At 37.0% G+C, this 116240-nt stretch overlaps 2 protein-coding genes across 9 annotated transcripts; one reads left to right on the top strand and one right to left on the bottom strand.

Moving 5' to 3' along the window:
* Positions 1 to 4134: 4134 nt before the first annotated feature.
* Positions 4135 to 96390, bottom strand: LOC121078773 (transformation/transcription domain associated protein). Of its 7 annotated transcripts, none has more exons than XM_040575299.1 (72): positions 96329 to 96390; positions 95446 to 95521; positions 94950 to 95100; positions 94546 to 94595; positions 90685 to 90795; positions 90068 to 90172; positions 89256 to 89339; positions 88458 to 88514; positions 87951 to 88076; positions 87542 to 87619; positions 87231 to 87319; positions 86209 to 86305; positions 85706 to 85844; positions 84401 to 84479; positions 82725 to 82959; positions 80829 to 81156; positions 80621 to 80718; positions 79783 to 79977; positions 79037 to 79228; positions 77165 to 77330; positions 75605 to 75861; positions 74520 to 74720; positions 73740 to 73918; positions 72430 to 72629; positions 71446 to 71663; positions 71108 to 71305; positions 70323 to 70583; positions 69215 to 69376; positions 67865 to 67961; positions 67304 to 67425; positions 65888 to 66058; positions 64608 to 64676; positions 60662 to 60781; positions 60189 to 60308; positions 59672 to 59836; positions 59165 to 59346; positions 58677 to 58875; positions 58142 to 58270; positions 57345 to 57611; positions 56561 to 56767; positions 55269 to 55427; positions 55051 to 55185; positions 54744 to 54854; positions 53349 to 53495; positions 51865 to 52078; positions 51059 to 51184; positions 49567 to 49713; positions 48362 to 48564; positions 47546 to 47667; positions 46423 to 46636; positions 45340 to 45519; positions 44834 to 44980; positions 44049 to 44168; positions 43463 to 43750; positions 42477 to 42614; positions 41981 to 42093; positions 41352 to 41487; positions 35157 to 35348; positions 29989 to 30217; positions 29513 to 29778; positions 28695 to 28795; positions 25674 to 25875; positions 24639 to 24803; positions 21963 to 22053; positions 20692 to 20891; positions 19674 to 19935; positions 13570 to 13795; positions 12748 to 12965; positions 9989 to 10173; positions 7659 to 7862; positions 6377 to 6571; positions 4135 to 4657 (listed from the first exon to the last, which is right to left on the bottom strand). In XM_040575299.1, the coding sequence occupies exons 3-72, from the start codon at positions 95047 to 95049 to the stop codon at positions 4373 to 4375; spliced, it is 11574 nt and encodes a 3857-aa protein (XP_040431233.1). In that variant the 5' UTR covers positions 95050 to 95100; positions 95446 to 95521; positions 96329 to 96390; the 3' UTR covers positions 4135 to 4372. The 7 variants fall into 7 exon arrangements, 6 of the variants coding, with proteins under 6 accessions (XP_040431233.1, XP_040431234.1, XP_040431236.1 ...); XM_040575300.1 differs by lacking the exon at positions 96329 to 96390 and adding an exon at positions 95979 to 96086 and having other exon boundaries at positions 73767 to 73918; XM_040575302.1 differs by lacking the exon at positions 96329 to 96390 and adding an exon at positions 95979 to 96086 and having other exon boundaries at positions 30022 to 30217; positions 73767 to 73918.
* Positions 96391 to 96498: 108 nt separating this feature from the next.
* TMEM130 (transmembrane protein 130) lies at positions 96499 to 107335 on the top strand. 2 transcript variants are annotated; one of them, XR_005824735.1, is made up of 8 exons: positions 96499 to 96684; positions 98916 to 99206; positions 100984 to 101152; positions 101820 to 101989; positions 102608 to 102692; positions 104693 to 104895; positions 105916 to 106072; positions 106767 to 106923. XR_005824735.1 is itself a non-coding variant. In XM_040575303.1 (8 exons), exons 1-8 carry the CDS (start codon positions 96612 to 96614, stop codon positions 106941 to 106943), a joined length of 1281 nt encoding a protein of 426 aa, XP_040431237.1. In that variant the 5' UTR covers positions 96554 to 96611; the 3' UTR covers positions 106944 to 107335. The 2 variants fall into 2 exon arrangements, 1 of the variants encoding a protein (XP_040431237.1); XM_040575303.1 differs by having other exon boundaries at positions 96554 to 96684; positions 105960 to 106072; positions 106767 to 107335.
* Positions 107336 to 116240: the final 8905 nt, after the last annotated feature.

The raw sequence follows: 116240 nt of genomic DNA, 5'->3' as shown, positions 1-116240 counted from the left end.
ACTCTAACAGGTGGAGAGAAAGGCAAAAAAATACAGCAGCAGTTTAAATAATAGCATGCACACATTATCAAAGGCAATTTTAAATTTGATCTCTTAATTCTCAAGTGTTTGATTTTGTAGAGTAATAATGCTGAGAGAGGGAGATTGAGAGTCGGATGGAAGAAAACCTTAAAGGGGAATTCTTAAGTGAATTGGCAATTAATGGATTTCACTTTTAAGTATCTGCTCAGAAACATGCATGTTGAGCATATATCTGAACTAATGAGACAGAGGGAACCTCTATCTACAATCATAAAAAATTAAATGGAGCTAATGGGCATTTTCTTCAAGATAATCAGGAACTTCATATACTTCACTATGTCAAATCAGTTACCTGCTAATGGACAGTTGCTGATCATACAAGATACATCAGAAGGTTTTCTCCAGACTATGAATAATGTTCACGTATAACTAAAAGCTTTCATGATTTTATTCCTTGGAGCCAGTGGTGAAACTCTGGGTTAAGACTGTGTAAGCCTCCTCACAAAGTAAGGTAAATTCATAGCATATATTCATGAAAGAAAAGATCCAAGATATTAATGTTTGCACATTAACACCACCAGGGACCTCATTAAAATAATTCTCTTCCCCGTTAGCTCTATTTTATCACACCCCACGTTTTCTTTTTTGAGTACATTTGAATGAACAAGAGAGATGTCACTCAAATCTACAACGTTTGTCCCCTTTAACTTGCATTTTCACTCTTCCATTGTAAGCTCTACCATGAATAGAAAAGTAGCTGAATTATCCGATGATGTCCTTTCAGGCAATGTTGTCTTCTCACAGAGTTGGACATATCTACGACACGCAAATGATTTAGAAAAAATACTGCAACTCCTCTGTTTCAGCATGTGCCATATTTCACAGCTACAAATGTTACAGTCTTCAATAAAAGGAAGCCAACAATTCCCTTCAAGTCATAAAAGCACTAAGCTTAGTTGTGAATGACTGCATATAGAGTGTGTTGTGACACACGCAGGAAGTGTTATGTTTTATAAGAAAGTTCAGAATCTTCTTGCCAACATGAGTTTGATATGAAAGCAAGTCTTTGCCAAAAAGAACACATTTGTTTTCCAAATTCTTATACAGTCCTTATTACTCATGTATTTGAGCTTCCACTTGTAAATAGTGACATTCAGCATGACTCAATCTATCATTCTCTCTTCAATACGTAAGAACACAAACCAAGGGTGGGAATAAGGAAGCCACAGCTTTATTCATCATACAAGCAAACAAAACCATAATCCAGAACATAAAGTATCTGGTGAGAAGTAATTAACTCTCCCCCCCAACCAAATCCCACAGCTGGGGCCACAGTAAATCCTCTGATTCACATAAGAGCTGTGTTAAGAACAAAGGCTCAGTCCTTTTGATCTAAATGCGTTCATCTCAACTGCACAACCTGACTTACCTGTCACTACACGGCTGTGGCTCACCAACCAGTTTGGCTACCCCTTTTTTTTTTTTTTTTTTTCTCCTTTTTAAACATTTTCTACCAGACCATATCGGCTGCCAATACTTCTAGACGCAGTGGTCCTAGTAGGAAAGGCAGTAGTGATTCAGCTGGAAAAAGCTCCGGTCCACCTCATCTAGGAAAGAACAGAAAAAGAAACTCGCATGGGAAATCCTCTAAGTGAAATAATTTTACAGCAATGTATAATACATTACTGCAGCTGCAATTTAGGCAAGTGAAAAAGTAATTCCAATTAGCTTTTTAATTCAAAACTTCCAGGATTAGATTATTACAACTTCTACACCGAATAAGCTAAATTTATTGCTGTTCCTTAAAATTGTGTTGTACTGTATTTTATAAAGAATATGGAATGTTCATTTATTTTCCAGGCTTTTTTTCCCCTCTAAAAAAAATCTGTAATTTTTCCATAAATTATTACACATTTGTCATTTCTGAGAGCTAAGGGTAAAGATGTTCTTTTCATTTACAAATTAATATCTTAATTTCCATTTTCAAAATTGCATTTTTTTTTTCCTGCTATATTATATCCCAAAGACAAAAAAAAATTTATATTGGAGTACCTTTACTTCTAATACTGTATGTACTTGTTATTAACAAAAAGAATAGGTGCAAATGCATAAATTAAACCAGGAAAACTAGACATGATCCTATATGTTTGACATATTTTAACATTTATGCATAAGTAATATGCAGCAAAGCATTCTGTACTAACCGCCAAGGTCTTCACACCCAGAACAGCAAACTAGATCATCCCAACTGAAAGGCAACAATGCTGATATCAGAGCTCTGATATGACAAAGCAAAGTCTTCCAGCCAAACATACAGTAATAACTTACTTAGAACCTAGCATTCAGATGGGTTTAAAGTCATCAACCTAACTAAAGAATTTTAGGTCTGTATTACAATCATGGCTGCCAACTCTACGTGTGTGTGTGCATGTATTTACACATACGTACATATATAGCACCTTCTGTCCATCAACTTCACTTCTGTGCCAGGTTCAAAGCTGCTTATAGTGTTGCCTGAAATTTTGCATAAGATGAATGGCAGAGTAGTGTACCCCCTGCACAATGCTGACACTCAAGTCTGCATCAGTTGACTGGTTCTGCTAACAGCTGCAAAGGTATAAGGAACAGGTTCTTCTGCAACGCCGTAAGAGAGCTATGGTAAGCATGTGTTGCCCTCCCAGTAGTAGTGGCTTACTCTGCAGTCATTCCTACTGCAAGTCTTGGTCTTCAGTAGCCAGTGAGTTAGACGATGTCCATCTGCAAGCTCCCATACCCAGGAGAAGTCATCAGATTGGCTTTTAGAAATTCCCCTTGCCTCAGAGACAGTACATGACTGAACGGTGGTGGATTAGCTTCAATTATGCCTCTCATGTTGTTCAGAAATCTCTAAAGAACCTTTTGACAGCTTATTAAAAAATTAAAAATAAAAATGAAAAGAGACCCATCCCTTGCTATGGCTCAAAACCATGTTTCCGTGGGAATAGCAGAAATCCCCTAATAGAGTTCATCTCCGTCTGTAATCTTGACCTCTAACACTTACTTAAAAGCAGTATTTTTTGTAAACACGAAATAGACCGTTTAAAGGCAGCCTTTTATAAAAACAAAGCATTAACACATTAATTGACTGGCTAGCAAGAAAGACTACACTGACAAAATTCTTGCTATGTACATATTCCCTATTTGCAGTTCTTCTAAAAACAATTTATCAGCATACAAAAGTACATCGTACATGTTTCATTAATACAGTCACGACCCTTTAACATTCAGGTTGTTTTAGTTGATAAAAGATAATACCTGCTTTTGCGTGTTTTCTATTTATGCCATAGCATATTAAAAATACTCTAAATAAGCTGAATGCCAGAGAGTTTTACAAAATATTTATTTTGAAAAAATCACTCTGTACAAATTTAACATTCTCAACACTGAAGTTTTATAAAAATGCTAACACAGAAAGACTCACATGAAACATTAAACTGATCTTTTCTTAAATTACAAAGGAACAGATTGATTCTAAAGAAGCTATTGTAATTCTAAACATTAAAAAAAAGAGATAGCTTTGTAAGATTTTAATTTTTTTAAATCTATTACAGTCAAATACATGTATCAGTGGATGACTTCTCCCATCCTTATTATAAACCCCCCCCCCCCAACACTGTCCACAACTAAACCAAATACCCTAAATGGCTTACACTTTCACTGTACATAACTTGTGCTGAAAGAAAAGCGAGCACAATTTGATCATCTTTTTCTCAGTGCCTAACAAAAAGTTACCTCTATACATTTGGTACAAAATTCTCTTTACAAACCAACTTTACTCATGTAAATTTCTAAAGCAAACTTAAAGGAAGAAGATTTATTTGTGCCTTCAATTTAGTATAATGAAGGGACAGTGATGAAGTAAAATTTCATAGAGTAAAATTCAATAATTGGGAATACTGTCTTTTCTTTTTTTTTTTTTTTTTTTAGTAGTTATTATTGCATAAAAACTTTATATACTGCAGATTAGGAAAGGCAAACCCTAAATCTAGCAATGCTAGTTTTATAGTCCCCATCATAAAATAAGATTTTTTTCTGTACATTTTTAAGTTTCCTCTCTTCATTTTTAGCTATTTGTGAGAGCTGTTGTTGCATATTAAATAACCTTTTTTAAACAGGAGGAAACGTATCCTCATGAAATTAAAAACAGTAAAACTGTCATATTCCTGTAAACACCATTAAAATGAAGACTGACAAAATGCAGTGTGACAGGTAAGCCATGGTCTGAAAAGATTTTTTTTTTCACATTTTCTTAACACAATATATGGCTCACACCACGAACAGCAGCAAAGAAAAAGCTTATGAAAATGTCAAGTTACAGCCAGGGGTGCCAGGCAGGATCCATACGACAGAGATTATCCAAGCTATTTGCAGCTGCTACCAGAGTGTTGACTTTGCTTTCTCCTCCTTCAAACTGAGCAAGATTATGAAGTCGAGTCATGATAGCAGTAACAGCTTTTTGAACTAGTGAAACGAGCTGCTGGCTGTCCATATTTTCAGGTTGCCCAGCTGCTGAGAGCGGAGAGGAAGTATCCTCTTGTGTTTTTTTGTGCCATGCAATTATTTCATCCCGTAGCACGGTTTTTAGGATACCATCGACCTATATGAAGGAGAAAAGTCAGACTATTATATTTAATCCAGAGAACCATTAGGGCTTACAGACTTCAAACTAAATTCTAGTCAATAACATTTTGACACTTTTGGTTCCATTTTCCACTCTCAGCCTTTTCAAGATGACTGTGGCTTCCAACTCTTTTTTTTTCAACTATTTTTTCTGAAGGTTTTTCTTTTCATAAAAGACCTTAATTATGAAAACACAATACAGTGTTGCCCACAGAAATAAATTTAAAAAAAGAAAAATCTCAAACATCATATATTCAGATCTTCATACACAAATACAGTCAGTTATGTTCCATTTTTAAATGACCCTGCTAAATGTGACTTCCCCCATACACACATGTGCAGAAATCTTGTGCAAAGATACAGCGTCTTTTGCAAAGCTGTTTGCCCCCTCTGGCCTCCAACTGGTCAATGATCATACCCTCAGCAAACACTGCTTTCTGACAAAAAGGGAAAAAATACTGACTGCAATATTCATATATATGTGTTTTGCCTTTTTTTTTTCCTCCTAACACACACACCTATACACCAACTCTGTCCTTGGTTGAAAAAACAAAATGCCTGCAAGAAATCATTCCCTGTTTTTTTCCTATCGCCAATTTACTGTTTAATCTGTCAACTTGAGCTTCTAAAGCAAACTTTGAGGTATCCAGTCTGAGTTAACTTTTCTGTCTGCAAATAACAAATAGGTATTTTGTAGCACGTCTAGATATTAGGCCAATAATACACAAACACATATTCAATAGATTTTATAGGCATCTGTAAAAACGGTAAATACAGAAAATGTTAAAGGTACTCCTCTTAAGTCCAGAGGTCAGAAAAACTAACACAATAATCACCAGGTACCTGAAATAAGCTGGGCACCCATCACTGCAAGAATAAATGCACACCTGTGCTCTGATCTTGTAAATTCAACATGGTAAGTCTAATTGGGCATACATCATTCAGCTGTACAAATTACAGACTAAGTCTGCAAACTCATTTACATGTATAGACATAGCTTTTTAAGGTGAAGTGATGAATTATTAAAAAAAATCTAAGCTTTCTGTATTATACATTAAAAAAAATCACTTCAGGATATTTTCCATCTTTTAAAAAGTAACTAGATCATACGATAGCTACAGTACGTTCTGTGCAATGTCTTTCTGGTGCAAATTGCTGCCTAAGTGCAAGATGCTTCATTTTTGGAAAGCATTAGAATTTAAAAGGAAGTTAGACAGCTTCTTTAGAAAACTATACCCTGCTAAGAGCTAGAATCCATCAAAGCAACAATATATCTTTAGCATTCTGCTCTGCCAACAAAGGGCCAAGACACATTTCTATTCACAGAAGTGTATTATGAAGATTCTAAATGATGTTGCATTTGTCATTTAACTATTTACCACTGCCAGAATTTGTAGAGATTTATGAGGCTACAGCATTGAAACAATCATCCTGTATTAACATGCTTTGACAAAAAGGAAAATAAAAGTACAATTACACCTATCTTCCTCCTATTCTTTCCAAAAAGGCAAATTGCAATGACTTCAGCTGACCTTTGCGTTGTCCTTGGATTAAGATTTAAAAATATAAATATGGACTGTTCAATTTCTATCTTAAGAAAGAAAATGGTGTTTAGTTTATCAGTTGATAAATGATAAATGTAAATTAAACAACTTTTAAATGTAAATGTAACCAACTTTTGAAAACATATACAAACCTTAAAGTTTGGCTGTGCAAAGCAGCGAGCTACTGCAATCATAGATGCAGTCAGTGGACCAGACACCCCAATGGTGGTAAGAAATTCAGAAATGTTTGGTGTAAGCCGGAATGGAACTGGACGGTTGGCATCCAAGTCTCCAGTAGCATCATTAATGTCAAAGCGAAAGTAAGCTACATTTAACTTGCCAGTATCCTGGATTTAAAAACAAAATGTACAACAGTAATAAAGAAGCAAATTGTCATTAATGAAACCAAAAGAAAATACATTTTTATATACTGTTAATACTCAGAATACAACCAGTTACAACTGATTATTTAAGAATCAATGTGTGATTTAGTATTTTCATTTAGCTTTTTCTATTTAAAAAAAATAAATATTGAAGCTACATAAAGAAAAAATGCTGTATTTGAAACCTAGCTTAATGCAACAGCTTTTCACTTTCGAACAGTGCTTGAGCAAGAAAAGTTAAAGGCATACACAAAGTATTTATTCTAAAAATGAGCGTCCAAAAAGCCTGAATAAATATAGACTATTGCATCAAACTTAAGAAATAGATTCTTCTGTGGCAATGTTCTTTAAGGAGTTGTGCAAAGAGACAGATCTTCATTCTCGGAGTGTCTCAACTCTGGGTAAGCATTTTCCATGCATTACTCACTCTGGGTAGGAATTTGAACACCATGGCTGCACAGTGGGGATTAAAGAATCTTAATTGCTATACACAGTATAACCCTCCATGCATTTAAGTGGCATTAAGACTTTAAAATATACCACCTTTGCTCTATAGTAAGGTGGCAAGCCTCATTTAAATGTTGGTTTAGAACAGAAAAATCACTATTAATAGGAGTTGTACTTTGACGTGATATCAATGTAAAAAAGAAAACATTATTTGAAAAAGGGTATTCCCCTTTTAGAAAATGAAGCTCTAGATTTTTATTGTTTATTTTTTAATCTGTTTGGCACAGATATATCCAAAGCAGTATATCTGAAGAAAGACTCAAGAGAGACTTACTGGTCATTTACATTAACAGTTCCAATATCTACTAACAATTTTACAGACTCTGTTCTAAGTTATAACCAGAGGGGGTAGAGTTGGCAAAGTGGTCTGCAATTTAAATTACTACCTACATGATGTGGAATCACATAATCAAATGAAAAACCTACTGAAATACACTGTTAATTATATATGTCAAATTACCGTTTTGACTCATTTCAAACGTAGAGTCCAAATTTCCATTTGATCAAAGAAGACAGCATGCATCAAGGACAAAACAGAGCATACCTGGGCAATCTGCAGCATTTCAGGGTTGAGTCTATTTAAATGAAAGATGAATTCTGCAAAGCCAATTAGGGCTAACTGAATAGTGAACATCTTTCGAAAGGTCCAGTAATCTGTAGCATTGGGGAATGTATGTAAAGCCCACTCCTTAAGCATACTGCGTGGCACCATGTTACTCTGTACTTCTTTAAGTATATCTCTGAGAACCTAAATATGAAAAATATTAGTTGAAAGAGATTATTTTAATATACTTCTTAGCAACAATTATGCCAAAAGCAACTAAATTCTCTCAACCACAGTATTCCACTCTAGGAAAACATTCTGAACTTGGAGACTTCTAATCCAAGACCATCTCCCAACTTCCTTGTTAAAATTCACATATTATGTTCATCCTCTGCACGGCTACAAACTAATCTTCATCTTAAAAGACTGATTTTTTTTATAAACTGAAAGAGCAACAGAACTGCCAGTAGTCTTGTGAAAAAATCTGAGACTGGAAAGTTACGTACTGATTGAAGTATCTCCTATTCAAATCTTTCAAGAAAGTCAGAAGGGAACTAAAGATACATTCAACCCACAATGCTGCACTTCCTTAGGGCAAGCTATTGGAACATAATCCACTTTTTAAAATTTTTTTTTTTTTAGTTTCAGTTCAAACTGGATATGCATCTGTCAGCAATAAAACAAAATACTCTATTTCAAGTCTTAATACATATGTGTTTATTGTAATACTTATTTCCAACTTCAGTCATCAATATGCTGAACACTGTACTGAAGGTTATGAGCAGCCTAAATCACATTTTTCACTTTAAAGCATTTAATATCCCCTCACTGAAAGATCCCATTTCCTTATCGAAGGATGTAAATATTACTCAACTCCCAACTGAAAAAGGTTGTTCTGGATCCTACTTTATTTCTATGAATTTCCAAGGGTTTTGGATAAAGTCCTTATGTAAGATAAAGTCAAAATGATTGCTGCTCAGACTAACATATTACTGAGGAAAACACAGACCAACAGCAGTGATACAGATTCTTTCCATAGCTGGTCTGCAACCACAACAAAAAAAGATTAAAACATTACTAATAGCCTCAGTTTACTAATCATTATCAGGTGAAGGTAGTCTGTAGGCAGCACAAGGAGGCAGCTGTCTTAAGTTATGCACACAAATAAGACAACAATTTGATAGCTTTTTTTGGAAGGTGTTCATCAAACAAAAAAGCATAATGACAAGATTTGAAATTACACATGGGACCTACAAAGACTACAATCTAAAACCTGTGTGGTTTATTTGTACATAGAGTTGTTTACAGAAAAAAGTAAAGAATTTTGATTATATGAAATAGGGACACACACTGAGTAAAATAATTAGTTTCATGTATTATTACAGCAGAATTATCTCAAAAATACAAAAAGATAAAAGTTGAGATTTGTTTTTGTAAGTGAATACTTTGCCATAATTTTTCCCTTGATGTAAACATATACAATTTACCCAAAAATTTCATTATTGTAGCACAGTCTATCCGAATTAATTAGAAAAAGAAATAGGATATGTTCTATTGCACCAGAAAGAACGATAGTCAAACTGACTTCAATTAAATGGCCATTAAAGAGTTTCATAACCTGAAGGAAAAAGCCTCAAAATAGAAACAGATGTTACGTAACACTTCATTTTATTTTGTAACAAAGCCTGAAAAGATGCTCTAAATAATGTCTGTGATATACTGCGTATCTTCTAATAGTTGTATTTAATATGGGATTGAAATTTTATAAAATATTTGCATTAATCTTAAGATAAACATAAAATAAGCTTATTTATCAGAATTTGATGTTTGATGGAGATTACAGAGAGTTGGAAATTTTTATTTTCCAAGTACTGCCATTTATTAGGGTGAGTTTAGTCAACTCTTTGGCTTGGATGAAATGAATCCAGGATAAACATTACAAGAACAAGGGGAAACCTGCATCACATACCATACTGTAACTGCTTATGTTAAATAGCAATGCTGTTTTCCATGTTATCAATTATTCTCAAAGCACTACATAAAAGGGTCTAAAAGCAATCAATCCCTCATCTGTTTTCATCTGCAGTTATCCAAAACAACCTGAAGTAGAACAAATACAGCTTGTTTTTTGAAGCTTTCAAAGATGATCTAAAATACTAATGAGCTATAAGAGCTCCCCAAAACACATGAAGTAAAACGAAAACAAACAGACTCAAACCACCAGCTCTGCGTAATATATTTGTCTCATATCTAATGGGGCGGAGTTGGATGCCATGTAACAGAGCTCTCAAGAAAAGATCTTGAGTGCAACTCATTAAATACTCCCATACCTGATGGCTAGCTTGAGTCCCCCGTGCTTGGACCGTTGCCAGCCTGTCGTAGTACCGAGAAATGGGGTTGTCGTGCTCAATGCCCTTCTTGGCACAGCGCTGCTTATAGATCTCCACAAGGGACAGAGATGAGGGATTGTCTTCAACCAAACGCATCTGTGGAGAAACCGCTACAACCCGGGGGACTAGGAGTGGTTTGAGAAGGGTGAGGAAGGATGGGGGCGGAAACAGAGAGAGCAACACAAAACAAAACAGTTAATTCACAACCCAAGTACTCAGAAGAGAGTTAGCGTGCGACTATCAGCCCTTAAAGCACTGCTGCAATAATCAACTGAAGTGTGTCAAGAGAAAAATTTTTATTACTACATTCATAACTAATTCACAAGCTCAGTTAAAAAGAAAGCGAGTTTTTTTTTTTTTTTAAACTAAATTGAAACATCTTGACTACATTAGGAGAGAAAAAAATGAGCACTCATTCTTCCTACTTCTCTCTAGCTGCACAGAAGAGGGCAATACTTTACTCAAATGCAAACGGGGGTTGTGATTGCATGCACTAGCATCATTGCAATAAATATTAGTCTGAAGAGCAAAACTATTATCCTTAGTACAGTGTTCAAAAAAATTCATAAAAACTGGAGGAAAAATCTAAATACTGCTAAGGTATAGATGCATAAGTGACAATGCTTGAAAATAACTGAGGGAAAACAAAGAAAAACGTTCAATAACAAGAAAATTTAAGCCACTGAGCTTTTACTTCAGGAGCAGTAAGCCTGCAAAAACCCTATTTGCACGTTCATGGTGCTTCACGGACATATCATTCTCATGAGTCTTATGTGCATGGAAGATGTGCACCTAGGCCCAGAAAGACAAAGCTTCTTCCATTGACACTACAGTTGTACTGTTTGACAGTGACCTCTGGATACCAACAAACCTGTTCTCTCATCATTTCCCTCAGAAGTTGTAATAATTAACCTCAGGAATAGAGGAGAAAGTTGTTTAAATACTTTTAAGTTCTTCGATCTTAAAGAAAAAAATGCATTCCAGAGAAAGAAGGGGTGTTAATGAGCTATTTCTTCTGCTCTGCTTCCATTAACCTCTGGCAGCAGAGAAATGAATGTTCTTCAGGTTCTTTTAAGTAGTATCAAACCACAAAGTACAGAACTATTTCCAAAGAGAACATTGTTTAAAAACAGCTCTTTGAAGAAAAACATGTTACTTCCATAATCATGTTATATAGATGATATATTTCGGTGTCAGTGGCCTTTTCTAAAATCATATCTTTCAAGACTGTATCTACTATATTTCTCTTAATCTGGCCTTGGAAGGATGTAAAAGCATCTTCACCCATACAGAGATGCTTTATTTCCCTTTTGATATAATAAATCCTTTGGCCTGTATATTTTAGTCTTTTTAAAGTTGGATCGCAATTATGCATCTCTAGCTCTGTCAGAGCAACTTGCATCATCTGGCCACCTAAGTTCCTGACAGCAAGTTCATGTCAACTGATACAATGAGCACAAAATGAAAGACTGGTAAAACTACAGCTTTTAAATATTAGATCTGGGCTTTTTTATTTAAAAAAAAAAAAAAAAAAAGTCGATGGCAAAGTAGCAGCATGTCTTAGTATCTTCGATTCAAGTTTCCACTATCCATATTTTCTGCTCACCAGCTAAGGATTATTAGAACTGAGTAATGCAATGTACAGAACTTGTTTATATGAAGTTAATAAGTGATTCAATGACCTTCTGAAATGAAAGCTGTTTATATATTTATATGAAGTTATTACACAGCTATAAGCTGGAACTTGCCAACAGCTTTAATATCTGGAAAACATGAAAGTTTAACTGTTTTAAGGCATTCACATTAGTATTTGAATCACAAGTAGATCAAGTATGTTGCTAAGGGAAGACTCTGCTTTTCATTCCATGAATGAATTATTTATAATCAACACATGAAAAAGCCAAGATGTACAAGGAAAAAGAAAGAATTAAGATTGCGTGTTCAGCATTGATTCACCATTTCTGCTTTGAAATAGTTAAATACGTGACCTTTTATTACACGAGTATTTTGGCAATTTATACACATTGATCATATTGGAACGTCCCTCAACTCTCCTTATTAAGGCCTATTTAATATTAGGTTTATTGATTCTGTTATGTTCAAGCATTGCCAGGTGGTGCTCTTGGCAAAGTGCACCCTCCAAACTGAGTAGCCTTGTACAGAATCACAGAAGTACACTCAACAGAAGGCCTGCGTCCAGAAGGCCTGCGTCCAGTATCTAGAATATGAATTGATTTTATTTGGCAACAACCAACCAGCCAATATATTTCAGTTTATTTCCTTAAAATAAACATCACCATGTATAGACGAAGTTAATTCAAACATTATAAAAACATGTTCTCAATGGGAGAACTCAGAAACTATGTATCAAATTCAAAGCACTAAAAAAAAAATAAAAAAATCTTTCTTCTGTATTACGTGGAAGAAGTAAAAGAAATTCAGTATTCATGTATCACAAAGTGGGGAGAAAAATGTTTGTTCTGTCCAGTCCAAACCATCTGTAAATGCTTGCTCTGAAGTACACATACCCATTTCCTCCACAGTGAGCATATGCCTCTGCCTTATATGCCTGTGAATTTACCTTTTAAATATCCAAAACCTTCAGTATCAGTGACTAGTAGCTGTCAAAAACCTTTAGCAATTAAAGTATTTGAGTACAACATATATTTAAAAAAGACAAAAATCTATCTTTTCAGTACCTGTAAAAAACAGATGTCTTTTTGTGGTTTCCTTCCTTTTCTCTAAGCAAGGGTTTAAAAGGCGAAGGAGCTGTAATACCCGCTCTTCTCTACGAGATTCTGTCAGGCAAGCATCATTCATTACCAGATATGGGTAAATTTTTCCATTGTGGCCTCGGATATAGAGTCTTCTGGCTGCAGTATTGTGTTTCTGAACTATCTCCACTCTGGGCATAAACCTATCCAAGAAGAAAGGGAGATTAAAGCCCCCAAACTTATCTCCTTTAATATCAAATAATGATGTTTAAAAAAAAAAAAAACACAACCCAATAACAACAGCAGAAAAAAACAAAAACCCCACCACAACACAAAGAAATAAGACAGCGCAACTGTATTACAATGTACAATTTTGTTATCCAGTTAACCCAAGGTTTCTATTTGGTTGTAAAAAAAAAAAAAATATATATATATATATATTTTTTTTTCCTCTAAGACAATAGTTCTTGAGCAAAATTAATCATTAGATCAGACCTTGATCACTATTTTGAAGAGCAGTTCCTCTGTGGACTACAACAGAAGAAATACTCGCAACTTGTATCAACATAAACCCAAATGTAATCGTCATGTACGGTACAGCAGCATAGTGAAGTAATGCAAAATTACCAAAGGAGGATAAAGAAAAAATTCATGTTGTTATACCCAAAAGCGTGACTCCATATATGTAATTTAAATACATGAAATACACATAATATCTACTTTCGCAGGACAGATAGATGGAGAACATTTACGTTTTCTTCTCCCCTGCAGAATTACAACTACCCCTTCTCCCCAGTTTTAGTTTACCTTGCTATCTTGATGTAGTAATGCGTTGGCTTTGGCATAAGGAATTCTCCAGGTATCTCTACCTCTGCTGTTTGAGCTGAAAAATTACTCAGAAAACGGCACTTCTCCTCTATGAGGAAGAACTTTGGAAGCTGTTTAGTTTTTGCCTCCAGAATTTTAATCCACTTCTTCAGTTTCGAAATAAGATTATGAAGTTTCATTGACCCTGGCACACTGAAGTCAAAGTCTAAAAGAAAAAATATACATATATCCTTAGCACTTTAAATTCCATATAGTGTATTTAACTATCAACTGCGTGACGTTCACACTTTAAAGGAGATTCTTTCAGCCACATGGAAAATACTTTGTTTGAGGAGTCCCACATACAGCTCACACGCCTATTACAAAGAAAACAGGTTTTAAATCACTGCGCTGGTCTTAAACATTATACGAAAACTGAAAGCTAACTAATAAAATCAGCAGCTAGTACATGAAAAGGAAGACATACTACTGAGCAAGTCTGTCACAGAGACATGGCTATCTATGAAACCCAAACACAAATTATAGGTACAGGATCACCCAACAGCAATAACACTACAACTAAGTGCTGGAGGAGAGCACATCATACAATTCAACGGTGCAAACCAAACACGCTGAACATTGCTGTGCTACCTTTGAAAAAAAAGGCTCTGATGAATATTTCATTACTATACAAAAACTTTTTTCTATAGAGAAGTGCTAAAATTATATACAGCTTAAACCAATCAGAATCTACCACCTCCTCTATGTGCACAACTTTAAATTATTCTCTATTAAGTAAGGAAGAGTTTATTCCTTCTAATGTGCTGTTCTGTTACTTAAGCAGAATATTAGAGAACACACAACCCAAGATGCTTTATCATGTACCCACAATACTGATACGCTAAAAGCTTTCAGTAGAAGTCTTAAGTCCATCAGCCCAAAACAGAGCAAAAACCAGCACAAAAACCTTTCCACTTCTATAAGACAAAAAGTCTACAATGAAAGATGCACCTCCTTAGTGATTCTAACTGGTCTGGGCAGTGCATCCCCTGCAATACTGCTGTAAAACAAACTTATTATAATCCCAAGCCTACCCTCTAGTGAGCAGTGCAAGTATATCATTCCATGGAAGTGACGAAATTGAATCACTTACCTCCTGACTCCCTGAAGTGCAGAAAAGAATCTCCAAATTGCAACTAGTTTTTGTGCTAATGTCAGTCAAAGTAGTAAAAAATATGCATCAACATTATACACCTATTTTATTTTATTTAAAGAAATAAGAATTAAAAAGGCATTCAGTTCACCATGGGAGTAGCTCTGTTTCTGAAGTGCTCATTTTAGGATTTTTTTTATTTATTTTGTTACCCAGTAGCAGATGGAGGGAAAAAAAGTTCAGTCTTTTTGCTCCCAGAGATAGTACATCTTAGAGAAAAATAATTATCCTCTTCAGCTGGAATAAAGGTAAATGCGACACCAGACATCATTTGTGTACAAAATTCCTCTGCTTTGCAAACATCTTAACCGAGGTAAACATTTTGTTTCAAACAAATCCACTTTCTCAGTACCTATTAATGAAGAATACCTTCTCAAGCTAACACACGCTGGTTTAAAATACCTTACTACTTGTTTCATCTTTTCATACAGAGAATAGGAAGTTCACCTCCACATCCGTAATGGAGATGTTCACAGAAGGCTGTGATACTTTACATACTGCACTTCAACTGAAGAAGCTTGCTCTCTGTCCTCAAGGATGCTAAAGATTTTACAGTGTGATACACGTGTTTCAAACAAACGTGTTCATTCAAAGTCTTGAATGCCTCAAAAATTGCCACCTGAATCCATCCAACCAAGCACAACTAGCAAGTTCTTGCCATTTTCCATGAGAGGACAAACAGGGGACACAATCTTCCTGCCTGTGAGACAGACCTAAAAGAAACCCAACAGTTCTTAACACAAAATAAAGCTACATCTTTTTTTGTAGAAGCTTATTGCTATTTAAATGAATGTTGTACCATCATTGTTCATGAAGCAACAAAAAAGGAATACACTTTAGTTTGTAAAATCAGCGTAACAAACCCTTCTGTACCCCCAGAACTCTTGACCTACAAAACACAGCATCCCAAGAACCATTTTAAAAAATAAAAAATACAAAAATAAATAATAAAAAGATTAAGTGTTATTTTAATTCTCTACCTATTTATTTTAAAAGCCCTTTTGCTACACTGGCATGAAATAGTTCTTATCAGTTAAAAGCAACTAGTAATTAATGCTTTTAGAACCAGTAATAGCTCATTTGCAAGATTTGAAAGATTATTCTGCTATAGACATCATCTGATTCTGCTCAAGTTCAAAACGCAAGAATCTTCAACTGAAGAGGCAGGACACCCATCATGTAAAATGCCACTTAGAACTGAAATGTAAGTTTAATTTCAGAGAGGAGTTCAAATCTCTTGTACTGAAGCAGATCCAACCATTCTCCAAGAGAAGAGCTGTCTTGCTCTTGAAGCTATTATTCAGATATGAAATTGCTTTGTGTTTTCCAAAAGGTTCTTTTTAAGCTCGTAAGAACTTTTGGAGAGCACTAAAATATGTGAAAAATCTCCATGACAGTTAAGAAATAGGAAGTAGGACTTCTGATTTATCAATCAGCACCATCTAACCAAGACTACATAGACATGACCAAATCAAATATAACGCTAACTCCAATCTCTTGACCTGAATTTTCTGTTGCCTACAAATGAAAACAGAAGTAAAGAAACAGCTACCTGAGTGATGCTAGGCTTTCTCTTGAGAAGGGGACAAAGGAGAGGGGACAACAAAAAAAACTTTAAAAAGATGAAAAATAATAAACAGTGCCATTACCCCTTCCCTCTCCCCACACTTCAGAGAGAAAACAAGACTTCAAGAAGCTTCCTTCTGATTATAGAACTTCCATTCATGGCAGAGAATTCATTATGCTGGGTGCCAGAACTGTCAAGAAAGTTATCTTGCCCTTTAAGGGTGTATTTTGGAATTCTCTCTTTGTGTTCAGCTTGAGTGGAGAGAAAAGTGCAGAAAGAAGCAGAGATCCAAACTCAAAACTATCATCTGCCCTCAAAAGAACAACTGAGGCAGTTTCTCCCCTCCTTTCGCTGCTGAGTGTACTCTCAAAGGGTGCATTTTTCAGTATCTGTCTGTTCTTTGATGTCAAAGGTTTAGCTGAAAAGGATGGAAGGAACAAAGAACAGATGCTCAAAGGACTAAGTATTTCAAGTTCCAGGAAAAAAAAAAAATCCAAAGTAAAATTTGGCTTTACAATATATAATGTTTGGATGGAAAAAGATGACCTATGAGAACTCCAGTGGTCCAGCTGGATGCAGACAAAATCTTCCAAGTCTAGGAAATGGTGAGAGAGTCCCTAATGACTCCCAACAGGAGTCAAGACGCAACCCGGATAGTAGTCGAAGAGGTTATGCAACCACACATAGTTGAAAGTGTCTATAAAACATAACTGTTAGCTATATTTTCAGAGCTGTTATTTTGAAATAACCAAAGAAAGCAATTTACTCCTAGACAGCTTCTCAGCTTGGATACTTCTAAAATAGAGGGCAACCACCATAATGATTTGTCCATCATCTAAACACAACTGGTGTTACGAGTCAGAAACACAAACATGGAAGAGTCCTAGTGTGAAAAACAGACACGGCAGGCATGATTTCCTAATGGTTTCTCAATGTTAGAACAGCCTTTAGTTCAGTAGTGTAATTAGTCCTGTTCATTTAGTTATGCACTTTTCACTGTTATTGCAAAACTAATCAAAAACTTATTTTCATTTTCCTCATAATGAATTAATTATAAAAATGCATAAGTATATTGATCAGTTTAGTTTCATCTGTTTCATCTCCCACACTTCACTTGTGATTTAAACAAATTAATTTAATAGATTAAAATAAAATCAAACCCAGCATTAAGCAAAATAGATTTCTACAGGATTAAAATATTTATGTTTAATTATACTTGAAAAATAAAACGTGAAATCTTCAAAAAAAATACTGTAAGAAATTACTTATTATTTTACTGAAGCTTTCTAAGAAACACTTTGTATTTGATGATGTTACATGATTTTTATGTTCAGGCCTACGTTCTTCATTGCTTTATAGTTTGTTCAATACAATTCTTCAAAAAAAAGCTGTGTTTTGGTAGCACACCTGGAAATTTTAAATGCTATTTATATATGATAAAGACGAGCAAAACCAACATATAACCACATATAAAAAACTGAAAATCCTACACATTAAATTTTATTTTTTTTAACTCAAAATGTAACTGAATTACAATTGAACATTTTTAAGGGTTTCTCTAGAAGTATTCTGAAATATTACTTCAGATTTCGCAGACTTGAGCCTACTGGCATATCCAGTTTTTGTTTTGAACTTCTGAAACCCCAGATCTCCCTAACACTCATATCTTGAGGGAAATAAATTACGAGAAACTAGAACAGACCAAAAATAACTCCAAGCTGAACAAAAACTGAGAATACCAACAACATGTATAGCAATGAAAATGTGACTAGACTATTATTGCAATGTAGAGACATAGAAGCCATTATTAACAATGAAAAACAAGTACAAACTTGCATTTAATGTATTTTGTTTCCCTGTAAGCTTCAGTCAACGACACACAAAATGTTCCTACTTCCAGTTCCCTTCCCAGTAGCCTTCATCCATTAAAAATTTAATCATATGGCTCAGGACTTTCATTATCTGCTGTCATGCAACTGTTGTGCCTCAAAAAGGACATCATGTAATGCATCATGCGAACAAGATATGTAGGTCATATCTAAAACTGAGTTACTTTCACAAGATTCCCATCAGTTCACTTACTTTCACAACATTATCAGTGAAATGCTTGAAAAAATACTGCAAGTCTACTTGTCAAACTCTGTAAATGCTCAGTAGCTACATGGACCTCAAATAATTTTTTGTTTAGGCAGCTTTATGTAACATAGAATTCTAAAAAGAATAACTCGTCAGTGCAAGACTCACATTTGCAGAGGAAATGATTTAATGCAGAAAGGGCGTGATTTTTAAATAACTATAAAAGCTAAGATCATGGAGTTTTAACTCATGCCAAAATCATCTAAGTCAGATTTAGAATAATACAAATAAAAGTGGATTCAGAAAAATACGAAAACAGGTCTTTATAGAAACTCTATCCTTTCAGTTATGAATAACTAATGACTTTGAATTCTGTTCAGAAAAAGATAAAATATTCATTTTTATCTAATTCTACCATTATCTTTAAGGATAAACTAATGTATTTTAGACAGGAATTTATGCAAAACCCCAAACCCTGGTAATCCACAACACTGATGCCAATCACTGTCAAGTTCTGTCATATATAGCTGCATGGCCTTAACACTTTTCAATAAATATACCAAAACCACGCTCTACTGTGCACATGCTTTTCTTAGAATTTTAAATCAAGATCAAACATGTAACACCACTGACAAACAGAAACCAAATGAAGCAAAAAAGCTAATTCTCCGAAATGCCTTTTTTATTAGAGCTAATTAAATTTATTGATTCAATTTACCTACCAATTATGTGAATTTTTGTATTTTTTTCCATAATCTAGTTATTCAAAACACTGTTTTGAGTAAGTCAGCTGTTTGGAAAGACTTCACACAATATTGTGAATTTGGAGTTCTGGAGTGAAATATCATTAAATTCTGGCATTCACCATAAAATAGACATCACTGTCCTCATCTAAAGCAGGTAGTTCTACTCAGATAACTTCTAATTGTAATATTTTTGCAATCTAATTAATCTTTAAATACATACTTCACCACAGTTCTAGGTAATAAAAATGTAACAATAACCTCATTCCCAATGTTGTGGTCTGGCTTAATTTGTATCATCTTTATTGCTCCACAGATTGACAAACTATCCCACGTTATGTTGAATGACAGAAAGGTGCTGTTTTCTATATTCTATCTCAGGAAAATACTGTAATAATAATAATATTTAAAAAAAAAAAAAGCAGAATGCTTTCACAGCTGAACTTTGTGAGGGAGATTTCCCTGGAGATTAAAAAAATAAAAAAATAAAAATAAAAACCATTACCTGTTGTAAATTGTCCTTTTAGCTTCTGGAACACAGGATCTTGAGCTGTTGCCTGTGCTCTCCTAGCAAGTGACTCTGAGGCTGCACTGGAAAACATGGTGGACACGTTCGACACATTCTCAAGACCTACTCCAAAAGTGCTGACTAACTTCTTGACAAAGTTTAGTGTATGAGGAGTGATTTTGGCATCTGAAACAGCTCCACTTTTCTCAAAGGCAACAGAATAGCACTTTGCCAAGCCCTGCTGCAGTTGTCTAAGGACCTAAGGATTAAAAAAATAAATAAAGACAAAGTCAGGAAGATCAGGCCTTCTGATTTGACACCAAGTATGTATTCCCTTACTGTGTTTTATATAATGAAGCTATTCTCTGAGAAGCATTTATTTAAAACTGTATTCTCAAATTGTATCAGAGGGTCAATCTGAATGACAGCACTGATTCTTACTAGCACTGCAAATGAGCAAACCGATCAGTCAAAACACTGCACCACAAAGCATTCCTTGCTCTTTCAAAAGCAGAAAAGTTTTGATTCGTATTTTGTGATATATTAGAAAATAATGTGGTATGAGGAAACACTATTAAGTCTCTGCTAGGTAGACAGAACAGAACAGCCTACAGCACTTTGAGAGGCAATTAACAGAAGTGGAGTAGCACGTCCACCTGCTCTCTAATTCAAACTTAGACAATAATCACCACCTGTCACAGACCACCGGATCAAGAAGAAAACTGGTATCTGTGAAACTTAGAATAAGAATATAAATTTTCAGTTAGTACAAGCAACAGCTTAAATTCTAAAGTTAGAAGCATTCATCAAATTGATAATTTGGGGAAATTTTTGTATTGCTTCCAGATACAACTAGTTCCTTAAAACTCCTATCAGAACAGTCAGGAATACATCAGTTTACTAATCAAAGAAAATAGCTATGTTTTACTGTTCAGAAATCATTCTAGAGAAATATTTTGCAGCTAAGTTTTCCTTAGATGATACATACATATGAAGCTATATAAAAGCCAAATACCTCTTCATGCCAATTCTCTCTGAACCAGACCATCTGATCTACAATGCCTTCCAGAGAAGACAACAGTGTTGGGTGTAATTCTCGCTGCATATGCATAATTCGACTGCATCGCCACATTGGTGCAGTGGCTCTGATTGGCCCGGGATCTGAGGCAGAGTGGGACTGATTTCCAACTGAACTTGGCTGTTGTTGGCCAGAATCTGTAAAGCGGAAAAGAAAAATCAAAACAGAAATTTAAAACTTGATATGCTTTATTCATGCCTGCATTAAATAAATTGTTTCAAGAATTTACTTCAGATTTACTTTAAGTATTAATCATGTATTACCTACTGAATATCAGAAAATGTGGTTTTTAGAAAGAAAACACTACTCCAAGTGCTGTTCACTGGTACAGGCTTCTCAAAGTTACAGCAATGTAAATACTCTTCAAAATTGCACAGCCCTAGGTTTTACTCTACCAACACAAGCTCTTGAAGTAACTGACATCATTTCAGATAGAATCAAATTATTTAAATAATGTTCATTTTGGCCCCCTTCCTTTTTTTCGGTGCAATCTCTCATACAACTGCAGGAATAAACATAGCTGATGCCAACACCACAGATATTGCTGTAGAGTGCTATCTTCTAGTAAAACTGATCTCTTGGGTTACAACTCCATTGCACAGTGATTAAGCACTGAGTTTTGGTTTATCAGATGATGACCCACTACTTTGAACAACATCAGCTTTCAGCAAACAGAAACCTCACTTAACCCACCAACAGAACAGCAGTTTGTGGCAGAACCGAGAGGAAAATATTTTATCAGCTATCACTAGATGTGTATGTGGTAATATCAAGATTTTGGAACAGAAACCGCTGTTGCTTGATACAAACACAGTGAAGTATTATAGTATGCGAGTGCCCCCTCCTCCTCCAACGAAGCACCCAAAGAGTTCTTTGGTATTTGAAATCCAAGAATTTTCTACTTGTTTAGCTGTTTTTAATGATAAAAATCCATTACAGAATGTGTGACTACGAATAGTTAATCAACATAATAATCTAGATAAAACTCTTCTTGGTGAGTATGTCATTCCAGACAGCTCAAGTCATCTATAGACTTCACTTTACAGAAATGAACATAAACAAAGTAGTTTACCAAGAATTTTTCCCTTGGCCTTTTGAAGTTGCTATGTTTCCTATAGAACCTGTGAAGACCCAGCAAATTTAGATGAAACTCAAAATAATGACTAAGTTACAAAGAAACCAAACAATTTTATGAGTATCAAGCTCACCACTTTTGTAGCGCTCTCTTTGTTCTATCTTCAAGGTCAAATAGAGGGTCCTGATAGGGAAGTAGACAGCCTGGGGATAGACTCTTCCCACCTATTTGGAGATGTATATATATACACATTTCTCAGTTAAGGAAAATTAACTACACATCAGATCAACAGACACAGATTATCTTTGTAAATGAGTGCAATTCAGTAATAATCAGCTCCTTGTTTTAAATAACAGCTTACAGAAAACTAGAAAATTAAAGATCATTTCAGTAACAGAAAACCAAAGGGGATGAAATGGTGACTCCCTCCACACACTGTTACAACATTACCTAATTAGCACTTCCAGATCGTATTGCCTAATAAATCTGAAAATAGCATAATGCCAGAGTACCTGGGCCAGCTCAGAGATCTTACTCATGTACATAATGGAAGAAAAACAGACATAATGACAGCGGTTAGTCTTTAAATTAAGCCACAATTCCCAGCGAGCCCCACAGCAAATGATAAGAAGGCCCATTAGAGAGTAACTTTACTGCACCTAATTGCAGCACTTAATGTTAGGGGATACCAATTTCACCAAAAAAAGATTTTAGCTTCCATGGGGGGGGGGGGGCGGGGTGTGAAGGCTAAAGAGATACTAACATTCAGCATCCCCTTTAAAATTAATAAATCTCCGTACCTAATAAGGGAAAGAAATTACATACCTAAGTACTACCCACAATACAGCGCATCTTAAGACATTATTAGAGGCTTCTCCAGCCACAATCTCATTAAGTCATGGATTTTCCTTTCACCCAAATGGGTACAACAAGTGCTAGAAGTTTTGCAATGGCATTTAACTGTTCAGTAAAGTGTTATTTATGACAGATTATTAACCTGACATACATATGCCACATGCTGTCATTCAAGAATACTTTATTTACAATAACTGTAAAAGTTCAGAATCTAGCATTTCAGCAAACTTACAGTTTTTAATTAGTAACATGGAAATATTTTTTTATTTTATATTCCTTCTATGAACCCAAAGTTTAAAAGCAAGATAATCACAAATATCTGTGATATTTATGAACCTAAGCTCCACCTATAGTAGGACTTCTGAGTAGCCACTCATTTCTGAAATGTATGTACAGGATATGCAGAGGGATCTTGACAGACTAGAAGGCTGGACAATCAGCAACCGCATGAAGTTCAGTAAGAGCAAGTGACAGATTCTGCACCTGAGACAGGGCAACCCCAGCTGTATGCATAGACTGCAGGATGGAAGGCTGGAGAGCAGCCCCAAGGAAAGGGATCGGGGGGTTCTGGTTGACACCAAGTTAAAAATGAGCCAGCAGTGTGCCCTGGCAGCCAAAAGGGGCAACCGTACCCTGGGGTGCTTCAGGCACAGCATCGTTGGCTGATTTTTGGATGGTCTCTGTGTAGAGCCAGGAGTTAGACATGATGGTCCTTGTGGGCCTTTTCCAACTCAGGACATTCTATGATTCTAGGGTTCTAAGATCTTACCAAAAAAAGTGTCTCTACAACTCCTTGAAATAAGTTTTATCTGCCTGCTGTCAGAACACAGCTAAGCACTAGTGTTAAAAGAAAATACCAAGCCATGTGTGTCAGAAATCTTGCCTTAAGAACTTTGCTTTCTTAAGCTATTTGGGTGTATGGCTTCTTCAAAGTTTCACCTTAATTTTATGGAGACGGAGGGAGAAACACATGCATACACATGCACACTACAGTTATGTACGCAGGCCTCAATGCACAAGGCAATTGCAAGAGCTTCCTAGGTCCAGCTGTATGTTAATAGGACGTCACAACTGTTTTACCTTAACCTGAATGAACAAACAACAAAAGTATTTCCAGGTTCTATGAACACTAAAGCAGAGCTTAAGCTAGTCCATGAACAGTTAACATCTCTGAGAACAGGATGTTTGAACCCTGTTCACACTAAGCAATACCAAAACAGCATCTAAAAATGCATCAATGGAAAGATGTCACATATTATCCCTGAGTCTAAAGACATGCTGTAAATCAATTTTATGCTGAGATACAGGTACATGTTCTGTTCTTCTGATTCTGCTTCAGAACAGATGGTAGTAGGCAGTAAAATCCTAAAATCCTGAAGCAAGATCAAAGCTCATTTGTCATTTCAGAGGTACAAATCCAGGAAGTCAGATTCCTCACCTGACTCCCTAAACCTTATCCTTATTTTTCTAATCACTTGACATACTAAATTTTCAATGAAAATTTACAGAGCCCCTGTAGAGATTTCTGACTGTGACAGAGCCTTGACTTTTCAATCAAGTCTAATAAAAAAAACAAAGCACTAAAATGTCTGCCCTTTAGTCACTAGAGCCAACAATTCTTCAGCCCTACTCCTGTGTTAAGACCATTTAACTATACATTCCCCTAGATGTGTACTGTAGTGTTCACAAAAGTGTAATACAGAATGCAGAGGGAAAGCTAAAATGTGTTACGCACATATGGCATATACTTTCATAAGGTTTAGTCTCATTAAGTAACCCTCTTTGAACTTAAAAATACTCTGCGTATAAAGAGTAATTCGCATTTATTAAATAATCAACAGTTGCAAACAACACTATTTTTAAAGCTTTCTTGTTTTTAAAAATTCTTATACATCTCATCTTGAAAATAAAGATTACAGACAATAAAGAATTAGTGTTCATCTTCTGTACTTACCTGACTAATGAGGTTCAGAAGAAGTTTGCCCTCTGAGCCAACCAAGCATGTCAACAGCTGTGGAATCCAGGCCAACCATTGAATGGGTGGGACACCAATACAGTACTTGTCCACTGCATCTGCTAGTGTGTTCTTATCATCATCAAAACTCAGCAGCCAAAGAACCTAAAAGAGTTTCAAGAGCCATCTCAGGGCTTAAATAAGTTTAAGACATGTCAATTGGATTGTGCAGAAAACAAACAGATACTTATTAATATGACACTGGAGTCCTTTTAAGTGTCAAGGCCTACTCAGATGCAAGAACTTCGATTCATTATAACTGGTCAAGGCCTTTTTTTCCTCCAGAAATGAGATTAATAGTATGTAAAAAATAAATGCAAGTGTATTTACAGGGAAGGATGGGTTGGGGGACGGGAAACTGAAAAATGTTTACAGAACCTGTAAGTACACTATTCAGGTAAGTTAATTTTCATGCAAGAACTTGAATATTCCATTGTGTTTTGTTTTTTTTTTCTTAAGTTATTTTAACTGACGAACCCTAAAGATACTTTTTCTACAACCATATTTAAATAAAACTATATTAAGCACTGACTGTACATCTTAAGCACTCACAAATAACTAAAGTTATATTTGTGGACTCGACGACAAACACTTAGCAGGAGGGCACAAATGTAGTAATTGTGTTTGGTTAATGAACTAAAAAGAAAAAAGCAGTACAAGAAATTTCAGAAAATGAAACTATTTTTGCAGGAGATTGCTTGGGAGAATAAACTAATTACAGCTGACACTGTAGCAGTAGTAATCCACAGTTCCCATCCCTGACAAAAAAAAACAACAATTAATGAAGTAGAGAAAGCCATGATGACTTGCATGCAAGGACAGTACAGAAACTGTATGCACAGTTTCAGCCTAAATTAAAGCTTTCAATCAGTAAATGAAATTCCTCTAATTACACAAACTTGGGCGTGTGAACATAATTCCAGCTTTTTCTGAAGAAGTGGTGCTCCAATTCTTTTTTAAACATCTCGATCTTACCTTTGCTAAGTATTTTCTTGATTTGCTCTCATTCTGATGACGACATGCATGCAGATAGCAAGTAATAGCAGACACGCCCAGATGAAGCTGACGTTCTTTCACAAAGATATTCTCCAGGTAGTCACCCCACATCGCCCATGCTTTCACTAAAACATCATGCATCTGCACAGCTGCAGAAAAAGCTTTGTTTGCTTCTTCAGACCTGCATTGTGACAAGAATGAATATGAGCTTTATACTAACAAAAAGTCACTGAATCATGTAAGATTCACACTTCTGACAGGGTATTCAATTACTTTAACACCCAATAATATTTTTCCACTAAGTTCTCTACTAAGGTCTTATGATTACTTTCTCTTAGCTTTCCTTAATTTCATGAGCTGTGAAAGTAAACAGTTCATAATGGAGCCAATTATGCAAATGCTTAAGATTCCCAAATACTCCCTGAAAATCTAAAAAACTTCAAGCGCACTGCACTTGCAACCCGAGCACTAGAGTAAGATTCCAGGAGAAAACAAAGAAAAAATGATAACACAAGAAGAGCAGAAGTAAATACACTAAAAATACTTCTCTACTGAGGGGAAAAAAAAAAAAAAAGAGAAAGTAAAATTGTGAAGATATCATATTAGCTATTTTTTGGTGGAATACACCTTAAGTGTTCTCCCACCCAAGTCATTAAAACTTCACAATTGATGTTATCTGGAAAAAGTTATCTGGAAATCCTCACCGCCACTGCTAAAAAAAATCCATTTTTCAACATGAAAAGTGAAGAAATATGAAGGCTAATAGTACAGGTCTTGGATTCAGGAAAAAAAAAAAAAAGGATTATTGGTTTGATAATTGTGAAGTCTTCTCTAGGTTTCCTCACATGCTCCCAGTTCAAGATTTGGCATGATTCATCCCAACATACATACAGTCCCTCAAAGCTATGTAATATTTCAGGCATAAGGCTAAAGGATGAGAAAACTCAAATACACATAACAGAAACAAAGAAACTTTTAAAGTATTCCAATATTCCTTATTAAAGGAAAGTGCTCCACATCTCACTTACAGAATAAGCATTACAAGAAACAATACAAAAGTAAAGTAATGCTTGTTTGTCTCACTTTTAAAAACTGTAAAGTTTTTTAAAAGATAGGTTTTTTATAAAAAAAATATTAGCTTGTAGGGTTACAGTGATAAAACGTAAGATTACAGTGATAAATTAAGATGTATAGCTATTGAGATGAAATAAGAAGTAACTGTCAACCAAAATACATATCTGTTTCTATGTTATACAAATTTTTTTTTTCAGATGCTTTCTGCATCTTAGGTTGAAGTTTTGAAGCACAGTACCACAGAAGCAACCTGATAAATGACTTTTTATCACTACTTCCCCTTTGTAAAAACAGGACTTTTCAGTAGATTTTCTTTTCTCCCTCTCTACTATCCATCATTCTTGACATCTGAGATGATTTTAAAAATGGTTTCTATCACCTTCCTCAGCAAATGGGCAGCACAGAAGAGATGCAACACCAGAGGTGACCTTTACCTTCCAGTTTAGTTGACACACAGGCGATCAGTAGCCACAAATTCTCAGGTTCAACACTTGGCCATTCTTCCTAACTGTAACCTTCCTAACATCTTAACCCCGTGTGGTGCTTGAAAATGCCTGTATGTTTGTTTATTTGCAAGATTAAGAAATTGTAAGTAAATCAGAATCATGTTTTAAACAGACTCCAATCTATCCTGAAGAAATGTATAAATACATTTTTATATGTCTTTTACCCTAACTGCATAAATTTACTAAAATAAAATTTAAAAAAGGGGTCCGGGGAGAGGGAGATTTTCTTCTCTTTACACCTCAACTGAAACTAAGCTCGTTTATAGCCATAAGGAAGCCCATTGCACTTTCCATTAAAGTAATTACATTCTGCCTATTTAAAATTATCTCTTGCATCCACAGAAGATATTCATCATTTCCAGACTTAAATTGCTACATGTGGTTGCAGTGTACAACTTAAAAACTGATGGATTTCATTTTGTAAGCGTCCACAATGTAGCGGTAAAGGAATTATTCCACCTAATACTTAACATCTAGCAATACTGCCATGAAATACTATACATACAAAAAGCTGCTAAAATCTGAAGGTTGTTTTTTCTGTAACCACTCAATAAAATTTGACTGCTGAAATGCCTGTTTACTAAATTAGAGAGAGATCTTCCTAAAAGTAGCAAGGTGCCTGTCAGCATAAAGCAAAAATACCAGAAAGCTGGTAGTTTGAAAGCAAGACCTAGAGCTGGGTGTTTAATTGCTGTAATGCAAGCTGTCTCCAACACATACCACACTCATTTTTTCAATTCAATTATTTGAATTGCAGTTTTTGTTGCATTTCCATATTGCACGATACAGCAGATTTTTCTACAGACTCTGAACTATGCCATCACACATTTTCCTATCCCTTGATCAGTTGCAGCTGCTAATAGGACACATACAATGAGCATTGAAATAGAAATGAAGAGAAACAAAGACGTACGCTAGCTTTGTTTAGGTAGCCTCTAAGCTTGTAGACTGAGTAAGATTTTTTCCTTGGTTTTATATGCGGCACTTACTTTGAGAATGCAATTAAAGTAACCTCCTTTTGTCAACTACACTAATACATCGATTTGTTAGATTAAGACATCAGTTAGACGTCAGTTTGTCTACCTAAGTAGTGACAGAAACAGGCAAAAAGTATCTTACACTGCAAAGCTTTGGCCAGAAGTCTTCTCCCTGTCTCTTCCTTTTGCACATCTCTAAAAAAAACTGATGTAATGTCTGCTTTCACTAAATTTTTCCTACAATACTCAGAAATATTACCTATCATTGCATCTTCAAACCGAAAAGGAACTTTCGCATACTTTTACTTTCTTATACAGCTGTGCCAAATTTTAGGCTGGTATAAACATATGGAACAACTTTCCTGCTCAAATACTGTGTTGAAATACTTCAGCTGCATTTCACTCAGATATGTGTTAATGCCTGTTCCAGCCAATATACTTACTTGTTTATCTGTGCCAAGAACATTCCCTTCAATGCATAGAACTCAGCAGTCATCTCCTTGGTGAAGTACTTCAGATTAGTTGATTCAATAACTTCAAGACCCTGTTAAATGAGTCTTAGTGAAAAAAACTTTCTAAAACTGAAGTTTTCATTAAAATGAAAATACCGTTAAAAAAAAAGTCAAAATATCCTCTTGAAATTTCAATAGAAGACAAATGAAAAATAAATACTACGAATTTTCAGTATTTTTAGTTTAAAAAAAATCTAGACTAACAACAATTCTAACTTCTCAACGTTCTATGCAAAACTGTTAGATACTATGGACAACATTCAGGCGATGGGTTACCACTGCCACCTTGAAGTTTGCTGACCTTATAATCATATGTCAGGGTTTTCTGCCTACAATCATGTTTTTTCTCCTTCCCTTCCAACTCATTTTCACTTCATATGCCAGCACCCTTCACTCATGAATAAGTCGCTCAAAAACTTTGATTTAGTGCTTCAGTCAGTGGTGCAACTGTGCTGTCCTTTTGCAATTCATGTATTTTACAAAATAGACAAATGGAAAGGACTTTGAAGATTTCAAACTACGTACTTCCACTTTAGTTTTTATTTGGTTAATTTTTAAAATTCTCACAGTATTCAGTTCAAAAAGGACAATAACTGCCTTTGACTAACAATGTTACTTAACACTAGACGTGATAAAACATGACCAACAAAATTCTGGCGCTGTTCTGTACACAGGCAGTTTATTTAAATCAATACATCTGACGGCCCTTATAATCCTCAGTAACAACTTCAGAGATAAAGCTACCATACCTGCATACATTCATTTTTGCCCATAACTCCAGCCAACTGAAGGTAACATTTAACTTGCTGGCGAATCTTCTGAAAGCAGTCCACAATGGGTACAGTTGGAATTGTATGAATGCGACTCAGTATGTCCAGAGCTACGTTGACCAGCCCTTGTTTTCGAGCTATCTTTCCATACTGGATAATTGCTGATGCAGAAGCATGAACTCCCAACATAGCATTATTGGAACTAGGATCATGCTGAGAACTATTCTCGTATGCAGTTACAATGGCTAGAGACAAAACATGAAACTTTTGTCAGTATAAATGAAACCATACATATAGCAAAATCTTACACAATACATACGAAATTATGACTTAATGGAACATTTAAATGGAAACTGGATAAAATCAACCTTGTTAAAATCAAGAAAATTATTGCATATTTAAATAAAAAGAATAGAAATAACTTATTTCAAACAATGTGTTGTCTGGAAAATTACATGATGAATGCATGCTGGACCAGGCAGTTTTACCCTGGTAATGATGCTGTCTCCACATGAAAATGCTGCTCCAGTGGGATAAATCATCTGACACAATAGGTAACCTGTTCCTCCAAGTCTTTACAACAGTCTTCATATCATGTAAGCTGTTGTTCCTTCCTAGATTAGTCGGTTGCAATCCTGCATTTATTTGGGCTGCTTCTTGAAGTTCAATTATTTGCTGTGCTGCCTACAAAACATTACACAACATAAATTATCCTAAAGGACAGTACAATACGTGAGACAATAGAAAAAGATCCTTCTGATGAGTCCACTTTTAAATCATCAAGTAAAGATAAAACTATGCCATTTGGGGTCATTATTTGCACAAATGACCATTAATCATTCTAATCATTAGGAAAAAAAATAAACAAATCATAATGCAAGTTTCACTCAACAATTCGGTTACTGAACAGAAATGTTATATTCAGCCACTGAGTCACCAGCACAGAATTTATACCAATGGGTGTCTATATCTAACAACCAAATTATTTTATAAAGTATATGAATGTGACAAAGTACCTTCTGACACGCTTGCAAAAGGTCATTGCATTAACTTCAGGCTCCCCTCCTCTGAAGTTCATTTCAGGAACACCTCATTCTGACAAAACCTAAACATCCTGGTTGCAAACAGACACCGCCAACCTATGGTTAATGTGTTCTTTCTATAATGCTATGAGTTTGCTTCCAAGGTTTCAGTTGGGGAAGCAGTGACATGTCTTTCCTTAATGCTAGGCTAGTAAGATCAAAATTCCCTCATTCTTTCTTTAATTTAGAAAGCAAATGCTTTCACAAAATGGTAGTGGTCAAAAGAAAATAATCAAAACAAAACTTTTAACAGAACCTACTAGCATAAATTCCCTAATCATGATCTCACCTCTTAATAGAAGCTTGAATGTGCAGCAACACTGCATTCCTGAAACTATTAAGACAATCTCCAAAAAAACTTAACTGTGATAAATCACTTAGGTCAAGAACGCTTTTTTTTCCACAAACATCTACTACCCTCAAATTAATGAAAGGAGCAAACAGGAGGTGGCAGTAGCCTCAAACCTACTAAAGGCAGCAGACATTTTGTTAAACTTCAACAAGTTGAAGAAGAGGCCTGCAAACATTAAAGGAATTTAATTACCTGTAGTACAATAAAACCAATGTAGTATTCTCTAAGCTACCTCCCTGGCAGATAACAGTTGTATTCACTGTTAATCAACAAAATAAGATAACTACTTAAAAAAAAAAAAAAGCCATCCAAATTTACACAGTGAAATCTATCGAAACAAAATAAATTAAACAAAGTAATATTTTCCTACAGTCATCTCAGTATCAGCTCTCACAATAGCTTAACCTTCATCCTACACCCATTCATCACATAAATTTAATTTTCTCACAGGTATTTAATCACTTACTATCTGATATTTAAAAAAAAAAAGTAATTACCGCAGTGCAAATTCATGGCTGCATTTGTACCTCTGTCAGTCATTGCCTAATTTATCATTTCTTCATGAGGGATATATACATATTAGATTATTTAAAAAGGTTATTTTAATTGATATCTGAAAGCATTTAAATGCTTTATTTAGCAATACTAACCCTTTCATGCTGCAGATATTGCCCATCCGTGGGAGAAAAAACTCAAAACCATCAGTGAAAACTTATCAAAAAGGAATTAATTTAGTCAAGAAGTCTTCCAGTTGTATATCAGCTCAAACAAATGAAACCTTGTACAATTATTTATATCTTTCCTATTTCTTGACAGCTTCTTCTCAATATGGAGAATTTTTCCATATTCATTTACTCTGTCTGATGCATCAACGTATATTATAAAAATTCAAAAGCGTGCTGTGTAAGCTCTACCCACAAGTACAACTTAGTGGGGGTACCTTAGATCATGTGGATTTAGGTACTCATGAATCAAACCAGGCCTGACACACAGGGTGAACTACTCATCCTCTACAGAATTATGGAAGCCACTATATTAAAAAGAACTTAGAAAGTAGTATCCTCTGCATTTGTGTGGGTAAGGTTCATTCACAGTTCTCTGAGCACCGGTCCATCAAGAAATGCATCCCCTGTTATCAAATCTCAGATCATACTGCACAGAGATATCCCACAGTTTCCCCCTTGGAGATGAAAGGCTTCCTTCACTGTAATGAGAGCTAATCTTTGACAGATGCTTGTTTATCAGGATGCCTAATGAGGGACGCAATCAGCCCTTCAAACAAATTACTGGCATGTTTATTCCCAATCACATACTGCATGACAAACTGAACACAAACTCTCCCCCAGCCCCACTTCCACGCTCTGGCTACAGCTGCACAGTCCAAATTGGAAGACACTAGGTTCCTTTTCAAGAAGCTTCGGAAAGCAACTCAAAGCCAAATCCCATTTCTTAGAGATGCGGTTAGGCACCTACTTCCATTCAATTATACTTGGCAATAACATCTACTCTCAGAAGTTCTTCTCTTATAGTTGTGAATTACTTACATAATTAAATCCAAGAGAAAGCAAAAGGGTAAGTGTTGACGTTTCATACATTTAAAAGGGAAGAATTTATCCATTTCTGTTACAGTGAAATGTGTGAAAGGACACAAGCCATACACTTTTCACCACTTTACATGTTATTTCATCTCTTGTAATTAGTAAACTGCATATTCTATGTGATCAAAGTTGTACCAGCTGCTTCACAAAAATATTTCTGGAAGTCTGAAAAAAGAAACAGTCTCAGCAAGTTCTCACAAGCTCTTCCTGACAGGACAAGAAACAAGTCTTCCCCTAATTTTCTAAGTGTATCATTTCCCTGAGAAACATTTATGCCAAAGAGAAAGACTAAAAACAGAGAATTTAAGCATATCTGTTCTTTAAACTGAAGTGCTAGCATTGCACAAAAAAAAATAAAAGATTTTTCACAAGCAAAAATAAAGACGTATCTTGTGCACAATACCTTAAAACCAATATACATTTATATAAATGCTGGGAAAATTCTTTGCTTTGTAATATTCAACAATTTGAAGGCTAAAATATGGGCTGGGATAACCAACTGGAAAGTTACTCATCCTTTCTAAGTCAAGGATTCAAGTATGCACACAAGAATTTATTTAAACATTTGTGCTGGTAAAGATCATGTGCAATATACTGCAGTAATTTTACAGGACAGTATGAAACTGAAGTTACAAATTTATGCCCCTATTTAAATGAGCTTGCTAAAGAAATAAGCCAATAACTACAGGATGATACTCAACTTTGGGAGTTTTCTTTTGTTGTTGTTGTTGGTTTGGTTTTGTTGTTGTTTTGGGAGATTTTTTGTTTGTTTTGTTTTTGAAGTTGTTGTAACCCTAAATTAATTAGCTGTCCCTCATTTCATTCTGGACAGGACAGTTTGCTGCTTCATTGCCAGAATTCTGCCCTTACTTTAGAATTAAGCTCCTCTCAAAACTTTACACTCACTTTGTCCAATTTTTTTGTCCAGAAAACACACTGATCTCCTTCAAATCCCAAAGAAGTAAGGCCACAGGGCTCCCCGCTCTTCTGAATCATGAATTCTGTTCCTTCGCGGTTCATAAAAAGCCCTTGACGAAGGTCACCACTGTCTCAAATCTTCTAGCTGACCTATTCATATAAGTGCTCTGTAATACACTGGAATTAAAATGAGCTAATTAGTTGGAAGCAGTAACCTCTTCCATCAGCACAAACTTGTAAGGCATGCACCCACATGTAGGCACGGCGAATTACTGGAATATGGCCTCCCACTCAGACCAACAATGTTTTATTTCCTGCAGCTCGCATCAGACTAGCTGAGGGGAGCCACGATCACTCTGCCCAATGCACAAGATCTCCCTGACTGTGAAGCAACATGATTTAGGATGGGAATTCTTCATACCTTACTTCAAGATTTTAAGTCAACGTTGATCAGAACTGCCAAATGACCTTGCCAGACAACTAATATCGCTGCAGACCAACACATGAAGCTTTGAGGTACAAATTAGTTTAACCAACAAAATCCACTCTCCTTTACAGCAGAAGCTGTATACAGGTCTCTCCCTGTCCAATAAAATATCACATAATTCGGAGACTATATTCCCTCCCAATTCCTTTCCCTGATGCTCTTGATGACATCTGCTATATTCCCAAGGCCCACTAAAAAAAAGAGAAATAATGGATGTACCAAACTGGGCATTTTATGTACTACAGAAGCTTTCTTTCTACCATTATATTCAACACCGATGTGCTCACAGAACCACATAGCAGGCTCGACCTGCTGTTCTAACTTTCCAACCCGAGTGCCCTTGAAGGAGCTCAGAGGGCACACCAACCCAAGTCATCTGAAGATCTTCAGATGGCTTCATCCTGCCATAAAAAAGGAGCAGACAAAACCATTTTACAGCCTTACCAGTAGAAAATGGCTTGGAGAATGGCAAATCAGAACATTTAGCAAAATAATACGGAACTGACAAAAAAAACACAAAAAACAATAACGTTCGCACTGCCCAGAGCTTCATCTGAAAAGTCCTTCACTAACAGACCCTTAAAGCTTCTGGTTCTTTGACCCTAATGCTTAAGCCACAGGGATGTTCAGAACTTGCTCAGCAATACCAGCATTTCTAAATACGCTTTTCCTTTATAGGGCATTGACATTTAGCTTAGATTTAAAAAAATAAAATAAAATTACACGAGTGGGTTACAATTGACAAAATTCCATACTGCATTTAACACATTTTCAAACTAACTGAAAGAACACTTTGGAGGTTATTTCAACATTTCCACAAGTAATATAATGTAATAATATACCTACTCAAAATGGATCTTACTTCAAAACCCACTGAATGTTCAAGAATTCCAAGTCCGCAGCACATAAGCATTAGCCCACAAAGAAGGCTGAGCCATTTGTCAGTTTTTAAATAGCTACCTCTATACGCCACAAGCAGAACAAATTCAGGTGAACTATAAAGACTTTCAAAGGAATCCCAGTCAAAATGCACATTCCACAATTTTTAACAAAGAAATACCATTAGGAGAACTAATCAGTACTATGCGTACTAATCAGTACTATGAGTATTTTATACTCACAGTTATTAGAAGTCCTGAGACCTGGTACCAGAAAATAACTGATTCAAACAACTCTTAATTCTCACCTGGAGAAGGGGAGTATGAACATGGGAGACTACGTGAGGAAGCCTTCTCCACTCCCGAATCGCCAGACTACTCGCCATCTCCACCAGGCGCTCAATGAAGTTAAGCTGCTGCTCTTCAGGATGGCAAATTGCTAAGTATCCTCTGTACATGTTCACTTTCCAAGCCATCTCTTTTGGACAACTCAGCTCCACCTGGTAATGGAAAAAAGTCCAGTAAAGATTATTCATACTTAAATGCAACATTTCTGATGTATTTTTTAAAGATTTCTTAAACAGGTTTATTTTTTGTTTTAAAAATACCACACTAAAATATCAACATTTCTCATTAGAGGAGCTTAGGCACTCTAACAATTATTCGTTAGGGTAGGCTAGCAAATAAATTGCAAACTCAGCACAAGCAGTTCCTTCGCACAGCCTGCTGTTAGGGTATTTTTTAATCTGACGATTGTAGAGTAGCTCAGAGACAGCTGAGCAAGCTGAAAGCAGTCTTGCAACAGGAGCATGAAGCTCACTGCAAACCAATTCACCCTGTAAAGAGAAAAAAGATGCTTCTCAGCAGATAGTCTACTACCTCTGAAATGCTTCGGGGGCTCCAGAACAAGTAATGTCAACTTCTCACTTAAAAGGATCCCGCCCCTATCTGTCAGCACATTACACCAGCATTATACTTCCTAATTGCATCCTCTAGGACATTACTAAATTGATGAGAATAAACAACTGATTTTTTTTTAATCATCTACAAGCAACCTTCCCATTTATATCAAAATAATTTCTGAATACAGGTGCAAAGTCAGGTGGCAGTGATAAAACAATTAAAATACAATTTTAAACCATTTTTTTAAATCCTGGAAAAACAGAAATATGGCAACTAGAAACAGCAAAGCACAATTGTTTAGCAACTGAATTCTTATTTTACAGTAAACATACACGTAACTAAATGCTTAACTGCTCCCTATCCGACACCACGGGCCTTAAATCCAGAACTCATTTGGTTTCTCATTTTTAATCTTCACATCAAACTTTTTTCGCCCTGATATGCAACACAGAAATTCCTCTACATTATCTCCATGTTGATATACTGTATCTTAAGCATTACGATTGGTTTTTCTGCTTATCCTCAACTGACTTTTATGCCTGAGCCAGCAGAGAGAAACTGCCAGGTAGCAACCTTACACTTACACAGTGAAAATAATCTCTTTTTTATTACATTATCTGCTGGATCATTAAACACAATGGCAATGTGAGCAAATGGAAATGAGTCTTGGGTCCTATCAAAGGCCACATGGTATTTTAATAGCTCAACTTTAATATGTAGATTATTAAAAATGTTTCCCAAAGATTTATGAAAACTGATACTATCTGCCATCTTTTCTGACTCTTCTGACCCATGGATCAACAATGGAGCTTCATATAATCGAAAAAACTTGTATGCTAAGTAAGTTTTTTAAAACAGGCGCATTAAAGAATACCAATACAGTTGGGAGTAACCAGTGTAGCAGCATAGAAGCAATTATTCTTTCATATCCTAATATTTATGCAAACATGTGTCCTGACACTTCTTTTATAAGAACCTGAGTAGCGCCAAAAAAGCTCCATTTATGGCTTCAGCAACATCTTCTCTTTAGTCAATTAGTGAATGTCTCATTACTGAAAATATCTCGTTTAATATAACTGCATCTAGAGCATATCAGCAGTTACTCGTGGTTGTCACTTATACTCAACTCAATTTCCAAAACCAGAACCTATCTGGCATGATCTATTTCATTCTGTTCTAACTCAAGGCTTAAAATATATTGTACAATATAGTTCTTGTTTTAGGCTTTAAACGTTTCTCAAATACCATCACTTCTATAATTACCCAGTAAAGTTGCATACTTTAAACACAAAATACCATTTTTTAAAAGAGCAAAAGAGTTAATCAAAATGTAAATATGACCTATTGGATCATTGTTGTAGCTGTAGTACATACAGCTTGCTACTTAGAGATTTAGTTTCACATGGACTGAAAAATGATAAAAATACATCTTTAGAGACAACTATTTAATTTGAACCATCAGTACTACAAGTATGGGAAAATTCAATTTCAAAATGTTGCAGTGGTTGGACACCCTTAATTTAGGTTCTAGTAAAAGACAACGCTGCCTTTAATTAATTAAACAACTTTTTCAGTTTTCACAGTTTAGCCTTTAAAAGCAAAACATACGGACTGCATACACCTGCTTTCCCTTCTGACAATAGGCACTGTTATAGAAGAATAAACACTACATTGAAAAAAAATATGTAATAGTCTGATTTTGAAGAAAGGAAGAGAGACATACAATTCGACATATTTATCATGCAAGAATAAGTTGTCAGAATGAAGCATGCCATTAGGATATTTTGTATACAGAAACTTAATCCTGCAAGGTACTGGAATTAAAAGATGCTCAGCATTTTTCATGTTTTATCTTTTGCAAATATTATGAAAGTAGACAGCCAACTGACAATTTGACATGCAATATTTTTAACTGCTGGGTATTGGTTCAAAACTTGAACAGTAATGATGAAACAATAAAGCCCAATGAAGTGTGGGACTAATTCTCCTGGCTAAGTCTCTGCAACATGAAAAAATGCTGCCTAAGTCTCTTCCCAGAGCTTTGCCAGTAAAAATGTATTTTAAATATGCAATTTGCTCCCTTATTCCAAGCTCTGACATCTTTAGCAGAATAATACCAGGAATGTCACAGTATATAGCAACACTGCAACGAAGATCAGCAAGTTCCTTTCTACTTGTGACTTAATGCAGTGTTCTCACCTTTCAGTAATTTGTTCTACTGTAATCAGTCCTACATCTGATTTACGTTTCTACATTAACTAATCAAAGACAAACAACTCTACTTACTATGAAAAGAAGGTGTATTTCCTTAAAATAATAGTTGTGGGGTTTTTTTGTTTCTTTGTTTTTTGTTTTTTTAAGTTTTCAGTCTTCTATAAAACAGTGATTTGGCATACAAAGTTAAAAAAAATAATAATCCCAGAAAAATCTACTGGCAACACCAATACCGAAGTCTGTTGCTTGTCCCAAGGCGCCCGAGATGGATGCACGGCCCTACACTTTACTGCAACCTCAGGAACAATAATCATGGGCTGATGCTCATGGGATGGTTCTTAAACCAGTCAGGAAAAAGATGCCTGAGAGGGTACAATGTGGAAGAATTCCTCAAAATTTGCTCTCAGATAGAAAAACATCTACCTATGTATTTTCTGTCGCATCTTCTCAGAAAATAGGGGTCATTCTATGCATGTTTACCTAGCCATTTAAACTTTATTAACAGGAAAAAAAAAAAAGATATTACACTTGGAAAGAAAAGGATCTTGAAGATTTTGATCTTTTGATATGTTATCTTCTATATGCAGTGTGCCCCCTGCCTTCAAGCTCTCCTGTAACAGGCAGAACTTTATGGAGCGTTCATACGTCAGGCACACAGCACAGAACATGCAGGCTCATGAGTGAAACCCAGGAAAGGACAAAGGAAAGGTTAAATGTTTTATAAATGCAAGTCGTTTAGCAAAATGAATCACAAGCAGAACGTAATAATGAACTTCATAATGAATCAGGAAGGTCAACAGCAGGAAAGCACAAACCATGTATTTTATCCATTACCAAAGGAGGAAGACAACTACTTCACCTGCTACACACAAGTTCCTTAGTTCCTAACAAAAGCCAGCTATGGTGCTAGTTTCTAAATGCTATATAGCAGGCAGGGCACATCTCTGCTACTTCAGATGAAAACTATGCCCAGAGAGAGTGTGGCATCTCAATCCTTGGAGATACTAAAACTCTACTAGAGAAGACAACCTGATCTACTTGCGCCTTCTCTGAACAGACCTCCAAAAGTCCCTTCCAACACAAATAACTCTAGGATTCAGTAAGCCTGGCAGTAAATTATAAAAATATAGCTATTAATGCATTAAACCTTTGAGGAAGCTTTGAAACATAAGAAAAATACAACTCATACTTTGATTCCACATAAGATGAGAGATAAGATAAGGAGAATATGGAATGTGGAAAAATCAAACAAGTAGTACTGTCATAAACGTGTATTTTAACAAATCTTCACAACATTACGATAATTACTTCTAGCACGAAACCTACCACAAATTGTCATGGATTTGAGAGGAGAGAAAAATACTTGTTAGTTTCCTTTTTTTTTTTTTTTTTGCTTCTTTTTTACTTTTGTTTTAAAGAGTGTAGAATTAAACAGCACCACTTCATGAAAGCCTGCTCTTTCTCACAAATGGTCTATATAATTGTTTTTGTTTGTTTGTTTTTTAAGACTTGCATGTGTTCTGGTATATATCATACACCAAAAAATAGTTTGGGAACCCATTTGAAAGTCAATTATCTAAAAGCTAAGCATGACCTTGTGCTTATGCATTACGATTCTATTTGTTTCATAAACCTATTTATGTGGATTCAAATTACTTTTCCCTCAGAAGTAACCCATCTCTTCCTGCAATCCTTGTCATCTTCAAATCCAGTCCCCATCTCTGTCACTGCCCATCAGTTCAAACTGTCTCCTGCACTGCCAATCTCAACAATGCATGCTGCAATATTTAATTCAATGCCTCCTCCTCTCTGAGGGCTTTACCAAAGGAAATTACTTTCTTCATCTCTGTTCTATAGTCTATCTACCCAGTTTTGTCTTCATTAAAGTAATGATTAGCAGCATAATCTGCAGCGTACATCAGCCTTTCCAACCAATGGACACAAACTCAGATTTCATGTGTTGCTTTTTCAGGGATTTTTTTTGCTCTTTTAAACACCTAGCAACATTTTGCCATATCTAAGTCTGCATATTAATGATGCATACAGGCTGCATTGCTTCCATTTAAGTAACGCATGAATGTAAAGCTTCAATTGAAATTATGAATTATTCCAGTTAAACCAGTTCTAGTTTTCTGTCTGATGTCTGGAAGCCACCTTCAAGTTCTTCACATGCAAAGTAATTTAACAGCATAGAGAAGGGGGAGAAAAAACAACCAACCAACTAAACAAAACCAAACCAAACCACACAACTTCACTCTGTGGCATTGCAAAAATGCCCTTGCCGTAAGTCTACAGACATAGAACTCCATGACTCCAGAAGACAGAACAACACAGTTCAGGCAAGAAAGGTAAAAAAGGGCAAACAATACTGCAAAGAGCAGCTTTCATAACCCACATAGCACTTAACTTAACACAGTGCTGATCCTAACGCACAGATTCACACAATCTGCTGCACATACATTCAACGAACTATGGCCACAGTTGGATCTCTGAAAAATGATTTGAAAGATGTTCAAGAAAAAGGCAAGAGACAGGCAGAAGCCACACGTGTATATTCTGAAATCTCTTAACAAGGATTTTGAAATAGCTTTACAAATATTCCTTAGATAACACTAAGGTATTACATGTAAACCAAATTTAGTTGACAATTCCCTGACTCTCACATTTTTCACACATCATAATCTCCCCTCAAGTGCAGTGCAGATGAACAGAGTAAATTGTGTTTAGCAGTTTTATATTTGGACAGTGGAAGTTAAGAACACTTCAGCTTTGCCTTTCAGGTGCTTAAGCAAACAAAAACAGAGGCAATGTTTTTTGTTTTTTTTTTGTTTTGTTTTGTTTTTTTAATTATTATTCCCTTTTAGACCTGGAAACAGTTACATTGTCTACAGACAACGAGCCAATGACTGAAGTATTTTCTTATTTTATCCTTTTATGAAAAGGAACACTTGTTCCCATAAAGGCATAAGCTGTAAAAATGTCCCTCTCATCCCCCATAAACCTTTGAGTTGAGTTTTATCTAATACCATATACTTGCAAGGGTCCCATCCTAAGTTTCTCCATATATCACTGCCAGCACACACTTCGGTGGCAAGCATTTGTAGCTTTTTAATAACTCAGCACCATGCACCAAATCTTTCATCTGCCCCAACTAAATTTCTTACATTGTACAGCTTTATAAAGAGAGAAAAAAAGAATCAAGTTCATCTTATGAAATGACATGCTTCAATTGCCAAAACACCCAGCTGTGTGCTGGTACATCAGAGAAAACTTCTGATGATCAGTTTACTGTTTCTGTGAAATGAGCTGTAATACTGCCTTGTTAGAAATGTTATCAGTAAAACGAACAAAGAAACTAAACATTAGCATAAAAAGCCCTCACTCACCTGCACCAGAGCTTCCTTCATGGCTGTCCAGTTTGAAACCCGCCATGCACATTCCAGTACTAGGTAAGGATTGATGTGGCCTTTTGACTGGCCGTATTCTGTCAAAGGTTCCCACTGATTCAGTTCTTTTGAGCAACTACGAAAATTGAAACCATCGTAAATTTATTTACCAACAACAAAAATTCAATAGAAGTGACTACTAATGCTTTGTATTAGAATATTATCGGTATATTTGTTTGTTTTTTGTTTGCAAGCACTGCAAATACTTTATCCAGTTTGAAGGATTTCTGTTATTTTATTAATTTACTACCAATTACAATACAGAAATCTGTGAATAGGGAGAAGCTGCATTTTCTGTCTCCCAGAACAACCATTTTAAATGGAAAAAACAAATTTTAGTTCCAATCTGTTTGCACCATAACAAATTACAATTTTACAAGTCTTCAGACATATCAGTTCTGAGGGTCTGTTAAGGGAGTAAAAAAGTAGCTTTTTTATTCCCTTAAGTTTTCCCTGTATCTTAAAAGTCCTGAGTTAAGCTTTTTCTAGGAACTAATACTTTAAACCAGCAGGGTATTCTACTTCTGTTGCAGGGCAGCAATACTTCTACTTCAGCTTTAGAGTCTTACCGAATCCAATGATCTTCCCAGAGCTGATACTCGGGGAAGATAGAAGGAGAAGCATTGTTCCGTTCATGTTCTTTTTTAGCCTTTTCCATTGCTTTTTCGTAAGTTTCTTGTGCCTGAATGAAATTCATACTGGTTTACTTTTCCATCTGTTATATACACATTAACTGAACAGTTGTTTTAATAAAAAGTAATATATATATTCTAAGTTTTAAATAAAAAACAAACAATGAGGTGTGTTAACTCATTTCTGAAATAGATGTTACTTGGTAGCTTTACAAATGTGATAAAAAGCTGACGAACATACTCAAGAAGTCTTACCTTACCTAGGTATTACATTGCCTTAAAGTATTATGTTAGCCAGAAGAGAAGCTGTTGTAGCACTTTCTAGTTTAGAAGACTGAAGTCTTCTAAATTACTGCTCAGAATATTTTCTTGCTTACCAGCATATTCATCCCAACAGTAAAATCTCGGATTATTTCCCATATCAAGAGCGTACCTGTTCAAAAAAGCCATGTTGTTCATAGGCAATAGCTGTTGCTGTCTCTGGGAATTTACAGCGTTTCTGCCATAGCCCAGCCCACATATCCTCTTCTTGTAACAAAGAGTAGAGCTCAGCAAGGGAATCCAGTATTTCCTAGAACATTAAGAGCAGTGTTTCTCTGCAATCCATCACTACAAAGCAGAGTAGTTAGCAAAACCACATCTTCTATACTGAAGCAAGTTGAGAAATACATGAAAATAAAGATTTGTTCATGCCTCTTTTTAAAATTCTAGATGGTAAGCCATTAATAATGACCAAGTACTGAGAAGAACACAGCACTACATGACAAAAAAAAAAAAACACACCTATGAACATACAAACGTGTATCGATTCGATTCTTGTTTGGCTTCCTTAAAATATCAGATCAATTCATAGAAAAAAATTGTTTAACAAATCAACAACTCACCCTTTAACATAGAAATAATCTATAATATTTATCTTCCTCAACTACTCACAAACACTACCTGACAGACTACTAAACACAACAGTATCTGTTTACAGAGAACTCAATTTTGCTTAGTAAATAATTCCTTAAGGTCATACAACAACAAGCATAATTTGTTAGGGAAAGCATACTCTCCTTTGAGGGAGACAGAGGCGGTATACGCTTCTACATTAGATTTAAAATAAAGGGCAGAAATGGTTTGATCTAATTTTACAGTGCTGAAGAGAATTAGGTTGAAAAGCAAATAGGAAAGAGAGATCAAGAGAGAAAAATATAAAAATATCAATGCCATGTGAAAGAAAGGCAGGAGAAATAGGTAAGATGCAAAGTAGTCAATATTGCAAGTGACTATTCATGAACATACAAGGTCAGGAATTCCATCACTGAATTAAAAATGGACACTCTTTCAACAAGCTTCTAAAGCTACTGTACTACACTGTTGCCTTGTTTCTCTCTCCACATTTTATAACCTTTTTCAATTAATATAACACCTTACCTGTTGAGGAGGAGTTATGCTTTCCTGCTCATAAAATTCTGTTGTCTGTTTAGGCTTGATTTGTAGGCTCAGTCCTTTTTCAAAGGCTTGATGTTCCAGCATCAGCGTAGAACGAAACCAGAGATTGTGAGTTTTCCCTAAGTATTTCAGGACACAAGGTCTGATGGGAATGGGAGGAACACACTGTGACATTGCTTCCACAAAGCAATTCAGTGCACTTGGCTGGCAATCTCGCTGTACTTGATGGCTACCACTGCACAAGAAAGGACTTATTTCACCTGCCAGAGCCTGGAACGAAAACATAAGGATAGACAAATCTGAATAAAGAGCTAACTATTACAGAATTTGGATTCAAAAGCTGGTTAATACAGTGTGTGCCTGGGAACAAACGTTTGATAAGTGTAGTTCTTAGTAAACTGAAGGGCCCTGTTTCTTTCAAAATATGTACTAATGGAGATGTACAGCATTAACTAGTCACAAAAAATGGCAAACTTCTCAAGGCAAGTGAACAAGTCATTTAGCACAAATACATTTTCCTGAAATGCCAGTCATTTACAGAGGAATTCATTAAAAGAGAGATTCTCACATGTTGCTGTCTGTCAGACAAGATCTTCCACAGTCGTGAAAAAAGCTGGATCCAAGTCTTCTCTGCTAATGGTGTAGAAATATGACATAACTGAACAAAGGCACTCAGCAATGCTCCAGTCTAGAAACAAAAAGAAAGATCTATGTAACATGGGAAAAATACAATACTACTGAAAAACAGTTCAGTTATATACCTGTTTAAGCAGTAATATAAATGCCTTTTCCAACCAACATATCAAAAATGTTTTCTTTAGCAATGAAAACTACCGTAAAATGAATTTAATGCTATTTTCATGTTGATCAAGACTCTTATTCTCTTATTCATTACTGTAACTGTTTCAGAAAAAAAAAGAAAAAAGGAAGAAAGTTGATGACTTTGGTAATAGAAATGATTGAGTTAATTGGCTAGACCTATTACTACTGTGAAAATTATTTCAAAATAGCTTTCAGTTAAAATTACCTTCTTATTAATTATTTTAATACAAGATGTGATAGACCTTTTTTTTGCACTCTGTCTCTGCCATCACAATTTTCTTAACAGTTAAAATGAACTTACAGGTGGAAGAGGAAGAAATTTAACTGTGTAAGATTGATACAGTAACAAGCAGCAATTAAGTAAACACTTAAGATTTTTTTACACTACACAAATAAGAAATTACATCAGATTCTAAGGGTTGTCTATACAAAAAACATAAGCTAAAAAAATAGAAGATGAATTATGTCAGGTCAGGTTGAAGATTTCAGTATTAAAATTATTTGTCAGGAAATTAATAACCAAGTACCAACCTTCACTTCTCGAAGAGAGTCAAGAAATTTGTCGTGCCGGTTGGTCAACATGTGCAGCTGATTGCCAATGTCCTTCTCAGAAAGTTCTTTAGTTTTAGGTGTGCTGGTTTGATCTCCCGGAGCCAATTCAATGTCAATTTCAACATCCTATACAGAAATAATGATTCAAAGCATGCAGGTATTTTCTAAGTACTTTTTTTTTCCCCCCTATACAAATACAAAATATCCTTCTGATCAAACTATTTTAGGTCTCACTATTTCTATTAGTTCTTTGTGTTCAGAAGTAGGATTGCTAGTGTACTGTACTAAAGAAAGGGCTAAATGAATGAATGCAAGTTCTGAAAAAGCCATGCACAGTTAAAATACAACACATTACACACAAGGTATACAAAACAAGCTCTGTACATCATCTTCAAGGCACTTTCTCCAAATTTATTTAATGAGAAACCAAGAAGAGATGCTTTCATCAAAAACGTTATTTTTCTACTGTGCTTTCTGCAAGTTACCTCTTCTTTGGATTCACTGTTTTCCCGTTCCCGAGGCTCTTGTTTGACATGGGTTACCATAGCAAATGCCGCCCTGTCATGGCTGTCAGCAAGGTTGATAACGTTGGTGATGGAGGGCAGCATAGCACCCTGACAACTGGTCCCAATCGTAGTGTTTTTCTCACACACTGCCAACAGGAGCTAAGGCATTAAAAAAAAAGCAAAGAGAACTTTTAAATAGACATTTTACTGAAGTATTACTGAGAAACCATCCCTATGGTTTCATATTTATCGACAAGATAAGAGTGGCAATAATGTGTCCAAGGCATATTTGTCACCTTTATTCAGTAAATATAATACATTTTCATCTTAATTTGCTCACATTGTCAGTATTTTGAAGTCCATGACTATACTTTCAAGACTGCCTTTCAAGTCACTCCTGAAAATGCGGAAGGAATAGGACTCTTCTGTGCCTAAACTCTGTATTTCCTACTTTATAATATACATATTTAATGCCCTCAATCAGTTAACGTACACAGAAAATCCATGCTGTTTCTCATCGCTCTGGAAGGAGCTCTAAAATTTAAGAGGTCAAAGTTATCCCCCTAGTCACTCTAAATTCTTGTTTTAATATGCAAATTTTAAAAACAAAAAAACAAACAAAAAGTTCGGTCCCATTTTATTTTATATAAACCAACCAAAAATGCAATTGCATTTCAAGGCAATCCCACCTGAAATTTGTCATACCTTTAGTGCATACACTCTACCCTTGAAAGTTTTCTTGAAATCATCTACAGTAACAACTCTTCTATTTTTCCAAATCACCATCACTTATAAGAGATGGGTTTTCTTACGAAGTATCAACATGACCATTAAGCTTTTCCAAAAAAAAAACAGATTTTAAGGATTAAAGCTGCTTTCCAAGAACCAGCTTTTTCATGTCTCTGACGTATCTGAGGTAACACACTTAGTATTTTTACCTTTGATATGGATAATATATATTACAAGGCATACGTAACATAACCCCTTTAAACCCAACCAAGAAAAATGTGGAACATATTTCTAGAATTATAATTGTATTTCTGATACAAATAATTTCCCTACCTCAATGCACTGTTTTATCCAAAAGTGATTTCCCATTGCTTCCCAGTTTTGAGAACATGTCACATAAAGCAGACGCTCATAAACACGACGTTTCATGGAGTTGTCAAAGACCTCAAAAAATTTAGCTCGTATCAGGGGCTGGGCACAACGCAGACCCGAAAGAAATGCTGGCTCAAGTTTAGCAGTAAGTTCACTACCAGAAAGATTCTCATCCCTAAAATGAATAAAGATAAAATTACACAGATATTAGAAAAAGAAGCCTTCTAGTTTTTTCAGATAAAATACCAAAATCAAAGGAGCTGATGTTCTGTGGAAGCCTACATGGTGTGGCATGCCTCCAGGTGTGCCATATTGAGTGAAACAGCAAAGAAAATAATGCTGCTTGATAGAAAAAAAAAAAAAAAAAAGCCCTGGAGATATCATAAAAAACTCTTTCAGGATAAAATCCTGATTGTCTTAATTGTGAAACAGTATCAATTTGTCCACATCTGTATCCCCGTTTGAAATGCCCAATAACATTCATTGGCAAAAACTTCTAACCACCATGTTCACACCAGTGCTTGGCACAGTTAGCCAGCAAACAGAACAGCAGCAAACAATAGCTGAAAATAACGTGAATCATTAGCATGAAATAAATACCTGACTTTTTTTTTTTTTTTTTTTGGGGGGGGGGGGGGGGGGGGGGGGAGGGATAAGGTAACCATTTTAATTATTTTAACCCATTACAAAATCTGCCAGTTTAGCTAGTAAAGAAATTCTTCTGAAATAATATTTTAAAGTATATTTCCAAGAAAAATAATCTTTATACTCTATGGAGGTAGAAGGAGAGACAGATCTTAGTTACCACAGTATTTAATATACAACCATCTATGAGGATGCCCTAGTATCTTGGGAAAGACCATATTTGGGCAGATCCAAAAAGAAAATCTTTTAAAGCACTTTCCATTATAAAATTGCCTTTAGTAAATACGTATTGTGGTTTAAGTGAAACGAATCAATTCTGCATCTTAGAAAAAAGTCCCTTAATTCAAACCTAAAGAGATTGATGGCATGTTATAAAGGTCATATATGGTACAAATTATGAACCAATAAGCTGCAATAAATGATTAATTGCTATAATTACCTATAGACATAGTTAACAAGGTCTAAGAACTGGGCATTTAATTCAAGGTCTTCTGGAAAACGCTTTTCAATGTAAGTCATCATTTTCACTAGTAAAATGGACTTCTCCCGGAGAGTAGGTGTCTGTGTTAAAAGAAGACATGATTAATTTTGTCAATTCATCTTAAAACATGCAGAGAACTGGCATATTCAAAGTACATCTCAGCTACCATTTTTATCACTCTTTCACTCCTAAAGTATTGAAAAATAGCTTGGTAGAAGGTCATGGTTCTTAAAAAGAAAAGACAAGCATTTGTCCTTCTAATATAAACTACAGAATTTTAGAATAATAGCTAAATACAGATTTAAGTGTTTAAATGGTTACAAATGTCCAATGTATATTTTTAAAAGTGTAAGTTTAATATATAAAGCACTAGATTGTCAAGCATTCAACTCTAACTTTGATACAAAATATAGTAAACTGAGGAGGTCACAAAACATTACACGAATAACGTGATTTAAGCCAGCAGTAGTCACCTTCCCCCTGAAGAAACTGTCTATCCAAGTTAAGAGAAGACTTATTTTAAACCTTTACTTTAAAAGAAGTTCTAGGCAAAACAGCTTTTGAGATCAAAAAATGAATATGTCTATAAAATGCCAAGCATCTTTAACTCATTACTGTCACATGGGATGCAAAATATTCAAAACCTTATAAAGGACATATAAACTTATATAACAGATCCTTACAATCCTCACTGTAAATACCTGATGAATTATAGCAGTAGCTTGTATTGATTCCGTATTTGAGCACAGTCATGGTTTTATCTTCCCACTTTACCTGATTAGCTGCCATTGGGGAATTGTTTTTCACCCACTCTTCCACTATTTTTACCACTGCACGAAGAATTTTTGCATCAGTAGACTTCTCAATGAGAGATGTCAGAATAGCTTGTATAAAATTTTTCCTCATTTCCATGCTCATCACAGCCAGGCGCGTTTTCACAAGATCCAGGCTTAGCATTACCAGTTCACTGGTACCTGCTATGGATACAAGAAAGGATGAAAATTGTGTATGCATGTACAAAATGCATAGCAAAGAAATTTTCAAGATAAGCTGCTGGAAGTTTAGAAGTAGCAACAACAAAATCTGTTACCCGGAAATAAAGTCCTGGATATTGAAATAACATTTTCAGAATTACTACTTTCCATTCCTAAACAGAGTCCTTCCAAAACAAACAAACAAACAAAAAAAAACAAGTCAGAATACAAAAGACAAGCCTGTGAGGTTTTATCTCAGTAAAGTAGTTTTGGTAAAAAGGTATTACAGAATTCCAATACTGAAAAATTGCAACTAAGCTTGCAAAAGAAATATACGATGCAACGTACCTAATCAGTTCTGTTACTTTCCTGACTCACCTATCTGTCAAGTTTAATAATTTTCTAATTGTTTCCCATTGTTAGTAAAATTTACAACGTTCTAGTCTACCTAACAAATATGGTCTGGAAATGTAACAGCATTATTTCTTTCAAACTACTTTCTTCAGTAGCTTATTCATTCATAAATTACAGTGTTCTTTAGTAGGTATGTAAGAACATCTGAATTTTTCAATGACTCATGACCTAATTCATTTGATGATAGACAGAATTGTACAGGCTTGAAAAGAAGCTCTTTTAAGATAAAAACAAAGACATCCGTTCCAACAAGTTAATTTCACAAGCAGTAGCTCCACTGCTTGTCAGCTCCTCTCCCCTGAATACTATAAACTCTTGAAAAATTTCAGTATTTCTATATATATACAGACACTCTGTAGCTCAATAAATATTCACTAACCATTCACTAAAATTTATGTATTACATTGGTAATATGAACTCAAAGTGCATTTTTATCCTTCAGTAATTCAGCAATATTTCTAACTAATGCCGAAGTTATTTTCAATATGCACAAAACTCTGCAAAATCATTTGAATCCCTTTAGGATTAAGAGATTTTAATACTTTACACATCTTTTAATCATTAACATCATTAGACTATATAATGAAATACCTGTATTTGCTTCCGCTGTTCCTGCTGTAGCCTGTGGGTTTAAGTGTTCCCTGACCATCTTCTGCAGAGATCGCATAAAAACTGAAATCAACCTGTCAATATAGCTGGGGTTGTTACTGCACGCAGATTTCAGAATCATTAAAGTACCTATTGATAAAAACAACAGTTACAGAAGTAAAACTCATTGAACATAATATGAATAATATAGAGGTTTTCAGTGTGGATGTGCTCTTTCTCATAGAAGAACATGGGAAATGTTCTAGCTCTGTTTCATCCTGTCATGAAAAAAGTATGGGACTACCCAAGTTATAATGACTACGTTGAAAAAGTTTTTACTATAAGAACAGCTACTTTCGGCACACTTTAGGAACGCATGAAGCCTACAGGACCACAGCCCCTACAAATTACATAGCTGTTAACAATTCCTATCATAATACAAGATAATTCACATTCTGGCAAACCAATCAGTTTAAGCAGTATCTACCCTTTAAAATGCTTAATTCTTTGAAGGAAAAAAAAAAAAGTAAAAAAATCTACAGCTCCTCCTTTCCTTACCATAATAAATTCAACAAAAGCCTGCAACAACATTTACACAACTGTGCTTTGTTCATCAAATGGCTGCTTTGAAAAGTTTCATTTCTTTACTTGCTCAAATATGCATAAAAAATTTGACATACAAAGATAAGCCTCTTAAACACAGAATTAAAAAGATCTGCAACCCTCGAAGGTTAGATTGTAGTATTTCTTTTAAATGAGCTCTGGACAAATTGTAAAAAGCATCTTTCTGAGTTAGTTTGTTGTAAAGCACATCGTAACACCTGACATATAGGCAATTCCCAAAGTGAAATTACAACTACCTACACATATCACAGAGTAGAATAGTGAAGGACATTTGCCAATTCAATCCAGAAAGTTTTCCAGAATTGTGCAATTCCAGGTCTGTATTACCAACACAAACAGTTCTATGCCAGCCAGACCAAATTATTCCAATACATCTCTGTCATTGTCATGTGTGGCTGAGCTTTCTACAAGTTACGCAAGTACGAATAACAAGGAAAGACAACCATTTTGACCTTCAGGCCAAATATAGAATAGTATAGAATAAAAATTCAGACTGCTCGCTCAAGAAAAAATAGTATTTTTGGAATTCCTTATTTAGTGAAAATTCAAGATCTACAAAAAATATATCTTTCTACGCTATTCAAATCAGCTGATAAATAACACTTTAAGACCAACTGAAAAAGAAAGTAAAAGGTAGTAACATGTAAGCATGTTTACACGTATTACTTGAAATGCTATGAACACCCCAGCCCTTTTCTGCATAGCTGACAAACATTCCAAGCTCATCTCTTGTGCCAGATCTAACTGCTTCCAACAGCTTCTTCCTGATTATCAGATTTCCATTTCCTTATGGAAAGTAAAAGCTAATGACAGAAAATCATACTAATTAACAGATAAACCTACATACTTCTGCTAGATATGGGAAACTTACCAAAGAGCTGAGAAGGGTTAGCATTAGTGGCTTTCTCATAATTAGTAAGTCCTTCATAAATAACCTTGCCAACCGCAGCATAAAGGCACTCCAGCTCTTCATACTTCGAAGCTACACTTGAGGTACCTGCAAAGTTTACAGAGTTTTTCTATTTTTTGGTAAACTTAGACACAAAACAGGCAAGGAACAGTTACACTGTGAACATACAGTCACCTATACCATCACCAGAACCTTACCTTGCTAATAAACCAAGACAACACAAACAGATCCCTCACTTATATAACTTTTTCATTATACAACCAATACCTCTTCTACAACAGTGTGCCACTACTTCTAAGTAATTCATTTGGACGAGAAGTCTTAGATCACTGAGGTTTTTCTAAAAAGAGTCTAGAAAAATTATTTTGTTTTAGGATAAAACATATTACCTGATCCTTTTTTATACTCTATCTCCCTTCATTGTTTTAGCATAACAGCAAAGCTTAACTACCAAAAATTTTACTTTTGAAGCTGAAGAATTGCAATTGCAAAAATGCATTAGGATTTATAGCATGCATTTCTTGAACCAATGTTATGACAGCCGCAGGTTATTAAGTTTTTATGTCAATGGATAATGACGTATTCCACGATTACTTTTTTCAGCTTTTTTTTTTTTAAAAAGAGGTTGAAAGTTCAAACTAAATTAGACCATTAAATGCAGGAATCGTAAAACAATATTAGCACACTGCAGAGTGTCTTCGCCCCACCCTTAATCATTTGAGTTATGCCGCAATAAGGGATAAAAGGAGGAAGAAAATACCACATACTTGGTTCTGTAGGGAAAATACCCATTAAGCGAGAAAGCAAACTGTGGACTGCTCTCAAAACCTTGGTGTTTCCACAAGTCATACAAGCTGCTACACCTCGTTGCAGGGGTTTGAAGCTACTAAGGACAGCAGGGGGCTGCAGTACAGTTAGCAGGAAACTTAAGACCTCTAAGCCAGTGCAAATGTTGGCAAAGTTGGCTTGATTAGGTTGTTCCTAAAGAGAACACACAAAGAGGCAATGAGCAGGGGAAAACATACAAGTATTAAACAGATTAGCAATGCTTCATGTCAGTCTTTTCGGATAAGTCATCCGATATGGAACTCTAAAATACAAGGCACTGTAAAATCTTTAACCATAAAAATGTTACTTAAGCATTTACAAATATGTTCCTTATAATGCTTTTTGTGGTCCTCAGCTTTGAAAGCTGCTTGAAACCTTGCTGGTTAGAAACACTTTCAACGGCGGATTATGTTTTACCTCCTTGTCAACATCCTCCTTCTCAAATAATTCCTTTACAGTTCTGATGCCAAATTTCATGAAACCCATTGAAATGCAGTCTAAGAAATCAGAGTGCGCGCACACACATAAACACAAAAAAAAACAATCACCAACAGGTTTCTCTGACACACTCATGGCTACAACCTCATCTCTATCGTATATTCATCGCTCCCTAGCCTTGACTTCTCTGCAGTCTTCCCATTCCAAGTCAAGGCCCTGCCTTCTCTTGGCCTTGATCTTTTTGTTAACTCATCTGTACCTCCACACTCTGACCATCTCCACTCTGCTTCCTCATTCCTCTTCAGAAGGGAAGCAGCCTTCTGCTCTTCTGTATTACCTGGGCTTCAGCGAAGACCATAGTAAGAATTCCAGCTTCTGATACACAAATTCAGATTCTTGAAGGTTCAGAAGCCACAAAAAAAAATTGCTCAGTCACACAACCATGGACAGATAGGCCCTGGACAGATGGCACCTTCAGAGAATTGAGTTATTAAACAAATGTCCTCTTGACAAAACACAAACAGGTTTTCAGAACCTGCTTTTTTAATTAACTTTATCGACAGCAACCCAGGACACTAGAATTTATTTAACTTATTAAATAATAAAATGACTACAGACATTCAACCCCCAAACACAAAATGTTCACATTCAGATGTCTATTCTCAATCACTGACTTTATCCTACTCCTTAATACAGTCACAAATTACCAGTAGAAAGATATATGGCAATTTAGCTCCAAATCTTCCAAGAAACAATGATGAATGAAATTAGTAATTAAAGAAAGATTTATTTCCAATTCACAATGACGCTACACTATAAAAATAAATTTACAAATCAAAGTTGAAATCATAAGAAATGAGTGCTCAGAATACATAATCATCAAAAAATATATCAGCGTGTACCTTAAACATCTGGTTTCAAAAGTATTCAATCAGCATACGTGCTAGTCAATCCTAAAGCCCTACAGAACTAGAATGTTACCTACCACTGTCATTAGAAGCTTATCAAACCATTGCAGTTTCAGTTCTGATTTTGGCCACATGTCTGGTCGTAAAGCCGTTTTCAGAAGGTTGACACAGCGACGAGACAGCAATTCCCCAGGAGATCCAGCAGTGTTTGAGTTGTCATTTACCTAGCAATTAATCACAGTTAACACAATGACAACTTTTTGCAACCAACTCATTAATTTATTATGCGTTCCAAGCAAGCATGTAATTTCTTACTTCTGAAATGGATGAGCTCAAGTAGTTTTATCAGTGGTGTCACAAAGCATTTTACTGCATATAAAGCTCACAACTAAGAGCAAACATCAGAACTCATGTGTAAACTGCTACCTAATTACCTGAAATCACCCATCAAAAGTATATATATAAAAAAAAAGTTTAATCTGATGGATTATTACTACAACTGTGAACATGTTCAATATTGGTTAATCTTTTCTATTTGGAGGGTATCCATGTATCCACAAAAATACAAAGCTTTTTACTAAATCATCCTTTACACCTTAAGAGTATGTCTTTTCTGTGCAATGGACTGTGCTTCATAAAATCCCATGCCATACAGTTTTTTTAGCTTTGAGCTATACCCAGCTAGTTTTTCCCCTTTTAGAAAAGCTAATTCTTAACAAAATTTGACAAAAAAGTTTTACATGGTACATGAAAAGTAATTCCACGTAGTTCATCATGAAAATACAATCAAAATTGTTATCCTTAGATACATGATTGACATAGTCCTTCCCTATTATACTCTTCAAATATACTCAGATCTTGGGTAAAATAATCTTGCCATTAAATCTAGTCAATAGAACAAGCATACTTTGTAGAATCAGGCAAGTACATAAACACATTAAGAAGAAATACTTCTGCGAACTTTTTGAAGTCTTTGGCTGGCTCCAGCCAAATTCTACTACTCAAGTTTATTTCAAGCATGTCACTTCCAATATAGCACTTGCTTGAAAAGAGAAAGTAAAGAACAAACAAAATGCTAGAATTGATCAGCAGCACAGCTAAATGGAGACTCTTTCAATTGCAAAATCTGGCTTGCAATTGTTCACATTTAAATTTGATTTTCCAACTGTATGCAACCTGCATCAAGCTGTAAATATACAATACCATAAAAGAAGCTAAAGCATACCTCTCACATGAATAATAATTTGTGAAATGAAAAATATGCAAATGCTGGTTACCAAATTAAATTTCTTTCCTCAAAATATTTTATTTTGTGCAGTTTTGTTTTAAAGTTTCTAACCTTTCAGCAACAGAAAGCAAGTATACAAGCACTGGAATAATCCAAGCATACAAGTACCCTTATGAAAAGAGGTTTTCATGGTTTTAGCTACTCATGCTACATCAGTATTTGCATATCAGAATAAACACACTACCTGGCAAGCAATTCTAATCAAGAAATTCACGACTGTATCTGTATGCTGCTTATCAATTGGCTTGGAAAGAAGCGCATCAGCTCCTGGCAAGGACTGGCTACGTCCAAATACCTGTATGGATATAAAACACAAAAACCAAGAACAACATCGTAACAAGGCGAACAACAAGCACAATATAATTAAAAGACTTTCTAAAAGTATAGCCTTTAATTCAGGGATGTTCACGTTAGCTGGGAAAACTAAATTGCTTAGGCAGTGCAGGTTAGAACTTCTGAGTCTCTGAACAAAATCTGATTTTTTTTCTTACAGCGCTTATTGCTCCAGTAGCTGTCCTGAATCGTTTTACTTCTTGGCCAGAATCAACAGACAATCCTCTTTTAACAGCAGATGAGGTAGAACTTGCTCCTTCTCCTCCTGCACTTGGATCCATATCTGAATCTGGCTGAAATATCAGCAATATGCATGTTAAAAAAGCATTTAACAGTATAACAGTTCAATCTTTACCAGTTTATTTAGAATTCCTACCTGCTGGTCTTTAATTCTTTGCAATTCCCATTTAATAACTACTTCAGCAAGATCCACAGCTAATTTTCTTTGCTCTATTGTAACGCTGGGAGTGAAGCCCAGTCTCTGCATGGCACTAACCATATGCTGAACCAAGTGATGTCTGACCGGATAATAAACCTGAAAAGACGGTTTCACACACACATTAGCCAATAACTAATCAAAGACAGTGTTAAGATAAAGTTAGAACGGTAAAACAGTCTTTAATCCCAAAATTTCCCTAAATCCATACTACGTTCAGATTTCACTACCAGGAAAAGTAACCAGTGCTTTGAAAATAAAATTTTGGCTACAATTTTCAGTATTGACTACTGATTTAAGGTACCCAAACAAAGGTGTTCTTTTGGAGATCTGTGATTTCTATGTGTCCATCCCCTTCTTCCCCCCCAAGGACAAGTGATTCCAGTGTTTTGCCAATCCTTTTAGATAGCTAAAATTTGCATTTGAACATGCTCAAATATTTTTTTCCAAAAGTAGAGCCATCAATTCCTAAAACATAACTTATAAGTTACATTTTGAGTTCCAACTTCAATCACTATAAACAAATAGAAATTTAACAGAATGGTAGACTCAGAGTCATAATTATAATTAGCAGAGAAAACAAACAACATAAGCTTAGGGAAATGATACTGGAACAATACAGTATTCTACTTTTAGCAACCAGAATAACAATAAAGCCTATTCTTCCACTACTAAAGGAACAGTCTTGCATCCAAATTTAAACAAGTAAAATAGGATCTTTCTAAACTAAACACTCCAATTTTCAAGAAACGATACACACATTACTTGCCTCACCCAGAAGCAACCCAGACAAAAAACAAACAAAAAAAAACCAACACACACCTATCAGCTGTTCTGTATTGGAACAATACACTGAAAGCTTCACTACTGACCTAAGGTCTGGTATATCTTTTGCTTAAACTAAATTGACATTTCAAAGACTTGTACTACATGGGGAACATGTTTGGCAGCTTATAATGCCATACCAAGAAAGCTTTTACAAACAGCAGAGATACAAAAGATGGTTTAGCAAAAAAAGAAAGCACAAAGAACAGAATCAAAAGTGAAAACACTTTTGAATTTGCTATATAATGTTAATAGTTGTTTTCAGTTTTAAATAAATACCTACACGGACAGCTGATGACTTCTGAAATTAAGACGTTAATTTGGATTACTTTATTTTGTAATCAAGTTGTAGTTTATTTCCTTAGTATCTACGATACAGTAACTACCAGAATAACTGGTACAAGTACCTTGAAGTGTTGTACTATCAAGTGCAAAATATGTACTAGTTGGGGAACTGTGTGACCCTCTTCCACAATGATTTTTCTTGTCCAGTGAGTCAGCATTTGGTGTCCATCCTCCATGCGGGCAGGCACAGCCGGAGTCAGAATAGCCATTGCTTGCCTGACAATAGCTCGGGCTTCCATTGCATGAGCTTTCAGGAGACTATGAAAAACCTAGAAGTCAAGGTTTCTGGTTAACATTAATATTATATATATTTTAAAAAATATGTAATGTATAAAATCTGCAACATACATTTTTCTAATCAACTTTTTTTTTTCTAGAGGCCAATAGTTCAATATATGGTGGTACTTCATTAAGCATATACTTCTATATCCTTTGCATTCCCTTTTTTTTCTCCCTCTCCAGTGTCCAACTTGAAGTTATCCTTTGATCCCCACATACCATCTCAGCTGAAATTTGTCTCATTCAGATGAAGAAACATTACTGATTTTGTTAATTTAACCAAGAGGATTTTTCATTATGCTCTTTAGCCACTCTTTTTTTCCACTTATATTCAAACTTCTTTCTATACTTTGCCATCTCCAAATAAATTTGTATTAATATTTGGCATCTGTACTTGCTTATGGAGGATGAATTTAATTGCTTTGTGTATACTAAGTATCCAAAACTACTGTGACAACTGTAGTTGGCAACCTCCTACCCCAACTCTGCATTGTATTAAAAAAGAAAGCACACTACAGAACTTATCAACATACCTTATGGGTATGAATACTAGGACTGAGTCCATACCTGCAGAACTATCTTCTTATGTATAGCAAATTTTGCAATGATGTGTGCCAAAAGCAAATGTCCACTGTATTTGCATGCTGGGTCCACACATGCTTTGGACAGGAGACATGGCCAAGCAAACGTCATCAGGCGTCGTAGTTTGCTGTTCCGGTTTTTGTTATTGTCATGAATGTGATGTGGAGCATGCTCAACCAGAAGCGTGGCAAACTGCAAGAGATATATCCTGAGAGAATCCAGCATATCAGCCTGTTTTTCTGGATCAAGGACCTAGTTCCAGGAACAATGAAAAAAGAAAAGAAAGTGTGAGAAAATAACTATAAAAGAAAAGTCCTATTTTTTGCTTCTTGAATGTTTGCTTTTTGTTTAAGAAAATAATTAAATACTTAAGAAATAATTAAACACTTTTTAAATTGAGTTTAAGAAATAGAAAACAGCTTCCTAAGATGAGAACTTCTTAACAGTCACTTTGATTTGTACTGGTTCAATGAAACCAAAGTAAATTACAGAGATGCTGATGGTCAATCACAGTAAATTTTGCTTATGAAAAGACTGGGATTACAGCCACTTAAAGCCCATTTCTAAAAAAAGACATTCAAATTCTAAAGAATCATAAAAACTGAAAATTGTAGTCCAATCCTATTGATGATTGAAGGACCTCACAACAGTTAAAAGTTATGACGTGATTTAACTTACCACAACACTTACAAACAGCACAACAGTCAAATTGGGATTGAAAAGCCAAATGAGAGAAACAACTTATTATTTTAATTTTCAAACACTAATGTAAACAGTATTACCTTTGTGATAAAAACACTAGTGATGCTTTCCGGATTATCTCCTTCTGGGTTTGGGGGTCCCAACAGCTGTTCGCCTTCTCCCTTTTCAAAGCTGTACAAGAAAGCAGGATTCAGGATGTGTTGCAGCACCTACAGAACATCAGCACAAAACAGTTACACTCAAATACTGGACTCTTCTAGCAGCAGTCACCATTCAAGTATTCATATGCAAACCTGCATGTTAGAGACATTTTGTTACAAATGGAAGCTATAAATAATACCTTAATAAACAGATGCACACATTTTTTTCCTCCTTTCCCTCTTTCAAGGGCAAGGATTCTTAGAAAGCATAAACTAAAATAGTCAGCACTGAAAGCAAGATAAACTGCTGTCCCTGTTTATTATCACTCTTCTTCAGGTATGATATTTTCAAGTAAATGGCTCTGCCAATTATCAAACTCGTTGACATTTAAGTGAGTGAGTTCTGTTGCCCTAGTTCCCAAGAAGAAAATTAAATCTAAATACCAGACTATTTTGATTTAATTGCTTTAGTTACCTTGGCTTTGAGCTCATCTCCAAAGTTTGGGTCATTGAAGTCCACAAACCGGAAGAACAAAGCCCGTTTTTGGGGAATACTATAGTTTTTAGGAATCTCTTCTTCCATGTACTCCTTTAAGAAAGTCATATTGCAGAGAAAACGACCCGTAAAAGCCCGAAGCAACTGGAAGAGCAGCTCTATATCACCATAATTCCTTCTGTAAAAACAGAAAAGAAAAAGCTTCTTTAGGAAAAAAAAACAACAAGCTACCAAACTACTATTTTGATGACTTGAAGAAACTAATACTGGTTTTAAATGAGCAGAGAGACAAGAACAGGTAGTACCTGAGGTCTGGTTTTAGAGCTAAAAGCAGTACTATGAAATACATTAAACTTTCTCTTCATTGACTATTAACTAATTTTAGTATCCCTGTTTATATTCATAATATTTTCAAATTTTATTAAATAAATATTTACAAGCCATAGAAAATAAATGTTTTTACGTACTTGCAGTAATTCAACAAGCAATATGCTAATAGCTTAGGTTCTTTCCAATTTGTTGCAGCCATGTTCTCCTTACGATGTCTCTCCTGAAAAGCTTCACTCACCCATACGCGTTTCAGCTGATTCACCAAGGAATGCTGATTTGCTAACCAACATTCATCATTCTTAACAATAATACTTATGATCTGTCAAAACCAAAACAAGACAAATGCACAGTCAACACGCAACAGATCTGTCAGTGGAAACAATGATATAAAAAGCACTTCTTTCAGGTCGATTAAGGGTTCTAAAATAATCCAAAGTCAAACAAAAAGTAGTTTAGATCAATTTTTAAAGGACTGTTTTGTTTTTATTTTTGTTTTTTAAAAGAAAGTTTTCCTTGCCACATTTCTCTCTCGTATCATGCTTCGTTAAAGAAAACTATAGTTCATTTGAAAGACTGTACGGAAGAGGCCTTTTGCTAAAAAGATTTTAACTATCCAATGAAGACCAACAAGAATAAATGAATACCTTGATAGCCTGAAACTGAAGATCAAGACGCAATGTGGTAGTGCTTGGAGAACCGGGTCTAACAGCTGCTTGGGTACCAACAGGCAACAGAAGAGTGATAAATCGATTTGGATTAGCTGCCAGTACATCTCGTAGAGGTTTGGCATCTCTATGTTTTAAGAAACTCTGAAAAAAAGGAATAAATAATTTTAATAATGACCTTTAAAAGCAAAAATATCAAGAGGATACATCATCCTGTAGTTTTTATATTCATCACTGAAGTTACAGAGGTTACATTTTATTTATTCATGTATATAAAAAAGCAATACAACTTCAGCGATAAGGCATAAAATTAATAGCTCTGGACCAACAAACGTAAAACAGAGAATAGGCACCTTGCAGTTAGAATAAGGCCATGCTTAAGGACTATAAGGTCATATAGACAAAATAATACATGTAAAAGATCACAAACGTGATGAACCAAAAGTGTTTGAAGAGGAGGCTTTTTTTCCCCCTCTCCTCTGCCCCTATCACTTACCATAAACATTCTGCTCCACTGTGGATCATTTAAAGTGGCTTCCATCATGAACAGCTCTACAGTCTGGGATGGATGACGTGTCAAAAATTTTATCAGAGGTTCCCTGAATGGACTGCCAGCCTGCAAGATTCAAAATGCTTAAATTAAAAGTGCAGAGTGCAGACTGCTTTTATTTGTCTACTAATTTACTACCACCCAGAGAGAAATTAAAAAAAAAAAAGCAGCACTTGTTTTGGCATTTATGCAGATACAAAACATTCAGAACTTTCACAATTAAGATTTACCGACAATATCAAAACTTTCTTTTAAGACAAGAGAGTAAGACAAACATTAACACCTCCTAAGAGGACTGGAAAGCATTTTTAAAAAACAAATATTTATATCACACACACACACAAATATGTGGAAAATTCATGGCATATTTACAATTAATATACAGCAAAAATATCAGCAACGTTAATTTCCACTTTTACCTCAATCAACATCGCTCGTTCTGTTTTCATCACAACTTCCAGCAGAGGTTTAACCAATGTCTGAGGGGCAGCTGGGATAAGATGAAATAGATTTATAATTGCTGAACAAATCTTCATTTCCTACATGTAAAAAGAAACACAATTAAATTAATATTACCAACTACATAGATTACCGTAGTATCATACATCCTACCATTTTTTCCTCTCTACATCAGCAGAGCCAGAAAGGGTTAACATATACACATATATCTACTTACCACAATATATGGAATAAAATTCTCATGGAACTTTGCCCTTCCCACTTGCAATATCATGGTTTTATTTTATTTTCTTTGTCAGAAAAGTGGTATTTTATAGACAAGAACTAAACTCTGTGTAATGATAACCGTGATGGGGGAGTTGCAGAGTGCTCACTGCTGCACTACACCAAGTAGCTCATGCATCAAAAAGCCAGACCTTCCTTTCTAAACAATTTTTCACGTACAACCCACAACCCCAGACTAGACATGAAGAACAAGACAGACAGCTTTCTCCCAGCACTGCTCAGTACATCTTGCAAACAACTGGCCACTCAGGAGCAGAGTCAGCTCTCTTCTCCCACTACATATTCTCCCCCTAGATAATAAATTCTCTAAAGTCCAAAATAATATAAGGCTTTTGTTTCATTATGCAATTTAAATGTGAACTACGTTTCAGTTAATGAGATGGTGCATTTTCTTCAGTAAGAAAAAGGCAAGAGAAAAAAAAAATCCACCCTTATCCCTCTAAAACTCATTTCTAGTAAGCAGTATGCAACAAAATAGGTACCATATGCATTGCATTTCCTCAACTGAATTTACAAAGTATTAGGCCCCCCTACTTTAACATGTTCTGCCTAGACCACACCCCCAAGACTACTCCCATGGATTGAAGCATAAACACATACAGACTTATGCCTTCATAGAAGCTGAAAATCCTGCTCTTCCTAGTAAAAACACGTTTTACATCCTGAACAGCAACCGTGTAAAAATGACTCTGCCACAGACAAACATAAGACAATACACAGCACTGCACTCAAAGGCACAATGCACTCTGCCCAAAATACAACAAGAAAACTAACATCACAGTTAAGAATAAAAGTAAATCAAAAATAAAACATGAAAAACAAAACACAACAACAAAGAACTTCCTGGTGCCTCCACTGAGTTTCTCACCTCTACCCCTTCCGTGGCAGGCTGAACCAAAACAGAAGTCACAGCATGAAAAGAAAGAGCCCACAAAAATATCAAATAAACGAACAAACCAGCATATGCTATTCTTCAGGCTGCAGTCAGAAACTGACCTCAGTAGGGTTATTTTCTCACCTCAAACTGAAAGCATGGAGACAAATGAATCTCTCAGACACTCTGAATTGCTCTCTTAAGAATTAGGATGAAAAGCATCCTTTTTTCTACTTGTATATAGTTTATACATAGCTTCCCAAGTATGTTTAACAAATAAAAAGATATTAGAGATGATTAAGTTAGGGGAAACAATCTTTTAGCATCTTCAAAGACAAATTTATCCAGCATTGATCATGAAACAACTGTCAATATTTGAACTACCAAGCTACACTCCTACTAATAGCTGTAATGCAGAATTCCCACCTGTTCATGTCCCACCATTCCCTGTTCACGAGAGGGAGAGTCTGAGGCAACTACCTACTCAAAATTCATTTCTTCCATTACTGAACATGACCTAAAAACTACGTTTCTCCTTGAGGAGGCGGGGAAGAATGGAAGAAGGAATTTAAATGAAAGATTTCAATCATCAGGCCAATAAATTAGATCCTCATCTCTACTTAAGATGTTATGCCCTAATTTGTTCACTTACGTAAACAGGCAAGGCACAATTCAGGAACACAGCAGAACTGTCACAATATCATTTAGGTGAATGAAGAACTTAGTTGTTCTGGCAACAACTGCGAATCTTTACAACAGTTGTTAATTATTATGCCATTCTAACTGAGATGGCTAAAGTTTTTACATTATCTAGAAATGTCATTTACATATGCAGACTCGTTTCTTAGACATTTTGGACATAGACCATTCCATTAAGAGGCCTTGCTGACTAGCCACTACGTGCAGCATGCTGAAGAAGTTCATAAGAACACCAGCATCGCCACCAAATAGCACCTTCATTACGTGCTGCTGGAAGAGAGATGAAAATTCTTTAGGTCAAAGAAATTATTGTAATACTGTTGTGTGTCATTTCAGCTCCCAAACAAAAGGGTTTCCTGATCACCATTCTCCACTGTGTGTACCATCTCCTAGCTCTAATCACTCAACCCAAATGATGCGACCCACTTCGGGAGCTTTTATGTGAGTATCGCAGATTTTGGAATCTCAATACAGCCTCAATATGTCAAGTGAAAGGCCAGCTACAACTAACTAACCGCTGGTTTTACCATCCGAGTTTTTCCACGTTTAGAAGATACAATACAGCAGCAGTACCCTATACATACGGACATGTGAACACAGACTGCCAGATCATTGGTATAAAGATCACACTGTCTGTGACTGCCTTCAGTTTCTTACAGTTTCTACTCTTAAGGAAGCTTTAGAGCAACAACTGGGAAAAAAGTAGCATTTCAATCAACTTTGCAGTCATACAATTCTATCTGAAAGCATTTTCATAGACTTCTCCCTCAAGACTTGAGGGTTTGTGTTCCTCAGGTTTCTGATGTGCACCTCCCCCCAACACACATTTTAAGCCAACACTTAATAAAAAAAAAATTTAAATCACGTTTAGGAGACTAAACACATAACTACACAGAAAACGAACAGAAAACATTAAATGAAAAAGAATTCACCATTAAACGTTATTTAGTGATAAGTAAAAACTGTTTTACAGGTGCCGCACTGTGGTTTGAAAGACTATCGCTACGTGAAGCTCTGCAGGACACCTGTAATCACCATGTTTGTGTAAAAATCAATCCTAAAAGAAGAATATGAAGGCCTTAGAACTACTCTGACCCGAGTAAAACATTAGCGATTAACTGAAAAATGTGCAGTTTCTAAATTTAAGCAACAAATTCTACTCCATTAGAGGACCTCTAGGTCAAATATAAAGTAAAGACTGAATTCAGATTTAAAAGCTCTCTTTGCACTCACAGGAAGAGCAATGAAAAAACACTAAGCCAATTCCATGTTGAGGGAAATAAAAAGCCAATCTATTTTCATTCTAATTTGAGAAACAAAGATATTAATACAACTCCACCCAATTTTTCAATAGTTGCAATAATACATCTCAACATTTATATTAAATTATTAATAAAGTCTTGATATAATTAAAGGACTTCTGGTAACCTACATGAAACCACTCTGAAGCAGGAATTCCTTAAAGTGAAGTATTGCTGAAGAACCCACTGTGTTGGCATTAAGTTGACAGCAGCTTAATGCAATTTCCCATTTACAGGAGAATTATCTGTCTCACAGTTCAACACTGAGACCGTTGACTTGGGTGGATGAGAGACTTTGATGTGATCTCAACTGGTAAACACTGAATTTGTTTTTCACAAATTATAAGTAAAGTTAACTGGGATATTATTATTCCACAAAATTTTCAAAAGACTGTTATGAACATCAAACATTAGTGAAAAGAGAGGGATAATGCTGCTGAGCCCATCATCTACAACAGTGAAAAAAATTCTAAGCAGAAAGTACTGAAAAAAGAAGTCAGTGAGCTGTTCCCACACCAACCAGTACAGAATAGGCTCCACAGTTAACTGTTCCCAGCAGGTAGAAAGCTCTGCTTACTAAAATTTGTAACAACCATTCAATATATGTAAGTTCATTAGCTTGTAACAAAACATCAGTTTGCAATCAGTTATGGCAGCATTTACAAGTGAGTGAGTTCTGCAATTCCTAAACATTAGTATTATTTATTTCTTCTTTGTCTTCCCACATAAAAGCATTCATTAACTTACATTTCCATCACTCCTCTGTCCACCTTTGTGTGTAATAACTACAACTTCCATCCATTTACGCAGGTGTTGCTATCAAAAAAAGACAATTAATATTATTCTTCTAATTATACCATTCCATTTTAGCAAGTGACAGCATATACTTCAAGAAAAGAAAGAGAGGCAGAAATTATTGTTTGAGGGAAACAAAGGGAAAAATGATTAGTTACTTTTGTTCCCTCAGATTGAAAAGTTAATTTACTATTTGAAACCATACAGTTTACACCTTCAAATACTTTCAACTCCTTCCAAACTGAAAAGGTAGGAATATCACCTAAAAAAAGCTGTCAGTAATCTATATGCGATTAGAAGACTGAGTTTTGGGTGTGAAATGTACAGGCATCTTTCTCACATCAAGACCATGGCACTCTCCTGCTAGAAGAGTGCAATAGGGGACTGCTAAAGATTTTTATTAGAATATACCTAGGAACTTTCTTTTTTAGTTTAAATCTAAAGCACTCTACAGGAACAGCAAATGCTGAAGTTGGTACCAATTCGATTTTTATACTCTGTAAAAGCAAATATGACATTTAATGATTAAAAAAAGCCTTCAGCTCTCAATCTTTTACCACTAGCAACTGAAACTAGAATCTGAAACTGAAAGTCAAGTGTGTTGACTTCTAAAGGTTGCCTCAAGTTCTCTCCATATTCAAGAAAGCAAGGGTTGTAAGAGTACATACAATAAAAGGCATAAAAATTTGAAGTCAGATAGGCAATGATGACAGGCTTATACCTGTCCAATTATTTGCAACATACACGTACATATAAATATTTAAATAGCCCTGACAAAAGAATTAGAGACTTTCCACACACACTTTAAAAATTGAAAATGAAGTAAGAAGGGCAATACCTTTCACTAAAATGGACTTAGCCTGATAGGAAGTAAAACACATGTTCAAGGGATTACTTACTATATTATGCTGCTGGCACCTTACTTATAAGTATGACCAAGCAGACCTTAACATAATGATGTATAACTTCACAAGATGAGAACGCCTCTTAACTTTTTGGTTTAGCAGTTCTTTAGAAATTAACACAAACTTTAACCAAGTAAACGTTTGAAGATACTCATTTTTCCTATTAATTGTGAAACAAAAACATTTTACTTGGAATTTATACATTAAGTCACTACCGAATTGTTCTTTGACTTAAAAAAAACAAAAAACCTAATATGAGTTAAAAGACAATTTCCTCCAAAAGATTGGAAAAAACAAAACAACACCACAATACTTGAGTGGGCTTACCATCATTTGATCACAGAATTTATCGTTAAAAGAGTTTGGAAAAAGTCTAGTGACAGATGTCAGACGATTCACAACATTTAGTGTCAGGCTACGATAGTCTCCCAGCATCATAAGCAACGGCCTCATGTGTGTATGAATTTGATCAACTTCTATCGTAGCTCCTTCCAAGAACTGCAAGAGAGTATAGGTTCAAAATATAGCACAGAGCTTAGTGAATTCTGTGCAAGCAACTTACTTGAAATAATTTCTGCTGACTTCATTTTTTTCTTTAATTTTGTACTTTCAGAATGCAACAGCTCTTTGAGATATTTATTACTAGAAATATATGCAATGAAAAGATGGAAAGCACTTTAGTATTCTTGATGTACAGCAGGATATTCCATGAAACAATCAAACAGGAGGCCTTAATTACAGATAAGGATTGAAAAATTGCCATAGCTATAAATGAAATTTACAGTTATAGACAAACTCCCTGGGCACTACTTTATTAACAAATGGCTGTGAATCTGGCTGAAAGCAATGGAGAAAATGTCTGTTAAAATCCACACGTATAAATGAGAAACATAAAACATAAGAGAAAACCTGGCTGCAAGCAGCCAGACAGAATATTTCCTGTTATAATTAAACATCCTGTGGGCACTGATTTATCACAGGAAAAGGTGGTGGAAATGATTAGAAAAATCTCAAACGAAACACACAGGTCGGAACAACCCTTAGTTCCTATACCTCTTACCTCTCAACTGAACTGAATTGTCAGCAAGTCCTAACTAGTAAGTACTTTCCCTTTCATGGCCCAGTGACATGAAATGATGAAATCTGATCTCTAATTAGTCAACAGCCTAAGAAAACGTAAACCACCAGTATTACTATAATGATATTCCCTGTGACGTACCACCCAGTTTACACCTCATTATGAAGAGGCTGTAAGCCTTTTTATTATCATTTTCTATATTTGAAGGAAAGGTATTAAATCTTATAAAATCTTGCTGAAGTAGAATTAGGTCTATCTACCAGGCCACATATCATAATGAGAGAATATGCTTTTCCCTGTCTTTCCAGCTTCTCTCACATTATAGCCTAGCATCCACAGAACAGATGCAGCATAGCACCGTTACTAATTCTGGCCCTAAATAGTACACAGACGGTGCTGTCCCTTAAGGTAACTGCAATACTGTGATGCAGAGCTTAACTCTGCCATATTGCTTCCATTTCCAAAACCAACCATGTGTTTCTATCAATTCTTTTAGGAACAAAGAGGAAACACAAGAAAAGCTTTTACAATAAAGCCAGACATGCGCATTTGTGAAACTGCTAAGAAAGGCTGACACATCTTCCCAACCTTCCCAAGATCTGTAATCAAGAAGTAAAGCAGAGAGACCATAAGACTCAAAAGCAACATTGTTTTAATGCACTAACCTTTCTCATGCACGCTTCTCCTGCCTCCTGCAGTTCATTATTTGTTGAATTAAGTGCCTTGAAAAGTGCAGCAATAATTTTCTCTCTTGACTGAGGTAAGTAATTGCAGGCAGCTAGAGCATCTGCAAATATCAAAGTAAATTTCTCTTTGCTAACTCAACTTTAGAAAGAGAAGAAAAAAATAATTCTACATTTATCCTTTTCAAGCTTCTTTTACTTCATCTTGAATTACAGACTGCTAAAGCCCAGAATGCTTTGCCAAAAGCAACAGGCATCATAAAACAGGAAAAGAATGGGAAGTCTATTAACAGACTTTTAAAGTTTTCCTAATCCTATATAGCATAATTAGTCTAAAAATATTTTGGGTTAATTTCAGAAACTAAATCTTACTCATTAAGAAAGCAGCAATACTTCCCATTATTCTCCATTAAACTGTGACCTCTAGAGAGCAGTCATCAGTCTTCAAGCTCTCAAGTTTTCTGCTGATCTTGGGAAGACGATTGCCCTTTGCTCACAAGGACACTTATCTACATCTAATTTTGTTTACGAACTTTCACTTACTTAACGCAGCAATGCGAAGAGGTACAAGTGATGGAAGACTTTTGTAACAAGGTAGCTTCATTAAGGCAGCATCTTCAGCCTCACACAAATTCAAGAGCTAGGGAAAAAATAAACAAAGGCAATCATTTTAGCACAGCATTATGAATGATGGTTGGAACAGTATTATCAGTCATCCTTTGAGCCTTGTTTCTTCAAAGACACAGGTTTATTCAAATTACAATCCCCAAACTTCACCAACAGGCAAAAATTCTACTTGAAATTACAGTGCAAGTTTCCATGAAAACTGATGGTTAGCCAAACGCAAGAGAACCCACTAACTAAAGAAAAGTCAGGCAAAACTTAGTGTTTTTACAATTTGCCAATACCTAGCAGGTCTATTTGCAAACATGCTGCACATGTGGTACAGGGTGTAAAAGAATGTCTACAGAAAAGTTTGCCTCCTGAATCGCAGTGAAATACTGAAAATACTGAGTACAGGGGTAAGAAGAGATGGAGATTAAGAGGAAAAAAATATGCTGAAAATGTCTTCAGTAATTCCTACGGTCATGGGTAACTGCCCTGAGGGACAATTCTTTCCTATAGAGCCCTCTTTGCAGGACAGTATTTTCAAAACACATGTATGTTTCTGTTAGAAAACACTGAACAAGTTGGAAAGAAAACGATGCAAGAACAATGCCCATGTCTATATCCAAGAACATTATTACAGTTGAGACCTTCACAAAATCAATACATCGCTCTCACCTTTATAGACATTTTTTGACACTTTGTCTTAAGAAAAAAAAATGAAGGTCCTCTGAATGGACAACTATATCCCATACTTGCCTTGCTAACTGCAATTGCTGTTAGTATCAAAGCCCTTAACTTACGTTTGGACAATACTGCTAGGAAACCAAAGGACTAGACAGTTTCTCCACATTAAATCCACATACTAGGGTTTTGCTTTTATATCTGATTTTATCCAAGCAGTTAGGGACTCAAAAACCTTAACAGAAAATATATACGTTTTGATACAACCATTGGTATCGTATATATGCTGTGCATAAAATAAGATTTAAATATTAAAGTTAGGGCTATTAGGACTAGGAATGTAACATCAAGATTTATTTAACACGTTAGAACATTCTACTTAGCTCAGAGCTAGTCATTCTACTTAGCTAGTCATTCTGCTTAGCTCAGAGCTTAGTCATAAAGGCAGACAACTTCATTGGTCCACATTTCAAAAGGCAAACTCTTCATTTCCAGGGAAAGTTTAAAATACATAGGGAAAAACGTATTTGCAGCAATGAGAATTCTAACATCATCATTACTTAAGTAGCTACATTCAAATATGAGAACATAAAAAGGAAGTACCTCTGTGTAGAAAACCTTGTGTTCCACAACATTTAAATCCATTGTAAACAACCGAGGTTGCAGGGTTGTGCAAAATGTATTCCCCTCCATCAGTCCGATCTGGGCGTTTGCAGGTTGATGCCTAAGTAAATGCTTTTTAGGAGGAACCATGTCTTGCAGGACCTACACAATGAAATTTAGATTACCAAATTAACAGCATATTCAAATGATCCCATAGACCTAGCCACTAAGACAACATTAGGTATGACCACGTTTCTATTCATTTCCTACTGGGGCTCCAGATATACCTCTTTAGAAATCACTAAGCAAGAAGAAAAATGTTTCTACGAACTAACTGAATTCAGTCAGTTAGGGAGAAAACGAAGTATCTCCAAATATTACATATCCTCTGTGAACAGATCTATGATAGTTTATAACTTCACATAACTTTATAAACATTTAAAAAAAAAGAAATTCATAGACTTAAGCGTTTAAAACGTTCAAGTCCAGAAACAAGAATATTTTAAGCTCCTAAAACATCAGAAAAAAAAGAGACATTCAGGCAAGTTTTTTTCCCCCATTACAGCAACTTTTCACTCTCCTCCATAAACACCTTTAACAATATAAGGTGTCAGCTGGGGGGCTTCTCTGTATGTTCCCAAATTGCAATAATGACATCTATAATTTTATATGCTGTGGTGGCCTTCAGGACTTACGTATGTTTATACTAGCTTTTCAAGAGAACAAATGCTACCAGCTAGCAAAAAGCAATTTCAACCAGCTTTGATCTGCATAGTCTTTCTGGATATGCCTCATATTTAGATATAAAACAGAAAACACAGGGTCAAAATAAAGTATCTATCTGGCCTGCCATCTGATCGGTAGTAGGATGCACAGTCCATAATTTCAGGAAGTAAATCACTATCAATGCTGGCTAAGTAACGAGGCAGTACTCCAGCCACAGTGTATTTTAAACAATGAAACACAGTAAATGACAAACACATGCTATCAAGCCACTAAGAACTTAATTCGCTAATGTGAGAAAATGCGCTCAGAAACGCATTTTGCAAAGTCAAACTGGTAAACAACTTTAGACTTGCTTGGACTTCCAGTAAGTATTTCTGCTTACCTCTTTGTGTGGCTCCATAATCACAGTGACGCTTTTTCCAGTGACCTGTGCAAGTACTTGCAACGAATGCATAGCCTGTTTTCTCACAGTAGAGTTTGGAGAGGTTACTTCTCGAACAAGATCATGTGTCACATGATGGAAAGACTTTTCCTGTGCTGCTAGGATTTCTTCTGTTTTTTCTTCATCTTTTAAAGGAGTTGCACATCTAATCAAAAGCTGTTCTAGTGTGGTCTTTGCCATAGCAACCGCTCCATTGGAAACCTAAAGTATCATGGATTATTTTTATTTTTTATATTTTTTAAATTACAAAACAAAAATAACAAATCTACACACTACTCAACAACAAACTTTGCACTTGTCTGTGATGAATCCTCTGGAAAAGGCACACGTTCAACTAATCTTCCCACCAATCTTTCCAAAGCTGTGAGTTGCAATGAGTGAAATCTAAGAGCTGGAACACCTTAGCAGCGGTGTCACCATATGATTCACAACTGAGAAAAGATCAAGCAGCCAATTCTCTAGGTATCTGTAACTACATACAGCTTTTTAATAAGATGAACACCTCCAAACTAAATGCAGTCCAAGTTACAGTGAATCTAGAGATCTTTCACTGATCTAAATAAGACTCGTACATTTCTACTCTGAAATGAGCAAATGCAATTATTACAGAAACAATACATTTTGAAGTTAAGTAAAACCAAGATCAGAAAAAGCTCAATGTGTGTGAATTAAGAAAAAAAACTAGTTTCCCCCACATTACTTGATATAGTACATTCATTCTTTACCTCTCCAGTTAGATCCATCATAACAAAGAGAAGTGCCTTCAGGAAAGTCTGCTGGTTCTGGAGGACCCAAATTAGTGGAAGCCGTTCCATAAGAAATTTAATCGACACAACGCCTCCTAGTTTAGCATACCAAGCTTGTTCGTAACAGCATGCACACAAACGTTCCACAATGTAGGAAAACAAGGGAAGCTGACATGCCTGGAAACAAAGAATTCTATCAGTTTGTTTTTTCAGCTTATTGGTATCCTCTGAAATTTTAGAAACAAAATTCAGCTGTCTGAAACTAGGTAATTTAATTACAAATTTTTTCTAAATAAGAAAATTATGCATAATATTACCCTTTCCTTTGACCCCAAGATGATGCTTGCAACATCAAATATCACTGCTAGAGCCACCTCTCCTATTTTGCAGAGCTCCTTCTCCTCATAAGCCATGCAGATTGCTATGGCATCAATAAGCACCAAGGGATCCATGCCTTTCGACCCATTTTCTTCGCTATGAAACATGGCTGTGCTAGGCTGGCTTCCAACCTGATAGCACTGCAGCAGAAAAGGACCTGTAATTTGTATAGGGAGAGGAAGAAGAAAAAGATAAAACAATGGCTATTGAAATATGAATAGTCTTTCAATTAAATTTTACTACTTTCTGACTAGAGGATGGCAAAAACAGTAAGCAATGTGTCAATTTGCATATAAATGGATTGTAAGGCATTCTTCACTCTTAGAAGAAAAAAAGATTACATCTACTTGAATATTTTCTTCTATGCACTACACTACACACTGCAGAAGCCTGCTAAGAAGATTTAATTAAAACGAAGAATCTTAAGAAATTCAGATTACATTAACACATGTCATACAGTCCAACTCCAAACAAAAAGTTTACTTCATAGGTAGAAGACGCTACAGTGCTTTGCATTTATTTAGTTCCTCTAATAGTCCCTCAAAACTGCAAGCAAAAACAACCCAATTAAAAACCACCTGCAAAAACAACTGCATCTATCAAGTTACACAAATGCTCTGGAGATATACACTGTTCCAAACCCTATTTATTTTATTTGCTTCAGCATTTTAAGAGTATTATTAGGTAATGTTTTTGAAAACTTGCTTAACAATTTTCACTGCTCTATTATTTATAAATAGTTAAAAAATAATTCAGCCACAGAACAAAACCCAACACATCTACCCAGAATATCACTTGTTATAATAGTCATAACAAGATATAACAATAACAAGAATAATACTTGTTATAATAGTCAGTAGTGTTAAGTAAAAAACTTCTTTACCCCTCTCATGACCACAAAATCTTTAGGCCAATTCACTTACCACACTGCTGAGCTACCGCCACCATTGTATAATGGCGGATCAAGCTGGCTACAAAAGGCAGAGCACTCGGTCTCAGATCTTTGATGACTGCTGACATGAATGCCCCTGTCAAAGCCTGCTCAAACGTTTTACGAGCTGGAGTATCCTGAGCTTTGTACCGATGCGAAATAATTACACTGGGTATGGACTTCTCAGTAAAGCTGAAAGACAAAATTAAGTTCATTATAATCCTAAACTGCAGTATTGGCAGCTCAACTATGAACATCATCAAGTACTTGATTTACAGTTTGCTCTTGATATCAAACTCCTTTTCCACCTCCCGTTTTCTCCTCATTTTGATAGAGCTAGACTGGTTCATTCAGTTGGTATTAATTTTGTCAACCACTGGTCTCAAACATGATGGATAGCTCAATTTCATCATGAACATTTAAAGCCAGTGGTTCAGAAGAAGCCACATATATTCCAAATAATAGGTATACAGGCTTCACACTACAACTCAATTACAGAATGTCATTTTCAATATTTTGACATTTTCCCTTTTTTAAAATGACATTTGATTTTAATCTTTCAAGACTGAAACATTACTTATCAAATCACTGCCCCAACAGAACCTATTCATTGCAAAGCTATATTTATGTCAAGTTTAACAAGTCCCAATTATAATAGCAACTATGCTCTTTAGCAACACTTACTATACTGCAACTCAAAGTCAGCACACACTTTGTAGGCAAAGATGTGAAAGTTGTCTAAAAGCAATGAACTTACTAAGTATTGATGACTCAAATTTTAGAAAATGTAAAAAATAAAAAATCCTTAACTGCCCTAAGACAAACAAAGTCATATATCAAAACTGATCCATCCATGAACATCAGCTGTGTGTATGTGACTATCCTACAGTTTGGTCACTAAATAGAAGCTTAATTTTGTATCTCTTTCACTTTGGTAAAAAGTTAGAAGCACGCACAAAACATTACAATCTTATCTTTGGAACACTATTAAACATCAGAACACTCCAATTATTTAAATATATTAAACTACAATTAAATTTTTAAGAAACTGTCTTGTCATATCTAAAGATTGTGCATCGAACTGTGAGTAAGGGAAGAAAATAAAAATTTGGAACATTAACAGATGTTATTTGCATTAAATAACATGCAGATAAAACCAAGAGGAAGATTTGAAAAGTCCTGCATCAATTTAAAAGGAAGCAGGATAAACGAAAAGGTAGAAACACCATGCAGAATACACTGTTTAGACTAACCATTCTCTCTAAGTTAGGTTACTCTAAAGACACTATAAATTTTACATACACATTTACGTTTAAAGAATTGTCATACTTGGGATGTGCCAGAAGTTGATATAACGCATGCTTATTATCATCCAAGCTCATCATAGCTACTAAGAAACACTTGATTACTTCCCAGGCTTGCCTCCGATAATATGGCTCTGTGTTAGCACTCTTCAAGCAGTCCAGAGCAGTTTCAATTGCCTACAACCAAGAGAGAGGAAAAAAGATAGTAATAAAACACTATTTCTTACTATTTATTATAAAGCGATTAATCAAGGGAATGGTATTTTTAATACATATTAAAAATCACTTAAAAAGCACATACGATTTGGACTGCCCAAATTAAGAAATACAAAGAATGCCTGACATCAGTGGAATGATGATTAGCAACTCCTGAAACTTTTCGCATTTTTACCTGCAAAGTCTGACAACTCAAAAAAACAAAAACAAAAACAAACAACCTAAACCAACAAACAAAAAGAACAAACACACAGAAGTGGGTTTAGATTCTGGTTCTTCATTACGGAAGAAATGAATTAGAAATCTCCTTGTCTAACTGGAGGGATATCAAAACATATTCAGGTATGTGTGAGATCCTAAAGCCTACTTTTAAGCATGTAATTTCTGTAACGTTGAATATTTATTAATTCATATCTGGAATTGATGGCAGACAGCACACATTTAACCAATTTTTTTTTTCTTTATAAGCAAACAAACTTTCAAAAAGTCTGTAACGAAGGAAAACTGAACAAGGTAATTTCTTCGCACAGAAGATGTCCTTACTTCTCCAAAACGTCCTTACCTTTTCCATAGGGAGCTGAATAGATGCTTTACAGTCTGAAAATTCTATTGTAATGCTGGGTCCTTGAATTTCTGTGACCACATATTGTAGTTTCTGTGATTCCTTTAACATTTTCCTGTTACTTCCACCAAATTTGCCAAGTACGCGATAAGCCACATGAGAAATGCTGTCTGCAGGATTGCGCAGTGTACGCCACAAAGCCTGTAAGTATTTTTAAATGTGACATGGTCAGAACAGCCTCACTTCACAATTTTTCAACTTATAATGTATAAAAATAAAAAATAAAAATGAAGCAAAACGTTTATTCTTTTATCTAGGTATTTGATACTGCATAACCTCTATTTGGTACTGCATAAAGGGGAAAAAAAAACACTTATCTAAATGGAATAAAAACAATAAGTTCACAACAGTTAAACTGTAAACAGATTGTCCTAAGCACAGTTATAGATTAGACTAATATAATCAGATAAAAAATCTTTGCAACACTGACATGTAATTTTGTATTTATTGTTAATATTAGATGGACAACATTATGAATTTAATTAAAAACAGGAAACTAAAAAAACACCACCATGGGCCAAGTTAAATAACCTCAAAGAGCTAGTTTCAACATCTAAAAAGAAAACAAGGCAATGTAGACTATATGCTAGCACTATTAGAGGAAATAGCCACATTTAAAATGTTCCAAATTTCAGCCATGCCACCTTCACTGGATATGTAAGATCGTAGATAGTTGTCAATCATGATATGCTGAAAGCAATTTGTTTTGACTGTTCTGTTTTCAAGAAATTAGCAATTTTTAAACATTTTCTGTACTAATTCATCTTAAACATAGCGATATTCTTCGTACTGAGTCCCAATTCTTAATTTTAACCTCTTAACAGGGGGTATAGAAGAAAAGATTAATTCACTTTTAAAATTTTCAGTTTAGCAGCATAACACCAAATGGTGTTTTGCACACAAATCAGACAGGCATGGTTCTCACAACAGTTTTTTCAAGTTTTTATAACCAAAGTTTCACATAAAATTCTAATGTTTAGTGAATCAACGACCTCTTGTGGTTTAACAGGAAACAACACATTTACCTGCATAAGCTCAGCTCGAACTGGTTGAATATGATCATACAGAAAGTCTGGCTGCAAGTTATCCACGCACAATTCAAGAGTTCTTAAGCCCTGGCTAACCAGGGTTTGAGATCCATTGAGAGCTGACACCAAGGGATCCATCAACATTGGCAGATAAGGGAGCAATGAGCTCAGACGAACTGGCACCGTGAGGCAGAGCTCTACAAACAAGTCCTTCATGTGTTGTTTATGAAGACCACTTTGCAACATATTAAGTCCTGAAAATCATTGATAAATTACACATTCAAAAGAAAATGACAGTCCATAGTTCATTGTTCAAAAATTGCTATTTCCTATACTTAGAATAACCTGGCATTTAAAATTATGTAAAGTTCATATCTCTAAGGAATGTATTTAGAAAATATAGTACGTTCATAATTACAACTTCCATCTACGGATTTTATGCATTGAATGTTTTTGTAGGTACATGCATATACAAAAAGAACAGCTATGCATACACTGAAATTTAATATTAAATAAATGTTAAAATAAAGTAGCTTTTGAATACAGTACATGAAAATATAAAAAAAGATTGTTGACCCAAACCTTAATTTTGTATCAATTTAAAAAATCCACATGGAGAAAATTGTTTAAAAAAATATCTGGACTCTTGAAAATGAACATGAAATGCGTATGGGTCATTCACTGTCCCATACACACTAAACACATTCCCCAACTTACTGCACACACAGAGCAGGAAGATTTCATATATTCCACAAACGAAGATAGCAGCTCTACACTGACATGCATTTTACACAATGAGTTATACATAACATACATACTTGCTAACTACAATAAAAATTGTCCCTGCAAGTTTCTTAATTCTAAATCATGTACATTTATATTTCAACAGTGCTTTGTGTAACTTCAGAAGACAGAAGATAGACATATGCAAAGTAAATGCAAGGATTTTACTCTCCTGAAATTGCTCTGATTTAGGTTGCCTTTAGGTTAAGTAGTTCTGCATGTTTCCTTGGTCATCTCTAGTATCTCTGGAAGATAGCACTTGTAAGCACATATGCTAATTTAATCAAACTGATTCATATTTCCATTTCTTTTTGGAAACTGACACTACTCGCGTTTATATTTATCATGCACCGGCAGGTGTGCACACATCCTCAACTCCAGGACAGCCAGAGCTTCTCTGTAACATTCTTCCCTTAATATCGGTGATGGCCTGGCAACCTTGCTTTTGCTACTATCCTTACACCTCATTCTTCATGCTAATAAAATTATCCATTGCAAAACATGAAATAAACAAACACCCAACAGTCCCAAAAGAGAAAGCAGAAAACAAGCAGCAGAAGTTGTGAAGCAGCCAGAGCTATGGAGCCTGAAGCAGATGAGAGTAAATCCAAGATATTTAATCAAGTGCTAAGCTCAAAGTCAGCAGCTACTTATCAGAGTTAGGGCTTTGTGTTTTTGATGTTTGTTTGTTTTTAATTACATAATATAATTTTATTACTAGTATTCACATAAAAAGATCAGAAACTGCATGGGGAAATAAAGGTATTGCTCTACCTTGCAGTAAGTTTGGTAACAGCGGCAAGAATTCTTGATATAACAGATCATGACTGCCTCCTCCAATAGATCTGAACAGTGCTCTGAGCAGCAGGAAATAGTTATAAGGCTCTTTGGCAGTCTGTGCAAGTTCCATAGAGCTGTTCACAATCTTGTGTAAATGTGGCTATAAAAAAAAATAAAGCTTTAAGATTAATAAATCATCAATTTCATCATCATTGCAATGTAAGAGTTTAGCATGAGACAAGATTTTCAAATCAAAAACCTTCAGTTATTCCAAGTAATGTGATACCACCCTAATTTTATAACCACTTGAAGAATTGTTAAAAAGTAAATCTGTTATTTGAGCAGCACCAAGAAACAATAGTATTCTTTAGTTAATTAAATGCTGCTTTCACATTAGCCAAACAATCAAGTCTGTTTGCTACTCTAAGCACTAATTGTATTAAAATAAAAAAACTTCTACAAATCTGATGCAACAAAACAGATTTGCTCCAGAGAACCTAAGGATGGTAGCAGAATTGTCAGAATGATAACAGAAGACATTTCACAATATTAGTTTACTCCAGATCTAACTTCATCATTAATCCTTAAATGTTGTGAATGTTAAAAATTTACTTTAAAGACTAACTTTACAAGGAAAAAACACTTACAGAACCAAAAAATTAAGACTCAGTGGCCTTTTAGAGCATTGGACATTAACAGTTTGCAGCCAGGAATCATTAAAATTAGTTGCTAAACACAAGAATTCTCCCAGATCAGGTAGAAACAGTGACACAATTCTGGATTTTATTGAGATCTAGAAGTATTCTACATTGCTATGCAAATGCTGCAAACAGCCTTCATCATTCAATTAAATTGTCTACCCAAGGCCCATATCATCAATCCTGATGAAACAAAAACGTTAACGAGCATGAAACTGTGAAGGTAGTAAATCACATTCTTTAAATTGGATCTCCAGCTTATAACATCCAAATGACCTCAATTTTGATGACAAAAGAGAAGAATTTAACCAAGATTATACGAATATTGCATCATATTAGTTATGAAAATCACTTCACATTACTGTAATTATTCAAAGAAATAGGGGAAATAGTTATATCTACTCTGTTCTACACAGAAAACAACTACTGAACTAATCCTGCTACAGCAAATCATTAAGAACAGAAACCATTATTATATAGTTATCTGTATCAGACGCGTTTATTTAAAGGTAGGGAGAAAAGAAATTGAGGGTCACGTTGTGAGAAGGAGTAGTGTTCTACTACTATTGTGAAGTTTTTCTGTATATAGGCAGCTGCTATTTTTATGAAAAAGCGCTCTCGCTTCAAGCTCAGAACACAGTGTTTCTAAGCTCAATGAAAGAGATGATTCATTTTCAACATACAAAATGGATTTTTTAAATAAACAAACATGTTGTTAATAGAAAAATAGAATTCCTTAATGCAAACTTTTCAACACCACAGAAGTATGTTTTTAACTTGAGGTACATGTCATTACTGAACATGATATAAATGAACAAGATTCACCAACACACAAACGAGATACCAATCTAATCAAAAGCCTTCAGTTAATATGGAACAACAACAAAAAAAGATACACCTATCCCGACTGTTGTGAAGGTTTATGACCACAAGCATGTTTCAGTTATTTAGACTCAGAATTAGCACATCACTTTAGTTTTAAACGTTCACAGAAACTCTTATAAATACGGCAATGAGGTATTTGGTGTTTCAATAATGGTGCTAACAGTAGTTCAAACATGAAAAGACTATCAAACGAAAGAGATAACAAAAAGTTTCTTCAAACATCTGAAGAATGCATTAAGAGACAAAAAAGATTCATTTTTTTTTTACTCCAAATGACCTTTACCTTAAGCATTTGTTCATTTTCAGCTGCAAATAGTGAAACTGAGCCAAAGACTAACTTGAACAGCTTGAGATACAGATTGGAGAGTTCCACATTAGAGCCCATTTCTGGCAGTCGATCCAGAAGATACTCTACCAAAATTGTTGCAAAGAGTGCAGAGGTAGTAGGGTTTGCCAAAAAGGAATTGGCAACAATCTATAAAAGGGAACCACAAAGGAATTAATGTCGCTGTAATGAAAAGAACACAGGAAATTAAAACACTACCAATTTAAAACAAACAACAAAAGATCAACTTTTTCCCCTATCTTCACTGCTGTGCAAACAATTCAGGTTATTCTCAATGGAAAATAACCGTGTACATAATTTAAATATCCAAGTTAAAGTTTATATTTTAGATGTATACAATTGGAAGTGTGCTCTGTAAAATAGCAGAACAGAACATTAACACAACAACCTTTCAAACAGAACAGGAATTTCAAAATGTTCAATACCTTTCATGAATAAAAGTCCACTCATATCTTCCCTGCTTATCTGAAGTGCTCATATTTGCATTGCATCACTTACTCTGTAAATTTTTTTAAAATCCATCTTTACAAAGCATTTTATACACTGTTTCAAATCAAATCCAGCATGCTAATTTCAGCATTATTATTTAATAATTCATCTTCAGCCTTACGTGTTTTAAGGAATGAGCTATTTTCTACAGGCTGGTTATTATCAATGGGTGGGAAAACAAACAAACAAAATACCTGAAGAGCGTAGTTTTTTGAGATTCTCTCCACCATATATGGAACGGTAGTTTGAAAGATTTCTTTAAAAGTTAAAGGGTTCATCATTGTGAAGACACCAGCAAAATGCTCCAGAACTTCCTTTTCCTCTTTCATTCTGACTGTCTGGCAGTTGGCTACTCGAACATATGTCTGTCCATTTCCTGCTATTTGAACCTATAGCAATTTGGAAAAAAAAATTTGGAGCAACTTTTTCCCCACTATTTTTAAAGTATCTTGCAATTAAAACTGACATTATGCAAGATTCACACGCATGCTTTATACAATTAAAAATCAATAAAGCCAGCATTGACAATAAGAATAGTAAAACGGAGTGTGTTCACCACAGACTTTAAAATCACGGAGTCAGGAGTGGAAAAAGACAACAGCAGGAGATATCAGTGTATTTGTAAAATTACTTAATTCTAAATCATATACATTTACATTTCAACAGTGCTTTGTGTAATGTCAGAAGATAGACATATGCTAAGTGAATACTTTAACTGATAACTCAACTAAAAAAAATCATTTGAACACCAATAGATTTAATCCGTCACATAAAAGACCAAGATTTTTACAGTCTGACCTGCCAGCATAAAAACAAACAATGATAACTACTAAAAAAATAATTTGTTTCTTGCAAGTGATAAGTACTTTGAAATTCGTAAGATTTCCCACTAAATGTAGTCCTGAAATTAAAGACTTCATGAAATATACTACACACAAAATTTGTATTTTAGCTGACAAAGAAATCCATGTTAGAAGATATAACACAGAGAAATTGTATAAAATGAAAGTGCCATGTGGTCAGGTTACATACCTGATAAATATCTAAAGCTTGCATTGCATATTTTACTAGTTTTATATAAATTTGAGTCTCCTTAGGTTGCAATTGCTTATTGGGAATGAATTGTGCTTCTGAAAGAAGACAAAATACAACAGTAGTTACTTATTAAAAATACAACGTGCTTTAATGCTAGACATAGAATTACAAAAGGTAAGTGTAATTAAATAGTATGAAGCTTTACCACCAGGAGCTTTGCATGATGTTATGCCCCACGTGATTGTCTTGACACCACAAACCAAGGTTTTTACTAAGCTTCGGCAGTCTGTGACCTGAAATGTCTGTTTATCCTCTTTTTCTTTCTCCCCTTGTTTTTCAAACACAGGCACTGGTGCAGGGGCCACTGGAGTGGCTGGGGCAGGAGATGGAACAGGAACAGGTGCTGCATTTGCTGCTGTTGGGACTCCAGGCAGTGCGGCTTCAGCAGCCCCAAGTTCAGACTGTGGTTTGCATTTTTTAAAAATTACAGAAAGCTGGTATCGTGCTATAGTGTGAAATTTCAGAACAAAAACCTAGGGGAACAAGGAGGAAAGGCCAATAGAAGAGCAGAGAGGAGAGGGGGAGGAAAAAAAGAAAATAAGTTTCTTCTTCACAGAATGTTCTAAATTTAATAATACTAATACTTCATGTCGACATAAACCAGTAAAATTTACAACTGTGTTTCTGGAATCATTCAAATGACTGCAAACATTTTTAAGCGTATCAAAAAGTATGTTTTCTTTAAACAAGTTCAAACAATAAAAATATTTGCTGAAAACTAAAAGCTGATCTCTCTCTACAGTTATATTTAATTTAAAATGACAAGCAACTTGAGCGTATTTTTAAAAGTAAGATTTACTATTTCAGTCTATTGACTACTAAGCATAAAAAACTAGAATCTGTCAGTTAATAAGATGCCTAAAACTAAAATATAAACTGACAGTGCATGTAGCACATCAGATTTAAAAAGCAACACTCAATTCAAGAACAGTGGTCCCCAACACTTTTGCCTCTTGGCTGGCACCAAACAAGGCCCATGTTGCAGAAGTTTCAGTTTAAAGTTTTCTGTACCTTTTAAATGAAATAAAATAAGCTGTGCTGGGGCACTGTTTAGTAGTTCAAGGATAATATCAAATAATCTGGAGATGACTAAAATGACCTCCTTAGTGCATTCAGAATGATGACAGTCGGTGACACGGAAGTGTCAAAGATGGAGGGGACACACTAAACCCAAAATTTCTAGATCTCTCTTTCCAAAAAAGAAAAAAAAAAAAAAAAAGCCATATGGTTTGGTCAGTCATCCTAAAATGTTAAGACCAATTTGATTTATATTTCAAAACATGCTCTCACATCCCAAAAATAAGATTATTAAACAAGCGTTTACACTAGAAGCATTTAACTTCACAATTGAGTGCAACTTTAGTTTGTGATAGGAGAAATACTAGGCAACATTTTTCAGTTAACAACTTGGCTACATCAAGCAGGTGGAGTTTCACTTGTACTACACCATGGTTGAGAGCTTTTAGAGCACGTCTGATGATTCTATGATATTTAAAAATAATAAAAAAAAAAAACCACTCCTTCATATAAAAGAGAATCCTTAAAAGCATCAGCATGTCTTGAAAACATGGGGTTTTCACATCTTACAGATTGCATTGGTCTATGCCAAGAACCTGTGAGATAGTTGTCTTTCAGGATTTCACTATCCAGAAAAGAAAAAACAAACCATCCAAATAAAAAAATAAAAATCGTAAGGCATAATAAATATAATCCTTAAATTATAAATTTAAGCAGGGAAAGAGAGGAGATTACAACTAAAGCATAAAAAAATTAAGCAATTCCTATCAGCACAGGCATTTAGATTCCCACTTTGAAACAAGTCACTCAATAAGCTGAGTTGGCAAAGCATCTCCACTGTACATAACGCATTATCCCAGTTGCATAGAATTTCAAAAAGCCCTTCTCTGAACTACAGAAAATGAAACAGGATGCAGACTGTTTCTGCATGTTGTCCTTTCTGAATGAGAAAGCAAAGTGCAATTGACGATACAAAATAATAGTATATTCAACTTATTATCAAAAATATGAAACAAATCAATACCTCCAGCATTCTCATAAGTATGTCTCTACCATTTCCATTTTCCTGTTCACTTTTAGACCGGATACAGTCTACCAAATTTAGCAGAAGCTTGCAAGACATTGTCTGAATACTGCTAGGCAAGGACTCATCATCAATGTTCTTGGCAAATAACTGGACAGCAAGGGAGAGATCATTGAGTGGTAAATGCTGTCGGACATGATGCACCAGGTCTGCCAGTGTGCTATACGCAAGCGGTCTATCAGTAAAAACAAGAAATGAAGAAAACACTTTGAGAACAATTATAATTGTTGCTAATTGGACTTAACCAATAATTACTGCCTGAAGCTATTTTCAAGATTCTAAACTAAAACTTTCTATTTTATATGCAAACACGGTTCACACAGCTTTTTCAAATACACAACTACTGCATAACTCTACCAAAGATGCATTAATCCATTTCACAACACTAACGTTAGAATTACTTCTCTGATCTTTATTCAACCAATGTTGAACATCCTCAGCACATATTTTCATCTACATACAGACGAGAGCAAATTAGGATGCTTTAAACCACATATGAAGCAGAGCTGGCAAGCTCTTTCACAAATAATCCTTGATGACTCATGATTTCAAAAGTAGATACGAAAACTGATAAACTCTGAAAATAATTTATTTTCAAATACTAGGTTTAAACATCTAATAGACGGAACACTCCTAACCCTAGTACATCTTCAATACGGTACAGTTGGTTCTGAAGCAAAAGCAAATAAGTCTTCTGGTATACATACTTGAATTTGGTTAGCAAAAGCACCTAAAAACTAGTAGACCATTGAAGACATAGAAAGTACGCCTTCTCCTTGTTTTTCTTTTTTTTTTCCCCTCCAATTGTTACGTGAACAAGTTTTAAGGTACTTATTGACAAAACAATTTAAGTCTCATTCAGATTTTACGCTGAACACAACCTTAGGTAGTAGTTTCAAGACATATTGGGAAGATACTGAGTTGGATTTACTGTGACCATTGTTTTGGTTGCTTTCTGCAGTTCAAGTAATTTTCACTCACCCATTCATCTCATTTTGCCCTATGCTCACGCTGTGCTATTCAAGTGCTAAAAAACAACCATGCCTTACAGCAGCAGAAGCCCATCCAATATTAGAAACTAATGAGGGAATGTAGAATAATTCAGGGATTTGAGTGATAAGACAAGGGGCAGTAATAAGACAAGGGGCAGTAATAAGACAAGGGGCAGTAATAAGACAAGGGGCAGTAATAAGACAAGGGGCAGTAATAAGACAAGGGGCAGTAATAAGACAAGGGGCAGTAATAAGACAAGGGGCAATGGCTTTAAACTAATAGAGGAGAGATTCAGATAAGGTATTAGGAAAAAAAATCTTTATGAGGGTGGTTAACAGGTTCCCCCAAGAAGCTGTGGATGCCATCCCTGGAAGTGTTCAAGGCCAGGCTGGATGGGGCTTTGGGCAACCTGATCTAGTGGGAGGTGGCCCTGCCCATGTTAGGGGGGTGGAACTGGGTGGTCTTTAAGGTCCCTTCCAACCTAAACCATACTGTGATTCCATGGAAATGAGTTATATAAATATTTCGAATTCTATACAGACATAGTACTAAGTATCAACTAATCTTGAAAGAAAACAGCTCTGGCGGGCACTCAGGAAGATATTCCAACCTTTCTGTCATACCTCAGTGTCTCTCGGGCAGTATATCCAGAGCCAATTAGTATAGATTCATCAAAGAGCTTGTCCATACATGGAATAAATTCTATAATATTAAAAAAAAAAGAAAAAGAAAATGAAGGCTATACATAATGATTAGCAAAAAAAAAAAATCTAAATAAATTAGTTAAGCATTAATCCACTTATCCTCGATATTTAAACCAAAGTCAGAAAGTTTCACTATAAAATTTATCCCTGGAGCTTACAAGAGACAGCTTCATTTGCAAGCAAACTTTCAACTAGCCTCTGGTAACTCTACTGACTCCTTGAGTTAACTTTACAGTATGTAATCAAAGCAACGGCACTAATACAGTAAAAACAGTTACAGGTGGGAAAAAAAAAATGCTTCCATTAATTTCAACTTTACAGAATTTTTTAAACATAACTAACAAGTTATTGCCAAGGATGAGTTTGGACAACACTGTCCAATGCAACTCTGTTTTGTGGGGCATCTACCACATAAGCTCTATCCCAAATATGAGAAAGAATATATGCATCTTGGGATACAAGGAACAAAGGAGAGATAACAGTAACAAGTTCAAATGAAAAAGCAAGATCAAAGAAGCATTTTCTTTCTTTCTAAATACGGAACTCAAAAAGTTAATTAGGAAAGTCTACCCTAAAGGCAGATGATGGCAATGAAAGGAAGGGTTGATTGCTCCCACCTTCAAATAACACAAGCTAAAATTTATTAACAAATAAGCAAAAACTCAAAGAGAAAGAGGGGCACTCAGCAACCTTTATTCTTCCGATTTCCAAATGATATTCTAGATAAAAATTCAGCATTTTCTGAATGAAATTTGAAACGGCCTACAAATCACTGAGGTCCACTTAAATGAAAGAGATAACATGGTAGGCTTTGCTTTTACGAGAATGTTACGTTCTGCAAAAATACAGGGGGAAGAGAAAAGGAGAGCATCAGCATTGTTTGGGCCGCAGGGAAAGAGATCTGAAAGACTCAGAGTGGAAGGCACAAATAAGCAATGGGAATAAAGAAAGACTTTAGATGCAAAGACAATTCATTATTTTACAAGGCAACCACCACAGCACTCATGTCATGAGATTAATTTCAGTTATAGCTGACCAGTAATACTGTGGAGGAAAGAGACGGATCAAAAAGTTGCTTGGCAGAGAGGGGGAAAGAAAGAAAGAAAAAAAGCAAAAAGGCAAAACAGTCCAAAACAAATAGTATGCAGTGTACCTCTTAAATACACAGAAATGATTGAAATCTTTCCAGTTTATAAATACATTATAAAAAAAAGTAACACGTACGGCTCCTCAAATCTGTTGTTAAAATGTGCTTAGCAGCAATCAGAAGCTCCTTCCGGAGGTGGGCTGTTTCTGCTGGACAATTGGAGAGTAACTGCAACATTCCTTTTACCATTTGCTGAGAGTATTTAGCCACTAATTCCTATTAAAAAAATGAGAATACAATTATTATGACATTCTACTTTAAAGCTCTGCTTTACATTTGCAAAACAGCATTCAATTAAAATTCACTGACTTCTCTTTAGGAAGATTACTGATAAAAATAAAACGCAGTAAATGCAGTAGCCATTCCATAAGTGCTTGAGGGAGGTACCACAACATTTTCACTTTGCATTCACATAAGAATACTTCTGAAAGGAGAGCCAAGTAAAGCCCTGTGGTCCTACTTGCTACTCATTTGCTCTCCTCTCCAACTCCTGATGCACTGCAGCCATTCTAGTAGACTTTCCACCATATAGTAACCAGAGATCTGTTGCAATAAGAGTAATAACAAAAATACAGCCTACCTGGTAAATTCTTATGATGTAAGCCAAAAAAGACAATGTTTTAATTTGAGCAGCGATAAAATCAGCGTACAATTCCTTGTTATAAAGTTTATGTTGCCTGAAATGAAATTGAACAGTAGTTAACTATTCTTTTCCTCCTCTTTAATACCTTCATCCAGAAAATTCACAGAAGTATCAAATTACATCATCTTAAACAGAGGTTTCTGCCTCGTAAGGAAATAAATTCATCATGGGAGAGCCCAACCCTCTGCCATTCAAATTCCCAACATTTTATGCTCTAAGTAGAAAGGCACAGCCCTGAGGCAACAATGCAATTTTCAACTCCCTACAGAAAACCAAGCTAATACGTTGGCATCAAACAGTTGGCTCCCTTCCCCTAGCTGGGGCCATTTTTTCTCCAAGCAACATTCCCTCCCACAGACTTGTTTGTCTCTCGAGTTTCTCGAGTGGTTTTTTCAACCACTTATTCAGATCATCTGGGAAGATAGGGAAAGACAGAGGTATTACTCTTGCTGCACTTCTCAGCACCACTTGCTGCTCCTTAGAAACATCTGTCTATAAAGCAGGTAGAACAGCGGCCAGATACCTGCAATATCACAAAGCTTCACCCAAGCTAGGCTTGGAAGCACAAAACTGTATCACCAGTGGCTCCTAAAGATAAACAACTACAAAGTCCTAGCTAACATGATCACCATTGCATACTATCTGTGGTAATACAGACTTCTGTCAGAAACTCTGTTAAAAAAACTCACTGTCAATTAAGAAATTGGGATCTACTGCACTACTGCATATATTTTTAGTGACATATGATGGAAATATTCAAATTTGCCAATTATTTCAACTTTAGAAGTGTTATCATAGGATAATTTTATGTCAAATAATCATAGTGCATTTGAACTAAAAAGTAGCTAAGACTAGAAGCAAAAAATAAAAGGTTTGAGACAAAAATATTTTGGGCAATCTTGAATGGCAGGTTAAGAAGTTCATTCCATATATCATCAAAATAATACTAAAATGCTTACCTGGCTTGAGCTGAAACTTGTATTATAATAGTGTTCATAATCAAGGGCACAAATTCAGCTACCACATTGTGAATGTTCAGTTTGTAGAGCTTTAAAAAAAAAGTATTAGAGAAATTTACAACTCACAATTGTGTTCAACATATTTGAGAGCTAATCAGAGAAAATGAAGAAATCTCAATGGATTATTATTACACCATATTTTAATCTTGAAAATAAGATAGTTATTTTAAATAATATGCCAGCCAGCAAAAGTTAGATGAACAATTCAGTAGTAAAAAGTATTTGTATGCAAAATACTGTACTATACTAACCTGATACATAAGAACAACAATAATAGGTAGCTCAGCCAAGACCTTTAGAGATAAAGATCCTCTGGGTATTATAGAATGCTGAAAAGAGAATACATGTTTTATGAACAATTCAATTATTAATTCAAAAAAGTGTTTCAAACATTTTTAAGGAATTGCTCATTTTAGTAACACTATATTTAGAGATAATGTTTAAGGAGCACAAAGCCAGCCAGTATATACATTAAATAAAAATTCCTTTAATTATGGTTGCATAGCAAATACCTGAAGAGCTTCAATTAGCTTCTGCAAATAAACCTTGATAAGAGAAACAAACAAACTAAAATCAAGCCTATTGCATTTATCTGCTCTCACGACTTGGGGTGTTGTGATACATACAATCTCATAGTTAAAATACAGTTAGAATACTCACTGTTCTTGTTTCACTGTCTTCTCTCTCTGGGTTCACTTTCACCACAATTGTTGTGATCATGCCAACCATTTCAGGAGGAGGCACAGTGTTCTCTGGAATCACCTGAGGATTCTCAAAATACCGATTCTACAAGCAAACAAAGTGCAGAAGAAAATATAATAATGCTAGTTATAGTCAAAAGGCCATTCATCTCATTAGAATTCTCATCAGAATTAGTATTTGGGTTTCTTTAAAGGGCTATACGTGCAGCCAACAGATGAATATTTTATTACATAAACATACCTCCGTTTTCTCACTCTATTAATACTGTGCTACAAATAGAAGGTTTTTCAGTTCAAAGTCTAAATTTCTCCATTTTATGAAGTATTTCTGTTAAACATTTTTCTTAAGACTACACTAACCGTATTACTAGACACAAAAGTAATTATGTTCATATCTTCAGAGGTAAAATTAAGACAAAAATTAGCTTAAAGACTATAGCAAGGGCAATTTAGGAAATAAGCTCACCACTACTTTTGGAAGTTCCTTGTAAATCTGCTTCACAAAGTCCAAAAAATGATGGATCTAGGAAGGAAACATTTGGTTTACCATACAGACACAAATGCACATTTTTGAATCTCTGTATTAGCGGTACAAATAAATAAAGTCTTTAGCCACTATTGGAGTGCACTTTTCACAATAGTAAAAGGGATTCTGAAAGTGTTCTCCAGGTGTTTATTCTGTTCCACCATTATTAATTTGAAATGCACTTGGAAAGAAACAGATTTAACTATCACTTCAACGTTGTTCCAGTACAGTATCAATAGGAATAACTGCTTTAAAACAACTAAGTCTTCCTACGAGAAAATGAAAGAGAGAAAGCAGCAGAAGAAAAATGCAAACTTTCAAATACTTCTCCACAAGTCACAGGAGCAACACAAGTATGGACAGAAAAGGAGAAAAAAGGCAATTTTCCTTTTCCAGGCTTTTCCTTTCACCATCTTTCACAAACTAAAAGGGAACCAATTCTCTTCACTTCTGAGGATATTTTATTCTTTTTGGAAGTTCTCCTAAGTCTAACCATATTGCCCATAAACACTTGAAGCAAAAAGAACTAAGCTTTAACAGTTTGTTTTTTTTTCTCAGGGGTGCTAGAACTGTGCAATCATCTTCTAAGAATTACTTTAAGGTAATTTCTTTTTCCTAATATGTGATTACAAGAGGTCAGCCAATATAAAATGACAGCAGAAATAAACAAACAAACCCATACATAATTCCAAAAAGAGCACAAGAGTAAGCTCTGTATCACTAAGATTTACAACTTACTTCTTGAGTGATTGCTGGTCTGAACTGTTTGTGCAATTCAATAATTATTCTTAGGCAAATCAATACATTTTCTTCATTCTCTGTCTGAAAAAAAAATAGAATTTTTATTGAGTATACTGTTGCATTCTTCAACTACTCCAAGACAACTTCAAAACCCCGTAAAAGCATACTTAGCTGCGCAACTTGTAAGTGCTCCATTGATATGAATTTACATAAGCAAGATGCCTTTCATCTGATATAGCTTTACCTTGCATCCTCTATGTATGGATATAAGTAAATGAAACTGATCCCTACCCGCCAAAAAAAAAAGTTTCAAGCACTCTATACCGTCAGACCTGATTACACGCCCCACAGACAGAAAAACGTGAATGGGGCTATTTATGCACAGAGACACCTCCACGTTATTTGTTGTGGGCTTCAAATGACAATGTTTTCAATTCCAAGCAAGAAGCAGAACAAAATCTCTAGAAAAAGGTACTTGAATTTATATAAGCTAAGCAAGAAAAGTGCTTCTGAATGAAATATTGTCTAAAGTGATAAAGAACAGTTCCCTGCATCAATAAGAGACAGGTAAGAATAAAACAGAAAAAAATAATAATGAGCGTGAAGAAATCCTGTAGCTAGTAAGACATCACACTGGTGAAGCCTATATAGAGTGCCTTTCCACTCTTGCTGCAGAAGCACAGCCAACATACCTACTTAAAAACCTACACCCTGCAATTTTTGGAGATGAAGAAAGAGGAACAACTTTCTAGAAAACTGAAACAGTTTTAAAAGAATATACATATACACACACAAGTAAGAATAAATACCTCTAGAAATCTAAACATCACAGACAGTATATTTTTGGTATGAAGACGAAGGTGTTCATTTGTTGGTATTCTGTGAATTATTTCAAGCACTAACTTTCGGAGTTGCTGTAAAAAATAACAAAGATAAAAGCCCTTTCGACTTTAATACCTCAGTGCGTTTAAAAAGAAAAAAGACATTTTACTTCACACAGACATACACTTACACACAAACACAATGCTTCCTATTATCCATGTATATGAGTAAGTCAAATTTAACAAATTTACCACTAAAAATGCAAGCTGCCAGACTTTAAGGAACAGATTTGTAAGTATTTAATGACAGATTCAATTATTGCCTTTCATTCCACAGTGAAGTCAGTAATTTGTAACAACAGTTTTTCAGTGAAAAAGTCAATTCTATCGCATTGGTTTTTTTCTTTGTTCTTAGAAGCCTGTTTGCAAAGTTTATGTAACTTACTCAGAAATTGGACTTTTTCAATTTCACTCCTAATGACAGATCTATTTTCAAGAATAAAGTGTATGCAGAAATCAGTTCATTATATTAATCAAGTACTTCACTGAACAAGTAGTCTACTGCACACATTGCAAAAAGCTAACAGATGCTCTGCAAAGTTTACCTGTGCTGGCTTCTCCTGCAGAAACTGAACTTCTCCATCCTGCAGAAAGGTGAGAAACCTGGGGATGATGTGTTCCAGGAATGTAGAATATTGAGGGGATGATGTCACATTCTAATCAAAAACAAAACAAAAACGGGAAGATGACAAAATGGGAATACTACATATTCACAGACTGTATCAAGTTACGTTCAAAGCCACTAGTGAACATTATCTGTGACTTTTTAACAGATTTAGTGCTGAGCCGCTAGAGTTAGCACTATTACTGAAGCAAACAGAAGCAAACAGAAATTAATCACTTCTCCAATCCCAACACCGTACTGTGAGTTTCTCTATTTTAAGGCACCTCAATAGAAAAATAAAAAATGCATAATGTGCAGCTACTGTAAATGAAATAAAACCAACAACCATGCTTATACAACAAGAAAGACTCACACGCACACTCACGTTTCATTACCCTAGGATTCCCAAGACTTCTCAGACACTGCCAAACCGAGATTTTACTTATTTCTGACAATGTGTACACACACACACCATCCAAACTAAGCATTACTTTCCATTGTGAAAATGATCTTACACTACTGTTTACTTGCTGGAAAGTCAGAAGAAATACTGGATGAACAAGCTTCCTCCATCTGCAATGCTGCCTTAAATCTAATTTGGACATCTTGAGGTTTATTTGCGAACTCATCTGCAGTTTACATATGTGCTGTAAGGCAACTCTCTGAAGTATCTAAGATACGGAAGCATACTGGTCTGTTTAATAAAGGTAGAGATAAGAACACAGCTTGCTTTTGAAAATCTGTACAGTTATTTCAGGGTTTTATTCACATCATTTTTTGTATAGTATAAAAGCTTTTATAGGTTTCCATTATTATTCTCTGCTTACTGTATGATTTCAAAACGTGCAATTGTAAATTGTGTTACACCAGGCGCTGTGCAAAGATAGTCTTGGGTTTTTTTTTTTCAACTGAAGGGTTTTCAAGAAAGCAGAAAGATATCCTAAGAATGGCACAAAAACATTTTAAACGCAAGACAGTATATTATCAATACCAGATCAGCCCTTATCTTCTCTTTAACTCAAAGGTCTTCCCAAGAAAGTCTGGCTGCATCTTTTCCTCCTCCATTTACCCTATAGTTTCTCCAATTTTGACAGCTCCCTCCTACCCTCCCCAGCTTTATGCCATAAGAACATATCTACTTTGGAAGAACAAGAAATAATGCAAGTCTTGCCACATGCCAGGAAAGTGGTTCACAAACCGATTCAAAGAAAAGCATAAACCCACAAAAACAGCTTGTATTTCTGAAAACATCTTCCCAATATCTTCGTTGAACATCAGAAAGAAGAAAATTAGCAGCATTCTTGATACCTCTGAATTTCTGCTCTAAACCATACAAGAAACTCAGAAGTCTCACTATTCTAATCAAGTTCAGAATTCTACTGCTGGCACAAAACAGCAGCAGCAGCAATGGAGGCTGATTCTGAAAGTTTTCTTCCTCCAGAACAGACTGGAAAGACAGTGAGTACACTCTTCTTTCCCAATTTGGGATCCAGAAGCTCTGTGAAGAAGTGGAGAAGTTCCCCTCAAACAAATCATTTCTGACAAACAAGGTTCAAAATTACCAATTGTTTCCATCCAGAAACTGGTTCAGAAGAGCAATATCCTCTGTTATCCCAGAGCAACACCCTTACAAATTGCCCGACAGCTGCCAGTGTCAAGCAGTTAACACTACGGTGAAGCACCTCAGTTTAAAATCTCACTTCAAGAAGTCCTCCCTACTCATCAATTCACATTCAGTTCTACCCCAGCTAGAGAGACGTCCTGATTCATAACAGCCAATAGGACTTGAACGCTGCGACAAACAGCAAAGAGCTAAGAAGTGAAAAATAAAATCTGCTGAAATTTATAGCTATTGGAAGCTGAACTAGACAATAGAGAAGAGTTGACATGGAGACTATGGACATAGAAGGTTAAAGCAAACCATCTAACATAACATGCAACAATAACATCCATACCCTTCAAATTTAAAAAATTGGGAGGAGAGAAAAAAAAAAAACAAAACCAGTATCAGTGGTTCCTCTTGTACCCTTAAGTATTTTTCGATAAACAGAAGAGCAGTTCAGCCTGGAGAACAGAAGGCTCTGCGGAGACCTCACAGTGACTCTCCAACACCTAAAGGAGGCCTGCAGGAAAGCTGGGGAGGGACTGTCAGGGAGTGTAGTGACACTACAAGGGGGAATAGCTTTAAACTAAAAAAAGGGGAGATTTAGATTTGACTTGAGGAAGAAATTCTTCACTCAGAAAGTGGCAAGGCACTGGAACAGGCTACCCAGAGAAGCTGTGGATACCCCATCCCTGGAGGCGTTCAAGGCCAGGCTGGATGGGCTTTGGGCAACCTGATCTGGTGGGAGGTGTCCCTGCCCATAGCAGGGAGTTGGAACCAGATGGTCATTAACGTCCCTCCCAACCCAAACCATCCTTTGATTCCATGAACTGTACTTCACCATAAGTCAATTCACCATCTTTTTATATACGATCCCACTACAAAAATCAAGCAAGTTCCAAGAGAAGAAAGCTACTCTATTTTGAACATTATCAAAACAAGTATTGAACAAGTCCTTTCTTAATGAATACAAGAGCAAGGAGAATCAACTAAGCTTTCAGATTCTAAACACATCACTAAACTAAGCTGTTGAAAACTATTATTTTACCCAGGCATCTAATTAAGCCGACCTGCCACCTATGAAACAAACACATACGAAAATTCCACAAGGATATTTCTAGTCACTTTAGTCAGTGTTAAGCTCTGCTCAAACTGTGTGCATACAGATGTAAAACTGTCACAGACATCTACTTATTCACTTACAAACACTAAGGATTAAGCCTTTTAATTTTATTTTTAGCTTTAATAATACAGTCACATTAGCTCTAATTGTATTCCACTACATTAACCTAAACAAAACAATTCATTGGACAGGAAATTCCATTGATAACTCATAAACAACTGAAATTTGCACAGCTTTGCACATCCAGCACGTGCATGATTTAACCTTGCATAAAGCTTACTTAAAAAGATCTGAAGACATTACACAGCACTGGAATGGGTACTTCTGTGTTCTTACCGCAGACTAAGCAAGATCACATCAAATAAAGCAGGTAAGAACAGAGTATATTATAGAAATAGCTTTTTTTTTTTTTTTAAAACAGCAACATAACTAAAAACTTAGATAAAGGGAGAATTACAGTTATTCTAAGATCTTGCATTTATTTGTTCTACAAAACAAGTTCTCTATAACTTCAGAAAGGCAAGTAGTAGCTAAGTATTCAATGACAGTATAATTTTACTAACACATGGTTGGTTTAACTTGTTTCTGGATTTTTTTTTTCTGCTGCTCATCTGAACTTGATGGTCTATCACCAAGCAAAAGATGTCACTGGAGTCACCTCCACTCCAGATCTCGGACTCTGCATCTGATAAATCCCCCTTACTTCTTTACTATGGAATTATTGAGAGGAGTCACAGAGGACCCTCTGCTTCAGGAGGATAAAATATATGTTCAAAATAAAAGAAAGAAAATTTCAAATACAAAGATTTCTGATCATACAACAAAACAGAAAAAAATATCACCTTTATTTAAATGGTTATTGAATAAAGATTAGAGAATAAAAGCTCTCTAAATTCAAATACTGTAGCTCTCCAATAACCTGGATAGCTGCTAAATACATCTGTAACATACACTACGTATAATATAAATCTTAAGTCTCAAGATACATGATCTTTTAACCATATAACATCAGAAATCGAAGTGACATACTGACAAGAAGCACTGACATTCTGGAAGGGTTTTTTGTTTTTAATTACCTCAAAATTTTCGCTGACTTCTTGCATCATTTTCAATTTGGTTTCATCAGCTGGAAATGGAAATTCAAGCAAAAAAAGTTAAGCATAAGCTAAATAATGAAATAAAACACCAGGTTTATTGATGAAAGAAGCAGTCAGATCTTATCAGTTTAGCTATCACCGCCAAATTATAAGGCACACAATTCTCACAAACACCCCTCTCATACACCTGTCCACACACACGACTCACTCTCTCTTTGGCTCAAGCAAATATTGCTCATCATTTTGCTTCTTCAAAAATTAAAAGTTTTAACAAAACTTAAACGGAATTCAGCACACTTTTATCAATTGCGTAAACAATGCCGTGATGCTTATGAAACAAACTACCAAAGAACTGTATCTTACAATACAAAAAAACATCTTACGTGTATTGACATCTGTGAGAGCAGCCACAAACTGAAGGTATTTTTTCATCAAAGTGGTTTGGTCCACCACTGTAGGCCCTTGTGCTGAAACAAATGCCATCTTGGAGGAGGAGGGAGCAGCTTCCAGCACATAAAATCAAGATCAACACACCTACAAATACACGTATTTGTTAGTTTATATACCTGTTTAATAGCAGCTATTGTATTACCGAAACCCCTTCTTTTGATGCATCGAAGTGGACGCATCTTTTTCTAAAAGACATAGCGGACATCTCTTCATGTTCATAAACACAATGCCCACCATTTACATCACTCGAGATCACAGGAAGGTACTTTTGAAGAGCCAAGGTTACTTGGTTCTTGGCATCTGCTGAAACGTCAATGCATTTTGCTGCTCCCAAGAGCAGCAGCAGACCCCTGGGTGCTCCCAGCACACCTGTCACCTCGCCTCCTGACCCAGCCACATCCCAAACCTACAGCCACCCTTGGGACGCACCTCAGCAGGACTCACTTCCAGAGGCGCCAAAAGTCGCCCCGCCATCTCCAGCTGCCTTTCTCGCTGGGGAGGGAACCTGAAAGCAAATTTCACTTGAGAGGCCGGACACCCCGCTGCCCACCTCAGCACCCCCTAGCACCTCCCCTACCCACCCCACGGCAGCCGAGCCCCCTCCGCAGCACCTCAGAGCACCCCCATCCCCTCCACCACCCCCTGGAGCCCCCCCTTCACCTTCCGCGCCTCAGGGCCGGCCGCCCCATCCCCACCACGGGCACCCCACGAAGAGGGATGCCCGCAAGTCCACATCCCCCCGGCCGCAACCCCCGGCCCCAAACCCTCGCGGCTCCCACCCGAGGCCTCCGCGCGCGGTGCTGCCAGGGATCCGGCCCCCTCCTCCTCCTCCTCCTCCCCGCGCCGCTCGGGGCCCGCCCCACCGGCCGTGCCGCTCCGGGGCTCGCCTCCCACCGCTCCCCTCCAACCCCCCGCCGGCCCCGGGGCCCCGCCGCGGCCCTGCCACCCCGAGCGCTCCTCACCCCGGCCCCGGCCGCCTCCTTTGTTGCTGCCGGAGGCCGGCGGCAGAGCACGGGCGCAGCGGAAGCTCGGGGCCCAGTTCCGGCCGCCTCCTCCCGCTGCCCGCCTCCCTCACAGCCTCCCCCGGCCTGGGGCGGAGCGGGGAGGCCCGGCCTCCGGGCCCGACCCCCCAGCCTGAGGGGGGAGACATGTCGCTGCCCCTCGGCCCTCAGGGCGAGGAGCTGTCCCCCTGAGGAGGCTCTGGGGGTGAAGCAGCCCAGGGGGAGCAGAGTAACATCAAAAAATTTGAGCCAGGTGTCAGAGCTCCGGAGGCTCTTCTGGCTCTCTCCTGCGGCTCTGAGGAGCGATTTACCGTTAATTATTAATTAATCCACTGTCAGCCCCTAAGTTAAACACACGCTCTTCCCCCTTTCCAGCCCACCTCCTCCACAGACGGGGGGCGTTTGTGCCTCCCACCCCTGCTTGTTAACATCCCGCCCGTCACAGCCCCGCCGCAGGAACTGCCCCCGGGGGAGGCTGCGGGGGGAGCGGACAGACACACAGGCAGGCGGAGGCGTCGCAGTACCGCCGGCAGCCTCGGGGGCAGCGCCTCGGCCCCACAGCGCGGCGAGCCTCTAGCCACCTCCACCCCGAGCATGCTGCGGGTGAGCGGCCCCGTCCTGCTGGTGCTGGGGGTGGCGGTGCTGGGCCGTGCCGTCCCGGCGGCAGGTAAGGGGCCGCCGCTACCGAGAGGAACCGGGAGGGGTTTGGGGGCGTGAGGCTGTGGGGACGGTGACAGCGACCGGCAGGGGATGGCGCCTCCTCAGGAGCTGCCACCCTGGTGCTTGTGGAGAGGCTGGGGCCGCCCGGGCTGAGGGGTGCGCTGCCCGAGCTAAAAGCTCTGAAATTATTTCTGTTCCCTGCGCTGGCAGCCGAGCAGCCTCTGGATTTCACACGGGCAGCCTCCTGACAGGGAGGGGGAAAGGTAGAAGGAAGCCCAGCAGAGGACGAGGTGATGCCGTGCTCTGCTGGTGGCTCGCTGGGTGACCTTGGGTTAGCCGCTTAATCTCCAGCTGCTGCAATCACTGGGCTTCAAGGTGGCCCAAGCACCGTGATAACAACCTCCAAGGAGAAGTGCCAGATAAGCATGAGGCAGCTGACTTTTTTTTTTTTTTTTTTTCCCCCCAAGTATTGCTGAAATGAAGTGGAAGGTAGCCTGAATCTTCTAGAGACCTGAAATGTCTCAGCACCGGCTTTCATCAAATCACACATGTTTCTCTATGAACTCAAAAAAAACTGAACTCAGGGCAGATCCTTGTGTTGTGAAATGGGAGCAGAGGACTTCTTGTTTGGACACTAATGTGAAAATTACTTTCCGCAGTTCTTTTCCAGATTTGTCCAGCACCTGTGATCTGTGGAATAAAATGGGGATGCTAATAGGATGCTTTGGGTTTCTTTTCATACCACCCCAACCCAACTGGTGCAGGAAAGGCAGTGCAGGGGTTAGCTGACCTCAGTGCTCCCCCCCGCCTAAAAAGAAGAAAAAACAAACAAAAAAGCAGTACAGGCAATGGGTGAATAAGTGCAACTAATGAAGCTCGAAGATCCAGTCCCCTGTGAGCAATCTGGTAGCTGCTGAAGGTGAGGGGCAGGAACCCCAGCCCCAAAGCTGCACTGCTCTGCCCAGCATTGCCCCCTTGCTCACCACAAGAGAGGCAGGCAGAGCAGGGGCACAGGGTGGGAACAGGGGCAAACCACCGCATCCTGTCCCCAGCTCAGCCCTAACTCACAGCTTGCAGTGTTTTATTTTGCTTTAACACATGCAGGTCATTTAATCTTGTTGCACTGCTACTTTTTAACCCACAGAAGTACAAAAATGCTTTCCCAGTGCTGAAACCTGGAGATAGGTATGAAAACTGAATGTATCCACATATTTCCACAATACCTAAGTTCACCTGCCTCTGCCCCCTGAAGTAGCTGTAAGAGCTGAAGTAGCTTGTGTAATGCAGCAGGGAAGGTGAGGGTGAGCGATCCAGAGCAGCAGGGTGGGTCAGTGTCACAGGTCCTGTGCCTTGCTGCTTCCAGTCTGGGAAATCGAGAAGTGAGAAAATTTGTTTTTTAGCACTTACAGCTTTCAATACTGAAGTTTTGTTTACATTGGGATTTTTGGCCCTTTCCTTGATGGGGAAATCAGTGGTGGATCATAAAGAAGCACCTGGTCCTGAGGTTTTTCCATTAGTTAGGAGTAAGGTGGGGGGAGACCTGTGGGTCAATACAGCAGGCAGAAGGAAACTGGGAGATGAAATCTTATCTGGGTTTGAAAGTTCATGTTTTTCAAAGTTTTGCTGAGTGAGAGATTTCTTAAGGCTAGCTGGTAACTTTAGTTTTCCGTAGCCACAGAGGACTCTTCTATGTCCTCACCTTTGACTTCCTTACTCTGCTCCTCACTAACATTGCAGAAATCAAAAAGATGTGAAAGGGATATTATTGAAAAGTTCTGCTTTCACCTTCACTTGCATTTGTGCTTGTAACAAGGTGAGTTGTGTTTAATTAGAAATTAATTGGAACAACAAAAATTAGAGCTGAGCCTGACCTTCTTTCAATAACTGGAAGTTCAGTGACTGCGTTGTTAGATCATTACTGCACCTTCAGACAGAGCCCAGCTCTGCCCATAAAAAAACTCATCAAAGTTTTGGTGATCTAATCCAAGGCTCCTTTCTGTTACTGACACTTCTAGGACCCATTCTAACAGTTTGTTTAACGTTTGAACGTATATATATGTCCAACTGTTTCTGTTCCAGGCTGTTGAATGGCAAAAAAAAAAAAAAAAAGATGGTGAAGTCTTAGCTTAGTGCTGTTGTGAGTCACGCACCTACTGCTGGCTAATTAAAATGTGTACTGCATGTTATTTATTTATTTACAACAAGTTTTGTTTTGCTTTTCCCTCCTCCTTTCCACAGAGGAGTATGGTCTGGAAATAACCAACAATGGTCCCATCACAACGGGAGCTCAAGCCACTGTTCACGCCACTCTAAAGATTAAGAACAACAGCCTTGCATCAGACTCATATCACTTTAACTGGATTTATGCTCCTCTGATTCTGATAGAGAAATCTGAGCGGCAGTTGAACTCCGTGATTAATGTGACTGGTGAATTTCCTGGGACTTTTCCTGTGTCTGTCTGGGTCACTCACAGAAACTGTTGGTTATGTCGGCCAGTTGCTAGAAATGTCACTGTGCTTCAGATCACAGGTAAAATAGCTTAACAACTTCCACATCTTCAGGGATTCAGTACACATCAGCATTGCTGCTGCCTTTACTAGCATCAAAAAAAGCAAAGCCAGACGTAAATGTGGCTTCTTCCAACAGCGTTTGATTTGTGTGGCCCTTTACTGAAAGGTGGTTTTGAACAGGCTCTGTACTGACTGGGCCTTGCTGTTGTCTACCTACATCCAGGCAGCAAGTGTGATCCTGCCTGTGTTTTCCTGCTTCTAATATGTAGGGAGACCAAGCTAGAAACCAGATACTTCAGTAGCTGCAGTTCACACATCAGCGTTGTTCACTGATGTCCAGACTTCCAAAACAAAACTTCCTATATTTTCTTTCAACGTTCCAACTGAATCATATTGAAATTGGATGTGAAGCCATGGCTGCATTTCCAAATATCGCAATGTGCAATTTCAGCATATTGGGAATATTCATAACCATAAAACACAGATTTCTTTTTTAGTTTTGTGTGGTTTTGACAAATCGACCAATGGTGCAGCACAGTTAGCCTAATCTCTGATGCAGGGATTGACGTGAAGTATCACCTGAATGCTTCCTACCACCCCCTTGATTCAGGGACTAGCAACCATGTCCCTTCAACCACATGTCCTACTGCTCTATTTAGACCCTCCAAAATAGACCCAGCTGCGAGCTGAAGGACGTGTGAGGACAAAAGAGCTAACCATAGGGCACAGCTGAAGTTTTGGGGAATAGCTATTGAGATTTTCCTTTGAGAAACACCAAGCTTAATGGATAAGCCTTTTTAAAAGGATACATGGCATCTTTTCTTGCTTCAGAATTGCTGTCTTGCTGAACATTTACTTATTCCTTTCCCTCTTTACACTTATATTCTCATGTCTTAAGCAAACGGGATAGAAGCTTTCTATAGCTATGGAAGGTAAGACCCCATTTTACCTTTCTGCCTTCCCTGAACAAAAGCACCCGCAAATGCCCAAGGAGGTTGCCAATAACTAATACAAATTACAACTCCAGTGAGTTCTGCATTATCAGCCCTATTCTTATTCGCGCATCAACTGGAGAACAGTTAACCAATTTTAATTAATTTTTAACAGGGTAAGAGTCTGTTACTGGTAATTAATATCCCATTAACTTTTATAATGATCTGATTAAGTATATCATCAGGATACCTCTTTATTCATAGGTTAGAAAGAGTTTGGTTTTGTTTTTTAATCAACTTTTGCTAGTCCTTGGAAACAAACACAGGCATAGGATATCTGGCAGACATGAAAATCTAAATTTTATCCTTTCTATATTCACAATGTGTAGCGGATCTGTTGTTCATAGTAATAAAAATTTAATTCCTGGGGAAGTAACTAAAACTTTAAGAACAAACAAAACCAATAAAGGATACACACACACACAAAACGAACATGAAGGAAGTGCATACACAAAACAGTTTGATTCTGAATCCCTTTTTCTAAACACTTGACGTTAATCCCAGTTCTTTTAAAATCAATAGTAAACATTGTTATTGATCTCAATCAGTCCAGGATTCTTCCTCTCAGTCCTACTAGAAGCTTCACATTGACCCTTTGTATAACCTTGAGTAAGTCAATTAATCTCCCAGCATTGCTAACACATGTAATGAGACTGAATAACACATTCAAAATACACTTACTTGTCTGGACTGGGGCACAGAAAACCTATGCGATGTATTTCAAATACCATTTTAACACTCACATAGAGCACACTATGAAAATTATATACACTGTCATTCTTTCTCTACGTTATTTTTCTGCAGAATTTATCACAGGGAATCTTACCATCGCGCAGATAGAAGACAGTAGATTTATCAGGCACGGTTCTAGCTCCTCCACGGGTGCTGTGACCCGGATTTCTTTCTGTCTTCATGACCCAAGTGACTACTTCAAGTCAGCATCATTTGTCTACAACTGGGATTTTGGAGATGGGTAGGTGTGGTTACTTTGCTTGCTTTAATGACTATTCAAGATGCCTCTGATTCAGCTGCTCATCTAGAAAGAAATCCTGATTAAATCATAGGACAAAGCATGCGCCTTTAGCCATTGGTACACCCTTAAGCCACTTTGCAGCAGGGAGGAAGAAGGATGTTCAGTTATTTTCTTCCTTTTGAGTACAAATGTATGTCCAATGCAAATGAGTATGCAAACAGAAATGTAAGATTTAGTTTTTGAATACTACATTTTTTTCTCTTCCTTTCTTTATTATTTTTTAAAATCTTTATCTTTTCCTCTTAGTGTTTCAGTTAGCCTATAGTCCACCTGTTATAAAGGTAGCTTTCATCTTTCACTATTTGTATTCCATTCTGTGAATTCCTTTAGCACTATCCTTAATTTCATTGATTAAAAGTGTGTAAATACACTGTGGGTCTGATACTGATGTGGTTTTATCGGTTTTACACCAATGTAACGCTGCAGGTGTTAATCCTCATAAAGGAGAATTAATCCGTGATCGTAAAGGAGAATTAGAATCACAGCTGAATGTAGCACTGGCTATTAAAATAATTTAACACTTACCACATTTAAACTTTAAATCAGAAATGTGCAAGTACTTGATAAAAACCAATTTTGATTCTATATCTTTTCACACTGCATGCAGAGTTTATCAGATTACCAAGGAACCCTTTGTCTACTGCAACTACTCCACCATGGGGAATCGCACAGTATATCTGAAAGTCATAGCTGAATGGGAGCAAATTGGAAGCATCATACATGAAAAAGAAACCATGCAGAAAACTGGTGATTTTACCACTGCTCTGGAGCTGTTAGGTAACAATAAAGCATTTTATTCAGAACAGGATTTACTGTATATATAATGATACAATCTAGGTGGTGGGTTTGTAATGCAATACAACTTGGGCGTTGTTTTTCAGTGTGAAGAGTTTTCATTGCAAAATAGACTTTGTGCTGTTCTAGTTCACAAAAAATATAAAATCTGTTTCTTTTTAATTTATCAAAAGTTTCACTGTCTTCTGTTAACGTCTTACATACAGTTAGAACATAAAATAATTTGTTTATAGTAATTTATGGAGGATTTGTGTAATTTATGCTGACTATCCCTAAAAAATAAATTAGCTAAAACGAGCATTAGGAAAGTTTCTTTGATTTGATCAGCTTCCGGAGTAAATGAACTCATATTAAAAAAAATTAAAGGATTAATGAAGTAGTTGATTATAGCCTAAAAAAAAAAATAAATCACAAAACATTCAGAAAACTTACAACAACTCTACTGACAGGTTTCTTTTTTTGGGTGTGATGGAGGTATTATTATTTGTGTGCATGATGCAGCTAAAATCTGCATAGTCTATGAAATCAAACCATCCATGGAAATCCAGCGAATTTCAAGTTTACATATCAAGTGTGATGTGCTTTCTTTCTTCCTCTCAGATGCTGTTAAAAGCATTAATGTAGTGGGCTCCAGAGAGACTCATGTAATGGAAAACTTGAGTTTATCTCTTCATATCAATGGCACGTAAGTAACAAACACTTCTTTCCCCAGAACACATTATCTAAGTTTTTTTTCCTCTGCTGTTTCCTTAAAAGTCAGTTGCACCCCACAGAACTATTTAAAAAAAAAAAAAAGTTTCCTTTGAAGAAAATACTGTTGAATATTGCTTTTCCTTGACTTAAAGTACTGTGAACTCTAAGAGCCTGACAGAGCCCCCAGCTTTACAGAGAAGTAGAATGTTAAAATGTACACCTCCTCAGCAAATCCTCATAGGTAAATGAGGATCTTTACATCGTTGTAAACAGAATGTTAAAAGAGAATGAGACAGAGAAAGCTAGTGGAAAAAAATGACATTTTAAAATTCCCTTTTGAATTTTTCTCCTTGACCAATTTCCCCATCACTAAATTAAACTGTATTCAGAGTCCTGTTGAATAGCAGCAGTTTTTAGCATGTGGGAGTGATGGGTTTGGGGAATAAGTTTGGCAAAGTAAAGGTTGCCACAAGATGAATGAGACAGAGAGGCTCAAAGCAGCGAGGGAAGTTTTTTTAAAAAACAAACAAACAAACAACAACAAAACTTTTCCTGTATAAGGAAAAGAGAAATGTCACTGTGTGAATGTGATGCAGTGGGAAAAAGCCAACTTGGGGAACTAATTATTTACTTCTGTAGGAAGGCAGGAGAGCCGTGAGCACCCTGATTCTAGCACGAGCTCTCTCAAGCTGCAATATTTAGAACGTGAGGGAGTTTTTCATATAGCAGAAGCATTTCAAATACCATTGAAGCACTCAGGAAAGCTCCTTCAGCGTAAAAAAAAAATATAAACACGATTGCAGAAGTCACTTATTCTCCAGAAGAGTGACCCTTATTTGTTCTGCTTTAGGAAGCTTTTTGCCCTAATAGTGGATTTTCAAAACAAATCCAAAAAGAGCAGGGCTGTTAGGAGGGACGTAGGACAGAGGGAGCAGCACCCAGAGCAGTCATTTGTCAAAGACACAAATAGTACTGATACACAAAGCAGCACAGTTTGCATTCAGAAAGTGAACTGCACATTGACGGTACTGGAAACTGGAGATGGCATACAAGTAAATATGAACAACTAAAAATTATTACAGGCAAACCTGAGATCCCTAAAAGTGGGCTTGGCTCTAGGATGGGCAATGCTTGCCAGACCTAACCTCTAGCAGTGGGGTGACTGCTGTGATAGGAGTTGGTCACAGAAAATCAGTAACAAAGGTTTGAGAGACGTGATCAGAAACAAAGCTAGAAAATGAGCTAAACACAGAAACATGCTGCTTTCTTTAGCAGAGAATATCCTGAGCAGATAAGGAACAAAATGCTAATGGGGTAAAGAAAAGCTCTGTCTGTTGTCAGAATCAAAGTCCATAGTGTGTAAGGAGAGTCCAGGCAGAATCAGTTGGAGCAAGGATCTGAAAATGTAAATAAATGGCATCAGCTAGACACAATGAGAAGACATACACCCATAAAGTGCACCTAGATCATTTGACAGCAACTAAAAAGCTCTTTGTTATTGTACGGGAATAACGTAGTCCTTGTAATTTATTTAACTTTCCTAACTGTTAGTCTGTTGTACTCAGCTTACGCTTTTTTGTTTTGTTTTGTTAAATCAGAAGCCTTGGGTGTACTTCAGTAGCACAAACTGATCTCCATTGTGAAAAGAACAAAGAAAACCAACCTATACTCCCTTGGAAGGGGAGGGGGGGAGGAAGATTGCTTTTGTCTCTATTAGAGCAGGACCGTGGGTTTTTCTACACAGTGGCCTGCCTATGACCCACACAGGTATCTAGCTCTCAGCTGAAAGGCTTGTTGTTTGTAGAAGCATCACAAAGACCTTTTTCAATTGACAAATGCTATGAACATAGCGATTGTGTTGTTAATTACTTCTCTATTTGTAGTTAGTGTAACAACTTTGAAAATAATGAAGTTAATCTATTTTATCCAAGTGATTCATCAGCTCCTAACTGGAAATTTTGCAGCTTTTAATTTCTTTTTATGTCATTTCAGCCCACCGCTGTCGTTATGCTGGCTTATAAAGTCCGAGTGCATTCCACTGGAAGGTGAAAAATGCCATCTGGTGGTGATTAATGGCTCCTGCTACAATCTCAGCCATACCTTCAGCGATGCCGGGCAGTACTGCCTCAGTGTCCGAGTGGAGAATGGCGTGACGATGCTGCAGACCTACCATGAAATAAAAGTGTGGCCAACAGGTGAGCTGCAGCCAGTCTGAGCAGCACAGAGATTCCCAATTGTCTGGGAATCTGACAGTCTCTAACACATCAGGGATTAACTGGCCTGCAGATGAGGTTTCTGGAAACTAGTATGGATCCCCCAAAACATTGGGAACATGAAGAGAAAGGAAACCCTATAATGTGCCTGCTGTATTTGCTCTGAGCTTCTTGTATCCTGCTGAACCCTTAGTCACAAGAGCATCGTGAAGCTAACGAGTTCCCTGGGAAGACTGACTTACTTAAATTACATATTTTTCAGTTTAAATGGTCTCTTGCTCTTGTAGTTAGGATAACTGGGAAAACATGCGTCTGTACCACTGCTTTAATTAAGCAGTCTAAATTCTTCTTTTAGTATTTTTTTTTTTCGTTATTAAGGGTAGATTTTTCTACATCTCCTTTTCATTACATGTTTCTGTTCCCCCAGCCAGAAGTCCCTGCTGGCTCCCCCATGCCTGTTTGCACCCCTCTCGGGTCCCTGAGTCAGCTGAGAAAGTGGTTAGGTAGCCAAATAAAGAGTACCTGACCAGGTGACAGCTGGACTGTGATAACGAACAGTTATACCATCCCACTGTGGGCCAGCACTTCTGTACGTACAGGGCAGCTAACATCAGAAGGCACTGGTGTGCATTCAGGGCTAGGAGGCAAAAATCCTCTTTGCTGGAGGCTGCCAGCTGCTGTGAAAACAATGCTGATCAAGGTTTCTTCCCATCCACTTGGGGTATCGCAGAGGTTCAGACACCCTTGACAGTTAGGGCTAACATATCTAGCTCAGGTCTTTGTTTTTTTTAGGCTGTTTAAACAAAAAGAAAGCAGGGAAAAATAAAAAGAATGACCCTTACAATCCTGTATTCCTACTTCTGTGACTTCAGAAAGACCTGTAGTGAGCTGGTCTGAAAAATCTGTTCCTGCATCTGTTCTGATGCACCCGTGGCCTTTGTTCTAAGAACATGAAAAGCTCTTCTAAAACATCTTTTTCTTCTCACTGTTACCTCTTCTCAGTGTATTATATCACTCCAGGAATGTCCCCTTGTGCTCTTTCCCAGGGATCCAGCCAGCTTTCTTTGTCCTGCTCTGCGTCGCTCTGGTTTCGGTGATGGTAGGACTGGTGCTGTACACGACCTTTCGAAGTAACACACAACAGAAAGACCTCGTGGAGGTACTCAGTTACTCTTACTTTGAGCTGAGATAGTAACTAGATACCTCTCAGCCATGCCCTTTCTTTCATCCCCAAGCAAACGGAGCGGGGAGGGAGCATTTCCCTGGTATCTGTCTGACTTGGCAAACATTTTAAGCAACAGGCATGCTTCTACCTTGGGGAGAAATAAAAACAATACAAGCTACCAGGGCTGTTTTGGGTAGTTAATGATCCCAAGTACTTGCTTGCACTGAAGTATGCCTTCCAGAGGATCTATCAAGCGGTTACATGGAAGAAAGCAGAGAGGGGATAACAAGAAAGGTTGGGTATATTTCCTTAAAGTGGCACTAAATGGGGACCTAACATTAGTATGTGACCTTCACCTCCCCAGTGCCCTTCCATCTCCCTGGTATAGCTTGTTACATTATCATATTTATAATAAACATGAGCTCCTAAATTAAAGATAGCTTTCCTGGCCTTTTGGAAAATACTTAATACATTTTACATTATGCGACAGTATGCATGATACACCTCTAGGGGGACTGCTGTGAGCCACGTGTCCAGCTGGTATAAGTCAGAAATCTGTTTAAAGTTGGTTGATAAATGAAACTGGTTGAGGACCAGGTACTATTTCTGGTCCAAGGTATTCTTGCTGGTCTCAGTTGAGCAGGTAAGACTGGAATTAAAAGTGATCTCTTCAATGTTCCTTTTCCAGGTAGCTGACTTTGACTTTTCTCCACTGTCTGATAAAAACCTGTCTTCTCATTCGGAGCCAGGCTGTGGCCAAATATGTTGCAGATCATGTTTTCTTCAGTCATCTCAAGAAACTGCCAGGGAGAGTCATGAACTTCTACTTTCTTTTTACAAGCCAGTCAAAATGTACACAGTGTGAAGAACACAATTGCACTTTGGTTACACTAACTCCAAGTTTAACTTTCTCACTTATGGTGAGTTACAAGCCCAGTGCTGCATGAATGATTTATTTTTGCCAATGTGATGAGGTTAACCACTTTGCTAAGTCCAGCACTTGAGTGATTCATTGTGTGATCCAAAAAAGAGCCTGAAACACAGTAAAAATAGCTTTGTATTTTTAAATTATACGGGTGTATACATTTACAGCTGTAAAAGCATTTTATTCTTATGAAAAATTATTTTATGTGCAGGTTTGCTAAACTCACTACCTCTTATAATTTCTCTGTTCCTTTTGCTGTCTATTTCAAAGAAGAAAATGTTTAAAACAAACATACCTCTCTTTCTTATGCCATAAAAATATTACTGGAAACGCAAGTTATCCAAAAGGCTGCTGAATATACATTTGTTCTAAAAGAGAACTGACTCATCCAGGTTGGGAAAGGGTTTAGCCTAGGTGCTTCCAATGAAGCAGGCTCTCTAATTATGTTGTGTTTTTTTCCTCCATCTTAAAGGAGTCCTTTTTTAAGTTAACGAGATGCTGTGGGACTGCAGTGGCTGCTGACCTGCTCATGGAGAGCTAGCTGCTCACAGGGCTCCTGGGAGATGGCAGCACCTGCTGTGAAAGCTTCCCCATCTCCAACACATCCATGCAGTAGTGCACCACTCCAATCTGTTTAAGTAGTGTTATTTTCAGAACATTCATTCTTCTTTTCTTCCTTACGTTACTATCCAGCTAGTCACCAAAGCTCCACTTTAAAAAATGCAATAACCAGTAGCTCAAAGCTGCTCAGCAAAACAAAGTCAATTTATAGTCAACGTTCAAGGCTGTATAAACTTCTTGCTTGATAAAGACTATCTTCCATGATCAGCTTCCTCCTCAGCCAGCTTTTGCCTCCTGCTATGAAGTATTTCAGAGTACCCTGGAGGCTTTCATGCAGAACTGCATTTGGGGCCATTTCTTTTCTTAAACAGGACACTTACATTTTCCCCACCTCTGAGTTAAAGCCTATGGGCATTGTGGTCTTGGGGTTTTTCACGTATGTCATAATTTCTCAGGTGCACTGAATGGGAGGGGATTTACCATTAGATTTCAGGGTTCTTATTTCACACATCCAACTTCTACATTTCCTTAGAGAAAGCCAGAGTCTCAGTTTGTCTGTGAATAGAATTATATAACCTCTGAAGGGCTTTACTAATTAATACATGCAAAATGGTTTAAGATTATCTAAAATAAGTGATCCAGTAAATCCAAGCTTTTGTCAAAAAAAAGTTCTTTCCAGGGCAGAGCTCATTTTGGCTTTGGTTTTATAAGAGAAGATGTATTTATAAGTGAACTTGTCGATTAGGAGTGGTGTCCTTTGTGTTCCTTCTCAGTGCCCCAGTGTCAAGCTCTTATCTTCAGTCATATTCAGTCACTGTTAAGAATGTGCCTCTCCTTCGGCTAGCAAAGAAGCTATTGTTCTCAGAAGCTTCAGTTTTATTGCTTATTCCTGAGATACCAGCCACCTGAGCCACTGCCAAAGGTACGTGACTTGTTCCGGGACATCAGTATGTCTGTGAATGGCTACACAGTCCTTGGACACTGGAAATACCAGATTTTCAATATGAAAAACACAACTCGGAGTGACAGTGCCTCTAGACAGACTGCACAGTGACTCTCTGTACTAGTTTGGGCTTTTTTTTTTTTCTTAATTAAGTTTGTGACAGATGTGTGACACTTCCTAGGATAATACACCTGAAAAACAACCCCTTGGCACCCTAAAGGATCTATAAGAAGTCCTTCCTTCTCCATATTTCACTCCCAGAAAGGCACTAAGTATGAGACAGCAAAGACTGCCAGTTGTAGGTACCTGAAATGCAGGTAACTTTGGATGGAGGATGAGGATACCCAAAGGTACACGCTCTGCCCAATTTACCATTCATACCTAACTTATTCAAAGGGTCTCATGTGGTGTTAGACTACATGCAGCACTTTGTCGTTTTTTTTTTGGTCTATGTGCTCTCCCCGTTATGTCTGAGTTATGGCTGATTGTGCCAAACCTCCCATCATCCCAACCCCAGTCAAAAAACAATGGACATGAGTTGGTGATATGGCAGGTAAAAGACAGGCCTAAGAAAATCCTCAATTTCTTATTGAGGAAAACAGAGAAAACACCCTTCTGAAGAACATTGGCTTGACCAAAGGATGGCAAAGGAGTCAAACTATTCAGAAGAGCAGAAAAGATAAAGGGCTGCAAGGCAGAAAGTCAAAGCTATCAAATAGTAGAAGATATTACTGAAGAACAGACAGAAAAGAATAGAGGTTAGAAAGAAAGACATCTCTTGCAAAAAAAAAGCAGCAGTGGAAAAAGTACACTTAAAAGGGCACGTCAAGAAGCAAATTAGCCAAGAAAATTTAAACAACCTTAACAAATTGAGGTATAAGAAATATTCTCATGAACATGTTCCTGAATCTAAAGTTAAACTGTTTCCTGCACAAAAGACTGATCTGTGGGTTCAATAAATGCCTGTGAAACTGAAGACAAAAGGTAATTGAGCGGTTCAGGATATAGAAAGGAGATTAGTGGAACGTAACGAGGATCAGCAGGAGGATTCATTTTGTTAACCTTAGAAATCAATGACCTGGAAGAAGGAATGTTCAGCAAAATGATGAAACTCACTGATACAAAATGAGAGTCCAGTGAATACAAAGCCAAGGAGCAATTAAATTCAGGTGATAAGCAAGAGTGGAAGCAGATAAGAAGTTAATGCAACTGAGAATTATTTTCAAGGAAATGCATCTGAGGACAAAAATGTCCCAGAAAGGCATAGTATGAATATGTATGGTAAAAATAAAAAAAATAAAAAACAAAACCTGCTGTACTGCTCTAATTTGTCTTATAAACACTGGTGCGGTAAATGTGGGGCCAAATTAGCCCTTCATCTTAACAGTAGAGCATAAGGTTCAGTGGCCGACCAGGTCAAGGCTGAAATCTGTCTTTCTGGAAGGCAGATTACGCAGCCCAAGCTGTGGCAACATTTTGAATTCACAAGACCTCTATAGCATTTGCTGGATGCTGTAGGAACAGCAATTGTTTCAGCAAGAGGAGGGTGAAAAAAATCATATTTAAATGCTCAGCATTATTATTAGATAATCAGCCAACACTTCACCTTGATTTTGGAGAGCCAGTGCCAGTTTCCGTGGAAACTGAAGTGCTATCCTGCAGCTGTCACAAAACTGTTCAATCCTGCAGACCTCAACTCTGACAGCTCACTAAACAATACAAACAGGGATTTTTACATTGAAGACACCAACATGGGGAACACAGAAGCTCCAGAAACTTCTTTCTGAGCTGGGTATGCTCATTGCCAGCGTGTGCAATTCCTACACAGTGTGCACAAGTACAGCAGTTGCAATATATAGATTTTGGGGGTAGAAAATGCCATAGTTGCACAACTGACAACTCCAAGAGCAAATTACACTGGAGCACTAGCAAAAAGCTTCTGTGGTCCCAGGGCTAGCCCAGCCAAAAGCATTTACTCGCAGCAGTCCTGGAAGGCAGGGAAGTGACATTACCACCGTTTACAGGAGGCAAAAGGGAGCTGTACAGAGATACAGAGCTTGCTGTACAGTGCCAAGCAAGGCAGCTGTAGATGCCTGCCTAAAATCCGTGATTAAAAAGCTGCGGATCCACGGAGCCCATCTGCCCAGCCCTGCTTCTTGTGCAGCCCGAGGGCGCGCTGCGCAGCAGGGGGCTCCCCATGCACAGCAATCCCGCTCCGCCAGGGCAGCGGGAGCTGCTGCCAGAGGCTCCCAGTGATGATTTTTATGAGCTCCTCGCTGTGGCATGTAAGCTGAATGCACAACCAGGTTCGATAAGATAACTCGAGTTGTTCGCAATACAAATACCACAGGTTTGGGTGCCACCCCAAGCAGCTATGCGAAATGACTCGGTGTCAGTCCCTACGCAAACAAACTCTTGCCCCATGCGGGGTGAGCTCCGTGGCTCTGGCTGGAAGCGGGTGGACGGACAGATTGAGCAAGCTATGCAGGCGGTAACACTCCTGGGAGAGGGCTTTCTGTAGCTTACTCAATGCACTTGGCAAGACAACACCCCACTCTGCAGGACCCAACGTCAGTGTACGAGTCCCTCACAGACTGCATGAGCAGACATTGGTGGGGCTAGGCCCATCCCTGATGGAAAACGATACAGTTTTCCATAAAGGACAGTAACTGTGAAGTGTCAGTCCACAAGGACTTACCTTAAATTAAGGAAAATGAAGAAGAAAGCAGCCCACAGTGGAACACAGAAGCACTGTGTGCACAGAGCTGATGCAAACAGCTCCTGAAAGCACCTGGAGCCCCTCTTGCTTGCTGGGGAAGGTCTCAGAACTGGGAAGCAGAAGCAGCAGCAAACAGGCACGTTCTGGTTCAACAGCTCCATGAGCTCAGGCCTTCCTGGTAACACAAATGAGGCCTCTTGTCAGTTAAAGTCCCTTTTCAGCTACAGTTTAGGTACAAAATGAGAACTGACAACAGCAACAAAATCTCTCTTACTGGATCAATAGCACATGTTTAACAGCAAAATAAACTTATAGAGCTTTTTAATTGTCTTTTCAGCTTCCTATCCTTAATCTATTCTTCTTTCATTATATACAAATTATTTGTTGTAATATTTTGAATTAAATCAAAAGGAAAATAAATCAAAAAATCCAAACACATTGCCTAATTAAATAGCAATACCCTTACTATCATTCAATCTTGATAAATCACAGTCTTCCCTTACTAATTAACTTCTAGTTTAATGCATTTCTCCCACCACCCCAAGCTACCTAGCAAAACACTCAGCTTAATAAAAACAAGCTAATATTGAAACTGGGCAGGTTTGATTCTGCTTCACCACAGCGCCCCAGCACCTACGTGCAGACATAGAAGCAGACTTCTGGGGCTGGTGGAAACGCCAGCAGGAAAGGCCAGCAGCTGAGCCTCAGTGACGCCCCCAAATGGGGTGAGCACCCAGACCTGGGGAGCTGGTGTCTGACACAAAAAGCATTTCCTAGGCAATATTGAATTTTCCTAGGCAATATTGAACTTCTTCCACATGCAAGGAACTCACTTGCAATCACACTTGTGATGAATCCAGCGCGTTTGCACAGGTCACGGTGGACAGGGAGGGCTCCATTTTAGGATGGAGGGTGCACTGGGTTCCCCGCTGGCTGAGGAGGTTTAGGATGGAGGGTGCATTGGGTTCCCCACTGTCCTGTACTGGGCTGCTGCAGTCATAAAGGCAAGGCTGTGCTGCTCTGCTCCCCAACAGCACCTGGGCAGTTCCTGGGAGGCTCTGTATCTGCACGGTGAAGTGTCTTATCACATGTAAAGTAAGACATTTCTGTTACTAAATAATTTATGCATTTGTGGAGTTGATCAAGGTTATAATAGAGTAAATCTGAGTGGAAAAATTATGGGAAAATAGGAGAGCTGTTGGCTACGACAGTATTAGAAAGTTGGTGTCAGCCCCTGAGCTGCCAGGGAAAGACTTGAGTTTTTGCTCCAGCTTGAGTTTCGAGTCTAAATTATTCCAGGTAGCTCTACCTGTGATATTTTGAGTTCTTTCTTGTGATTTTTCTCTCTTTAACAGCAGTAGAATAGTGTTGCTGAACCCTGTCAAACAACTGCAAGATTTCACTTGTGGATAAAATTATTCATACTCAGTAACACAAGTGTTTCATATCACAGGTCCACCCCCACAGAAGGAGTGAGGCATCCATTTCCCATCCATGTCTCATCACAGATAGGAGTTGCTTTCTGAAGTATCCTTGAGACCAATCCAGGCCACACAGCTTGGATCAGGAGGGGAAACTTTCAGAGGCAAGTGGATTTGCAAATAGCTGTTATTTTATTCTGCTTTTATTCTCTTCTCTCTGTTCTGTTCTTTCCTTTCTTTGGGCTTGGTGATAAGTAGTGGGGAAAACCTTCTTGCAGACAGGAAGACAGCGTGTAATTAAAGGTAAAGAATTCCATTTAGTTCTGTAGGAGTGACATCCTTTTTCATAAGGCAGTCTGTGAGAAATCGGGTAAGCAGCGCATACATTTTTGATGAACAGGAGGACCCTCACCTATTACTGATGAGGTACAGAAAGAAAAGACAGGACTCTCAGTAGGGAAATATCATCCATTAAATGCCTCCCTGGGGATCAAATGGCACTTACAACTGAGAGAGAGTAACTGCCTCCTATATTTCAATTGGTACCAGCAGGATGCCTATTTGTAAAGATTTGTGCTGCCTGCATTCTGTTAGTGTAAGATGCCACATAAATATTTTCTGACCTTTACAGTAGATGTTACCTTTTTTGTTTTCCACAGACCAGTGGCCTGATTTTACTTTTTCGAACTGGTGATCCTGCTAAAGAATGAGCACAAGAGCAACCCCCTAAGTGTGCACAGACCTGCTGAAATCGAAGGACCTGCTGAACATGTGTTTTCAGTGTTTTCTGATCAGGGCTTTAAATATGTCAACCTTTACGACAAGACTGCTGTGGTTCTTTTTGTAAAATCGTACATGCCTTGTACTAAATACCTAGCACCAAAGATCAAAAGGCTTTTGAAATATGTCCCCTTAAAAAAAAAAAAAAAAGAGAACTTGAAATTCTTTCATTTCCAAAGTGATTAATCAAAGACAGCTCTTTGATCCAGTACAGAAAAGTTCTCTGTTCCAAAACAACGAGCACGGTAATAGAGAGCAATTACGGCCCTGTGTGAATAGTCCTTGAGGCACACACAGGGTGCTCGTGGGTGTCACCACCAGGGCTGCCCAGACTCCAAGCACATCTACTTCTCATCATTGTACCATCTGAAAACTCAACAGCTCCATCCTATGCGCTAACGGATGGGTCCATTTGACTTTCCCAGAGCTTGCAGTAACCTTTCCACTAGCTCAGCCTGTGGTCTGACATATACGTATACATGTATTTGTTTAATATCCCCTGCCATTCAAATGAGAAATGCACAGTGATTCCTTGCTGTGGCAGATTTTACATAACTCCTAGAAAAAAAAATATAGTCACAAATAGCAGAGATTAGACAGCAATGTCAAGGTCTGAGAGGAGAGATTACATGTCCTGTATCAGCAGATGTTTGCGGCCACTGATGGTCCTCTGATTTAAAGAGCCATTCTCCGTTCAGGACCTTCCCACATCGTTACAGGACAAGCAAACAAGCAAATAACCAGCAATGGAGCCAGCCCTGCCCCAGAGACCTTCGTCCAGGTCAGACAGAGCTGTGCAAACCCCCCCATGCCCATTCCAGCGGCAGGCGCAGTTCAGAGACAGGCAAAGTGAAAGCACCCTCCAAGCATCCAACCTCAGCAGGATGTCAAACACAAGGATGCTGAGCAGCTGCACCAAAACAGCAACCTTTCACCCATTATACATGTCACATTTTGAGCTGCTACAGAGATGAATTGTTGATGAGTTTGGGAGGGTTGCAGTGGCATGAGGGAAGTGACAGATGAATGGTTATTGGCATGTATGGTTATCAGCAACCAGCACTCTGCTGGTGTTCATGCCACAGACAGAACGCAGGCAGGCAAATCATGTGAAAACAAACAATTCCAGAGGAACAACTGCCAGGGAAGGAGAAACAACTCCAAAACAAACTTTTCAATTAAAAAAAGGAAAAAAACAGTGGCAAAATCAGGACAGTACAAAGGGACTTTCTGTCCAGAAGGAGGCAGAAGAAGGCATAGCTTCCTTCAGGGAAATTTCAAAGTGAAGCAAAAAGCATAAAAAAGTAGGAGGTAATTCCATACTTTAGGATTTTTCTCAGTTACATCTGGGCTTCTGTAGAATGTATTCCTGAGAGCCAAGAAGGACAAGGGTAATCAAGGCCTGTGTACAACATCACAGCGAGCTTTCAGAAAAGGTGTGTACCATTCCCTGACAGTGACACACAGCAAGCTCATCATCCTCCTAACAAGAGGCAGCTAATGCACAGAGATGGGCGTGAATTCATGGCTCATTATCCCCTCTGCACTCACCTTTCAGGTAGTGCTCTTCCATGCCAGGTGTCCTCAGCCTCGGGGCTGCCCTCTGCTCTCTCCAGCCATGCACTCCCCGGTGCTCGTCCCTGCCCCTGCTCTGGCCCTGTTGAGCAACCCACAGAAGTGCTCCCAAATTCCCATCAGCCAAATCCCCAGCCCACTCGGTCAGTTTGCGCTAACCTCACTGCTGCTGCCTGAGCTAAAGGTGTACATGCTCATGAAATGCCCTGTAAGAGGGCAAAAGCCTCTGGCAGGGAAGCGCTGAGACACATCTGGATCAACAGTATCTGCTGGTGGCTCAGCTGGGCCTGCAGAAGGGCAGCTGTCCGGGGCCTCATTGTGCTCCCGAGTAAAGCGAGCTGCTTCATACGAAGGCATTCAGGGCATCAGCTCATGTGCTGTCCTTTTGCACCCTGGTTTACTTTCTATCAAGCGTTTACACAAGCCTCGAGCCAAGCTTTCTGTTTTCTTGCCCTTTCCCTAAAGCAGCACCCTCACTCAGTAACGCAGGCAGTGGAACATCTCCTGGGTACCACGAGCACACAGAGCCCCTCACAGACCCCAGGTGTGGGGCTGCTGCTCTGCTGTTTCCTACAGTAACGCAGCACAGTGCCCGATGGTCAGCAGAGAAATCTGAAAGAAAACGATAACGGTTACTTGATGCAAAGGCCATAGAGTGTTCAGACATTGCCACACATCCCGTTCAGCAGCACCAAACACAAGCAAGGTTGAGAAGTACAAACAGTCAGAGCATCTTTGTTTCAAAGAAACACTGCGCAGCATGCGGGCCATGGGTTGGGCGGGCCAGTGAGCCCCCTCCGAGGCGAGCAGGACCTACCAGGTCATAGGGCCCAGCCTTGAGATGAGATGAAACACTTCTGTCAGAAAATCAGACTTTAAAGCAGATTGTTATTAGCCTAAAAGCAGTAGATTAGGCAATGAGTGTATTTAACAGACTGCTTCAAGAAGAGACATACAAAATCGTTGTTTGGAAATCTGTTACCCTAGAAGTTGCTATTTCTCATACGACATCCCAAATTTTGATGCATACTGGGGTGCATTCTTCATGCTGTATAATTTTTAAAACAGATGGGCCCTGTTTAGTTCCAAAGCTCTTGAGTATCTCAATTTTTAAATACAAATCTGGAAAATTTCCACCTAATTTATGCCTCAAAGTTAGCGTGATTTCACAGCAGCTGGATCTGTTTCCCTGACTCGCAGGCTCCACGAGCAAAGCCTGTATCTACAAACACCCCTAT

The sequence above is a fragment of the Cygnus olor genome, chromosome 15 (assembly GCF_009769625.2).
Source record: "Cygnus olor isolate bCygOlo1 chromosome 15, bCygOlo1.pri.v2, whole genome shotgun sequence".
NCBI lineage: Eukaryota > Metazoa > Chordata > Aves > Anseriformes > Anatidae > Cygnus > Cygnus olor.
The sequence above is the reverse complement of the archived record's forward strand: the minus strand, read 5'-3'. Positions and strand labels throughout refer to the sequence as shown.

Coding starts and splice junctions, on each gene's coding strand:
- LOC121078773 (XM_040575299.1), bottom strand. CDS start 95,049: ATGGCATTTGTTTCAGCACAAGGGCCTACAGTGGTGGACCAAACCACT. Junction 87,320..87,541: donor TTGTTGTTCTTATGTATCAG/GTTAGTATAGTA, acceptor TTTTTTTTAAAG/CTCTACAAACTGAACATTCA. Junction 22,054..24,638: donor TTCTGAACCTCATTAGTCAG/GTAAGTACAGAA, acceptor ATCTCCAAATAG/GTGGGAAGAGTCTATCCCCA.
- TMEM130 (XM_040575303.1), top strand. CDS start 96,612: ATGCTGCGGGTGAGCGGCCCCGTCCTGCTGGTGCTGGGGGTGGCGGTG. Junction 101,153..101,819: donor AACTGGGATTTTGGAGATGG/GTAGGTGTGGTT, acceptor CACTGCATGCAG/AGTTTATCAGATTACCAAGG. Junction 104,896..105,959: donor AATAAAAGTGTGGCCAACAG/GTGAGCTGCAGC, acceptor GCTCTTTCCCAG/GGATCCAGCCAGCTTTCTTT.